General features: G+C 36.1%; 1 protein-coding gene, 1 long non-coding RNA gene, 1 other non-coding gene and 1 pseudogene across 3 annotated transcripts; 2 read left to right on the top strand and 2 right to left on the bottom strand.

Annotated features, from left to right (window-relative positions):
• Nucleotides 1-64550: 64550 nt before the first annotated feature.
• Nucleotides 64551-66312, top strand: LOC108459970 (cyclin-D5-1-like). Its single transcript, XM_017759364.2, has 5 exons — nucleotides 64551-65236; nucleotides 65323-65409; nucleotides 65506-65794; nucleotides 65880-66016; nucleotides 66104-66312. The coding sequence occupies exons 1-5, from the start codon at nucleotides 64988-64990 to the stop codon at nucleotides 66281-66283; spliced, it is 942 nt and encodes a 313-aa protein (XP_017614853.1). The 5' UTR covers nucleotides 64551-64987; the 3' UTR covers nucleotides 66284-66312.
• Nucleotides 66313-69448: 3136 nt separating this feature from the next.
• Nucleotides 69449-129406, bottom strand: LOC128285400 (calcium-transporting ATPase 2, plasma membrane-type-like; annotated as a pseudogene).
• LOC128285911 (small nucleolar RNA R71) lies at nucleotides 73974-74080 on the bottom strand. The gene has a single exon (XR_008276458.1). It is a non-coding gene; the product is annotated as a small nucleolar RNA R71 (small nucleolar RNA).
• On the top strand, nucleotides 105133-106438 carry LOC128285715 (uncharacterized). The gene is made up of 3 exons (XR_008276255.1): nucleotides 105133-105207; nucleotides 105315-105354; nucleotides 106236-106438. It is a non-coding gene; the product is annotated as an uncharacterized LOC128285715 (long non-coding RNA).
• Nucleotides 129407-138051: the final 8645 nt, after the last annotated feature.

The following is a 138051-nucleotide window of genomic DNA, read 5'->3' as shown; positions in this document are numbered from 1 at the left end:
AGAACATTAGCACTAAGATCAAGCCATTTTCGCATGGTTTTATGTACATACACATCCAAAATAACTAACTCCAAGGCTAGCCTATACATGCCATAAGATCGAGTTTAACTTATAAAATACCGAAACCATAGATAGTGTGATGGACTGTGCTGGCGATCCCCAAGCTCGTGACTTGATCCAAAATCTATAAAACAAAAACGAGCATACACACAAAGTAAGCTTTTATAGCTTAGTAAGTCACAAGCAAAATAACAATTCAAGACATTATCAATTCATTTAAATCAAACCATAATATACTATCATAACTACATTTAATTCCACATTTAACATTTCATATATATATATATATATATATATATATATATCTATGCTTTTATAATAAACCTTATCTTAACCGAAAGTACATATATATATATATACTCAAAGTATCGTTCGATTTCAAAGGCATATTAACACCATATGACCGAATGTTCATAGACTAACATACATATACTCATAAATACAATTTTAAAAACTCATACTTATACTTAGCATATAACCGAAAATACTACATGAATCCACCTACGTTTACGTTATTATCATATATAGAATTTGCATTTAATATCAAGTAACAAACTTACCTTATTTTCAATTAGGTAATCAAATAACTCATACCTAATCATTAAACCCATTTCACACATTTGATCATAACTTACCACTGTCCATTGAACTATTCAGAATTGAATGGAATACTCGAACAATCACACATATCGAACAATGCCGTTGTCCTAAAGGTGGTCTTACTTGTAACCACATAATGATGTCACTACCTCATACAGGGTCTTACTCTTACACATATATCGGAATCACATATCGATGCCAACGTATTAAACGTGGTCTTACTCACACTCATATATCAAAGTCACATATCGATGTCAATGTATGAAACGTAGACTTACTCGCACACATATATCAGAGTCACATATCGATGCCAACGTATGAAACGTGGACTTACTCGCACACATATATCGGAATCACATATCAATGCTAATGTATTAAATGCGGACTTACTCGCACACATATATCAGAGTCACATATCGATGCCAACGTACGAAACGTGGACTTACTCGCACACATATATCGGAATCACATATCGATGCCACATATACTTCCAGGAATCAACTTTAAAAATCGACCAAATTACACATAAATTCATTAACAAAATTATCATTCATAACCAAAATCACATTATCATTAATTATTCGATTATATATATACATTTAACCATGATTCACATTTTAATATCACATACATATTTCATTTAGCCGAATATAGACTTGTAATTAATATACATATAATCAACATTTTAACATATATAATTCATGTCATCACTTTATATACTAAACTTATTCATTACTTATCATCAAACATAGATTATTCACTTTCAATATCGATCAATAATTTACTTTTAATCAATATAATTATCTATTAATCACAAATATTGAAATTTAACAACTTCTATTTACTTATAAACTTACCTCGGACAATGTAAAAGCGGAGCGGACACTAGTCGACGACTTTCGTTTTCCCCCGATCCAAATCTGATTTCTTTGGTTCTTGATCTAAACATATTCAAATTAAGCTCATTCAAATATATTTCCATTTAATTTAGTCCAAAAACACATAAATGGAAAAATTACTATTTTACCCCTGACATTTACACTTTTTACAATTTAGTCCCTATTTCACAAAACACAAAATATTTAAAATTTCAAGATACCCATGTTTGGCTGAATACTTTTAGTGTTCATACAAGCCCATATTTTTCATTTATTTCACATTTTAGTCCCTCAAATTATTATTTTTGCAACTTAGTCCTAATTATTCAAAATCATCAAAAAACTCCAATACAAAATATGTTAATCTAAAACATATCTTTCATATTTCATCATCAAATAACAAAAATCACAAGCTCTCAATAATGGCACAACTCAAAATATTCATCAAAATCAAAAATTAAAGCATGGGTCTTGAAGATTACTAAGCAACGATCTCAAAAACGTAGAAATTATCAAAAATCGAGTTAAGCACATACCTTGATCGAGCTTAAGAATGGCTGAACTAGGTTTTCTTTTCTTTTTTTCTTTCTTATTTTGGTTTCGGTCAAAGAACATAATATGAATTTGGCTTATTATTTTACTTTTATGATATTTATTATATTATAATAGTTTATAATATTAATTTATTAAAGTAACCTTATTTAATTTATATCAAAACCTTATAATATAACCCATTGCCGTCCACTTAATAATCTATGGGCTAATTGCAACATCAAGGCTTCCATTTTAAAAGCCAATAGCATTTTGGCCCTTATAGATTAAACTACCCAATTTTTAATTTACGCGATTAAGTCCTTTTATTTAATCGGATACTCAAACGACAGAATTAAATCACGAAAATTTCACAGATATAAATTCACACAAAATAAACATAGAAAATAATTTTTAAATATTTTTCAGACTCAGATTTGTGGTCCTGAAACCATAGTTCCGATTAGGGTCTAAATCGGGCTATTACATATCAGAAATTCTATGTCATGACATATGTATCCTAGCTATTCCTAAGGTTCGTACAAGGCTTTCAGACGTCATAACACGGTTGAATTGAACTCGTACACATAGATTTCAAGCATATTCACATTCAGCTATCATATATATTTTCACATAATTCATTTCAGCATATAAAACTCGTATTTATTTAAAATTAACAACATCTATTTGCTTATAAACTTACCTTGGGCAACAGTAATTGGAACGGGACGACTAATCGACAACTTTGGTTTTCCCCCGATCCAAATTCGATTTCTTTGGTTCTTGATCTAAACATATTCAAATTAAACTTATTCGAACATATTTTCACTCAATTTAGTCCAAAAACACATAAATGGGTAAATTATCATCTTACCCCTGACATTTTACACTTTTTACAATTTAGTCTAAATTGCACAAAACACAAAACATGCAAAATTTGAATACACTATGCTTAGACCGAATGTTCCTTATATTCATACAAGTCCATACATTTCATTTATTTCACATTTTAGTCCCTTAACTTATTATTTTTGCAATTTAGTCTTAATTACTCAAAATCATCAAAAATTATTCATAATTCATAATTCATAATTCATCAACTAACATCACAAAAATCAATTATTCATCAATGGCATAACTCAAAATATTCAACAAAATCAGAAATTCAAGCATGGGCTTTGCACATTACACTGCAACGATCTCAAAAACGTAAAAATTATCAAAAATCAAGCTAGATACTTACCTTAATCAAGCTTCAACAATGGCCAAACCTATGGAAACCTTATTTCTTTTTCTTTTCTTTAATATTCGGTCATGCAAAAAGAATATGAACACATGGTTTTAATTTTATGTTTTATAATATATTAACTTAATAATCATTTTACATTTTTAACCTTTATAATAAAATATAAAACCATTATAAACCATGCCTTTAACCGTCCAACTCATTTAATTATAGCCTAATTGCATTATAAGTGCTTCATATTAATAATACAAATTCAATTAAGCACTTTCATATTTAACTATTAACTTTTCACTTTACGCGATTAAGCCCTTTTTATTAAATCGGCACTCAAATGACAAAATTAAATCACAAAAATTTCACACATATAAATTCACACATAATAAACACTAAAAATTATTTTTAAATTTTTTTTGACTTGAATGCCTAGTCCCGAAACCACCGTTTCAAATAGGTTCTAAATTGGGCTATTACATTTCATTTTAACCTCATTCTTTTTCAAAAAGAAAAAAGAAAAAAGAAAAAGAAAAAAGCAAAAAAAACACTTCCTCCTCTTCATCCTTCTATGTTGGCCATGGCTCCATCAATGGAGAGTCCAACGGCTCTTTGGCTTCTAGTGGCGAAGCCGCCGCATACGGCGGCCAGATTTTTTTTTTTTTTTTTTGCAAAATTAAAGTTTTCTTTGAAAAATTTACTACTTTTCTTAAAAATCAAAGCTTTATTTCAAAATAGTTGAAAAAGATCAAAACTTTACTTTAAAATTTTAAACTTTTCCTATAAAATGACTAAAAAAATTTATTTTTAAAAATCTAAACTCTGTTTCTGTTTTTTTGAAAAAAAATATCACTATTTTTCTTAAAAATCAAAACTTTCTTTTGAAATAGTTGAAAAGATTAAAACTTTGTTTCAAAATTTTAAACTTTTCCTTTAAAATGACTAAAAATAAATTTTATTTTTAAAATCTAAACTCTCTTTTTTTAAAAGAATCAAAACTTTTCTCAGGATCAAGTATTTTTTTTAAAAAAACCTTTATTTTAGAAAAGGGAAGGGAAAAAACGAGATTTTTAGGGCTCCTAAGGGCGGAGGACCAACAGTCCAATGATGAACCCTTCATCGGAGCCCAAAACCCTATCCCTCATGACATGTCTATGGAAAAAATAAAAGAAAAAGAAATAGCATGCTTGTTATTGTTTTTTTTTTTTACTTAAAAAAATATGAAAAGCCTCCTCCTTTTTTTCTTTCATTTCATTTCATTTCATGTATATATACCGTTTTTCAATCTTATTTATTTGTAAAAAAAGATAATAATGATATTTAATAATAATAATAATAATTGTATTAATGATAAATAATAATAATTTGGGCCCTTGACAAGCCTAAAAAGGAAAGAAAAAGAAAAGAAAAACAAAGGTCTCTAATTGACCAAAATCAGGTGGGCTTCGAATGGGCTCAAGAGAGAACAAAAATTTAAAGGGAACAAATAGGCCTCCAATTAGGCTCGGACAAAAATGGGTGTCTACAATGGTCGGCCAAGTACTGTTGACCATAGTGGTCCACAGCAAACGGACACACGCCTTAAAAGCAAGGTATCATTGTTAGGGCAGCTCATAAGGAAGTGACCTAAAAAATATTGAAACTCGGATATAGGGTGAAATGAGATCTAGTTCGCCAGAGCGACATGGGTTCTCATTAGCTAATCCCACTAATGGAGTGTTAGTAAGTCTTATAGGATTGAAGCAAGACAATAGAGTCCGCCAAGGACTAATTGGGATTACTATGATAACCAGTGAAGGCAAACGAAAGGGTTATTAGGGTGGTAGGCGGGACGACTACCTTACAAGTCCAAGGTGGAAAAGGGAATATATACTGGCAACTGACCATCCTTTTACGGAACTAAGGATTTAAAATTATGGGTAGAAGGATGTCTGAAAGAGAGATGAATGAAGGAAAGAATGTACATAAGGAAGGGACAGAGTCCACGGTTATGGCGAGATACTTGAGAACTACCAAAACTTTTTGAATGGTTACATGGTCAACCAGGGAATGATTCGGTTAGCTACCTAACCACCAATAGATAAGTTTAGAAAAAATTAGAGACTGCCATATCGGGTTGAGAGAAATTTTCCCAAGACAATCAATGAGTTAAATATGTTTAGTTTCTTTTTTTTTTTACTATTACCTCGACAAGTTTAGGGTTATTTTGTGTAGTATAGTAAAGAAACTCACCAAGTTCTTTCAAACTTACAAAAATTTGGCTTATGCATGCAAGACTAAAAGAGTGATCAAGGACCTTGAGGAGGGACCAAGCCAGACCGAGATAGTTCAATGAGTAATTATTAGTGTGGTGTCATGCACATAAGAGGGGCTACCTTTAGAGGCTTCACCTAAGGGTCAAACATGTTTTAATTAAATGGTTCCTTTAGAGTTTAATATTGGAGATAGTAAACATTTGTTTTAATTTTAGTGTTTCTGATATAAGAGACATTTATTATTCAATGTAGCAGGTCTTGAATTCGTTAAGTTTAAAATTTTGGTAATGAGTCTAATACAATCCAATTATGGCACACTACACCCAGATTCAATTATCGAGTCGAGTGAGGGTGTTACAAGAACGGCCTAAAGAAGGTTGTTATTGGTAAAAAGCCCGAAGGTATAGAAAATCAAAATGGGAAGAGCTTGATGGAAAAGCTATGTCTACGATTTAGTTGTTTCTCATGAATAATGTATTATAGGAAGTACTTATAGAGAAAACAACGACTGCTTTATGGAAGAAATTAGAAACCCTTTATATGAAAAAATCATTGGCTGGTCGATTGGTATTGAAGCAACACTTGTACACATTTTGTATAGGTTAAAGAACGTTCATTAGGGCTTACATTAGTGAGTTTATTACACTTATGAATGGCCCGAAAATCATCGAGGTTAACATAGATGAAGAAGATTGGGTTATGTTATTGTTGTGCTCTTTCCCCTCTTTGTATAAAACTTTCAAGGAAACCATGATTTATGGCAAAGATAAACTCTCATTTGAGGACTTGAAGGGAAATTCGTTGAGTAAGGAAAAACTCAACAATGAATTAGGCTCAAGCAGCAAATCTGAGTAAAGGAGCCTCGATTTTGGTTGCTAAAGGCAAGCAACAATCTAAATAAAGGTCAAAACCAAGGAATCGTGATAGAAGATGCAACTACTGCAAAAAGTTAGGTCATATAAAGGAAAAATGTTATAGTTTAAAAAATAAAAACAGAAGGCCTATTGAGAGTGACTGGGATGAAAAGTAAAAGGCTGAGGTAGCTAATGCTAGTGTGGCTGAAAAGAAGGATGATTGGTTGTTGGTATCTATGACCAAAATTTCAGAGCTTTCATCTGACTGGATTCTAGATTCAGGGTGTTCCTTTCAGATGTGTCCAAACAAGAACATATATACAGTTCAATTGAAGGTGGAGTTGTGCTTATAATGAATTCTTCACCTTGTAAGATAATCAATATAGGCACTGTTCAAATCAGAATGTACAATGGAATTATTAAATTTTTTTCAGATGTCAGGCATGTGCCTGGTTTAGAGAAAAGTCTAATCTCCTTGGGAAATTCAGACTCGAAGGGTAGTAGAATTAACATTGAGTCAAAGGACATTAAGGTGTTTCGTGGCGCTCTAGTTGTGATGAGAGGTCGAAAGACTGGTAGTCTTTATGTTCTGCAAAGATCAACGATAAAGCAAAAACATGCAAGTTCCTCATTTATCAAAGAGTCAAATTTGACTCAGTTGAGGCATAGGTGACTTGGTCATACAAGCGAAAAATGTATGACCATTTTGGACAAGAAAGGTTCTCTTTGTGTGCAAGAGTTAGAAAAAAAATACAATACATTCATTGAAAGAAAATTTGAGTCAGTTTCAATTTAGCAATGCACAAGATGAAGACTAGAAGTCTTTTGATTTCAAAGTCTCAGTTAGAATCCTACAAAGTTTGAGATATGCCCATGGCGGGCTTTGGCAAAGGAAGCATGATAAATACGAGTCAAGGTGGTCATTTGCAGGGTGTATCTCACATTTATCAGATACATTACTGACACTAAAGATGAGAATCAACAAGAAACTGAAATAGAGTAGAAACTCACATGACATCGGGAAGAGGAGGTCCCAGACGTCGGGATAATGTGACGTCTTTGGCAACCAAGCAAGTGTAACACCCCATACCTATAATCCACATTGGAGCAAAATACAAGGCATTACCTAACTCATGCTCATGCACATAAACGTTCCTCAAGTCACCAAGACTTGGACCCATTTTAGAACTTCTTCAATTTCTACTTTAAACTTCTTATTATGGGCTTACGAGCCCCAAATCGACCATTGAAAACTATTCGAGATCAGCCCGGGGTCCTTAAACCATCCATAGAAAATTTGTCTTTGAAACAGGGCACACGCACGTGTCCTCCACCTGTGTGGAATTAATTCTAAATGCACACCTACAGGGGTTTTCAAACGGCCTGGCACATGCCCGTGTCCCTGGACCGTGTCCTTCACACGGCTATGACACGCCCGTGTCCTAGCCCGTGTGTAAAATCATCGACACTCTATTTCTAACATTAGCATCCCCAAAATGTCACACGGCCAAGGCACACACCCGTGTGCTAGGCTGTGTCCATCACACGGCTGAGACACACGGTCGTGTCTCTGCCCGTGTGTTTATTATCATGCATATTGACTTGAAATTTTTACGTGCAGGGGACACACAGTCAGACCACACGCCCATAGGGCAGACTGTGCGTCACACACGGCCTAGACATATGCCCGTGTGTCTACCCGTGTGGACAATATAAGGCTATTTACCAAGCCTATTTGCTACCCTTACTTACACAATCTACATAATAGAAACCACACCAATACAAGAATAACTTATTTAAACCAATCAGCCACAATAGATTACATATCAATTAAGCAATTACTCATTCATGAGGGTAACTTAATTTTCACATACCAAAAAGAATATTTGCCATCATTCAAGGCTTAATACAAAATGAAGGGTTTCCAACCTAAGCCAACACATTTGGCCAGTTCTCAATGACACAAAAATAGTAAAGTTTAAGCCCTATAAGCCATATTCAAACATATAAATCAAACTATACCAAATGCTTCGATTGATAGTATGATCGGTATCCCTGACTTCCTTTGGTCCTTGAGCTAGATAGGCGGCACTATAAGAGAATGAAAAATGAGAGGGAGTAAGCATAAAGCTTAGTAAGTTGTACATAAATAAATATTCAACATAACTTTACCATTCATCAACAAGTATCATAATACACAAGTGGCATAAGCAAAACTTACTCATTAAGATTCAATACACCTCATATAGCATATATTGACCTCACATTTCATACATACCATATAGGTACTTGTACCACTCACAACACGGTTATACATTCCTTGTTAACTTGAAATCATACTTTCACCGTTGAACCATTTGGAACATTATCGGATATTCATTTTAGCCTCAACCATAGGGTCAGGTGTCGATGCCATGTCCTAGACATCGTCTTACACTGACACATCTCGTAGTCGATGCATGTCCCAGTCATGTCTTACACTACCTTACATCTCAAGGCAGAAGCATGTCCCAGACATGTCTTACACTAGCACTCGTCTTAATGCCGATGCCATGTCCCAGACATGTCTTACACTAGCTCACACAAGTGACCCAAACATCATGGCATAAATTGTAACACCCCTTACCCATACCGAGGCCGGGATAAGTTACGAGGCATTACCGGACAAACATACAAACATTAAACTAAAATACGGGCCATAAAATTTCATTCATATTTCAAAACGTTTATTCACTTACATATAGTCCCTTATTTGAGTCTACGAAGCCCAAAACATACTTTAGAAAGGGTTCGGGACTAAACCGAGAACTTACGAAAATCTTGGAAATTTCATGCTTTAAGGCTACACACGCCCGTGTCCCAAAGTCGTGTTTCTGCCTGTGTGGAATATACCTAGGCTATTTTCCAAGCTTTGGTCAACATTAATCTCTTATACACTTATACAAAATCAAAAGCATATAACATGGTATTCATTTAATGATTAAATATTCTTAATTAAACCACAAACATATGTCTCTCATACTCATTTTACCTTGTTTATTATAGTAGCACTTATACATTTATACCAAGATTATCATCTTACCAAATATCTTCAGCTTAATCATCAAGCATTCATATTTAAAACTAGATCATATCTTTATAAAATACCACAATTCAGATGCGCAAAATAACATGTTTGCCTGAAACATTTCAATTCAACTCCATACCCAACAAGCATTACATTGAGACTAGTCATATATATATACATGTCATGATACGTATCATTCTCTTTCTGTTTTCTTATAAACACATATCATTTATTTCATTATATCAATATTTCATATACCATAGTTTCCATGTATTCCACATATATTTATTTTTCCTCCTCCTCCTCTCCATTCCACATCCATAATGTATATAGCATTCTTGTAAGTGCGATTTCACAATTTACTAATAAATGCTCACATCAAACTGACCACATGAGTCATAGTCACTTAATTATTTATAATTCGAGCTACAGAGCTCCAAATTAAGATCCGTAAATTTTCACTGAAACTAGACTCACATATCTTTCCACCGTAAAATTTTCATAATTTTTGGTTTAGCCAATTAGTATTCATTAAAATTTCCCCTATTTCACTTTCGGCGATTCGACCTCTCTTCACTAAAAATTAATTATATCACAAGATGAAGTCGGATAATGTTCTTGTTGATTTATCTTGAAAATAGACTCACTAGGGATTTTAAAAAATATAAGTTTAAGCCTCTAATTATTTTTATCCAATTTTTTTTGATTTTCCAAAGTCGGAACAGGGGATCACGTAATTATTCTGAACCAGTCTCACAAAAACATAAATATCTCAAAATATAGAACTCATTTTCTTGCTCTGTTCTTTTATATAAAAATAAACGCATTAAGCTTTAATTTGATATCTCATTCACTCTGATTCAATTTCTACTATTTTTGGTGAGTTTTCAAAATCATGTCACTGCTACTATCCAAAACAGTTTTATTGCTAATTCACTCTTTCACACTTTCTTTGTATTAACCTCATTTTAACATACATATCACAAATCATTTTCACCACATTTCATACATCACAAGTATAGGCCCATGATCACAAGGTCACCATAAAATCATCCTCATGTATAACTTACTTGGTTATAACCTTACCACATCCTGGTCACTTAATGAACACATCATTCGCATAACCAAGTTCCTGCACTTATTCATCACAAAACTCACAAAGCAATACATAGAGAGTCTCCCGTTGAACACTTCAGATCAATCCTCGATACTTGGTGGTTTCAGCACTTAGCTCCACCCATCATATAGTTTGGCTCTCTTGTACACATGGTGAACACTCAGTACCACCCATGTGACCTAGCCAATTTATCTCGTAGCACTCTTGTCTACATAGTGTCCTTCACCTGGAACCACGCATAGCTCTCTTGTCTACATGGTGTACACATAGTATCACCCATGCGACCTAGCTACATCATAATGTCTTGTAGCTCTCTTGTACACATGATGTGCTCTCAGCACCATACATGTGACCTAGCTATATACTATCTGTATCATCCAATCTTTCCAAAGGTTCAACCGGGATTTCTCTCTCTTTTCCAATAATTTCACTAATCAAGTAATTATCCACAAACATATTTCCAATATTATTATAAAATATCATAATACAAGTAATATTGATGTATTACTTACATATAAACTTACATCTCATTTAATATCAAGGCAATAACATTAAATTACACATTGCCTTATTAAAAATCATATGAACTTACAATTTCCCATAATATCCATAATCATAGAAATCACATTTATGTGTGATAATTCAATGCACTTCATGTACCATACACATATTTTTAAATCAATTCATAAACTTGGCACCATAAACATTTAATTTAGCATAATTCAATTAATTAACTAAATTTAACTTTCAAATATAAATTACAAACATTATTGTTGTATTATTATCATACCAACTTATATACTTTCAACACCTCGAAATCATAATAAATATATCAATTTTACATTGAAACATGCATAAATTAATGCTTATTATACATATGAACTTACCTCGATACTACAACAACCATTTTACCAACTTTCCCAATTTTCGATTTTTCTCTCATTCTAGGTTCAAATCTCGTTTTTCGGGATCTAAAACATAATATTTTACTTATTTAATTAATGTAATATTCAAAACAGTCCTTAACTCAAACTTTTTCAAAATTACAATTTTGCCCTTAAACTTTTGCATATTTACACTTTTGCCCCTAGGCTCAGGAATTAAAATTCATCCCTTATTCTTATGTTTTATGACATGCTGGTCACTTTTCCCTTCTATGGAAACATCAAATTCTCACTCTAACATATACTTATGACTATTAGGTATTTTTACCGATTAAGCCCTTTTACTCGTTTTCACTCAAAACCGAGTAGCACAAGTTGTCTAACATAATTTAAAACCTCCTATTCTATCATAAAACAGAAAAATAAACACATTTCACCTATGGGTATTTTTCCAAATATGAACCCTTGCTTAAATTATTGCTAGAATAAGCTTAATCAAATTAAGGATTCCAAAACGTAAAGAACTTGAAAACGGGTTAGAACGGACTTACTATTGAGCTTGGAAAGCTTAAAAACCCTAGCCATGGCTTCCCCCATGCTAATTTCGGCCTCCATGAAAAACATGAGTCAATTTTGGCTTTATTTTCCCTTTTTATTTCTTTTAATTACCAAATGACCAAAATGCCCTTCCTTACTAAACTTTCAAAAATTCCACCCATGTCCAATTTTTTTCCATCACTTAGAAATTGGTCAAATTGATATTTAAGACCTCATAATTAATATTTCAAAGCAATTTCATACTAGAAACTTCTAGAATACAGGTTTTTCAACTTATTCAATTTAGTCCCTAACTTCAAATTGAGCACTTTATGCATAGAATTTCTTCACAAAATTTTCACACAATCATGCAATCATATCATAGACCTCAAAATAATCATAAAATAATTATTTCTATCTCAGATTTTGTGGTCCCGAAACCTCTGTTCCAACTAGACCAATTTTGGGCTATTACATGAATATTCGATTTATTTCCTAAGGTTCATTCGGGAATTCTACTATCTCTATTCTCATCACATGATCTCATTTCCACAATCAAGCAATTCATGCTATAATAATTTCAATACAATTCAAACACATACATTATCAATGTAGTTGTATTATTTACATACAACTTACCTCAGATTACAAAATATGGCGACTAGTCGATTTAGTCAATTTGCTTGGCTTTCCCCAGGTCTATGTTCGGATTCGGTATTTCTTGATCTGTAATAACAAAATTCACTTATTTAGTCACTTTATCAATCTAGGCACTCTTCAATTCATAATTTGTCAAAATGACCAATTTGCCCCTAGACATTTGCAAAATGATCATTTTACCCTAAGCTCGAAAATCAATTTTTATTGAATTTTTTCACATCTTAAGCCTAACTAAACCCTTTCTACTCTTATAGCAACTCCAAATTCCCACTATTTCACACTTATCATCTATTTTACAAGTTATGCAAAATAGTCCTTTTAGGTGTTTTTATGCTAACACCTTTCACAAAAAGTTGTTTATAAAACACCCAAGACTCATTTTCTTCCATAAAAACTCAGAAAACATTTCATTTCATGGAAAAACCCTAAAATCTCAATCATTTTTCAAAATAGTGCCCTCATTTGAAAGCTTATGCTTCAAGGGTCTCAAAAATGCAAAAATCATCAACAAAGAGTATGGAAATCACTTACTTGTGAGTCAACTAAGTAGCTGAAATTTCAAGCTCCCAAAAGCCCTATTTTTTCTGGTAAAATTAGTGAAAAAGGAGAGGTGAAAGAGATGATATCATCCTTTGATTATTTTATTTCTACTTTAGTCAAAAAGTCAAAAATCAATTACCTAACATTGGAAATTTTCAATTCATTGTCCCCTATGGTTGGCCACCCTATTTCTAAAGGTCTAATTGCCCTTTAAAGGCCCCCAATATTTATTCTCTAGCTATTTGACAACTTTAGCTATCAATTTAGGGTTTTTGCACTTTATGCAATTTAGTCCTTTCTCACAATTGGACTCGCAAAGGTTAAAATTACTTCATCAAATTTTTCATGTACTATTAAAAACATGCTATAACATATAAATAATTATAAAATAATTTATTCAAATCTAGATTTGTGGTCCCGAGACCACTATTCTGACTGTCGAAACTATTTTTTTGAAAAAGCGTCGACTTGGTTTTGAAAATGAATAAATGGAGTCGCCACCAATCTTTTTTATGAGGTGTGATCGGGTCACATCATAACGGTTTAATTTATTAAAACAACAATTTTGGTCTACAAAATTCAGAAGAATGGGTTCAGGAGTCGGTTACAAACGAGGAAGGATTAGCACCCTCATAATGCCCAAAATTGGTACCTAATTAATTAATTAATGTCTTAATGTCAAAAATTGAAAACTCGAGAAGAATTTAAAAATACTATCCTCCTTTTTTATTAATGTTAATTTTAAAAAAAATGTTTGGATAAATTGAAGCAGATACTAAAGACTTTCTTATCCCAAAGTAATAAAATGTCACATTCAGCACGTTAGGACACGACATTTTAAACCCTCGAGAATAAGCTTGTCTTTTAATTTTGTTTAAAACTCATGTATTAATTTTAAAAGGATATTAGGTCATTTTGGTTCAACGAGAAAAATCGAAGCCCCGTAAGTTAGGGTACGACTTTCTCGAATTTCCAAATACGGAACGTTGCATTTATTTTCAAAATTTCTTTTTCACGAATTTGGGTGAAAGTAAATGTGATATTTAAAAAATATGTGACATACAATAAAAATATTATAATAACAATGGTGTACTTAAAATGATGAATATGACATTAATTATCAAGTCGCAATAATAAATAAATAAGACGATAAAATAGTAAATGCATGAATAAAAGGAAACATAACATGAAAATGTTTACAAATGAATGAAACAATGAAATAGTAATACATACGAAAATAATAATAGGATAATAAAATGCATATTTAAAGGCTTGAAAATAAAGTATATTCTTAAGTGCAAAATGATAATGAATTAATAATAAATAAATAGTTAAACAAGAACAAATAAATAAATAAATAGATTATAACAATATAAGGACTAGAACAAGATTTAAAATGAACTTAGAAGCCTAAATTTAAATACACAAAAATGCTAAATAAAATGTAAACGTAAGGAAAAATAAAAGAAAGGGCCAAATTGAAAGCTAAACTGAATTTAAAGGAAAAACGGAATAAAATAAAAATAGCGGATCCCAATTGCAACACACGGGAAAAGAGGGGTTGACTGGGCAATTATTCCAAGACCACAAAACGCATTGTTTTGATGTGGGACAAAACGAATCAAAGGCCAAAGTCATGGGGCAAAATTAATAATAAAAAGGGTAGAAAAAGAGGAGGGACTAGGAGCGTAAATATCCCAACGAAGCCAAAACATGCGAATCTTGGTCACACTCGGGTCGGGTCTCGGGTCGGGTCTGGTCTCAGGTCGGGTCTCTGGTCATGGCCAAACGCTATCGTTTTTGGTCTCTGGGACCTAACCCCTAAACAGCGCCATTCATTGAGGCTCTTAAAAGATAAATAGTTTTTAAAAAAATCATTTTACCAATGCATAAAGAAAAAAGAAACAGAGGAGGGGGGAGGGAGAGAGGCACTACTCTCTGCGTCTCGGTCTTAGCCAACGTGGGGGTTTCATCGACATCCGGTGCCTCCACCTCCACTATGGCACTCGGCCTGGGGCCCTCAAGCGCACAGTTAAGCCCTCTATTCTTTAGTACTACTTTTTTATTAACAAAAACAAAAATGAAACTAAAGAGAAGAAAGAAAAAAAATGAATAGAAGAACCACCTTAAAAAAAAAAACTTCTGTTTTTTATTCTTATTTTTGTATTTTTTATTTTTGTATATGTGTTCATAGTATATGAAAAAAAATACCTTACAACTCTTTGGTTGCTCTTTTATAACCGAAAAGAAAAGGAGAAATACAATATTGTTTGGTTTTCTTTACTTTGTTATTGTTTGTCCTTTCTTTCTGCAGGTACAGAGGCGTCTGCTGACGCTTGGTGGTGTATGAAGGCTGTGTGCTGGAGGCTGATGAAGACTACTGCGGCGCCAAGCAGAAACCTCAGGGTTTCTGTGGATGTTTTTGGTTTTGGGCCTTTAGGGCTTTAGGGTTTAGGCTAGGAACTGTTGCGTCTCTTTTTTTGGGTTTGGATTGGGCCTTAGGTTTGTAATAGTTTAGGTTATAGACTGTTTTGGACTATTTTAATTTATTTGGGTTTTTTGTTTTGTTATTTTTTTCTATTTATTTGGTTTTGGACCCGGGCAAAAATTGGGCCTTATAGCTACCCCTCTTTGATCATTGCCGTGCAATGAGAATAGAGCAAAGACTTTAAAGAGGACCAATTTTGCCCGGTCTTGCTGAATCTTGGCTTCTTTGGTGCTCCTCTTCTTCAAGTAGCCCCACTGCAACTTCAGGAAGATAAGACTTGTAGCTTCAATTTACTCCAATGTAATTTCAGAGTGATGAGATTTGTAGCTTCGATCTACTCCACTGGAGCTTAAAGGAGATAAGAATTGATAATTTCAACTTGTTCCACTGCAACTTTAAGGAGATAAGGTTTATGTATTTTTATCCTGCTTTACTGCAACTTCAGAGAGATAAGGATTGTGGCTTCGATCTGCTCCAATGTAATTTCTGGGAGAAGAGATTTGTAGCTTCGATCTACTCCGCTGGAACTTCAAGGAGATAAGAATTGGTAATTTCAACTTGCTCCACTACAACTTCAGGGAGATAAGGTTCGTGTATTTTTATCCTACTCTATTGTAACTTCAGAGAGATAAAGATTGTGGCTTCGATCTGTTCCAATGTAATTTCAAGGAGAAGAGATTTGTAGCTTCAATCTACTCTGTTGGAACTTCAAGGAGATAAGAATTGGTATTTCAACCTGCTCCACTGTAACTTCAGGGAGATAAGGTTTGTGTATTTTATCCTACTCTACTGCAAGTTCAGAGAGATAAGGATCGGTAATTTCAACCTGCTCTGCTACAACTTCAGGAAGATAAGGCTGGTGGCTTCAATCTGCTCCACTGCAACTTTAGGGAGATAAGATTCACCATAATTTGTAGCTTTAATCTGTTCCACTATAACGTTAGGGAAATGAGGTCCGCTATCTTCAGTCTGCTCCGCTGCAACTTCAGGGAGATAAGGCTAGTGGCTTCAATCTGCTCAACTGCAACTTCAGGGAGATAAGATTCACCATAATTTTTAGCTTTAATCTGTTCCACTGCAAGTTCAGAGAAATAATATTCGCTGTCATTAGTCTGCTCCGCTGCAACTTCAAGGAGATATGGCTTGTGGCTTCAATCTATTCCACTACAACTTTAGGGAGATAAAATTCGCCATGATGACTTAATCTGACCTATGCAATTTTAGAGGTATAGGATTTGTGGTTTCACGGGTCTGTTACGCCGTTCTTTGGGGAACAGGACCTGAAAAATCTATTTGATGGGTCTATGCTTATGCCAAACGATTAGGATGCTATGATCAGAATGAATCAAATGCTTCTAACTAGATGTGTATGAATGATATTTGCATAAATGCAGAATGTCATAAGAATGATCCCTTTTTAATATTTGGGTTCTCATGGCTCATTGTTCATCAAGGTTCTGTCACTGATGTGTTACCCTACCTTCTTTGCTCAGCTGGTATCTTTGACAGAGAATTAGAAGAAATAATCACCATTTGCTCAGTTGGTTTGCTCCACTGCAACTTTAAGGAGATAAAATTTGTGGTTTCTTCTATCCACCCCACTACAACTCAAGGGTATATGATTTGTATCATCTTCAATCCATCCCACTGCAACTCAAGGGTATAGGATTTGTATCTTCTTCAATCCATCCCACTGCAACTCAGGGGTATAAGATTTGTATCTTCTTCAATCCATCCCACTGCAACTTAGGGTTACAGGATTTGTATCTTCTTTAATCCATTGATCTGGGTAACATGACCAAATGTGTATGCAGGAATGTAGAATGTCATTTTTTCGAGAATGATCCCATTTTAATGCTTGGGTTGCTCGTTATTTGTCGAGGTTGTATCACCGATGCAATATCTTGTCTCCTTGTTCAACTAATATCTTTGACAGAACATCCGAAGAGATAGTCACAATTTAGACTCCTCTTTCTCAAATATTTCCAACCCCTAGGTTTGGTGAGTTCTAAACAACAGTCCTGTTTCAGGTTCTTGTACTATTTAGAAACTTTTCAGAGTAATATGCATAACTTCTTTTGTGAAAGTTTTATTAGTCCATTAATCATTATTTCAATGCAAATTGCTTGAAAAGATCATGACAATGGATAAGAAGGAAAATGATTAGGAGCATAGCTCGAAACGAACAAATTAATCAAAGATAGCAAATGCAATAAGAAGGAAATTAACTCGAAATGAATAAGTCAATGAAATGTAATAAGAAGGAAATTGATTGGGAGCGTAGCTCAAAATGGATACAGTAGTCAAGGATAGCAAATATGGGTAAGATGAAAACTAGGTGCCCAGATATCGCAACCTGAGCTTCTCTGTACGAACTTCTTGAGGACCATTTTGAGCTCGACATGTGTTTAAGAGATCTGGAGTACTTTGTTAATGTCCCAAGATGTAGCATGCCTCCTCCTTTTTAATTCAAGCATAGCAAGACTACCGTATGCCCCATTTTTTATTTGAATTGCCCTTTACGGGTTTTCAATTCAAAACCTCTTTGGTCTCAAAGTGCCCTTTATGGGTTTTCGCCTTGGCCTCTCCTTTTTCTTTTTTTTTTTCTTTTTTATTTCTTCTTCTTCTTCTTCTTCTTCTTCTTCTTCTTTTCTTTTTTGGAAAACTTTTTTACTGAATCTGAATTTATGGGATTAGGCAGGTTCTTGCCATCCATCTCGTTTAAAATGAACACTTTTCCAGAGAAGGCCTTCTTTACTACATAAGGTCCTTCTTAATTCGGCATCCACTTCCTCTGAAATCCTTTTGTATATGAAGGATCTTTTTCAAAACTAAGTCCTTCTCATGGAATTCTCTAGGGCAAGCCTTCTTGCCATAAACTCGCATCATTCCTTTTTGATACATTTGACCATTGATAAACCGTAATTTATACATATTTTTATCCCATGCTTAACACATTTATGGATGGTTTCTCCTTAGAATTGGCGAATTCGATGCTTCTAATCCTTTAATTTCATGTTTTATACTTAGGTGAGCATAAGAGAGTAAATAGAGCGAGAAACGGGCCGAAAACAAAGAAAATAGACCCACGTGGGAAATCAACACGGCTTGGACTTCCTCACACGGACGCGTCACAGGGTAGTGTCAATTTGGTACGATTAAAGCACGACTTACATGGGTAGACTACACACTCGTGCCTGTTCAACAGCCTTGAACACGGGCTAGAGTAATCGCACACGGGTGTGTCACACGAGAATGTCACACGGGCGTGTCCCTACAGAGTCCAAGTATAGTCCTATTCAAAAAAGGCCAATTTTGGGGCTCTTAGGCATTCTAAAGCCTATTTAAACACCTGATGAGGCACTTAAGAGGGGGACGTAGAGTAGGAAGTAAGGAATTACTCAAAGAAAGTAGATTGTTCCATCTCAGAAGCTGGATTCATCATCAAGACTGAAGATCTCCTTTCAAGTTCCTTCAGAAGTTTTGGGTTTTCTTATGTTTTGTTATCTTTATGCTTTTGAGATGTTTTCTTTCATAAGTATGAACTAAGCCCCCTAAATACCTAGGGGGAATGAAACCTAAGATGGATCTTGTTATTATTATCTGAATTGTATGATAAATATTTGACTTGTTCTTAATTATGTGTTCTTAATTCTTGTTTTGATATTCTAGGATATTGATACAAGTTAAGCTCTTATTTAAAGGAGGAATAGACCCTGTCTAAGAGTAAATTTGTAATAATTAAGCGGAGTTGATTGCACGCCTAGAGATAGGGTGATAAGATTTTGCCGAATTAGGGTGAAACCTAATAAGTGAATCCATAGATCGAGTTAATGCAATTCTAGGGTGTTAATTAGAAACAGATTTCAATTATTCAACCTAGGGTTAGACGTTATTTGTGATAGCCCTAAAGTGACCCTAATCGGAAAGCGGTTTCGGGACCGCTAAACTGAGTCACCAAATTATTTGAATATGATAATTATTGTCTAAAATATGTGAATATGAATGTGTGAAAGTTTTAAGCTTTGATTTAGTTAATTGCATGTGAATTTAGTTAATAGGACTTATGTGTGACACTTGTGAAATGTGATAGGTTAATCTATAAGGATCTATTAGTGCATGCAATTAAAAGGGTGGACTTGCATGTCAATTTCCCACTTAATTGGTAGTGGCGGCCATGACAATGAGGGTGGACAAAATGTGATGGGTAAAACATGTCATAAACATGTTATGTTAGTGTTTTATGGGAGGAATGATAAAATAAGGAGCATGGGTAATAAAATAATAGTGGCCAGTAGGAGGAGAAAGAGAAAAAGAAAAAAAAATGAGCTAGGCTACTCCTCCATTGCCGTGACTTGAGGAAGGAAGAAGGAGAGGATTTTCTTGCTTCATGTTCGGTTGGTTGGTGTTTAGGAGGAGCTCAAGAGCTTAGAGGACCAAAGTTGGATAAGGGAAAGGAAAAAGTGATCGAATAGCCGCCGAAATCGTTCGACAACATCCGAGGCAAGTTTTTGAGTAATGGATCTTAGATTATGATTCGATTAGATCATGTTTTAAGTAAATCAAAATCATGCTCTTTGTATGTAACTATTGAGCCGAAAATGATAATGCTTGATAAGTGACTTGTGTTTGAATTCTAGTTATGAAAATGAAATATAGATGTGTCATGATTTATTGATATGTGCATGGATATTCGGATGATAACCGGGCTAAGTCCCGAAGGCATTTGTGCTAGTGACTAATTCCGGGTTAAGCCCGAAGGCATTTGTGCGAGTTACTATATCCGGGCTAAGTCCCGAAGGCATTTGTGTGAGTTACTATAACCGGGCTCAGTCCCGAAGGCATTTGTGCGAGTTACTATAACCGGGCTAAGTCCCGAAGGGATTTGAGCAAGTAGCTATATCCGGCTAAATTTCGAAGGTACTTGGTTTGGGAATGAGCGATCTTGCTGTAATAATTTCAATTAATACGCTCGTAAAATCCCAACGATGAGGTGCGTTTAGTATATGCATTGGAGTAGTTGATTCCTTTTAAATATTATTCGCTCGGACAATTAATGAGCTTAGGCCTTTGGTTAAGTTGATCCCTTATGTGTGAATATAAGGGTTGGAAATGTAATAGGACTGATTTTGAGAATATATGTATATGAAATTATCCGTTTAGTTATATGAATGCTATACTTGATTGTGCCTAATTTCATTGCTCAAAACTTACTAAGCATTAAATGCTTACTCTGTTCTTTGAATCTCTGTTTTATAGATTTTGGTTCGTCACTATCGGACTCGGGATTGTCGAAGTCGAAGTCGTCCACACTATCAAAGCCCTTTTGGTACACTTTTGGTTGAACTCTGAAAATGGCATGTATAGGACTACCCTTTTTATTGTTGGTCATGTACCCTTTGGTTTTGTATAAATTTGGATAGCCATGCGAAAATGGCTTATATATACTTTGAGCATAGCATTATAATGGTTTTGTATGTTGTTCATTGAGAGGTATGGAAATGTTTGGTAACTATTAGCCATTGTAATGGTTAATCATGATCATTTTGGTGCTTTGTATGACAAATTCTAGTTGATTCATGGAAAACCATGAAATAGGTAAAGTTTACCTTTAAAAACAGATGCTGACAGCAGCAGTGGTGTGGATTTGAAAAATCACTAAAAATAGTAGGAATGTAATTAAATAGTTAATAAATTATGTAATCGAACCTTGATGAATCTATTTTCATATGAAAGTAACGAAACGATCATATGAGCCGTATCTTATGAGATGCTTAAGTTTTTGTGAAACAGGGCCAGAGCGATTTCTGGATCCCCTATTCCGATTTTGGAAATTCACTATAAATTAACCAGAGATAATTAGAAGTCATTCCCTATATGTACAGATTCCTTTTTGAGTCTAGTTTCTTTAGAAACAAACGGTATAAGTATTGAAGCCTTTTACAAGAAGATATCTAAGTTGTAATGCATGAAGGTCAGAGTAGTCGAACCCTGAAACAGAGGAGACTTTAACTAATAAACTGTACTAATTGGCTAGACCAAAAATTCTAGAAAAAAATTTGTATATGGATATGTGAGTCTAGTTTCAGGTAAAATTTACGAAACTGGTTTTTGAGTTTTGGAACTCAAGATATGATTTTTAAGGTGACAGTGACGCAGTTAGCCAGCTTGTCTGGAAATTTTTAAAATGGACTGTGAAAATAAATGAATTAAGTCTGTTAGCACCTCGTGTTCGACTCCGGAAACGGTCTCGGGTACGGGGTGTTACAATTTTATTGGTATCAGAGCCACGGTTTAGTCGATTCTAGGACTACCGTAATACGTTTGGGTCTAGCTATACATGCCATTATGTGATTATTTGATAGTGTGGTGATTTCTGACAATTGAAAATGTGTTTATTTATAGTAATGGATCCGATCCTAACCAAGCGGTAGCTGATGATCTTGAGAGTGTAGCGCTGCTCCGCAAGACAAGGGACAGCGTCGGCGGACTCTCAACCTATTGCTAGTAATCCGAATGATGAAGCTAGACAAGCTTTTTATAGCGTGATGAATGATTGGTTCAACCAATACATTCAAACTAATACTGACTATTCCACAACCTCCATTCCCGACTAATACCACCCCAAGACCTACAATACCTCCGACAATGACCAAATAAGGTCAAATAAGCCCCAGTTGATGAATCGAAAACACAGGCTCTGAATTTAAAGCTACGGACAATGATGATGCCGAGCAAGCTGAATTTTGGTTGGACAACACTATTCGAATTTTCGATAAGCTATCTTGCACACCGATGAGTGCCTAAAGTGTACTATCTCCTTGCTACGTGATTACATCTACTATTGGTGGAATCGTTGACTTCACAGTGCCAGAGAGCAAGTAACTTGGGAGTTTTTCCAAATCGAGTTTCGGAAAAAGTATATCGATCGAGATTCATGGATCAAAACGAAGGAATTTCTTGAACTTAAACAAGGTTCCATGTCGGTTACCGATTATGAACGAAAGTTTGTAAGGCTTAGCCGTTACGCTCGAGAATGCATTTCTTCAGAAGCCGTGATGTATAAACGTTTCGAGGATGGACTGAATGATGATATAAAGCTGTATGTTGGCATTTTAGAAATCCGAGAATTTGTGGTACTTGTCGAGCGAGCTTGCAAAGCCGAGGAGCTCAGTATGGAGAAAAGAAAAGCTGATATGGGAGCAAAGGTGTTTTGTAAGAGGTCTTCGGGGAGGCCCTTTCAACAGTCATCGAAGAAATTTAGAGATGATTTAGGCCGATCTAGAGACACTTCGGGTTTTTCTAGACGAGATCGTGATCGACCCCGTGAGTGCACGAGTCACTTGATCGCCAGATGTTGGAAATGATCGTCGAGACGAGCAGTGTCGATATTGTGGTAAATGGCATTCGGGAGTTCTAGATTCCATGACCGCTCTGTTACAAGTCGGATCACCTGACCACTTTATTAAAGATTGCCCGAGATTGTCTCGAGCAGAACGTAAATCGAGTGGGAAACCCGGTGCTACTACTTGCCGAGGTAGACCATCTAGAAATACGGCAATGCTAGTGGCGGTCGGAGAGGATCTAGAGATGCTACAACCAGATCTGAGGCTCGTGCTCTGCTAGAGCTTACGCTATCGCCAGACGCGAGGATGCTTCCTCGCCGGATGTTATCTTGGTACTTTTACTCTCTTTGATACTAATGTGATTGCTTTGATTGACCCTGGTTCTACTCATTCTTATATATGTGAAACCTTAGCATCCAAAGAAGACTCTACCGTTGAGTCTCTGAGTTTGTAATTCGGTGTCAAATCCTTTGGGTTGTTACGTGCTTGTCGACAAAGTGTGCAAGAAATGTCCCTAGTAATCCGAGGTTCTGTTTTCCAGCCGATTTGATGCTTTTACCGTTTGACGAATTTGATGTTATCCTCGGTATGGATTGGTTGACCGTACATGATGCAATTGTAAATTGCAAAAGAAAAACCATCGATTTAAGGTGTGTAAATAACGAGATAATCCGAGTTGAGTCTATTGACTTGAATAGGTTGCCAGCTGTAATATCATCGATGTTGGCTCAGAAATATGTAAGAAAGGGTTGTGAAGCATACCTTGCGTATGTACTTGATGACAAAGAGTTAGAAAAGAAGCCTGAATCTGTGCCAGTGGTTTGTGAATACCCGGATGTTTTTCCCAAAGTATTACCGGGTTTACCACCTGTTCGGGAGGTAGAGTTTGGTATTGAGTTTGTACCTAGGACTACACCGATTTCAATAGCTTCGTATCGTATGGCACCAACCGAGTTAAAAGAGTTGAAAGCTCAGTTGCAAGAGTTGACGGATAGGGGTTTCGCTCGACCAAGTTTCTCACCTTAGGGTACACCAGTATTGTTTGTGAAAAAGAAGGACGGAACCATGAGGTTGTGCATCGACTATCGTCAGCTGAATAAAGTGACAATAAAGAATAAATATCCGTTACCGCGTATTGATGATTTGTTTGATCAACTAAAGGGAGCCTCGGTGTTTTCAAAGATAGATTTGAGATCGGGTTATTATCAGTTGCGAATTCGAGATTCGGATATACCCAAAACAGCTTTCAGAACGAGATACAGTCACTACGAATTCTTAGTGATGCCGTTTGGGCTCACTAATGCCCCCGCGGTATTTATGGATTTGATGAATCGAATCTTCAGACCGTATTTGGATCGGTTTGTAGTTGTGTTTATCGATGATATTTTGGTCTATTCGAGAAATGAAACCGATCATCTTTGAACACACAGGATTAGTGTTGCAAATTTTACGGGATAAGCAGTTATATGCTAAGTTCAGTAAGTGTGAGTTCTGGTTAAGAGAGGTTAGCTTCTTGGGTCATGTGGTATCTGCATCGGGTATTCGAGTTGATCCAAACAAATTTCGGCCATACTTAACTGGAAGCCTCCGAGAAATATTACTGAAGTTTGGAGCTTTTTAGGACTTGCCAGTTACTACAGACGCTTTGTAAAGGGTTTCTCGATGATAGCCACACCAAAGATGAAACTACTTCAGAAAGATGTTAAGTTTGAATGGACAGAAAAGTGTTAGAAAAGTTTCAATCAACTGAAAACTTGTTTGACTGAAGCTCCAGTACTAGTGCAGCCCGAATCAGGCAAAGAGTTTGTCATTTATAGTGATGCATCCCTACTTGGGTTGGGTTGCGTATTGATGCAAGAGGGTCGAGTTGTAGCTTATGCGTCGAGACAACTGAAGCCACATGAGAAAAATTATCCGACCCATGATCTTGAACTAGCTGCCATCGTGTTCGCTTTGAAAATATGGCGACATTACTTATTTGGTGAGAAGTGCCATGTATATTCGGATCACAAAAGTCTCAAATATTTGATGACTCCAAGAGACTTGAATCTGCGACAAAGACGTTGGCTCGAGTTGTTGAAAGATTATGAGCTTGTCATTGACTATCACCCGGGAAAGGCTAATGTGGTTGCGGATGCCTTAAGTCGTAAATCACTGTTTGCTTTACGAGTGATGAATGTACACTTGTCTGTTCTATCCGACAATGTGTTAGTGGCAGAATTAAAGGCCAAACCATTGTTGATTCATCAAATTCGTGAAGCTCAGAAAGTCGATGATGAACTGGTTGCAAAACGGGCTGAATGTGTTTCGAATATGGAATCAGAGTTTCAAATTGATGATGACGATTGTTTGAGGTTCAGAAGTCGTTTGTGTGTTCCAAGAAATTCAGAACTTATTTCGATGATTCTGAACGAAGCTCATTGTAGCCGAATGTCAATTCACCCGGGGAGTACGAAAATGTACAACGATCTGAGACGTCAGTTTTGGTGGCATGGTATGAAACGAGACATTTCTGATTTTGCTTCGAAGTGCTTAGTATGTCAGCAAGTGAAGGCAGAACATCAAGTGCCTACGGGTTTACTTCAGCCGATCATGATACCTGAATGGAAATGGGATCGAGTCACGATGGATTTTGTATCTGGGTTGCCAGTGTCAGCAAGGAAGAAAGATGCGATTTGGGTTGTTGTTGATAGACTGACTAAGTCGGCTCACTTTATCCCTGTACGCACGGATTTTTCATTGGATAAACTAGCTGAATTGTATGTTTCTCAGATTGTGAGATTACACGGGGTACCTATTTCTATTGTGTCGGATAGAGATCCGAGATTCACCTCACGATTTTGGAAGAAATTGCAAGAAGCTTTGGGTACCAAGTTGCATTTTAGCACCACTTTTCACCCCCAAACTGATGGTCAATTCGAGCGGATAATTCAAATACTTGAGGATATGTTGAGATGTTGCATCCTCGAGTTTAGTGGTTCATGGGAGCGGTAGTTACCTTTGATTGAATTCGCTTACAACAATAGTTTTCAATCAAGTATTAAGATTGTAACACCCCGAACCCGAGACCGTTGCCGGTGTCGGTCACGAGGGGTTAACGAGCCAAAACCACTTATAGCACCGACCAATTTGACATTTCCAGACAGGCTGGAGAACTGCGTCACTGTCGTCTTAAAAAGAATATCTCGAGTTTCAAAACTCAGAAACTGATTCCGTAAATTTTCCATGAATTTAGACTCATATATCCATCCATGGATTTATTTCTAGAATTTTTGGTCAGGCCAATTGGTACAGTTTATTAGTTAAAGTCACCCATGTTGCAGGGGTCGACTACACTGACCTTTGCGCGTTACAACTTGAATATCTCTCTGTACAGGGCTTCAATACTGATTTCGTTTGTTTGTAATGAAACTAGAGTCAAAAGGAAATCTGCACATATAAGGCATGACCTCTAATTCCTTCTGGGTAATTTATGGTAAATTTTCAAAGTCGAGACAGGGGATCCAGAAACCGTTCTGGCCCTGTCTCACGAGAACTTTAATATCTCTTAGTATACTATTCATATGATCGTTTCGTTACTTTCATACGAAAGTAGATTCATCAAGGTTAGATTACATAATTTATTCACTATTTAATACCATTCCTACTATTTTTAGTGATTTTACACATCCACGTCACTGCAGCTGGCAGCATCTGTTTTCAAGGTAAACTTTACCTATTTTGTGGTTTCCATGGTCCAACTATAGTCTTGTCATACATAGGTTCACATGTGATCATATTTAGCCATTCCAATGGCTGATCATGTGACCAACACTCCCATTCCAATTCATAATCACATCATGAAACCATATATATATTTACAATAAGCACGACTTCAAATGGTCTAATGCCATACTCCACTTTTACGAGCCATTTTCGCATGGCCGTACACATATACATCACAAAGATACTTGAAAACAACCAAGGGTAGTCCTATACATGCCATATCCAAGGTTCGACTAAAAGAGTATCAAAAAGGGGTTTTGATAGTGTGGATGACTTCACTTCAATGATCCCGAATCCGATCGCTAACGAGCAAAATCTATAAGACAAAGAAACAAAGAAACGGAGTAAGCAATTTATGCTTAGTAAGTTTCGAGCCACAAATTACACACAACCAAAGCATAGCATTCAAGTAGCTAAACAATAATTCATATGCACAATTTCTCAACGACATGCTTACTTCACAATCCCAACTCTTGTATTCATACACAAATAACGGCTTAGTCAAGGCCGATAGCTCATTTATCATTTGAGCGAATACTCATATACACTTACTCATAGTGTGCAAAGCACACCCGAAACGTACCTCGTTGTTGGGAATTTCATAAGCGTAATAACTGAAAATTTTTACAGCAAGTTCAAAGTTCTCAAATCACATACCTTGAGTTTAACCGGATATAGCTACTCGTTCAAACGCCTTGGGACATAGCCCGTTATGGTAACCCGCACAAAGGCCTTCGGGACTTAACCCGGTATCACAACTCGCACAATTGCCTTGGCTTAGCCCGATATCATAACTCGCACAATTGCCTTGGGCTTAGCCCGATATCACAATCGCACAATTGCCTTGAGCTTAGCCCGGATATCACTCGAACATTCATACACATCTTTGTTTCAATTTCATAACAAAATTTTTATGCACAATTCACTTAACAAAAATATCATTTTCGGCTCAATGGCCACATTGTGACATCCCTAAAGTGACCCTAGTCGGAAAGCGGTTTCGGGACCGCTAAACCGAGTCACTAAATTATTTGAGTATGATAGTTCTTGTCTAAATATGTGAAAATGCATGTGTGAATTTTTTTAATTCTTTGATTTAGTTAATTTGAAGGTGAATTGAAAGAAAAAGGACTCATGTGAAAGGATTTAATTATATGTGGCTAATTTTAAGAGGTTAATAAAGGAATGAAGTAAAATAAATGGAGTTGCATGTCAAATAACCCATTTGACAAGGTTAGTGGCCGGCCATGACAAAATTATGGGCAAGGGAACATGTTTCCAACATGTTATGCTAGTGGTGTATGTAGGAAGCCATAAAATAATAGCTAGCATTAAAGAAATGAACAAAAAAATGAGCATGGATGCCCCCCATTGTGCCGTAACTAGAGAGAAAAACAAAAAAAAAAGAAGGAAAATGCTCATTCTATTCTCCATTGCCGTGGCTTGAAGGAGGAAGAAGAAGGGAATTCTTTTGTGCATGATTTGGCTTGGTTGATGCTTAGGAAGAGGTAAGCACTTTGAAACCCTTGGAAATTTAGATGTAAATGAGGTGATTAGTTCAAGTTCTATTCATTCCATGGATTAAATTTGGTTGTTTGGAGGTTTGGTATTTGGCCAAGTAGTTGAAGCTCTTGGTACATATATTTTTCATGAAAGTTGAAATTGGTTTGTTCATAAGGGAGGGTGCGAATGTGGCCAATGAAAGGCCTTGATGAACTATATATGTGGCTTGGGTTTATGATATTCAGTTAAGGGATATTGTGCTAGCAAGGTTGGTTTTATATATACATGTAAGTTACTTTGTATATGATGTTTAGAAAAAAAAATAGTGAAGGGCAAAGTTAATGATGTTGGATAAATTTTAGTAGAGTTGTGCTTAGGCATTCGGTCATTGATGAGCATTGTGGTAACCTAGTTGTAGTTGCAACTCCTAATTTTGAGATGGAATTTGTACACATACGTTAAGTAAATGGTTAGGGCGAATGGGGACTATGTGTTTGAAAGAATAAAATCGATACTATAATTGATAGTATAAGTATTGACCATTCAATCAAGGGTATAGGTGATGTTAGATCAATTTTAGCACATTCGCTATTTAGGTATACCCAATCATGATATTGCCTTTGATTGTATAAAATCAACTAAAATGGGTGGTTAGTGAGGGTGGCTATTTAATATACGAATATGTATATGTGTATGTGTGATTGGATTATTGATAGAATAGTAAATTGCATAAGGCTATTGGCCGAATAGCCAAGAACATAAGGTAGCAAGATAAAAATTTTACCATGTCGTTCGTATGTTATATGATCATTAGAATGTGGATACCAACATATGTACCAAAGCGATTGAATGAGTTAATTTGTTTGTTTAAGCTCAAGATCCTAAAGGAGAGGCGTCCAACAAGGGGAAATCGAAGGTCAACGAGTAGCCGACTTAGAATTATTTGCCCAACACAAGGTAAGTCATTAAGCACATATGTTTGATATTGCTTAAATGATTGTAAAATCTATGCAATTGTGTTTAATGGGATGCTATATATATATAAATGAAATTGTATGTGTATGGAGTGATGACAATTGTTGAATGTAAAAGAAATAGTGAAATGTGTAGAAAGTTTGCTTTCGGCACTAAGTGTCTTGAACAATACGTGTGTACGGTGACGAGATTGGCACTAAGTGTGCGTGCTGGAAATATATGGCACTAAGTGTGCATGCTGGAAATATATGGCACTAAGTGTGCATGCTGGAAATATATGGCACTAAGTGTGCGAGCTCGAAGGGTATGGCACTATGTGTGCGGGCTTAAATCGCATGGCACTAAGTGTGCGAAATCGAGTATTAAGCACTATGTGTGCGTACTCTATATATATATATAAATATCTCCGATCGAACAATTATATGGAGGGTGTGTCTCCATCGAGTTGAGTATGGACAGCGGATCGGGTAAGTACCTTGAGCTCATGACGAATAGGTAATATGTTCATGCTCGGGGTTGAGCTTGGTAAGCTTTAAATCTATGTGATGATTGCAATTGTATGATTGTGGTGAAAATGAGTTGGTGTGTAAAAATGCCTCAAATATCTTATTGTATAGAATATGAAATGTGGATGTATGACTTGGTATGAGATTGAACCGAAAGGTCCAAGGAACTATGATATAGTTCGATATGGATGGAGTACTTAGCCTCGTTCATTATTTCATGTTGTAATAATTTTGTTAATGGATGGTTGTGGAATGCTTATGGCTTACTTGAGTTATAAACTCACTCGGTGTTTTCTTGTCACCCATTTTAGGTCTCTTGGACTCGTCTCTTGTGTACTCAGAACCGTCGTCAAGTCATCACACCGGCGAACAATCTTTTGGTATTGTCTCCTTAGTCGATCTAGGAGAACATTTGGCATGTATAGGCTATTTTGTTTTGTTGAATTTTGGGTTGTAAACTTTAAGCCATGCGAAAATGGCCTATGTGGTCGGTTGAGTGTGATTCTAAAACCTATAGTCACAAGTCTTAGAAACCTTAATTTTGATAAGGTGGCCATAGCTTGTATTATGTATGATGAATTATAGTTGGCCATGGAAGAATTATGAAATAGTCATTGTTTGCTTTAGTAACAGATGCTGCCAGCAGCAGTGAGGTGAGATTGAAAAATCACTAAAAATAGTAGAAGTAGAATTAAATAGTGAATAAATTATGAAATTTAACCTTGATGAATCTACTTTCATATGGAAGAAACGAAACGGTCATGTGAGTCAGATTTTAAGAGATATTCAGCTTTTCGTGAAACAGGGCTAGAACGGTTTCTGGATCCCCTGCTCCGACTTTGAAAATTTACCATAAATTATCCAGAATCAATTAGAAGTCATGCCTTATATGCATAGATTCCCCTTTGAGTCTAGTTTCATTAGAAACAAACGGTATGAGCATTGGAGCTCTGTACAAGATGATATCCAGGTCGTAATGCGCAAAGGTCAGTGTAGTCGAACCTTGAAACAGGGGTGACTTTAACTAATAAACTGTACCAATTGGCCCAACCAAAAATTCTAGAAAAAAATGTGTAGATGGAATTATGAGTCTAGTTTCAGGGAAAATTTACTGAACTGGTTTTCGAGTTCGGGAACTCGAGATATGATTTTTAAGGTAACAGTGATGCAGTTAGCTAGCCTGCCTGGAACAGAAATTCATAATTTCCAAGAGAGAAATAAGGGAAGTAAGCCCGGTAACACCTCGTGGTCAAATCCGGTGACGGTCACGGGTTTGGGGTGTTACATTTTATTGGTATCAGAGCCAGGTTTAGTCGGTTCTAGGACTACCATAGCGCGTGTAAGTTTAGCTATACATGCCAAATTGTTAGTGCTAAAAAAATGTGATGACTTCTGACGGTTGAAATTTTTGTTTTGATTAGCAAATGGAACCCGGGGTAGAGAGACCCTTCGCGGATGACGTTGAAAGTGTAGCGGCTGCTCCCGCGCAAGGGACACCGCCTGTTGAGCCTCATTCATCCACGAATAATCAAAATGGAGGGGCGAAACAAGCCTTCTTCACCATGATGAATGAGTGGGTCGCGCAATATGCCCGAACCAATCCGGCTGTCCAACCATTCCCGAATTTAAATACTCCGCCCAAAGAGCCCGCAATGCCTCCAGTTACTGATCCTGTGAGGCTAAGCAAACCACCTGTAGACCTGATTAGGAAGCGCGGGGCTGAGGAGTTCAAGGCCATAGTTACTGATGATGCCGAAAAGGCCGAGTTCTGGCTTGATAACACCATTAGAGTGTTTGATGAACTGTCATGCACACCCGATGAATGTCTTAAGTGTGCTATATCCTTGTTGTGAGACTCAGCCTACTATTGGTGGAGGACCTTAATTTCCATAGTCCCAAAGGAACAAGTTACTTGGGATTTCTTCCAAACGAATTTCGGAAGAAATATATTAGTCAACGGTTCATCGATCAAAAGCGTAAGGAATTCTTGGAGCTCAAGCAAGGCCGTATGACAAGATCTCGAATCGAACATGAGTTCGTAAGACTTAGTCGGTATGCTCGGGAGTGTGTGGCTGATGAGGTTGCTATGTGCAAAAGATTTGAAGAAGGATTGAATGAAGATTTAAAGCTACTAGTGGGTATTTTGGAGATAAGGGAGTTCGTAACACTTGGTCGAACGAGCACGCAAGGCGGAAGAACTTGGAAAGGAGAAGAAGAAGGCTGAATTTGAAGCAAGAGATTATCATAAAAGATTGGCGAGTAAAGCTCCGTTCTCGGTGTAAAGAAGTTCGTGGAGGACACTAATAAGTCGAGGCGATCAAGGAATTTCCATCGAGCCCGACCATTGACGGACTCCTGAGCTACTTCGGTAGCTAGTGTGGGCAATAATCGTCAAGAGAAACCTGAATGCCCCCAATGTGGAAGACAACACCTAGGTGAATGTTGGGGTAAGTCTGTTAATAGGGCCTGTTATGAATGCGGTTCGAAGGACCACTTCATTAGAGATTGCACGGAGCTAGATGAGAAGAATAAGATGCAAGGTGCAAGACCTAGTGGAACGACGGCTAGAGGTAGGCCCCCGAGAATTTCTGGAGGTAGGGGTGGTAATTAGAGAGGAGCCTCTGATACGGCTGTTCGATCCGAGACCCGTGCTCCTGCTAGAGCATATGCCATCCGGGCACGAGAGGAGGCATCCTCCCCTGACGTTATCACTGGTACTTTTACTCTCTTTGATACTAGTGTGATTGCATTGATTGACCCCGGTTCTACTCATTCATATGTATGTGAAACCTTAGCATCCAGTAAGACTCTACCTGTTGAGTCTATTGAGTTCGTAATTCGAGTGTCAAACCCTTTGGGTCAATACGTACTCGTTGATAAAGTGTGCAAGAGATGCCCCCTAATAATTTGAGAATCCTGTTTTCTGGCCGATCTGATGCTTCTACCATTTGATGAATTCAATGTTATTCTTGGTATGGATTGGTGACCGTACATGATGCAAGGTGGACGCAAAGGAAAACCATTAATTTGAGGAGTGCAAATAACGAGGTAGTCCAAGTCGAGTCTCTTGATTTAAAAGGAGTGCCAGCGATAATATCTTCTATGACCTCGGAGATATGTGAAAAGGGTGTGAAACATACCTTGCGTGTGTGCTTGAAAGTAAAGAGACGGAAAGGAGTAGTTGAGGCTAGTGTTGCAAATCTTACGAGATAAGCGATTATACATAAAGTTCAAGAAATGTGAATTTTGGTTGAGAGAGGTTAGCTTTTGGGGCACGTGGTGTCCGCGACGGTGTCGGGTGGACCCGAACAAAATTTCGACCATAGTCGATTGGAAACCTTCGAGGAATGTTACCGGGTTAGGAGCTTTTGGGGCTTGCGGATACTATCGACGATTTGTGAAAGGTTTTCGATGATAGCTGCACCGATGACGAAACTACTCCAAAAAGATGTTAAGTTCGAGTGGTCGAACGCTGTCAAGAAAGTTTCGATCGACAAAAACCTATTTAACCGAGGCCCCAAGTGCTAGTACGGTGAGTCCGGCAAAGAGTTTTTCATTTATAGTGACGCATCCTTGCTTGGGTTAGGTTGTGTGTTGATGCAAGAAGGTCGAGTTGTGGCTTACGCGTCGAGACAACTAAAGCCGCATGAGAGAAACTATCCGACCCATGACCTTGAACTAGCGACCATAGTGTTCGCCTTGAAGATATGGCGGCATTACTTGTTTGGAGAAAGGTGTCATATTTATTCGCACCACAAGAGTCTAAAATATTTGATGACTTAGAGATTTAAACTGCGACAAAGACGTTGGCTTGAGTTGTTGAAAGACTATGAACTCATCATTGACTATCAACCGGAAAGGCCAACGTGGTGGCCGATGCTTTAAGTCGTAAAGCACTGTTTGCTTTGAGAGTGATGGATGCTCACCTATCCGTTTCACCCGATGATGTGCTAGTAGTCGAATTAGAGGCCAAACCATTATTGATTCATCAAGTACTTGAATCTCAGAAGGTCGACGCCGAATTGGTCGCTAAGCGAGCGAATGTGTTTCGAATGAGGAATCGAATTTGATTGACGACCATGATTGCTTGACGTTTAAGGGTCGATTATGTATTCCAAGGAATTCGGGACTTGTTTCAATGATTTTGAACGAGGCTCACAAGAGTTGAATGTCGATCCACCGGTAGTACTAAAATGTACAATGATCTGAAACGCCAATTTTGGTGGCCCGGTATGAAACGAGACATTTCAGAATTTGTTTCAAAATGTTTAATATGTCAACAAGTGAAAGCGCAACATCAAGTGCCATCGGGATTACTTCAGCCAATCATGATACCCGAATGGAAATGGGATCGAGTAACAGTGGACTTTGTGTCTGGGTTATCGTTGACTCAAAATAAGAAAGACTTCGGTGCAGGTCATTGTTGATAGATCGACCAAGTCTGCTCATTTTATCCTGTCGCATGGATTTTTCGCTGACAAATTGGCGAATTATACGTCTCCCAAATTGTTCGATTGCATGGGGTACCTATTTCTATCGTGTCGGATAGAGACCCAAGATTTACATCTCGATTTTGGAAGAAATTGCAAGAGGCTTTGGGTACCAAAGCGCATTTTAGCATCTTTTCATCCCCAAACCGATGGTCAATCCGAACGGATAATTCAAATACTCGAGGATATGTTGAGATGTTGCATCCTTGAGTTTAGTGGGTCATGGGAGCGGTATTTACCCTTGATTGAATTCGCCTACAACAATAGTTTTCAATCAAGCATTAAGATGGCGCCTTACGAGGCTTTATCTTGTCGTAAATGTCGTACCCCATTATTTTGGACCTGAACTTAGTGAAAGTAAAATCTTGAGGTTGATTTGATTAAGGATGCCGAGCGAAAGTTCGAGTAATCCGTGAAAGTTTGAAAGCTACTTGGATCGCCAAAAGTCGTATGCGGATTTGAGAAGAAAAGACATTGAATATCAGGTGGGAGACAAGGTATTTCTCAAAGTCTCACCCTGGAAGAAGGTGTTTAGATTTGGTCGTAAGGGCAAATTGGGTCCAAGGTTCATCGGGCAGTATGAAGTATCCGAACGAGTCGGACCAGTCGCATACCGATTAATCCTGCCCCCTGAGCTCGAAAAGATTCACAACGTTTTCCATGTCTCGATGCTTCGACGATATAGATCCGACCCGTCGCACGTAATCGCTCCATCTGAGATTGAGATTCAGCCTAATTTGAGCTATGAAGAGGAGCCAATTCGCATTCTGATGCATGAAGTAAAAGAGTTGCGAAATAAGAAAATCCCACTAGTGAAGGTGTTGTGGCATAAACACGGAATTGAAGAAGCCACTTGGGAACCCAAGAACTCTATGAAAGAGCGATACCCAAACCTATTTATCGGTAAGATTTTCGGGACGAAAATTTCTTAAGTGGGGAGAGTTGTGACATCCCTAAAGTGACCCTAGTCGGAAGCGGTTTCGGGACCGCTAAACCGAAATCACTAAATTATTTGAGTATGATAGTTCTTGTCTAAATATGTGAAAATGCATGTGTGATTTTTTTAATTCTTTGATTTAGTTAATTTGAAGGTGAATTGAAAGAAAAGGACTCATGTGAAAGGATTTAATTATATGTGGCTAATTTTAAGAGGTTAATAAAGGAATGAAGTAAAATAAATGGAGTTGCATGTCAAATAACCCATTTGACAAGGTTAGTGGCCGGCCATGACAAAATTATGGGCAAGGGAACATGTTTCCAACATGTTATGCTAGTGGTGTATGTAGGAAGCCATAAAATAATAGCTAGCATTAAAGAAATGAACAAAAAAATGAGCATGGATGCCCCCCCCCATTGTGCCGTAACTAGAGAGAAAAAACAAAAAAAAAGAAGAAGGAAAATGCTCATTCTATTCTCCATTGCCGTGGCTTGAAGGAGGAAGAAGAAGGAATTCTTTTGTGCATGATTTGGCTTGGTTGATGCTTAGGAAGAGGTAAGCACTTTGAAACCCTTGGAAATTTAGATGTAAATGAGGTGATTAGTTCAAGTTCTATTCATTCCATGGATTAAATTTGGTTGTTTGGAGGTTTGGTATTTGGCCAAGTAGTTGAAGCTCTTGGTACATATATTTTTCATGAAAGTTGAAATTGGTTTGTTCATAAGGGAGGGGTGCGAATGTGGCCAATGAAAGGCCTTGATGAACCATATATGTGGCTTGGGTTTATGATATTCGGTTAAGGGATATTGTGCTAGCAAGGTTGGTTTTATATATACATGTAAGTTACTTTGTATATGATGTTTAGAAAAAAAATAGTGAAGGGCAAAGTTAATGATGTTGGATAAATTTTTAGTAGAGTTGTGCTTAGGCATTCGGTCATTGATGAGCATTGTGGTAACCTAGTTGTAGTTGCAACTCCTAATTTTGAGATGGAATTTGTACACATACGTTAAGTAAATGGTTAGGGCGAATGGGGACTATGTGTTTGAAAGAATAAAATCGATACTATAATTGATAGTATAAGTATTCGCCATTCAATCAAGGGTATAGGTGATGTTAGATCAATTTTAGCACATTCGCTATTTAGGTATACCCAATCATGATATTGCCTTTGATTGTATAAAATCAACTAAAATGGGTGGTTAGTGAGGGTGGCTATTTAATATACGAATATGTATATGTGTATGTGTGATTGGATTATTGATAGAATAGTAAATTGCATAAGGCTATTGGTAGAATAGCCAAGAACATAAGGTAGCAAGATAAAAATTTTACCATGTCGTTCGTATGTTATATGATCATTAGAATGTGGATACCAACATATGTACCAAAGCGATTGAATGAGTTAATTTGTTTGTTTAAGCTCAAGATCCTAAAGGAGAGGCGTCCAACAAGGGGAAATCGAAGGTCAACGAGTAGCCGACTTAGAATTATTTGCCCAAACAAGGTAAGTCATTAAGCACATATGTTTGATATTGCTTAAATGATTGTAAAATCTATGCAATTGTGTTTCATGGGATGCTATATATATATAAATGAAATCGTATGTGTATGGAGTGATGACAATTGTTGAATGTAAAAGAAATAGTGAAATGTGTAGAAAGTTTGCTTTCGGCACTAAGTGTCTTGAACAATACGTGTATGCGGTGACGAGATTGGCACTAAGTGTGCGTGCTGGAAATATATGGCACTAAGTGTGCGTGCTGGAAATATATGGCACTAAGTGTGCATGCTGGAAATATATGGCACTAAGTGTGCGAGCTCGAAGGGTATGGCACTATGTGTGCGGGCTTAAATCGCATGGCACTAAGTGTGCGAAATCGAGTATTAAGCACCGTGTGCGTACTCTATATATATATAAATATCTCCGATCGAACAATTATATGGAGGGTGTGTCTCCATCGAGTTGAGTATGGACAATGGATCGGGTAAGTACCTTGAGCTCATGACGAATAGGTAATATGTTCATGCTCGGGGTTGAGCTTGGTAAGCTTTAAATCTATGTGATGATTGCAATTGTATGATTGTGGTGAAAATGTGTAAAAATGCCTCAAATATCTTATTGTATAGAATATGAAATGTGGATGTATGACTTGGTATGAGATTGAACCGAAAGGTCCAAGGAACTATGATATAGTTCGATATGGATGGAGTACTTAGCCTCGTTCATTATTTCATGTTGTAATAATTTTGTTAATGGATGGTTGTGGAATGCTTATGGCTTACTGAGTTATAAACTCACTCGGTGTTTTCTTGTCACCCATTTTAGGTCTCTTGGACTCGTCTCTTGTGAACTCGGAACCGTCGTCAAGTCATCACACCGGCGAACAATCTTTTGGTATTGTCTCCTTAGTCGATCTAGGAGAACATTTGGCATGTATAGGCTATTTTGTTTTGTTGAATTTTGGGTTGTAAACTTTAAGCCATGCGAAAATGGCCTATGTGGTCGGTTGAGTGTGATTCTAAAACCTATAGTCACAAGTCTTAGAAACCTTAATTTTGATAAGGTGGCCATAGCTTGTATTATGTATGATGAATTATAGTTGGCCATGGAAGAATTATGAAATAGTCATTGTTTGCTTTAGTAACAGATGCTGCCAGCAGCAGTGAGGTGAGATTGAAAAATCACTAAAAATAGTAGAAGTAGAATTAAATAGTGAATAAATTATGAAATTGAACCTTGATGAATCTACTTTCATATGGAAGAAACGAAACGGTTATATGAGTCAGATTTTAAGAGATATTCAGGTTTTTGTGAAACAGGGCCAGAACGGTTTCTGGATCCCCTGCTCCGTCTTTGAAAATTTACCATAAATTATTCAGAAACAATTAGAAGTCATGCCTTATATTCATAGATTCCCCTTTGAGTCTAGTTTCATTAGAAACAAACGGTATGAGCATTGGAGCTCTGTACAAGATGATATCCAGGTCGTAATGCGCAAAGGTCAGTGTAGTCGAACCTTGAAACAGGGGTGACTTTAACTAATAAACTGTACCAATTGGCTCAACCAAAAATTCTAGAAAAAAATTTGTAGATGGAATTATGAGTCTAGTTTCAGTAAAAATTTACATAAATTGTTTTCGAGTTCGGAAACTCGAGATATGATTTTTAAGGTAACAGTGACGCAGTTAGCTAGCCTGCCTGGAACAGAAATTCATAATTTCCAAGAGAGAAATAAGGGAAGTAAGCCCGGTAACACCTCGTGGTCAAATCCGGTGACGGTCACGGGTTTGGGGTGTTGCACACATACAAGGGCACAATTTCGATTGCTTATTACTTCATCCAATCGAATCAAAATCTAAGTTTCGATACTCGAAAACTTACCTTGGAGGTTGTCGAGCGCTTCCAACGGCTATTCAATCACCTTCTCCTTTCCTTTATTGGAGCTAGTTCCCCTTTGCTCTTGAGCTTTATGTTAACAAATAAATTGATTTAATCGTTTTGAATATCAAAGTGGAATCCAAGGTACTTAGCCCTTATAAGGCCGCACACACTTACATCCACATACTTGAGCTCAATAATTATAATATAGCATCAAGCACTCATGTGGCCGATTATACTTAGTCATACTTGCACAAATCAACAATAAATTCCAAGATTTTCACATCATATATGTACTAAGCCGAATATACTTGCAATTTCACAAACATTCTTCAACAATTTCTTCTTTAAATAAACATATTTATCATTTACTTCATAACCGAAGCACCATCACAAGAAAATACATACTTTGAGATAGTATATATGTCATACCAATACATCATGTGCAAACATATATACACATATAGATGCAAGGCCGAATTTCAAGGTGTTCACAACCATCCAAAACACAAATTTTAACTATCATGCAAGAAGCATAAACCATGCTCATGAGCATACCATGGCCGAATACCATTTCCATGGCACAACAAGGATTTGAACCATGGGCTAACATGAACATCAAGTTAGCAACTAAAACATGCATGAAACTCATGACACAACCTCATACATACCTTAATCTTGGTACAAGTATGGCCAAATCTCCTTCTAGTTCTCTTCTAAACCAAAAATGAAGCAAAAATCCCTTTCTTCCTCCTTATGATTTTCGGCCAAAAAGATGAGAAAGGATGAACACAACAATTTTTTTTCTTCCTTCTTTCTCAACTCACGGCAAGGGAGGGGGGGAATACCACACTCACACACATTTTTTTTCATTCTTTTATCACCCATACACCTTTGTTTATTATTTCACCCTAATGCACCAACAAAACATGTTTCATGACATGTTTAGCCCATACCCTCTTGTCATGGCCGGCCACTTCATGTTAGGGGGGGAATTTGACATGCAAATCCCTTATTTTTGCATGCATTATCAACTAGTCATCACACATTTCCCCATCATACTTTCAAAGTTTACTACTAGGTCCTTTCTAGTGAAATTCACATTTATAACTCTAAATCAAAACATCAAAAATGTCACACATGAATTAACACATATTATAGGCATCAAAATAAATTATAAATTATTTTTATGCCTCGGTTTTGTGGTCCCGAAACCACACCCCGACTAGGGTCAATTTTGGGCTGTCATAAAGATGGCACCTTACGAGGCTTTGTACGGTCGTAAATGTCGTACACCATTGTTTTGGACCGAGCTCGGTGAAAGTAAAATTTTCGAGTTGATTTGATTAAAGATGCTGAATGAAAGTAAAAGTAATCCGTGAAAGTCTCAAGGCGCCACAGATCATCGAAGTCGACGCAGATTTGAAACGAAAAGACATTAAGTATCAGGTGGGAGACAAAGTGTTTCTTAAAGTTTCACCTTGGAAAAAGATACTCAGATTTGGCCGTAAGGGCAAATTGAGTCCGAGATTCATTGGGCCGTATGAAATCTCCGAACGAGTTGGTCCAGTTGCATATAGGTTGCTTTTACCCCCTGAACTTGAAAGGATCCACAACGTTTTTCATGTTTCGATGCTTCGACGTTACAGATCTGATCCTTCGCACATAATAAGTCCCTCCGAGGTTGAAATTCAAGCCGATATGAGTTATGAAGAAGAACCAATTCGTATCCTAGCTCGTGAAGTGAAAGAGTTGCGAAACAAAAAGGTTCCTTTAGTAAAAGTGTTATGGCTCAAACACGGGATGGAAGAAGCTACTTGGGAACCCGAGAACTCTATGAAAGAACGATACCCAAATCTATTTACTGGTAAGATTTTCGAGGACGAAAATTTCTTAAGTGGGGGAGAGTTGTGACAGCCCTAAAGTGACCCTAGTCGGAAAGCGGTTTCGGGACCGCTAAACCGAGTCACCAAATTATTTGAATATGATAATTATTGTCTAAAATATGTGAATATGAATGTGTGAAAGTTTTAAGCTTCGATTTAGTTAATAGGACTTATGTGTGACACTTGTGAAATGTGATAGGTTAATCTATAAGGATCTATTAGTGCATGCAATTAAAAAGGGTGGACTTGCATGTCAATTTCCCCACTTAATTGGTAGTGGCCCGCCATGACAATGAGGGTGGACAAAATGTGATGGGTAAAACATGTCATAAACATGTTATGTTAGTGTTTTATGGGAGGAATGATAAAATAAGGAGCATGGGTAATAAAATAATAGTGGTTAGTAGGAGGAGAAAGAGAAAAAGAAAAACAAATGAGCTAGGCTACTCCTCCATTGCCGTGACTTGAGGAAGGAAGAAGGAGAGGATTTTCTTGCTTCATGTTCGGTTGGTTGGTGTTTAGGAGGAGCTCAAGAGCTTAGAGGACCAAAGTTGGATAAGGGAAAGGAAAAAGTGATCGAATAGCCGCCGAAATCGTTCGACAACATTCGAGGTAAGTTTTTGAGTAATGGATCTTAGATTATGATTCTATTAGATCATGTTTTAAGTAAATCAAAATCATGCTCTTTGTATGTAACTATTGAGCCGAAAATGATAATGCTTGATAAGTGACTTGTGTTTGAATTCTAGTTATGAAAATGAAATATAGATGTGTCATGATTTATTGATATGTGCATGGATATTCGGATGATAACCGGGCTAAGTCCCGAAGGCATTTGTGTTAGTGACTAATTCCGGGCTAAGCCCGAAGGCATTTGTGTGAGTTACTATATCCAGGCTAAGTCCCGAAGGCATTTGTGCGAGTTACTATAACCGGGCTAAGTCCCAAAGGGATTTGAGCAAGTAGCTATATCCGGCTAAATTCCGAAGGTACTTGGTTTGGGATTGAGCGATCTTGCTGTAATAATTTCAATTAATACGCTCGTAAAATCCCAACGATGAGGTACGTTTCGTATATGCATTGGAGTAGTTGATTCCTTTTAAATATTATTCGCTCAGACAATTAATGAGCTTCCGGCCTTTGGTTAAGTTGATCCCTTATGTGTGAATATAAGGGTTGGAAATGTGAAGTAGGACTGATTTTGAGAATATGTGTATATGAAATTATCCGATTAGTTATATGAATGCTATACTTGATTGTGCCTAATTTCATTGCTCAAAACTTACTAAGCATTAAATGCTTACTCCGTTCTTTGAATCTCTGCTTTATAGATTTTGGTTCGTCACCATCGGACTCGGATTGTCAAAGTCGAAGTCGTCCACACTATCAAAGCCCTTTTGGTACACTTTTGGTTGAACTCGAAAATGGCATGTATAGGACTACCCTTTTGTTGTTGGTCATGTACCCTTTGGTTTTGTATAAATTTGGATAGCCATGCGAAAATGGCTTATATATACTTTGAGCATAGCATTATAATGGTTTTGTATGTTGTTCATTGAGAGGTATGGAAATGTTTGGTAACGATTAGCCATTGGAATGGTTAATCATGATCATTTTGGTGCTTTGTATGACAAATTCTAGTTGATTCATGGAAAACCATGAAATAGGTAAAGTTTACCTTAAAAACAGATGCTGACAGCAGCAGTGGTGTGGATTTGAAAAATCACTAAAAATAGTAGGAATGGAATTAAATAGTGAATAAATTATGTAATCGAACCTTGATGAATCTATTTTTATATGAAAGTAACGAAATGATCATATGATCGGTATTTTATGAGATGCTTAAGTTTTCGTGAAACAGGGCCAGAGAGATTTCTGGATCCCCTATTCCGAATTTGGAAATTCACTATAAATTAACCAGAGATAATTAGAAGTCATTCCCTATATGTACAGATTCCTTTTCGAGTCTAGTTTCTTTAGAAACAAACGGCATAAGTATTGAAGCCTTGTACAAGGAGATATCTAAGTCGTAATGCATGAAGGTCAGAGTAGTCGAACCCTGAAATAGGGAATATTTTAACTAATAAACTGTACTAATTGGCTTGACCAAAAATTCTAGAAAAAAATTTGTAGATGGATATATGAGTCTAGTTTCAGGTAAAATTTACGAAACTGGTTTTTGAGTTTTGTAACTCAAGATATAATTTTTAAGGTGACAATGACGCAGTTAGCCAGCTTGTCTGGAAATTTTTAAAATGGACTGTGAAAATAAATGAATTAAGCCTGTTAGCACCTCGTGTTCGACTCCGGCAACGGTCTCGGGTATGGGGTGTTACATTATTAGTCTCGAGAGAGATAATAATATAACTTAGGGATTTCTACGAATCAAGTCAAATGAATAAATTGTCTGATTCAAAGTCAAATAACAAGTGAAGTCTAGGTGGATTTTTCCTTAAGTATTGTCTTAATCAATCGATTTTTCCCAACAGTATTTTCCCAAATTTTCTTTCTGTGCATTCTTAGTTAGTAATTAGTTTAGATAACCAAACCTCTTAATTTTTAGGCTAGATAATAAAAAAGATGTAAATACTAGTACTCGTTCCTTTGGGTTTGATAATCCGGTCTTGCTGAACTATACTACTGTTCAATAAGTGCACTTGCCTTAATCGTGATAATATGTTAGTCTCAAGAACGATTCATTTATAAATTTTTTAAACCTATTACAAATATCACGCATCAACCATGATGGATACTTTCAAAATCTTTTCTTCAATCAGGTTCACTTGATCATATTGAAACTGGACCTATACTGCTTCATCCAATTCTTGACTCAGTCGAAGCTTGGAGAGAAGGAATCTCGACTTCAATGGGCAAAACCAATGAGAAAGGTATTGCCCCGGCGAAGGTCTTGGTCGACGTTCGATAAGTATAGAGGGTAAATGGTGATTTCTTATGCCAATATTTACAGTCTCGATAATTTTCCCACGATCTTTTTTTGTTTTGTTTTCTTTTTGTTTGCTACATCTACTGAACTATTCATTTTGGGGTGATATGGCGTCTGATCTTGAATAGACTGCAAACTTTTAATATCGTGCTGTTATGCATTGTTAGATATGATCCTTTTTGACATTCCTTGTCGGCACATAATCTCCCTTTTTTTTTGGAATTTGATGACTGTCGACTTTGTAACATTGGCATATGAAGCAAATTTCACCCATTTAGTGAAGTAATCGATGACCACAAAGATAACGGTGTCTGCTAGAAGCTTTTGAAGGAATCGGCCCAATAACATCCATGGCCCACATAGAGAAAGTCTATGAAGAAATGAAGGAGGCACATGAATCTTATCTCCATAAATTTTGCATTTGTGACATAACTAATATGATTCCCTTCCATGGTGGACCAACAGTATCCAAACCTCGTGATTTTTTTGGCCATTGTAAAACCATTAGCATGTGTTCTTCAGACACCTTTATAGACCTCTTCTAAGATTTTCTTAGCCTTAACAGCGTCCACACGCCTTAGTACCCCAAGCGTATCCTGATAGAATAGCGCGAAAACGTCTTTGAATTCTTGGAATAACTCAATGACGTCTCGCTTTGTCTCTGTGGTGATATAGGCTTTGATCTTCACCTCTTTCTCTTCTCCTAGGCTCAGGATGTCCATTGACCCTTTGTAAGCTAGGATCTGTTTCTTGTCTTGTTCTACCATCCTTAACAAATCAGGAGATAGGCTACAATCTCTATCATCTTCAAAGTCCTGAGATCCCTCTAGACACATATCTTGCTCAAAAGCAGATTCTGGGTCAGTAACAGTGTCGCTTATGTCGTTGATATCTAGAGACCTGTCGTAGGTATGAAGGAATATTCCAAAGAATAAATGAATCTAAGAATAATTATTTGTATGGTATGATTATGAATGAAGAATAAAAGAATATTTGAAAGAAAGTCCAAAGAATAAAAGAATCTAAGAATAATTATTTGTATAGAATAAAAGAATATTTGCTCAAAATGATAGCAAAGATGCATTTTATTGACATAAAGATTTTAGACATAAGCCTATTTCACAAAAGGATTCTTATTGTTTCTAGGCTTAAAGTAACAAGCGTGTTTTGAATATTACTCTAAAATGGCTCTAAGAAATACAGGGATCTCTTCCACAGTTCTATCATTCAAAACACCCCCAAGTACGTAAGGGCAGACGCTTGGAAGATTCTATTCCCCAGTTCCCTCGTTGTTAATGTTTAGATTCCCCAACATTCCCACCGGGCCTTTGATATCTTCATAAAATTCAATTTCTTTATTATCCATCATGTCCTGCACCAAGGCCCTGAACTCGATGGATTCTTGGATTTCATGCTCCTCTTTATTATGTAACTCTCGCTACATTGGGCACGGATCGGTCATCAAACTTCACAATCCTTATTTTAATAAATCTTTCAATTAGCTTTTTGAACGCAGTGCAATTTTCGATTGAATGCCCAATGATTCCAGCATGGTATTCGCACGGAGCATTTGCGTCGTACCATTTGGGAAAAGGAGGTTGCATCGGTTCTAGGTAGAAAGGGGACACCACGTGTAAATCGAATAGGTTCTGATATAGCTCCCTATATGTTGTAGGTATAGGTGTGAACTGTATCCTTTCGGTATTCGTCTTTGTATTGGCTTCTTGTCTTGGGCGCTCTAGTGGTTGACAGTTACCTTCTTCGGTTGGTCTATAGTGAGTGACTTGGAATGACCTTTGTTGTATGTGCTCATGTTGTTAACCTCATTTTCCCTTTTCCTTAGGGATGACCTCTTGTACTATCCCCTGCCTCTATTTTGCCGCTCCTTACTGCATTCTCGATCATTTCGCCAGTCATCACTATATCTGAGAAGCTTTTAGTGGTGCTTCTCAACATATGAGTGATGAATAGAGCCTTTAAGGTATTGATGAATAGCATGGTGGTTTCTTTTTCTAAGAGAGGTGGCTGGACTTGTATAGCCACCTCCCTCCACCTTTGGGCATACTGCCTAAAGCTTTCGTTTGTTTTTTCTCCATATTTTGCAAGGTGATACTGTCAGGGGCTATGTCTGTCACTGCTACATGAAAGCCTGTACCAGATCTTTCCATTAATTGATTTGGGCACGGGTTAGCATGTTGTACCATTTGGCTGCAACCCCCGTCAAGCTGTCTTGAAAACAGTGAATTAACAGCTGATCGTTGTTGACATACCCAATCATTCATTTACAAAACATGGTAATATTAGCCTCAGGGCAACTAGTCCCGTTATACTTCTCAAACTCAGGAGTTTTGAACTTAGGGGGAATCACCAGGTCCAGAACCAAGCTCAAATCTTTAGCATCGATCCCATAGTGATAGTCAGCACTTTCCATTACTTTGAACTTCTCCTGTAACCACTTGCATTGGTCTTCTAATTGTTTCGGGAGCTCTACTCTCGCTCTTTCAGCTTCTACCATGTCATCTAGATCAGGGACTACAGGATTAGTTAGGTTAGAGCCTGAGCTTACTTGATAGTTAATTGGCATTGAAGCACCGGCCTGATATTGTTGGGGCCTGATTGTAACGGATGGCCTTCGCGTGTACACCTCGGGTTGTGTCTGAGCATTTGTCGGGGTAAAACCAGGGGGTAGAGAGGATCTTTATTATCATCCCCAGAATTGACCATAGGGCTTTTTCCTTTTTCTTGCCCCCTAGTCAACAACTGGGTCAATTGGTTCATCATGTTCCTTTGGGACTCCAGCACCTGGTCCCTCATATCCTGTTGAATCTTTGTCAACTGTTCTTGCATCTGCTCTTGCATTTCTTGTAACAGCCCAATTTTTGACCCTATTTGGAACAATGGTTTCGAGCCCACAAATTCGAGTTAAAAAATATTTTAATATTATTTTCTGTGTTTATTTTGTGTGAATTTGCATTTGTGAAATTTTCGTGAATTAATTTTGTTGTTTGAGTGCTCGATTAAATAAAAGGGCTAAATAGCGTAAAATGAAAATTTGAAGGTTAAATGTGAAAGTGCCTAATTGTTGTTGTCTTTATAATATGAAGCATTTATAATGCAATTAAACCATAATTATATGTAGTGGACGATGTAACCTTATGATAAAAGGGTTTCATAATTATAATAAAGGTTAAATATGTAAGTTAAATAATATATTAATATATTTTAGAATATAAAATAAAATACAAAAGCCATGCATCATTTTTCTTTAAGTGCAGAAACTTCAAATAAAAAGAAAGAAAAAGAGTTTGAGACATTCGGCCATTTGAAAGCTAAATCAAGGTATGTTTTATTTTCGATTTTTGATAATTTTTATGTTTTTGAGATTGTTGCTTCGAATACTACATGACCCATACTTCAATTTCTTATTTTGATGAATATTTTGAGTTATGTCATTGATGAATAATCGTGTTTTGTGATTTTTGATGATGAATTATCGAAGATATGTTTTGGGTTAGTATGTTTTGTATTGGAAATTTTGATGAATTTAAGTAATTAAGGCTAAATTGCAAAAAAAATAATAAATTGAGGGACTAATATGTGAAATAAATGAATTGTGTGGGCTTGTATGGGCATAATGAAGATTCGGCCAAAGCTTGATATGTGTAAATTTTGTATGTTTTGTGTTTTATGCAAATTGGACTAAATTGTAAAAAGTATGAAATGTCAGGGGTAAAATAGTAATTTGCCCATTTATGTGTTTTTGGACTAAATTCAATGAAATTATATTGAATTTTTTATTTTGAATACATTTAGATCAAGAACCAAAGAAATCGGATTTGGATCGGAGGAATACTAAAATCGTCGATTAATCGTCCCGTTCTAATTACCATTGTCCGAGGTAAGTTTATAAGCAAATAAACATAGTTATTTTTTTTAACATAAAAATAAGTTACATGTACTGAATTGATATATTGGAGAATATATAAATGATAGCCAAATATGTGTACACTTGGGAACTATGTTTACGATTCGATTCGACCAAGATTTGACGTCCGAAAAGCCCCGTACAAACCTTAGGAATAGCTAGGATACATATGTCATGACATAGGATTTTCGATATGTGTTCTCGTGTAAGACCACATCTAGGACTTTGGCATCGATATGTGATTTCTAGTAAGACCATGACTGGGACATCGGCATCATAATTGTGATTCGTGTAAGACCCTGTCTGGGACAGTGGCATCGACATGTGATTACATGTAAGACCACGCCTAGGACGTTGGCATTGTACGATATGTGTTATAATCTGAGTATCCTTTTTAATTCCAAATGGTTCAACGGGTAAGGATAAGTTACGAATGAATGTGGAAACAAGTTAAAGTGAATAGGTATGTGACAATTTATTACCTTTTTGGAAATAAGGTAAATTGATTATTTGATATGTGATACAAGTTATAAATGACGTTAATGGTAGTGATTGTGTATATGAAAATCTATATGTAGATTAATGTATAAGTATTGGATATTAATATTTGATTTTTGAGCTTATGTTTGGCCTAATGTTACATGAGGAATAAATTGAAATATGAAATTTATATTGATATTAAAGGATTTAAGTGCATTCGATTAGTAGGTATTTGAAATGTGAACCTTGAACGTGTTTATAGGGAACTATATATATTCGGCAAAAATAGGGCCTATGTGATATTAAATATGTTAATGAATCAATGTGTGTTTGGAAATGTTATAATTTATGTATAGATAAATGCTCGGTAGTTAAATTTCATAAGGATGGCTTGGTTATGCCTTAATTAATTATCAATGCCATTGAGATAATATTTGAATTAAGAATTGAGTGATGAATGAAGTGAATGAAACCATATGTTTAAGTATATGATTGGTCATATTCGGTTTAATGATATATATATGTATGATATGGAAATGTGAATTTCATACTTATGCCAAAGTTTATGTGCATTTGTCTATATGGTAATTGAATGTGAAATTATGATTAAGGAAATGTGAATTGTATAAATGTATTATGATAATATGTATTCGGTCAAGTGAAATTTTTATTGATATTGAGTATGAAAGATGATTTTGGATAGAGAATGAATGCATGTTTGGACAAAATTTAATTCATGTTTAGTTATATGTGGATATGGTTTGGTTATGTCTTATTAAATTATTATTGTTATTGAGTTGATATTTGCTTATGACTTACTAAGCTAATATAGCTTACTCTGTGTGTGTATTTTTACTTCTATTTATAGATTTTGGAGACTAGTTGCAGGCTCGGGGATTGTCAGCGAAATCTATCACACTATCGACTGCTTTCGGTACTTTTAAAAGTTGAATTAGAAACCTATGGCATGTATAGGCTATACTACTTTTCGAATATGGTTGGATTTGTATATATATATATATGTATAAGCCATGCATAAATGGCTTGTCCATTTTGTTAATCTTGGAATTTATGCTTTGGCTTGATGATTATGTTTGGTTGTGGTTTTGGTTGATTTGGTTTTGGTAAATATAAGTATGTTTATGTTTGATATTTTACTCATGAGTTTATTGATTCAAATATGTCTTGTATTTGGTTTTATTGAGAAATGGGATTTTGTGCATATATGGTTAAAACTTTGGTTTTATAATGATAGGTATAAAATTTGATTCATAGTGTACTTTCATTGAATAGCCGAATATAAAATGACTTAATATGGTCTTGTGATTTGGAAAAAGAAAAAGTATAATTCCTATATGTATTTTAAAGCATATAAATTTAACTTGTTTATATTCGGCAATTGTATTTGGGTTTTGACCATTTGATTAGTAAATTTGGATGCTTTGTTGTGTGTTTTCAAATTATGTTAGTTTATTAATAATTATTGTGCGTAAGAGATATATGTTTAAGACATGATATTTATATTTAATGGATGTGTTAGCTTATTAAAATTTTTTCATTAAGTAAAGAAATGGATAAGAATTATGTTAGTAAATTAATTACGATTTGGTATTTATATATATATATTTACATATAAGTATATGAAGTGATGGGTTGATTTATATCTAATTTTATGTGCTTAGTTGAATATGTATTTGTTGAATTGGTCTTGAATATGAAGTTTGTTACATTGCAAATACATAGTTGTAATGTTCTTAATGTGATATGAAAATTTTGGATGATGTTTGGAATTAGTTCTATGTAAGAATTTATGCTTGTAAAGGGATTTAGTAAGTTAAAAGTGGACATTGAAATATGCATTACTATATTCGGCTGAGGTTTTGTAAAATGACTAAATGAATAGTACTTTAAGTTATAAGGAATTAAGTTTGTTATTTTCTAAATGGTGTCAAATGGAACTTGCCAAAAATGAGATGTGTTTGAATAGCTTTTTTTATTATGTCTTATATATGTGTTAATAGATTGTAGTATTATATTATATTTATGGTATGAACAAATGCAATGTGATAAAATGATATGTTCGGTGCTTATTGCTTATGAATTATAAATCTGATTATGTGTTTAGGAAGTACCACCATATGATTTGCAAAGAGATTAATTTAGTTTTATTTATACTAATAATTATTTGTTTTAAGAGTTTTAATAAAATTATGCATATGATTATTCGGAAGTTATGTTTCGTCTGGTAATACCTTGTAACCCTTTTTCGGCAACAGATACGGGTTAGGGGTGTTATCCTTCTGCATTTGTTCCAACCTTTCCAGTCTTTTATCCATCGCTTTAGTTTTTTTTCGAGTTCCATAACGATGCGTACTTGGTAGGTTTTTTTCAGTTTCCAAATTAACTGAAATAGTTTTTTAACTAATTAGGGCCCTTTGGTGACATTCAATGCATATGATGAAATGCAATGCATATGCATGAAATGAATGCAAAAAGAGACGTTGATTCTGATTCAATTCTGTTAGAATAACTTTTCTAGATAACAAATCTCTTTACATAAAGCAGAAACATATATGGCCTTGCCCTCATGTTCCAGGTGAAGACATTAATCCCTTTCTTCATATCCAAATGTTAAGATCAAATCTTGTGAAACTTCCCAATGAATGCCTCTACTATCTCCTTTTTGCTTGATCGGTTCTGCGACCCATTGCTCACTCATCCTCGTGAGGCTTGTTAGCTTCTTTAAGAAAGTTGACGGGTCCCGAATAATTTTTTTCGGCTTGAATCCTCGAAGCATAGTCGTATATTCCTCCACAGACTATCAGCCTTCTTTCATTGTGTTTACTCGGACCATATTCAGGCAGTCGTATTACATTCCACTTTATCAAGAAATCCATTTTCCATGACAAGCTCTCTATTTAGCAACTAAACGTGAATCAACACCTCTTTTCTATGATGATGCAATCAATGTAATCATAAACAAAACAAAACAAAACACGTTAGTACAGAATAAGCAACAAATAGAGCACCTATTCGGTTAACGACTAGGGTTTAGAGTGGCTCTACCTAGGGTGGGCTCTTAAGGCTCGCTATATGTGGTTTGGTTCTAAAGAAAAGGGTATCTAAACCAGCAGATTCCTCGATCCTCACCCATTATAGGCTCATACGGACCAAGTTCAGTTCAGGGGAATACATTTCCCTATGGCTACACGGAGATGAAAATCTCACGAAGACCTAAATACGGATGTATCCTGAAAGCGATCCACTATCCTATACGGAGGTGAAGACCTCACTAAGGAATAGTTTCTCACTCTCACTTAAAAGGGTAAGATCTATTGATCATGCGATGCAATATGCGAATACATTCCAAGACTCGAACTGATAAAGCAAAGATCACAGAAAATGACGAATGAAATGCAATGAAAGGATCATAATTTTAAAACGGGTTTCTAATTTTCGACAAAAAGACAAAAATAATCAATTTGTGGCTTGACTTTCTTATTTGAGTCCCTAGCGGAGTCGCCAAGCTATCGAAACCATTTTTTTGAAAAAGGGTCGACTTGGTTTTGAAAACGAATAAATGGAGTTGCCATCGATCTTTTTTATGAGGTGTGATCGGGTCACCTCGTAACAGTTTAATTTATTAAACAATAATTTTGGTCTACGAAATTCAGAAGAATGGGTTCGGGAGTCGATTACGTACGAGGAAGGATTAGCACCCTCATAACGCCCAAAATTGGTACCTAATTGATTAATTAATGTCTTAATGTCGAAAATTGAAAACTCGAGAAGAATTTAAAAATACGATCCTCATTTTTTTATTAATGTTAATTTTACAAAAAAAAATTTGGATAAATCGAAGCAGATGCTAAAGACTTTCTTGTCCCGAAGTAATAAAATGTCACATCTAGCACATTAGGACACGACAATTTAAACCCTCGAGAATAAGCTTGTCTTTTAATTTTGTTTAAAACTCATGTATTTAATTTTAAAAGGATATTCGATTATTTTGGTTCAAAGAGAAAAATCAAAGCCCTGTAAGTTAGGGTACGACTTTCTCGAATTTCTAAATACGGAACATTGCATTTAAAATTTCTTTTTGACGAATTTAGGTGAAAGTAAATGTGATATTTAAAATAATATGTGACATACCATAAAAATATTATAATAACAATGGTGTCGTTACAATGATGAATATGACATTAATTATCAAGTCGCGATAATAAATAAATAAGACGACACAATGGTAAATGCATGAATAAAAGGAAACATAACATGAAAATGTTTACAAATGAATGAAACAATGAAATAATACATACGAAAATAATAATAGGATAATAAAATGCATATTTAAAGGATTGCAAATAAAGTATATTCTTAAGTGCAAAATGATAATAAATTAATAATAAATAAATTGTTAAACAAGAACAAATAAATAAATAGATAGATAGATAGATAAATAGATTATAACAATATAAGGACTAAAACAGGATTTAAAATGAACTTAGAAGCCTAAATTTAAATACATAAAACACTAAATAAAATGTAAATGTAAACAAAAATAAAAGAAAGGGCCAAATTGAAAGCTAAACTGAATTTAAAAGGAAAAAACGTAATAAAATAAAAATAGCAGATCCCAATTGCAACTCGTAGGAAAAAGAGGGGTTGATTGGGCAATTATCCCAAGACCACAAAACGCATCGTTTCGATACAGGACAAAACGAATCAAAGGCCAAAGTCATGGGGCAAACTTAAAAATAAAAAGGGTAGAAAAAGAGGAGGGACTAGGAGCGTAAATATCCCAACAAAGCCAAAACACGCGGATCTTGGTCACACTTGGTTCGGGTCTCTGGTCATGGCCAAACGCTGTCGTTTTGGGTCTTTAGGACCTAACCCCTAAACAGCATCATTCATTGAGGCTCTTAAAAGATAAATATTTTTTTAAAAAAATCATTTTACCATTACATAAAGAAAAAAGAAACAGAGAAGGGGGGAGGGAGAGAAACACTACTCTCTGCGTCTCGGTCTTAGCCAACATGGGGGTTTCATCGACATCCGGCGCCTCCACCTCCACTATGGCACTCGGCCTGGGGCCCTCAAGCGCACAGGTAAGCCCTCTTTTCTTTAGGACTAGTTTTTTATTAACAAAAACAAAAATGAAACTTAAGCGAAGAAAGAAAAAAAAAACGAATAGAAGAACCACCTTAAAAAAAACTTCTATTATTTTTATTTTTTTTATTTCTATATATGTGTTCTTAGTATATGAAAAAAAAGACCTTACAATTCATTGGCTGCTCTTTTACAACCGAAAAGAAAAAGAGAAAATACAATATTGTTTGTTTTTCTTTGCTTTGCTGTTGTTTGTCATTTCTTTTTGCAGGTACAGAAGCATCTGCTGGCGCTTGGTGGTGTACGGAGGCTATGTGCTGGAGGCGTACTGAAGATGCTATGACACCAAGCAAAACCCTAGGATTTCTATGGATTTTTTGGTTTTGGACCTTTAGGGCTTTGGGGTTTGGTCTAAGGACTGTTGGGTCTCTTTTTTTGGGTTTGGATTGGGCCTTAAGTTTGTAATAGTTTGGGTTATGGACTGTTGTGGACTGTTTTAATTTATTTGGTTTTTTGTTTTGTTATTTTTTCTGTTTATTTTGTTTTGGACCCAGGCCAAAATTGGTCCTTACACCGACTAGCCCTAAATTAGGGCTGTTACAATTCTCTCCCTTAGGGATTTTCGTCCCCGAAAACCTTACCGGCGAATAAGTTCGGGTACTGATCTCTCATAGTCTCCTCAGGTTCCCATGTGGCTTCCTCGACTCCATGTCTATGCCACAAAACTTTCACTAGAATACTCTTATTTCTTAATTGTTTGACTTCTCGAGCCAATATCTTGACCGGCTCTTTACCATAAGTCATGTTCGGAAGAATCTCAACCTCTGTTGGCACAATCACATGCGAAGGGTCTGATCTATATCAGCGTAGAATGGACGCATGAAATACATCATGAATCTTTTCCAACTCTGGTGGCAAAGCCAATTGATGGGCAACTGGTCCTACTCTCTCGATAACCTCATAAGGTCCTATGAAACAATGACTCATCTTGCTTCTTCTACTGAATCTGAGGATTTTCCTCCACGTGGATACTTTCAAAAATACATTATCGCTGACTTGAAACTCGGTTTCCTTTAGTTTCAAATCCGCATAGGGTTTCTATCTATCTGAGGAAGCCTTCAAGCAGTCACAAATCACTTTAACTTTCTCTTCAGTCTCTTTGATTAAATCAACCCCGTGAATCTGACTCTCTCCGAGCTCAGTCCAATATAAGGGCGTTCGACACTTTTGCCCATACAACGCCTCATAAGGCACCATTTTTAGACTTGTTTGATAACTATTGTTGTAGGCGAATTCAACCAATGGCAAGTACCTTTCCCAATTGCCTTGAAACTCAAGAACACAACATCGCAACATGTCTTCTAAAATTTGAATCACTCTTTCCGACTGGCTGTCGGTTTGCGGGTGAAATGTCGTGCTAAAACTCAACTTTCTTCCCAATGCCTCTTATAACTTTTTTCAAAACCTCAAGGTAAATCTCAGGTCCCTATCTGAAACAATCGACAAGGGCACCTCATGTAGTCTCACAATCTCAATAACGTACAATTCAGCCAATCTCTCAAGGGAGTAGTCGGTACGCACTAGTATAAAATGTGCCGACTTTGTTAGCTTATCCACAACAACGCAGACAACATCTTTTTTGTTCGAGGTTACTAGCAAACCCGTAACAAAATCTATGGTAATCTGATCCCACTTCCACTCTGGAACCATTATAGGCTGAAGTAGACCCGAAGGTACTTGGTGTTTAGCCTTCACTTGCTGACATATAAGACACTTGGAAACGAACTCTGAAATATCTCTTTTCATCCCCGACCATCAATACATTTTCTTCAGGTTGTTGTACATTTTTACACTGCCAGGGTGAACGGACAAAAAACCATTATGTGCCACTCGTAGAATCTTCTGAATAAGGTCATTGCCCGTGGGTACACAAACTCTATTTTTGAATATTAAACATCTATCAACACCAATACGAAACTTGGATTCATATTCCGTCTCACATCGAGTCATCTTAGCTTGCAACTCCTTATCATCTTTTTGAGTTTCATGGATCTCTTGTAGAAATGTTGTTCTAGCTCTCAACTCTGCTAGGACTGAACCATCATCCAATAAAGCCAGCTGGCCATCCATTGCTCTCAACACAAATAACGATTTTCTACTCAAGGTATCATCGACCACGTTCGCCTTGCCCGAGTGATAGTCAATCACCAACTCATAATCCTTTATCAGCTCTAGCCACCTTCGTGGCTACAGATTCAACTCCTTTTGAGTCATCAAATACTTGAGACTTTTGTGATCGGTGAATACTTGAATTTCTTGCCATACAAATGGTGTCTTCAAATCTTTAATGCGAACACTGTAGCTCTTAGTTCCAAGTCATGGGTCGGATAATTTCTCTCGTGTAGCTTTAGCTATCTTGAGGCATAGGCTATAACTTTGCCTTCTTGCATGAGCACACACCCCAAACCATTCAAGGAGGCGTCTCTATATATCACAAACTCCTTGCCCAACTCCGGTTGCACTAACACAGAGGCTTTGGTCAATAAAGCCTTTAATTTCTCGAAACTTTGTTGGCACTTTTCTAACCATTCGAATTTGACATCCTTCTATAATAGCCTTGTCATTGGAGTAGTGATCATATAAACCCCTTGAACAAACCTTCTATAGTATCCAGCCAAACCCAAAAAGCTTCGGACCTCTGTCACATTCTTTGGCAGTTTCTATTCAACAATAGCCGAGATTTTGCTTGGGTCAACTCTAATCCCGTCACCGGACACAATGTGTCCTAGAAATCCAACTTCTTTAAGCCAGAATTCGCTCTTACTGAATTTGGCGTACAATTGTTTGTCCCTCAAGGTCATAATATAGTCCTCAAATGCTTCGCATGCTCACTCTCATCACGCGAGTAAATCAGTATGTCGTCGATAAAGACCACCACGAACTTATCCAAATATGGCCGAAAAATGCGGTTCATCAAATCCATAAACATCGTCAGGGCATTAGTCAAACCAAAGAGCATGATGAGGAACTCATAATGCCCGTATCTTGTCTGAAACGTAGTCTTCGATACATCTTACTCTTTCACCCTTAACTGGTAGTATCCTGACCTCAGGTCAATCTTGGAAAATACAATGGCTCCCTTTAACTGATCAAACAGGTCATCTATCCTTGGCAAAAGATACTTATTCTTCACTGTTACCTTATTCAGCTGTCTATAGTCGATGCATAACCTCATCGACCCACATTTTTTTTCACAAAGAGCACCAAAGCACCTCACGAGGAAAAGCTCGGTCTCGCAAAGCCCTTGTCAGTTAACTCTTGTAGTTGACCTTTCAACTCCTTTAACTCCGTAGAATCCATCCTATATGGAGCAATCGAGATGGGTACCATGCCTGGTATCAACTCAATTCCAAACTTTACTTCCCTCACTGGAGGTAGTCTGGGTAATTCTTCCGGAAACACTTCTATAAACTCACAAACCACTGGTACCAATTGTATCTTCAATTCAAGCACTTGAGTATTCAACACAAAAGCGAGATAAGTATCATATCCTTTCCTCAAATATTTCTCAACAATCAACGACGATATTATCAAGGGCAATTTATTTGATTCACCTGGCCCAACCCAAAGAATATTCCCGTCTTCACATTTCAATTCAATAACTTTTCTCCCACATTCCACTACAACACTATGAGAAGTCAACTAATCCATCCCATGGATTACATCAAATTCATTAAACAGCAATAACATCAAGTTAGCCGGAAAATAATGATCTCTAATTGTCAAAGGACAATTTCTACATACTAGGTCCACTAGTACATGTCTGCCTAAAGGGTTGGACACTTTTACCACAAGCTCAGTGGACTCTACTATCATGTTCATATGAGGTATCAATTCTATACAAATATAAGAGTGGGTAGACTCTGGGTCAATTAAAGCAACAATAGATATTTCATGGATAGAAAAGGTACCCGTGATCATGTCGGGAGATTCTGCCTCTTTACAGGCACGAATACCGTAAGTCCTTGCAGGCACTATTCCCTCAGACCTCACTGTAGCATCTCTTGGCACACCTCTGCTAATAGCCCCGCTTCCAAAGTTATTTTGTGGTCTACCCCTCAATGGAGCACTACTTGCCTTCATTCTTTATTTTTTCTCTCCCTCTTCCATTTTGGGACAGTCTCAGATGAAGTGCTCTAGTGACCCAAATTTGAAGCACCCTCTTTCTTTACCTCGCCACTTACTGAAATGGCGTCTACCACATTGCGAACATTCTAGCCTATTTGGCCGAGCATTACCGACACTCGTGATAGAGGTGGCCTGGGCTCTAGATGTCGTGTTTTGCTGGTTCTTATTCCTATTCGAGAACCCCATTAAAGCATTCGATCAGGTAGAGAATTCCTTAGCTTTCTTAGATGAGGACTGATGCGATTTCCCCATCTGTCTTTTTCTTGAATCCCATGGCTCAATAGCCGTCTTTCTCCTCTCTTTAACCAATTCTACTATCTTGCATGCTCTCTCAATGAGTACCACAAATTCTCTTAGCTCTAAAATGCAAAAAAATACTCGGATATCCTCATTTAGACCATCCTCAAACCTTTTACACATGGCAGCTTTTGAAGACACGCACTCCACGTGAATTTGCTGAGTTTCACAAACTCTCGTTCATACTCCATCACTGTCCTACTGCCTTGCTTTAACTTTAGAAATTCCTTCCTCTTTTGGTCTATAAACCTCTTGCTAATATACTCCTTTCGAAACTCTTCTTGGAAGAATTCCCAAGTTACTCTCTCTCGGTACCACAAACACAAGAGTGTTCCAGCACTGGTAGGCTGAATATCTCAAGAGCGATTCTGCACACTTCATGCACTCCTCAGGCATACACGACAGTTCATCAAATACCTTGATGGTATTTTCTAGCCAAAACTCTGCTTTCTCCGGGTTGTCATCTATGTTAGCCCGGAATTCCTCAGCACCTTGCTTCTGAATCTTGTCTACTGGAGGCTTGTCTCTCTTAATCAAGTCTGCGTCTTGCGGAGCTACTAGGGCATACTTAAGAATCGAAGGAGGTAGTGGAGGTGGAGTGTTCGGATTCGCACGAACGAACTCAATATACCAAGCATCCATTATTCAGAGATAGGCTTTTCTAGTCCATCCGCCTTGGCCCATAGTCACAGGCTCACTCTTAACTGGCGCAGTCCCTTCGGCGGGAGCCGGCGCTTTACTGTCCATGTCATCCGCCGTGGCTCTATCAAAATCCATTTACTATATAAAAATATAATTTATAATTGTCAGAAGTCGTCATACAATCAATATACAATTATGGCATGTATAGCTAGACTTGTACTCTTGCTAGGTTAGTCCTAGAATCGATTAAACCATAGCTCTGATACCACTAAATGTAACACCCCATACCCGTAACCCATGTCGAAGCAGAATACAAGGCATTACCTAACTCGTGCTCATGCACACAAACGTTCCCCAAGTCACCAAGACTTGGTCCCATTTTAGAACTTCTTCAATTTTTACTTTAAACTTCTTATTATGAGCCTACAAGCCCCAAATCGACCATTGAAAACTATTTGGGATCAGTCCGGTGTCCTTAAACCATCTATAGAAAATTTGACTTTGAAACAAGGCACACGCTCGTGTCCTTCACCCTTGTGGAATTAATTCTAAATGCACACCTATAGGGGTTTTCACACGGTTGGCATACGCCCGTGTCCCTGGCCGGTGTCCTTCACACCGCCATGACACGCCTGTGTCCTAGCCTGTGTGCAAAATCATGGACATTTTATTTCTAACATCAGCATCCCTAAAATGTCATACGGCTAAGGCACACACCCGGGTGCTAGGCCGTGTCCATCACACCGCTGAGACACACGGCTGTGTCTCTGCCCATGTGTTTACTATCATGTATACTGACTTGAAATTTTTACGTCCAGGGGACACACAGCCTGACCACACGCCCATAAGGCAGACCGTGCGTCACATGCGGCCTAGACACAGGCCCGTGTGTCTACCCGTGTGGACAATATAAGACTATTTACCAAGCCTATTTGCCACCCTTACTTACACAACCTACATAATAGCAACCACACCAATACAAGAATAACTTATTTAAACCAATCAGCCACAATAGATTACATATCAATTAAGCAATTACTCATTCATGAGGGTAACTTCATTTGCATATATTAAAAAGAATATTTTCCATCATTCAAGGCTTAATACAAAATGAAGGGTTTCCAACACAAGCCAACACATTTGGCCAGTTCTCCATGACACAAAAATAGTAAAGTCTAAGCCCTATACATGCCATATTCAAAAATATAAACCAAACTATACCGAATGCTTCGATTGATATATGATCGATATCTCTGACTTCCTTTGGTCCTTGAGCTAGATAGGCGGCACTATAAGAAAATGAAAAAGGAGAGGGAGCAAGCATAAAGCTTAGGAAGTTGCAAATAAATAAATATTCAATGTAACTTTACCATTCATCAACAAGTATCATAATACACAAGTGGCATAAGCAAAACTTACTCATTAATACTCAATACACCTCATATAGCATATATTGAGCTCATATTTCATACATACCATATAGATACCTGTACCACTCACAACACGGTTATACTTTCTTTGTTAACTTGAAATCATACTTTCACTGTTGAACCATTTGGAACATTATCAAATATTTATTTAGCCTCAACCATGGGGTCAGGTGCCGATGCCATGTCCCAGACATGGTCTTACACTGACACATCTCGTAGCCGATGCATGTCCCAAACATGTCTTACACTACCTTACGTCTCGAGGCCGAAGCATGTCCTAGACATGTCTTACACTAGCACTCGTCTCAATGCTGATGACATGTCCCAGACATGTCTTACACTAGCTCACACAAGTGATCCAAACGTCATGGTATGAATATTCGATTTATTTCCTAAGGTTCATTCAGAAATTCTACTATCTCTATTCTCATCACATTATCTCATTTCCACAATCAAGCAATTCATGCTATAATAATTTCAATACAATTCAAACACATACATTATCAATGTAGTTGTATTATTTACATACAACCTACCTCGGATTACAAAATGTGGCGACTAGTCGATTTAGTCGATTTGCTTGGCTTTTCCCCGGTCTAGGTTTAGATTTGGTATTTCTTGATCTATAATAATAAAATGCACTTATTTAATCACTTTATCAATCTAGGCACTCTTCAATTCATAATTGGGCAAAATGACCAACTTGCCCCTAGATTTTTGCAAAATGACCATTTTACCCCTAAGCTCAAAAATCAGTTTTTATCGAATTTCTTCACATCTTAAGCCTAACCAAACCCTTTATACTCTTATAGAGACTCCAAATTCTCACTATTTCACACACTTATCATCTATTTTACAACTTATGCAAAATAGTCATTTTAGGTGTTTTCATGCTAACACCTTTCACAAAAGTTGTTTATAAGACACCCAAGACTCATTTTCTTCCATAAAAACTCAGCAAACATTACAAATCATTTCATGGAAAAACCTTAAACTCTTAATCATTTTGCAAAATAGTACCCTCATTTGAAAGCTTATGCTTCAAAGGTCTCAAAAATGCAAAAATCATCAACAAAGAGTATGGAAATCACTTACTTGTGAGTCAACTAAGTAGCTGAAATTTCAAGCTCCCAATAGCCCTATTTTTCTAGTAAAATTGGTGAAGAAGGAGAAGTGAAAGAGATGATATCATCCTTTGATTATTTTATTTCTACTTTAGTCAAAAAGTCAAAAATCAATTACCTAACTTTGAAAATTTTCAATTCATTGTCTCCTATGGCTGGCCACCCTATTTATAAGGGTCTAATTGCCTTTAAAGGCCCTCAATATTTATTCTCTAGCTATTTGACACCTTTAGCTATCAATTTAGGACTTTTGCACTTTATGCGATTTAGTCCTTTCTCGCAATTGGATTCGCAAACGTTAAAATTAATTCACCAATTTTTTCATGTGCTATTAAAAACATGCTATAACATTTAAATAATTATAAAATAATTTATTCGACTATGAATTTGTGGTCCCGAGAACACTATTCCGACTAGCCCCAAATTCGGGCTATTGCAGCAAGGCTACGACATCACGACGAGATGATGATTACTACACAAATACAACCACATTTTTTACTCTCAAGAAGACTTCTTCTCCTAGTTAAACTCTAATTCCTTCAGGGTTATTTTAGTCATATTGGACCCATGTCCCTAGCCTATTTAGGGGGCTTTGGAACCCTATTTAGATTACATTAGATTTAGAGAATCGGATTTGCATTATATGTCTCTTATGTGAGATTTGTAAAAGAGTTTTGAAGAGAGTATTTGATAGAGCTTTTGTATTTGGGATATTTGGGTTTCTCTTGGGATTTACACTTTGTATTCGGGTTAAATACTTTCCACCGTTGTACTTTTTGTTTGTTGCTTAATGAAAAGTCAAAGCCTCCTTTGCTTGTGGTTTTTTTATCTATCAGTGAAAGTTTTCCACGTAAAATATTTATGTGTATCCTTCTCCACTTTTACTATCTCGTTGTTTATAAGGGTCGATCCTCAACATATACATACACACATTCATGCATATGATAACAAACAAAAAAAGTATGATATTTTTATAGATAATCTTTTAAAGTTATAAAAAAAAAATTCCTTGAAATTACAAGTACCATGGAGGCCCTTATACTAAGAGTCGTGATTCATTTTACCCCCCTTTACTCAAAAAAGGATAAATTAGCCTTTGTACATTAGAAAAAAAAAAAAAGGGTGCAAATTGGTCATTCTGTCAAAAATTCACTGTTAAACAATAACTTATAACGTAATATCCAAGGTGGAATTACTTTTTAATTTGAACAAAAAAAGTAAAAGTACAATGAAGGTCCTTGTATTAGGAGTCAAGTTGCATTTTGCCCCCTTTACTAAAAAATGGGTAAATTAGTCCAGTATGTTGGATTAAAGAGTAAATTGATCATTCTATTCAAAATTCCTTCCATTTTTAGGTAAAATTACAAAGGAGGCTCTTGTACTAGGAGTCAAATTGGAATTTGGCTCTTTTACTCAAAATGGGCAAATTAGTCCCTGTGCATTAGATTACAGAGCACACTGGTCCTTTCTGTTTAAAATTTCATCCATTTCTATTGTTAAAAATAGGTGTAGCTAACAGAATAACCAAAAAATTACATGTGATGTGTCACATGTACAATGTACCTCATGTTGACATACAATGACCAATTTTTAACAATAAAAATGGATGAAATGTTTAACATAAGGATCAATTTGCTTTTTGATCTAATGTATAGGGACTAATTTGTTCTTCTTTAAAATAGCGGGGGCAAAATGCAATCTAGTTCCTAGTATAAGGGCCTCCATGGTACTTTTACTTCCATTTCTACTATTAAGTGTTGAAATGGTTAACAAAGCAACCAAATATTAACACATGACATGCCACATGTGCCTTATGTTGATGTGGTATTATTTAAAAAAATAAAAAATAAAACCAAAAAAAAAATAAAAAATTTCTGTAATTATTGAAAAAACCACATCTAGGACGAACTTGAACAACATGGGCAACAATGTATATATGTTGATCTTGGACAAGGTTTTCAAATAATTAAAATTTTAAAAAATTATAAATTCTTTAAAATTATTAAGAATTATAAATAATTATAAATAATCATTACAAATTTAAAAATTATTAAAGCCATACATACACACATAACATATTTAAAGAATTCAAATACACATATACACATATATCTTTTTAATCAAGTTGATATTTTTAGTTAAACAAGTTGATGAGTACTATTTTATTAATTTCTTATAAGCAAAATGTGTATACATGTGCATACATAAATATATACAATAGTAACCTTTCATAATAACTTTCTATTATTAATTTTTAAAATTTAGTAATTATTTATAATTTCTTATGTTTTTAATCATTTTAAATAAATTTCTATAATTTTGTATGATTTTTATAATTATTTAAAATATCACTCCAAAATGAACCTAGAGTAATTGTTGTCAAAGGTCATTTGAATCTAAACATCCATTCGTCCATATCCATTTTGACCGTTGTTTTTAATCATTTTATAATTTTTAATTATTTAAAAATCATATTCAAGATGAACTCGGACAACCATTTGATCAAGTTCATCCGGATATGGTTTTTAAATAATTATTAGAAATTTTATTTATTTATTTATGGATTTTAATTTTAGAATTATTTATTTATTTATTTATTTATGGATTTTAATTTTTAAATATTTTTTATATGAAAAGCATGAGGTACACGTGGAACACCATGTATTAATGTATGATTGATCCGTTAGCCATGTTATCACTTAACAGTAGAAATGAATGAATTTTTTAACAAAAGAACCAATTTACTCTTTAATCTAACATACACGGACTAATTTGCTTATTTTTTGAGTAGATGAGGTAAAATGTAATCTATCTCCTACTATAAGGGCCTCCATGGTACTTTACATAATCCTACTCATCCTCTAATTCCACATCACTTACATTAAAAAAAATTTTAAAAAGCCAAATAATTACTTAGTAATACAACTGAATGGAATTTTTAATAGAATGATCTATTTGTACTTTTCTTCCTAATGTACAGGGGCTAATGTGTCGTCTTCTTCTTCTTCTTCATTTTTTTTTTGTAGAAGAATAAAATGCAATCAGACTTTTAGTATAGGGGCATCCATTGCACTTTTACCGAAATTATACGTTAAATTAATATTATTATACTTAATTGTTCTATTCATCTCTAGTGCATGGAATAAAAATAATACACTTTGATAAACCATTGGAAATTTTATTTTATTTTGAATATTTTCATTTCATTGAAAATGAAATTTTTAGCATTTATTATTTCAAATGTGTTGAATAATCAATTTTAATCTTTTACATAATATAAAATTTTCAGTAAAAATAAGGTTGAATAAGATAAGTAAGTTGTACTTATCGCTTAAGCTAGAAAAGTATTAAATCAGTTTTATTTTATTAAAATTAAAATGAAATATCTCTTTAAAATGAGATATTCAAAATACTATATTTATCTTTTATCTAAAACAATTTAAAATAATATAAATATTATATTAATAAAATTAATAATTAATAATTAATAATATTTTAAAATCAATATTTATATTTATCAAACATCACAATTATATTTAATAGTTATATTTACTAATTTACCAAATAATATTCTAATATAAATTCATCATTTATAAAATTTAAGAGTAAAATTTCAATACTTAAAATTTTAATTATGGCATCATTTAAACCTAGTAGGAGTTTCATTATTCCACTAACAATGGCCGTGTATAGGATACTTTAGTAATAATTATACAATACCTTTGACCCGTATGCTACCAACATAAGCAGAATCTCCCAAAAGATGCAGAGAATTGAGGGAGAGAAGCGCGTAAGAGTGGGGTGCATGATTAGTTTCCTACGGTGCACGATTAGTTTCCTACGGTGCACACTCACCGTAACTGCCAAATAACGCCTATTTCTCTCTTATATCTCGTCCGCTGATTTTGGCGGCACCAAAACCGCGACTCTCATCATCACCTTCCCTTTTCCCGCTTTTTCACTCCTCACAACTCAAATCTCTTTTTAGGTCATTTTGGTTTAGTTGGATTCTTTAGATTTTTTAAATTATTTATTATACTCAATTTGATTTTTAATATTTTATATTATTTTTAGTTTTAAATTTCTATAATTATTCGACAAAATGAACGTCTTTTGAATATTATTTTAAATATAAAATACTTATTTTTACGCCATAAAAATTAAAATGATTTATAAAGTAAATAAAAAATTAAATTGGGGACTCCCATTCTCTAGGATTTTCCTTAATCTCCTCAGACGTGTATTCAACACTCTACATATATACTACTAGTTGTAGCCTTGTAGGAAATAAACGACCAAACCCATGTTTTGTTTTTCTTCTTTTGGTTGAGATTTGAAGTCCACAGACAAATGGGGGAGTTTGAGAGTTACTTTTCTTGCTCTAATCTCTTGTGTCAAGAAACTGAAGAAGAAGTTTCTTTTTCTGAAACAGAAGCTGAAGACGATGAAAATCTTTACTTGAATGATAAGGATGATGATGATGAATATATTGAGAAGTTGATTCAAAGAGAAACTTCTTGTATCTCTGATTATCCCATTACCATTCGAAACAAATGGCCGCAATGTGCTCGCTTGAATGCTATTGAATGGATGTTTAATGTTTGTATTTTTTCTGATTTTTCTTTATTTATTATTTTCCTTTTTAGTAGGGATGGTTCGATGAAACATTTTTTTCTTTGATCTAGACAAGAACACTCTTTGGGTTTCAAATCCATACAGCATATCTGTCTGTAATGTACTTGGATCGATTTCTCTCAAAGAAATCCATTGATGTAAGCCCCTTTTTTTTTTTTTCTTTTATTGTTCAAGCAATGGTCAAATGAAAGGTTTCTCGTTTGTGTTTGTAACAATGTATTTTTGGATGTTAGGATGGGAAGTTGTGGGTTATTCGATTGTTGTCGGTGGCGTGTTTATCATTAGCAGCAAAAATGGAAGAGCGCAGAGTACCTGTTTTATCAGAATATCCTATACAAGATCACTTTGAAAACAAAGTGATTCAAAGAATGGAGTTATTGGTAGTCAGTACTTTGGAATGGAAGATGAGTACAATCACGCCCTTTGCTTATTTATCTTACTTCATCCATAAATTTTATGGTGAATCTAAACCTAAAGGATTAGTCTCAAAAGCTCTGCATCTTATTGTGCTTATGATAAAAGGTAATTCTAAAAATCCAGCTTTGAATGTAGTTATGAACTTAGCTTTGTATGCTTATGTTTACGAATAGATCTTTTTGATGTGCAGAAATCAATTTGGTAGATCATCGATCATCGGTTATTGCTGCAGCTGCGGTGTTAGCCGCTTCTTCTGATAAAAGATTAACAAGAAAAGCAATGGAGCTCAAGATGAATTTCATTTCATTCTGGGGATCTCTAGAAATTGTGAGCGATTCTGTGTTACATTTCCCTCTTATTTATATGACTTCAACACTATACTAATGACAATCATGCAATTGAATTTGATAACAGGAAAATGTATTTTGCTGCTATAATATGATGCATGAAATAGAGATGAGGATCTGTAAGACACCAAAATCTGTAGTTTCCTCAAATTATTCTTCAGTATATCATGCACCTGAGAACTCTTGTGCTGTCAGTAATGGGGTTGGCACTAAGAGAAAGCTTACATTCAACGACTCTGATCAATGAAAATCTGTTGGCCATCTTTTTGCAGATAAGATTTGGGTTTATTGATTGGATTATTTTGATTTTAAAAAAATACAAAAATAAAATAAAATCGATTCTTGGAATTAGATTTTACTTATAGGTTTCATCAGCGTTTTTTCATTACGATTTTTGTTGATGATGATTGAGGGTTCCATTTTCCAATAAGATGAATGGTGATTGGATTTGTCTGGAATGTTGTGGTTTCCTTTTTGATGAGTGGGAAGTTTTTTTGTCACTGTTAGGTAGAAGCAGCACTAGGATTAGAGGGCCATTAAAAAACCCCAAAAGTATTTCTTTTAAGGAATCAAAGGGGATCTTCTACCCTGATAATGAAGTAAACAGATTATTAAGATAGATGATGCAAGAAGGCGAGTAAGATTTGTGAGTAAACACTTTATGCCACAGTCCACACCAACCACATTGTAAAATTGTTCATGTGAAACCTGTTGTTTGCTCCTTTTGGGTGATGGTGTAGGACCCAAAGTTGGAATAACTTTGTTTTGAGGTGGACTGGGGGAAAAACCCCGGGGGGGTTGAAAGGGGTGAATGCAGTTGGGAAATTGGGTGTCAGAGGCTCAGCCCTTCCACATGCTTTCATGGGGTTCTTAGGAGATCCAGTCTGGCATCGTACGGCATTGAATTTTAGTCTCCAGTGATTAGTCCTGTGAATATACATATGGTTTCTCTCCCGACACATATTTATTCAGTGGTTCAATGTTCCATCAAAGTCGCACAATGTGGTTTTCATTGTTCTTTCAAATGACTCTGTAGACAGTAAAGACTGCAACGTTTGAAGAACTCTGTCAAATCATACATACAGATTTTCAATTTCATCTTCTGCATTTTTAGCCTTCCTAGAACTCCGATATGATTATTAGACATGAATATCTCAAAATTTTTAAGTGTACTAAGCGTCAAATGAGTCAAATTATATTATGTTTATTTTACTTTTAAAATAAATTAATTAATTTTATATATTAGATTAAAGTATTAATAAGAAATCAAAATGTAATTTAAATTTTAATATAAAAAATTTTATTCTACTTTTACTATCTAAAGTCTTTGAAAAGATTGTCTAGATAAGCGCCAAACACGGGCATTTTTGTTAGGGTAAGCAAATGTACCTACAAAATGTCTTTGATAATAATTTTAAATTTGTCCAAGTTGTTTTTATGGTAATTTAAGGACTGACATAACCATATCTTTATTTTTCAGCTGACACTCTTATCAGCAATCCATACCGAAAACCAGGCTTATGTTTAGTTAAGATGAGATGGGGTTATCTTGATTGCAAACATGTGCTAATAGAGGAAATAATAACACGTGAGATAAACGGACTATTTTTAAGCCTACACATTTTGGCAATATATATTTGCAATGGAAAAATGAGAGTCTAAAAGATGATAAAAAGTAGTAAGACATTTGGATTGAGATATTCCTACCCTCAAATAAGTGGAATTATCCAAGTTCAAACAGTGTTTTGCATACTTAGATGTATAAATTAGGGTATGAATTGATGATATTAATGTAGGCTTATTCATATGGTTTAAGGGAAGCAATCTAAGTTGATTAATTAATACTAAAAATTTTATGATATGTGTATGCGTGTAGGAATCACAAATATAAAACATAAATGTATGTTTAAAAATAGCATAAAAATAATTAATAAAGCGTATGGTTTCAAACTAAATAATAATAACACATAAGATATGTACAATACTAAATTTAATAAAATAAAATTAAATAGTTTATGAGTTGATGTCACAAGTTAACTCAACACCAACTCAATCAAATACATTATGATGAAAATTATAATGTGTGCTTACATAAATTTAAGATTTTATTAATGCAATTGGTTCAGTTCAAATCCGTCATATGCATATTTTATTGGGTTTTTAAACAATAAGATTAAAATATCTTCAAATAATATAATTTATTTTAATTATAAAAGATATTTCAGTAATTTCTCTGATCAAGTTGGTGACACAATTGAGGATAACACTAACTCATTTAGGAACTTAAATAATAATATAAATAATTGAGTTAATGATTTTATAGTCAAGTTTTAGTCTTCTTTGCATCTTTTTTTCTTAAAATTAAAATTATTTCATATTGACTAAAGATTATTGAGAATTCTTTCTTTAAAAGATAAAATTATTAATATTTTACTTTATAAACAAAACAATACCCATAACTAGATTTGTCGATCCCAACCCGATTCTAAAATAAATTTTTATGTGTAAGCTTGCATTTAACCATTTTGACTCTGATTCTTTTAATTATTTATATAAAAGTTATCTAAATTAGACTAGATTAGTAGAATCAATAAACTATAGGGCACCAATTTAAAAAAAGTTTTAAATTGAACGAATCACAATTAATACAAACCAATTGAATTAGACTAAAACTAATAATTTAACTATTTTAATATATATTTTTATTTTTATAATTTTTTAATAATTTATTTAACATCAAACAAGATATGAATGCTTGTGAAATGCATACCTCTTGGTGGACTTGATTCTATGTTCATATTTTGGACATTCTACATCTCATTCTCAGCAACAAAGGAACCATCCATGTTGGAATCTTCATCAATATGACTCAAATCTTTAGGATGTAACTCATTAACAGAACTAAAATTTTCATTCATTCTATTCAATTCACTTCATCTTAAATTATTTTATTTGGATATTAAAAAGCATGAGAAAAGCAATTTCGACATTAAAAAGCATGTAAGGTGGATTACTCCCATTTTCTTCAATTTTTTTTTGGATTCCCTAAACTTTATCCATTTTCATTTTAAATTTCTAAATTATTTTTGTTTTTATAATTTTCAGGCTAAAAATTATGAAACATCAGTTTTATATAAATGAATAAATTTCCACTTTAAATGTACTAATTTTTCCCCTTTTGGTACATATTATATGGCACATCTTTTTTATTGAATTACTTCAATTTTGAGTAGAAACTAACGAAGATAATAGTGAAGGATGCATCGAAATTTTTGACCTTTGAAATTAAGAGAAATAGACTACCATTCTATCTATAAACTACACAATTATTGATTAGTATATATGTGTGTGTGTGATATTAGAACTTCCAGATACCAAGTAATAAAAATCTTGACGATTTTTTTATTTCCCTCTATGGTGGTTTCATACTGGGATCCATCGGCATGCCTAAGAATCCGATGAATATACATACCAACCACTGTTAGCATGTAAGCGGCGTTGTGCTCGTAAATGTACCTAAAAATTCGACGATAATGATATAGAAGACCGCAGTGCAACTAAGAACAGCCACGAAAACTGAGTTATCTAATATGCCCCTAAAAGCATCTATTTCTTCCATGTCCCGTCAACTGATCTCATTGAAGACCTGTTGAAAATGACCAAGCATTCGGAGTTTTTCTTCATGCCTTAGTGGTGATAAACCATGTTAATAAAGCTAAACAATACATGATACTTTTGTCCTATGTTACTTAGACTCGGTATGTTAACTTTTCCTGTTTTATCAAATTTCCAATTCGCATTATATGAATCCTTGGAGGATCTATCTTTATACCCTTGTTTGAATCTGTCAAACATTAGAATTGGATATAGGTACTTTAAAAAATGAAGAGTCCGAATGACAGTTTTTTAGCTCACAATTATTTTCTAGCATGCCAAAAGTTAGCATTCCACCAATGGCATATATAACAACTTGCACTAAGGAGTATCAAGGAATTCTTGCTAAAAGGTACTTGACATAAGACAAATGAATTGAAAATAACTATGTTCAGTATCATATCAGAATCAGGGCAGTCAAGATTAAAACATTACTTTTCCTCTTTCCTGGAGATACCATATTACAATAAATTGATATAGAGATTGCCCCTAGATATTGTTCCGCATGACATTACCGATAAAATTTCCTTTCCTTCCAACTGGTGCTTGCTTCATTAGTTCAACAGTGTTACGATAAATATTATTTGTTAAGCCTGTTGTAAGTCAGTTACTAGCAGTTAATGGGTTAGTGTTGTTATTATTGTTGGCAACAAAGTATTCTTTGTTGTATAAATACCCTTACTCAAGTCTTCAAGTATGAAAAAGTTGAATGGAAATGAAACTTTAAGCATTATGTTTCTGTCTTTGTTACTTTGTTTAACATGGTATCAAACGTCTCTCTCCTTACGGATTTTTGAGGACCTGTGGAGCATTCATGGTTCATCCCACTACACCAACAATGGTTTCTAATTCAATCCTTGACAGCCTTTTCTTCTCCACCAAGAAGGTTAATATTCTTTTTAATGACTTCAATTATTTGTTATGGCATCAACAGGTACTTCTTGCAATCAAAACTTACAAGCTGCAACATTTTCTTTATCTTCAAACTATTGTTCCTCCATCGATGATCCCTAATGAAAATGGTGTGCTTCAAGAAGATCTTGTTTTTGTGCTATACGAGCAATAGGACAGTGTGCTTGCATCTTGGCTTCTTTCTTCTGCTAGCCAAAGTATGTTACCTCAACCTATTGGCGTGGATTCCAGTGTACAGATATGGGATACACTTGCTACTATATATGGTAGTAAGACCACCATGTTTAGGTTAACGTTCTATAGACATTTTTCCATTCTCAACACAAGGGAGATTTGTCAATGAAGGATCTCTTGATGAATATTAAAGGCTACTGTGATAGTCTTACAAGTTGTGGTGAGGTTATTAGTGAGTATGAGCATGTTATTGCCATTCTCAATGGTCTCTCTCCTGAGTATGAATCAATTATAACTATCATAACAACAAGTCAACTACCTTCTAGTGTTCAAAATATTACTACTATGCTTCTTGATGCTGAAGCACGAATGCAATCTACTGTAGCTGAGATTCCTAGTTCAACAAACATGGTTACTCATGAACAGACTACTTTAGTGGTAGAAAGTGATTCAACTTCTACTTATCGTCCTACTTCGAGTTCTTTACGTGGCCGGGGACGTGGTCGCATGTCTGACTCTCGTATTCAGTGCCAGCTTTGTGGAAAAACAAGGCATCTTGTTGATCGTTGCTATCATAGGTTTGATGCCACTCACAAGAGTACTAGTTATTGGCCTTCACAAGCAAATGTGTGTATGTTTGGTAATGGATCATCAATGTCATCATGGGTGTAACACCCCTAACTCGTATCCGTCGTTGAACTAGGGTAAAGGCATTACCGGACAAAATCGAAACATTTAACTTTCATTTCATAAACATCAAAGCATCAGAGATCAACATCAATATAGAGTCCCTTATATAGGTCTTCAAAACCTAAAACATACATCAAAAAAGAGTTGGGACTAAACCGAAGACATACAAAATTTTCCCAAAACTTAAACATTTTTCAAACAAGTACAGGTCACACACCCATTTGAACAGGGCACACTTTAGACACGCTTGTGTGTCTAGACTGTGTCAAAACAGGACATACATATTGACTTGCTCACACGGCTACAAGACACGCCTATGTGCTTTGGTCGTGGTCGAATCTGACTTGGGCAACACAACTAGCCACACACCCGTGTGCCTTGGCCATGCTCGAGCCTGACTTACAATTGTAGGGTACCCCAGGGGACACACGGCCGTGCAACATAGCTGCTTATCGCACACTGATAAACCATAATATATACATATTTTTACCCCATGCTTGGCATATTTATGGATGACATTTCCTTGGATTCATTGAATTCGATGCTCCTAATCCTTTAAATTCATGTTTTATACTTAGGTGAGCATAGGAAGGCGAAAAGAGCAAGAAACGGGCCAAAAACAAACAAAATGAGCCTAATTCAGTGTTTCACATGGCTCAGACACTTCCACATGGGTAAACCACACACTCGTATGAGGCACACGGGCAGGCCACACGCTTGTGTGTCATGGCCGTGTTGACATTAAACCAAGTCAGAATTGCACACGGCCTGAGCACCTGCACACGGGCGTGGCACACGGCCGTGTCCCTGTCGAGCCAAAGTCTAATTCTTTTCAGAAAATGGGAATTTTAGGCTATTTTGGGCATTCCAAAGTCTATATAAACACCCTAGAAGAGGATCAAAGGGGAGACACAGGGTAGAAGGCAGAAAATACTCAAGGATAGCCATCGGAATCAGCTCAGAAGTAGGATCTACTTTGAGACTGAAGATCTCCATTCAATTTCTCTAGAAGTTCTTTGGGTTTCTTTATGTTTTGTTGTTTTCCTAATTTTGAGATGTTTTCCATTATTATGAACTAAACTCCCTAAATACCTAAGGAAGATGAAACCTAAGACGAATCTTATTACTATTTGAATTATATGATAAATATTTATTCTTATTCTTAATTGTGAGTTTTAACCTTTGCTTTAATATTCCAGGATATTAATTCAGGTTTTTAATGTGCTTATTCAGTGGAGCAAAAGTCTCTATTTAAGAGTAGATCATTCATAATTAAGTGGAGTTGCATGTAATTCTAGAGATAGGACGACATAAATCTGTCGGATTAGAGTCAAATCTAATAAGGGAATCCATAGACCGAGTTAATGCGACAATAGGGGTTTTAATTAGAAAGAGATTTCGATTAATCAACCTAGATTCAGTTGTTTTTAGTTTCGAGAGACATAATAACATAAACTAGGGATTTTTACAGATTAAGTCAAGTGAATAAATCGTCTAATTCAGAAGTAATAAGTGAAGTCTAGATGGATTCTTCTTTGGGTATTGTCTTCTCTATCGGTTTTCTAAAAGGTATTTTCCAACTTTAATCTCTGTCGTAATCTTAGTTAATTAGTTTTAGTTTAAAAACATCCTTTAATTCTTAGGCTAGATAATAAAAAGATAGTAATTACTAGTACTTTTAGTCCTCGTGGATACGATTTTCCCAGTCTCACCATAACTATACTACTGTTCGATAGGTGCGCTTGCCTTAGTCAAATTTTTAGTTAGTTTCACGACCATTAAGTTTTTGGCGCCGTTGCCGGGGACCAAGATATTAGAAACGCTTAATTTTTATTACTTTAGCCATTTTTTTATTACAATTTAATTTTGTTTTTTGTTTTAATTACTAAATTTTCTTTTAGTTACTTCTAGTAGGTTTTTATAGTTTATGACTAGAAGAAACCCGTCAGGACCTTTACTTTTTGATAGTGAGATCGAGAGCACAACTCGCAGAAACTGAAGAGAAATAAGGCGAAATCTACAATACATAGAGGAAGAGCGAGAGAGCGATCTTCACACTAATACCGAGGAGATGGCTAAAAATTAGAATAATTCGCTACCTCATGTGGTTGCTGCAAATCTAGTAGATCAGAATCCTGCTCCTCGTACTATGTATGATTATGCTAAACCTACTTTAATAGGAATTGAATCGTGTAGTTAGACCTGCTGTTGCTGCAAATAATTTTGAACTGAAACCTAACACTATTTAAATAATACAACAATTTGTTCAGTTTGATGGTTTGCAGGACGAGGATCCAAACACTCAAATAGCAAATTTTCTGGAATTCTGCGACACATTTAAGATTAATAGTGTTTCTAACGATACCATTCACCTTTGGTTATTTCCCTTTTCATTAAGGAATAAGGCTAAACAGTGGTTGAACTTGTTACCACGAGGATCAATCACTACTTGAGAACAAATGATAGAAAAATTTTTACTTAAATATTTTTCGCCGGCTAAAATGGCTAAATTGAGGAATGATATCTCTTCTTTTATGCAGATGGATCTAGAAACACTTTATGATGCATGGGAGAGATACAAAGATCTATTAAGAAGGTGCCCTCACCATGGGTTACCTCTTTGGCTACAAGTTCAAATTTTCCACAATGGGTTGAACCCCTCAACTAGGCAAATGATCGATGCAGCTGCTGGCGGTACCTTAAATAACAAAACACCTGAGGAGGCTTATGAGTTCATTGAAGAGATGTCACTGAATAACTATTAGTGGCAAGTCATGAGAACGAAGCCAACAAAAGCAACTGGTGTTTTCAGCCTCGACGTGGTCACTATGCTATCTAACCAGGTAGAACTTTTAAATAAAAAGATTGATGGTTTGTATGGTTCTACTCAGGTACATCCAATGATGTGGTGTGATTCAAATGGAGGAGGAATGCACAACACAGATTATCCATCCTTCAATTCTAGCACCGAGGAGGAACAACTCCATTATATGTAATATCCCTAATTAGGGCCTAAACGGAATAGTGGTTTTGTGACCACAAATCCGAGATAGAAATAAATATTTTATAATTATTTTGATGTTTATGATATGATTGCATGATTTTGTGAAAATTTCGTGATGAGATCCTATGCCTAAAGTGCTTAAATTGAAATTAGGGACTAAATCGAATAATTTTCAAAACTTGCATTCTAGGAGTTTTTAGTATGAAATTGCTTTGAAATATTAATGAGGAGGTCTTAAATAGCAATTTGACCAATTTCTAAGTCTATGGACAAAAATTGCACATGGATGGAATTTTTTTGAAAGTTTAGTAGGAAGGGCATTTTGGTCATTTAGTTATTAAAATGAATTAAAAACAAAATTAAAACCCAATTTTTGTCCATCTTCTTCATTTGGTCAAAATTTCAAGGGTTCTCCATAGCTAGGGTTTGTTTCAAGCTTCCAAGCTCCATAGTAAGTGATTCCAAGCCCCGTTTTTAATGTTCTTTACGTTTTTGGAATCCCGGTAGCTTGATTAAGCTTATGCTAGCAATAATTCAACCTAGGGTTCATATTTGGAAAAATACCCATAGGTGAAATTTGTGTATTTTGGTGTTTTATGATAGAATATTAGGTTTTAAATTATGTTAGACAACTTGTACTACTCGGTTTTAAGTGAAAACGAGTAAAAGGGCTTAATTGGTAAAAATACCTAATAGTCATAAGTGCATGTTAGAGTGTGAATTTGATGTTTCTATAGAAGGGAAAAATGATCAGAATGTCATAAAACATAAGAATAAGGGATGAAGTTTAATTACCGAGCCTAGGGGCAAAAGTGTAATTATGCAAAAGTTTAGGGGCAAAAATGTAATTTTTCTAAAGTTCGTATTAAAGACTGTTTTGATGAATGTATGTATTAAATAAGATTAATTTGACATTATAGATCAAGAGAAACGAGATTCAAGTCGCGATCGAGGGAAAAACAAAGTTTACGAAGAATAGGCTCGATTGCTAATATTTTGTATCGAGGTAAGTTCATGTGTAAATGTAGTAACATAATTGTAATTTTGAGCTATTTAATGTTGTTTATATGATATGATGCTTGTTATTATCATGAAATGTTGTGTTTTGTGGTTATTGTTGAATAATATGTAATTATGTGAATTACTTGATGAGTATGAACTATCACCGAGTATCGGTTCTGATATTCCATGGAAGACGGCAAAGATGTGAGATCGAGGAAAAAGCCCGTTTGAACCTTAGGAATAGATTAGAATACAAGTGACATGTCACTAGGATACTTGAGTTTCGAACTCGTTGAGTTGAGTTTGAGTTCATGAGTTGTAACTAGGCATCCGAACTCGTTGAGTTGAGTCCGAGTTCACTTATGGGCGGGTTACATGGTAGCTTGGCTACATAAGTTCCGCAGGCTATTGAGTTTGTCTAGCTGCGGGTATGGCACTTACATTCATGAATCCGCGTATTTGAACTATATTCCGATGTGTTCAACGGGTGAATCTTAAGTGAATGAGAAGAATGCCTAAAACGAAGGTGACATATTGGTAAGTGTGGTGAATGAGAAAATTTGACAGGTATGTGTTTAAATCCTCGGGTTGAGAACTTGGTATGATGAAATCGTAGAAAGATATTAAATGGAAACGAAACACGAATGTCTTGATGTTGTTTATGCAAATGATGTTTTATGTGGAATTGCATGATTATATTACTTGCTATTTGCATGTGAACTTACTAAGCATTTATGCTTACCCCCTCCTTTTCATTCATTGTAGTTGTTGACAAGCCGGCTTGAGAATCGGGATAAGTCGAAGACTCGTTCACACTATCCGAAGACCTAAATTGGTAAAATGGCTTGTGTATTTTGAATGTGGCATGTATGGCAAAATACTCACTTTGTGTAAATGATTTTATGACATGGTTATGGTTTGGTAAGAAAAGGGTTTGTGAATGATTAGCCATTGGAATGATCAATCTAAATCATATTTGATGCCATGTATGTTTAAAATGCTATTTAGTCCATGGAAATCTATAATAAAGTGAAATTTGTTGCAAAACAAAATATTTCTGTAGCAATGATGTGAATTTTAAAAATCACTAAAAATAGTAGAAATTGAATTAAATGATGAATAAGTTATTAAATTGAAGCTTGATAAATCTATTTTCATATGGATGGAACAAAACAGGTATATGAGCTATATTTTGTGAGATATTTAAGTTTTTGTGGAACAGGGTCAAAGTGATCTCTGTATCCCCTGTTCTGAATTTAAAAATTCATTATAAATTGTAAAAAAACAATTAGGGAGTTTTATATTACATTTATGAAATCTTTATTGGGTCTAGTTTTATAAGAAACAAACGGAATAGTCATTGAAACTCTGTACAGGGAGATATCTGATTCGTAATACATAGGGGTCAGAGTAGTCGAACCCTGAAAGAGGGGAGACTTTAACTAATAAACTGTACTAAGACAAAAAATTCTAGAAAAAAATTAGTAAATACATATATGAGTCTAATTTCAGGGAAAATTTACGGATCTTAATTTTGAGTTTCAGAAATCGAGATATGAATTTTTAAGTAACTATAACGCAGATTTCTAGCTTGTCTGGAAGTTTTAAAAATAAATTGTTTGAGCTGTATAAGTAATAAATTAAGTCCGTTAACACCTCGTATTCGACTCCGGCGACGGTCTCAGGTACGGGGCATTACATTATATGGGTAATAATTCTATACCTCAAAATAACCCGTATAGTAACACTAATAATGCCGGTTGGAGGAACCATTCCAATTTCTCGTAGGATGGTCAATGAAATCAAAGACCACAACATCATCCAGGTTTTCAACAACCACCTTACCAACAAGAAAAGAAATAAACCTTGAAGAGATGCTCACAAAATTCATCTCGGTGTTAGAAACTCGTTTTCAGAATACCGAAACAGTGCTTAAGAATCAACAAGCATCAATTCAAGGGCTCGAAACTCAAATAAGATAAGTCGCTAAGTTGATTTCTAAACGACCACAAGGTAGCATGCCCAGTAACGTAGAAACTAACCTAAGGGAGCAACTCCATGCCATCACTGTACGCGACGAAGAAGGGTTAGTTGAATATAAATTTGAAACGAGGCACGAAGCTATGGTAAGTAATGGTAAGGATGAGATGAATCATGGTACACAGAAGCCGGTAAGCAAAGAATATAAACCTCGTGTACCATATCCTAATGCAAAAAGGAAAGACCACACAAACAAATAATTCAGTAAATTCCTTAAACTACTTAAAAAATTACATATTAACTTACCGTTCACTGAAGCTCTTTTGCAAATACCAAACACAGTTAAATTTTTAAAAGAACTTTTGACAAATAAACGGAAGTTAGATGAGTCATCGCATGTGGAGTTAAATACAGTCTGCTCAGCTATTCTACAAAACAAGTTGCCCAACAAACTGAAAGATCCAGGGAGTTTTACAATTCCTTGTTTAATTGGTAGTTTGAATGTTAACAATGCTTTAGCTGATTTAGGGGCAAGTATTAATGTTATGCCTTATAAAATGTTTAAACAACTAGGACTAGATAAACTCAAACAAACTAGGATGAGCATTCAATTGGCTGATAAAACCATTAGAATTCCTAGGGGTATAATTGAAGACGTGCTTGTCAAAATTGATAAATTTATATTCCTAGTTGACTTTGTTATTTTAGACATGGATGAGGATAGTGACGTACCTTTAATTTTGGGAAGGCACTTTTTAGCAACTGCTAGAACTATCATAGATGTTGGCACAGGTGAATTGATACTTCGTGTAGGAGATGACACGGTTAAACTTCAAGCTCGTGATTCTGCTAATATATCTAGTAATCGAGACGATTGCTTAAGTTTTGTTAACTCGAGTAATGTTAACGCGTAAACTTTTTTGTAGGAATCCTCTAGGAAGAATGTGATAAAGCCTCATTCTAATCTATGCAACAAAAATAGAGCGACTCACAAAGAACGAAGGCTTCAGATCGATGAACTAGATGAATGGCGAACACATGTCAAGGAGAAACCAAAAGCACACGATGAATCAGAGCGGCACCACGATAAGCGTAGGGATGAAACAAAGCAATTTAAGGTCGGGGACAAAGTATAGTTAGATGAAAAGGACCCTCGAATTGCTACTTTAGAGCATAATACAAAGAGAGCGATTCCCTTTACGGTATTGAATACCTTCCCACATGGAACAGTCGAGGTAACACATACTAAATTTGGAACTTTCAAGGTAAATAATACTCGACTCAGACCTTATTTTGATAAAATTGATAGAAGAGGTGAGGAGTTGCAAATCCTCAAGCCACTGTGACCACACGAAATTGAGGTAAGTCGAGCTTAGACTTTAAATAAGCGCTTCTCGGGAGGCAACCTGAGCACTAACACCACTAACTAGTTTATTTTATCTATTTTTCGTGTTTTTATACAGGAACAGTGACCCACACGGCTTGGACACATGGGTGTGTCCTTGGCCGTGTGGAAACAGGGCTAAAAAATTCCCAAGTATCGAGCCACAAGGCCTGCGATAGAGCCACACGGGTGTGCGACACGGCCGTATGGATCACACAGCTTGGACACACGGGGGTGTCTCAGGTTGTGTGAAATTTGGAGCTAAATTTTCAAATTTTAAATAAGTCAGGGAGCTACACGGGCAAGGCACACGGCCGTGTGTTCGGACACACGGCCGTGTGGGAAACCACTCTGGCGTGGGAGATGCGAACAACATTGCACTTGGCCGTGCGATACGGCCGTGTGACAAATGGGCATTAAATATTCGCGATTAACACAGGTTAAACTTGAGCCACACGGGCGTGTGACACGACCATGTGGCCCAACACGGGTCCTTAACACGACTGTGCCCTTATTTTAACCCCCCAAAAAACCTTATTTTTATTCTTTTCTTCTTCTTCCCCAACTCTCCAACCCTAGCCGCCGCAACACCCTTTCACCTCACAGTCTGGCCACCGACGTTCTCCCCTTTCGCGCACAGCCCTCACCAAGACCCCCTCTGTAACACCCCGTACCCGAGACCGTTGCCGGAGTCGGACACAAGGGGTTAACGGGCTTAATCCACTTACTTGCACAGTTCATTTTAAAAATTTCCAGACAGCCGGCTAACTGTGTCACTGTCACCTTAAAAATCATATCTTGAGTTCCACAACTCGAAAATCAGTTTCGTGATTTTTCTCTGAAACTAGACTCATATATGCATCTAAAAATTTTTTTCTAGAATTTTTGGTTGGGTCAATTAGTACAGTTTATTAGTTAAAGTCCCCCATGTTACAGGGATCGACTACACTGACCTTTGCGCATTACGACTTGGATATCTCCCTGTACAGGGATTCAATACTGATGCCATTTGTTTTTATAGAAACTATACTCGAAAATAAATCTGTACATATATGGCATGGCTTCTAATTATCTCTGGTCAATTTATAATGAATTTCCAAAGTCGGAACAGGGACTCCAGAAACCGTTCTGGCCCTGTCTCACGAAAACTTAAATATCTCTTAACATACTATTCATATGATCGTTTCATTATTTTCCTATGAAAATAGACTCGTCAAGGTTCGTTTACATAATTTATTCACTATTTAATTCCATTCCTACTATTTTTAGTGATTTTTCACATCCACGTCACTGCAGCTGTCAGCATCTGTCTTTAAGGTAGGCTTTACCTATTTCATAGTTTCCATGATTCAACTAGCCCTTTAACATAAATAGCACAAAATATGATCATGATTAACCATCCCAATGGCTAATTGTTTCCAAAAATTTCCATACCTCTTAATGAACAACATACAATGATTATAATACCATGCCCAAAGTATACTTAAGCCATTTTCGCATGGCTATCCAAATTTACACAAAACCGAAAGGTACATGACCTACAACAAAAGGGTAGTCCTATACATGCCATTTCAAAGTTCAACCAAAAATATACCAAAAGGAGCTTTGATAGTGTGGGCGACTTCGACTTCAAAAATCCCGAGTCCGATAGTGAAGAACCAAAATCTATAAAACAGAGAATCAAAAAAGCGGAGTAAGCATTTAATGCTTAGTAAGTTTGAGTCATGAATTTAGACACAACCAAAGTATAGTATTTATGTAGCTAAACAGATAATTTCATATGCACAAATTCTCAATATCATACTTACTTCACATTACCAACCCTTATATTCATACACAAAGATCAACTTAGCCAAAGGCCGGTAGCTCATTTATCAACTGAGCGAATACTTATTTGTAAGGGCTCAACTAATTCAAAGCACATACGAAACATACCTCATTGTTTTGGGATTTCACAAGCGTATTAACTGAAATTTTTACAGCAAGTTCATTCATTCCCGAATCACGTACCTTCGGAGTTTAACCGGATATAGCTACTCGTTCAAATGCCTTCGGGACATGGCCCGGTTATAGTAACTCGCACAAATGCCTTCGGGACTTAACTCGGATTTAGTAACTCGCACAAATGCCTTCGGGCTTAGCCCGGAATTAGTAACTTGCACGAATGCCTTCGGATCTTAGTCCGGATATAGTCACTTAGCACAAAGCCTTCGGGACTTAGCCCGAACATCATTCGAATAACCAAGCACAATTATCAATAAATTATGACACATTCGTATTTCATTTTCATTAGCAAAACTCAAACACAAGACACTTATCACACTTGCAATTTCGGCTCAATAGCCACACACAAAGAGCATGATTTTGATTTGCTTAAAACATGATCTAATCAAATCATAATCCAAATTCCATTACTCGAAAACTTACCTCGGATGTTGTCGAACGGCTTCAACGGCTATTCGATCACTTTTTCCTTTCCCTTATCCAACTGTGGTCCCTAAGCTCTTGAGCTAATTCAAACAAATTTAACTTATTAAAGTCTCATTTCGCTAGCTTATGGCGAATATGACAAGGAGTTTGATAGGTCATATGGCCACCTTTTAGCTCAAATACACAATGATCATACACATTTTAATCACATCAAGCAATTTAATACAATTCATTCGAACATCAAAAGAGAAGCTCAAGGTACTTAGCCCATATATACATTAGACATTAGAGTCACATATGTATGAAATCACGAATCGAATTCAACATACTAGCTAATATTTCCCCTTAGCCGAATTTTCTAAGTCAAGCTAAAGCCATCAATAGGCTACCAATGGCCGAACATACCCATCAACTCATGTACTCATTCATGTGGCCGAACATACACATCTATGCTAAGGCCGATTGCAACACTTAATACATTCTACAAGTATGGTCACTTGTATTGACTAAACACCATTTGTTTCTAGTTCAAAACTTGGCTAATACACATATATACACTATTAAAGCATCCTCTGCCTTTACACTAATTCAACACATGCATTACCCATAATATACAAAATTATATTCGGCCTTAGCACACAACTTGCTAGCCGATTCTTCTCCATTTAGCAACTAATGCACATACGAGCTCATTTGTTAGACTCTACTTCATCTAAAAACAACCTTATTTCTCTTCTATTTCCTACCATGGCCGAATGCATCACAACACCTTACCATTTCGATTTTGGTCATGGTTGAACAAGGAATTTAATGTCTCACTCAAGGATGCTAAAAAGGAGATTCAAGAGTTATCAATCCACCATCACATGTATCATTACAAGCTTCACTTTTAGCATGCAAATAACATCAACACAAATCCACCTTAGCCGAATATCATCTCCATGACATAGTAAAGATTTGAACCATGGGCTAGTTAGAACTCAAGCTAACAAAAAAAAAAAACATGCATGAATCTCATGGCACAACATCAAACTTACCTTCACCTAGCTACAAGCATGGCTGAATCTCTTCAACATTTCCTCCCTTCTTTCTTTTGAATTTTCGGTCAAGAAAAACCAAAGAACACAACTTGTTTTTCTCTCTTCCTTAGAACATTCGGCCAAGAGCTATGAAGAAAGATGGACACTTTTTTTTTCTTGTTTTCTTTCTTACACTCACGGCAATGGGGAGAGGGAGAGACAATCTCTCCATTCTTTTTTTCTTTTTTTCCATTTCTTTATTACTAACTTTAGTTTATTGTTTCCTCCCATGATGCACTAACACAACATGTCTATGACATGTTTTGCCCATCATCCTTTGTCCACCCTAATGTCATGGCCGCCACTACTAGATGGGGGAATTTGACATGCAAGTCCTCCTTTTGATTACATGCACTATTTGATCCTTGTAGATTAGCCTATCATATTTCAAAAGTGTCACACAAGTCCTATGTACTACATTCACATGTAATTAACTAAATCGAAGCTTAAAAATTTTCGCACATTCATATTCACATATTTTAGACCATAAATATCACATTCAAATAATTTGGTAACTCGGTTTAGCGGTCCCGAAACCGCTTTCCGACTAGGGTCACTATAGGGCTGTCACACCCTCTCCCTAGCCCCCAACAGCATACACACCGCACGAAACCTCCAAGCTTGACCCAACCCCTCTTCCCCCATTCCACGCGCGCACACCCCCCTCCTCCCACCCTCGCCCTCTTCTGCACCGCACGGCCTAAATCCCTACACCCGTGCCCTCTCCGTTCACGATCGTCGGCCCGAACCCCACTAGTTCCGGCTGCACCCCTCCGACTACCACAACCCACCGTTGGTTACCCTTTTTGCCCCTCTAATTCTTTTACATCATTTTAATTGAATTATTATTATTATTATTATTATTCTTAGTTCGTTATTAATGTTTTATTTTATTTTGCGTTATTTCTGTTCGTTTTATTATTGATATATTATTATTCTAATTAAGTTCCTGATTTGTTGATTTTTATTTAGTTACATTAGTTATTTTTACGCTTAAGATTTGTTTTGGACAGTCACAATATTTTACATATATTTTAGGATCATTGTCTTATTAATTTCATTTGTATCTTGCTTGCTTATATATAATAATCATTTAGTTAGTTTTATTTTACATTAACATTTTTTCATTTTCTATTTTCATTAAATTGTGGGGTTGAACTTGGATGAATATTTATTTGCTTACCTATTATGTTCATGCGTCAAATTGAATTTATTCATCTATTCTTGCAGGTACACTATGACAAACACACGAGGTAAGAAGACTGTCGTCCCCGCTTCGAAAAAGCAGAAGGGTCCCAGTGCAACCTCCTCGAGCGCCTCGACCGAAGCTCATCATCCTATGCTTCGATTCTCGTCACTGCTAGGTTTGGGCCGATGTATTGACTGGGCCGCATTAGAGCATGTCGGACTAGCTGATGAGGTCTGTGCTTTCATTACCACTGTCCCGTGGGATCGGTTCTTTACGACTATCGAGCCCACCTATTCAGAGCTTACCTTGGAGTTTTGCACTACTTTTTATCTACAGCATGTGATGAATACCCATAAGGCCGGTACTATCACTTTCTGACTTAGTGGCTTAGTGCGACATATAAGCGTCCCTGAGTTTGGCGCAGCTTTGGGCATATACACTGATGAGTTTATAGGTGTTGATAACTTTCTTCGCCTCTACCGTCACATCCATCACTCACCTTCGTGCTGTTGGACCAATCTCACACCTAGTCAGATCCGTTATGAAGCGAGTCGCTCAAAGGTGACATCTCTTTCTCAGGCTTTACGATACATCCATGCCTTATTAGCTCACACATTGACTGGCAGAAGAGAGAGCACAGGAGTTGTAAGCAGTACTGACGCATACTATCTTTGGAGCATAGCATCTGATCACATCTTTGATTTGGCATACTTTATTGCCCCTGCTTTTCGCCACCAGATGGACTGCCATAGGAAGGGTCCCATCTGCCTTGGTTCTTATGTGACTTGTATCACTCGGCACTTCGGCCCCTTCGACACTTTAGAGATGTCATCGACACTCACACTAGTAGGCCAGATGTATCATCAATGAATTTCTAGTATGATCCACATGAGAATGATAGAGCGACGCCATGGATTCGACCCCCTCAATACAGACTCGTTCACTCTGATGACCAGGATGAGCCAGAGGACATTATCGATGATGTCCCTCCCCCTCAGGAGGACCCACACCCATCGCTACCATCAAGTCACCAACCTTCTCCTCCTACTTTGATAGATATATTCAAGCAACTCACTCGCTTTGAGCAGCAGTGCTTTGAACGGTTCGACAGCATCGATGCCACTCTTCGCCAAATTTGTCACCACCTCCACATCTCCCCTTCAGCGCCGTCGACCCACAAGGCATCCGATGATGAGGACCTTTGAGTCATTTTATTTTATTATTATTACTATTTTTATTTTTAATTTTATTTTTCTATTTAGTTTTGAAGACTTATGTTTTATATTTTTTGAACTATATTTATCTTTATAGTTATTATCGAGTACTCCCTTATCCCTCTTCCATAGTTGTGCTTATTTTCTTATTAGTAACTCAGAATCATGCTTTTCATTGCCCTTATCTACAATTCTAGCTTTCGCTATTCCAAGGATTTCACCCAAACATTTAGGGCAGTTTTGCTTCTCTCCCTCTCTTCTGATATTATGCTTATATTGTTATTATCTATCTTCATACATTGAGAACAATGTACATCTTAAGTGTGGGGAGATTATTATATGATTATCAGAAAATCCCTGAATTTTTATCTCGTTCTCAAATAATTTTCTCATATTATTATTAGAGTGAATTCTGATTGATTGTTGAACCTTAAATTTTCATGTTTGACTAATAAGTGCTTAATTGTTGAACCTTAAACACTTTGAGTAATTTGAGTGAATCTTTAGTGAGGATGTCAACCCTTGTCGATTTGGAATTAAAGATAATTACTTAGATAAAGGAGGATACCTATGATTTTATGATTAAAATGGTCAACTTGAATTGTTTGAAACTTTAATGTTCTTTTAGTTAAGCTCTCAATGTATGATAACTTAGAGATTACTTCAAAACATTATTAATGAGAATTATAAGTTGAGAAGGATTTATTTTAATTGTGAGTTGAGAATTTTGATTGAGGACAAGCAAATGCTTAAGTGTGGGGATATTTAATATACCATAATTTATACATATTTTTACCCTATACTTGGCATATTTATGGATGATTTTTCCTTGGTTTCATTGAATTTGATGCTCCTAATCCTTTAAATTCATGTTTTATACTTAGGCGAGCATAGGAAGGCGAAAAGAGCAAGAAACGGGCCAAAAACAGGCAAAATGGGCCTAATTTAGTGTTTCACACGGATCAGACACTTTCACACAGGTAAACTACACGCCCGTGTGAGGCACACGGGCAGGCCAATGCCCGTGTGTCATAGCCGTGTCGACATTAAACCAAGTCAGAATTGCACATGGCCTGAGCACCTGCACACGGGCATGGCACATGGCCGTGTCCCTTTCGAGCCAAAGTCTGATTCTATTCAGAAAAGGGTAATTTTAGGCTATTTTGGGCATTCCAAAGTCTACATAAACTCCCTAGAAGAGGATCAAAGGGGAGATGCATAGTAGAAGGCAGAAAATACTCAAGGATAGCCATCGGAATCAACTCAGAAGCAGGATCTATTTCAAGACTGAAGATCTCCATTCAATTTCCTTAGAAGTTCTTTGGGTTTCTTTATGTTTTGTTGTTTTCCCAATTTTGAGATGTAACACCCCGAATTTGGGCCTAGAAGTATTGGGCCTTGAGTGGGGGTCCGTAAGGAGGTTGTATATAGGTATTTAATTGTGCAATGAAATGAAACAATTAAATGTTTGCTATTAGTGGTTAATGGCTTTGAGAAGTGTTGGAGAAGTCCTGGGTTTAAACCTGGACTCTAGCAAAAAAATTTTTTGGTTTAAGGTGAATCAAACCACAGGTGTAGTAGGTAGGCCTTAAGAATATTGTTGGAGATATTGTGACACAAAAGCCTTGTGGTCTAGTGGCAAAGTAGCGCCACATAAGAGGGAGGAAGGTTGCGTTATAGAGGTGGCAAGGAGGTCCGTGGTTCAAACTCATGGCAAGCGAAGAGCATTTATTTTGCTAACAAGGGGTGGCAAGAGTCGGTGTTGAATTTAAACTCGATAATGGAGGGATCCCACATCGGAAGCTAACATAAGAGTGGATGTGGTGGGCTTTAAATAGAGGGAACCATGAGGAGAGTAAAGGCACCTTTCTTGGCTGATCCCTTTCGCTGTATGGCGTGCTCGTTTGGGTTGGGCGTCGGCTAAGAGTGCTCGGAGCGTGGATTAACTCCAGTCTCCTATCAGGTGTGTATTTCTTACTACTCTAGCTGTAGGATGGCTACTTCGAGCCGCGATGGGCCGAAAGGGGTCATGTGGGCCCAATGGGCCTACGGGCCCAATTGGATAAGTTGTTTGATTGTGTAGTAAATATTGGACTAGGCTAGGTGAATCGCATATCTGTGGCTAGGTTTGGGCTAAAAGGGCCACACGAGCGTGTGGGCCCATTTGGGCCGAGAATAGGCTTTAGGCCCATTCGTATTGTTATCCATGTTTAGAATACTTTAGTTTACCAATTACTGAAATGCCCTCGACTTGTAAAATTACCAAAGTACTCCCGATTTACAGAATTACCGTTTTACCCTCAGTTTACAGAATTATTGTTTTACCCTTGATTTACAAAATTACTGTTTTACCCTCGATTTATAGAATTACCGTTTTACCCTCGATTTGTAAAATTACCGTTTTACCCTCGATTTACAGAATTACCGTTTTACCCTCAGTTTACAGAATTACTATTTTACCCTCGATTTATAGAATTACCGTTTTACCCCTAATTTACATAATTACCATTTTACTCCCGATTTACATAATTATCGTTTTACCTCGATTTACGAATTCTGCTTTTACCCTCGATTTATAGAATTACCATTTTACCTCGATTTATAGAATTACTGTTTTACCCTTGATTTACGTAATTCTTGTTTTACCTCGATTTACAAAATTACTAAAATACCCTTGGTTTGTGAAATTACCGCAATACCCTCAATTTGTAAAACTACCAAAATACCCTCGTATGGTAAAATGACGAATATGCCCTTATGTTCCGTATGACTGATGTGCTTAGGATTTACATATATTGATATTGGATTAGTTAAGTTTGAGTGATGGTGGTTATCGTAGGCGATTGATTTTGGAAATGTTTCAACTTCAACCCATAACAGGTGTGTACTAACCCTCTAAATAGCTTAGATTAATATTTAGATCTATTTTCTACGCACGTTTAAGTTGGATTCACAACGGATATGGGGTAGGAAGGTATTTGGAACGTTCTTCAATGAGTAGATCTCTTGGTAAGTATTCGAACCTTCTTTCCATTTGTATCTTGTGGTTTAAGAAAAGCTGAAAACCCCTCTGTCGACTAAGGCTAAAAGGGTTTTTGGTGTTATTTGGTTTGTTAGTGCTAGTAAGGATTAAAGGCTACCGATCGAGGAGTGTGTGAAAAGCGTGAATCATTGGAGCAATCGAATTCGGAGCTAGCTATCGATTTTGGCAAAAAGGTAAGGTTTTGAAGGCTTTTTAGGGATATGGTTCGATCATGGATAAGTAAGTTTTGGGGGTTTAGTGATTATGGTTTGTAAATAAGAACTTTGCTAATAAATTGTAGGACATCGAAAGGGATCTCGAAGCGATCGTCGCAAATCGGTGTGTCCAACACCCTTTCTTAGTTCAATTGGCAAAAGTTTAAATGCCAAATTCCGGCATTTCATGGTCATGTGAGTATGCGAATGCTCTCAAGTCATAGGGTAATTGTTAGATCTGGCACCGCAAGGTGGTAAGCACGTTCAGTGACGTTTTAGCGTATTTCGAAAAAGGGGGCTCGATGGGCCAAAATCGGGCCCAATGGGCTTACGGACCAACATGGGTAAGAGATGGGCAAATTAGCTCATTAGGTAGATGGTGGAGTCAAATTGCATAAAACCAATAAAATTATGAATTAGCTTGTGTAGTAGCATAGATCACGTAATTACCCCTAAAGAGCAAAATTACCGATATACCCCTAGGGTTTTAAATTGGTGAATCGCTTGATTGATTACTACCGTATTTTGCATGATATGCATTTATTAATATCTGTTGCATGGGATTGGGGTATTAATGGAGGAAGTATCAAAGTGGTTCATCCACGTCTTGGAGGCTTTGCCTCAATCGATCGAATTTGAGTGCTGTTCTTTGCAATTGTGGTGTGTAAATTTGGGTGGGTTGAGATATTCTCCACATGGTGTGTAGGGTTGGTGCAGGCGGTGTAGCGGTTGGTGGGTTGAGTAGTCTCCCGGATGGGCTTGCATTCATTATTACTGTTGTTACTCATGCTCTTGAATCGGGCCTATGGGCCACACTGTTATGTAAAAAGGGCTAAGGCCTTGCTCAGATTCGAAAAGGGCTTGACCTCAGATATCTTGATATCTGAATAGGGCTTAGGCCCAATGGGCTCGAGCTGAATTGGGCTTTGGATGGGTTTCAGATACACGAAGTTTTCCCAAACTCACCCCTTCCTCTTCCATCCTTGCGGTGAGCCCTAGAATTGGTGGACTTGGAGTCAAGCGGGATTCAGAGTGGCCATGAAGATTGATTGACGATTTTAAATAAGTTTAGCCTTCAATTTGGATTATTTTATTTTATTATGCTTAAGGTTGTAATAAGGCCGCTCTTTTTAATTACTTTTATTTTGGGGATTATTAAACTGGCTAGCACTAGGGTTCATTTTATAAAAACTACTTGTTTTTAAAAGATCACGATGACGCCGCAAAGTTTCCAAAAGTAAATGTTTTCCCAAGAAAAATAAATATCTTTAAGCAAACGTTTTGCAACCTTGATCATTTTCTTAAGATGGTCATAATCAAACGGTTTTCTCAAAATTATACGAGATGTTAGAGTGTGGCAATGGCGGTGTGCATGTCTAGGATTGGATCCAAGAGAGCTGGTACTTAGCGGTCAAGACGGACTCACCTCCTCTTTTTCTGGTTTCCTACCGGTGCATGACTTCCATTCACTTTAACCTTCTTTTAAAAGTCTCTTTACAACACCAACTCAGCTTTTCCAAACTAAGTGTTTTGAACGCACCAATGTGGCGATCGATCCGGTCATAACATCCGGTAGGGTTTGGGGTGTTACATTTAGTGGTATCGAGCTAAGTTGCAACAACTCGGTACGTGGATCGGGTCCAAAATTTTTCAAAATTTAGGCCTAAGAAGGGTATTTTGGAAATGGTTTTGAAAAGTTCATTTTAAAGATGTGTTGCGGAGTATATATGTTAAAATGGTCCAAGTTTTTCTTTTAAATCAAGAGTTTCAAAATAAAGGGTGTTTTCAAATCAAAGTTTTTATTTTCGGTAAACAAAAACATGGTTTTAATTTTACATGGATGATAAGGAAGTGGCACATCTGAATCCCTGGCACCAAGTCTGTAAGTGATCTTTTTACGCTTTAAATATTTATATAGAACTGTCTTGTAAATAATATGTAGATAGTCTTGAGCCTTAGAGATAGAGCTATTGATGATGTAGTATTAGGACTACAAGATCGAACCGTAGCTAAATTATGATTGCGCCAAATAACTCAAACTTTATCTTTTCATAAGACATTACGTAATAAATAGTGGAAACAAGAAACTAATGTCATAAAATTCGTGTCGATAAATCGTTATGAGTACAAGGGCTACTCGAGGAAGAGGCCGTGGTCGAGGCCGAGGTAGCACTCAAGCTGGATGTCGTCATCTCAACACATGCCACCGGGGGGCACGACCACCACCGGTTAATGAAAATGGGCCGTATGATCGGTCATGAGGGCATGACGCTTTGTCTCAAGCGATGTTAAAGATTTTGGAAAGGGTTCTTGGAGCTAGCACCGGGATAGTGATAGTAGGATCGAGTCTTGTGCGGTAGCGTAGTGGGGTAGATGTTAGATGACTACCCTGTTAAATGGAAATTTCGAGGACGAAATTTCTTTAAGGGGAGTAGAATTGTAAAACCCCGAATTTGGGCCTAGAAGTATTGGGCCTTGAGTGGGGGTCCGTAAGGAGGTTGTATATAGGTATTTAATTGTGCAATGAAATGAAACAATTAAATGTTTGCTATTAGTGGTTAATGGCTTTGAGAAGTGTTGGAGAAGTCCTGGGTTTAAACCTGGACTCTAGCAAAAAAATTTTTTGGTTTAAGGTGAATCAAACCCTGGGTGTAGTAGGTAGGCCATAGGAATATTGTTGGAGATATTGTGACACAAAAAGCCTTGTGGTCTAGTGGCAAAGTAGCGCCACATAAGAGGGAGGAAGGTTGCGTTATAGAGGTGGCAAGGAGGTCCAGGGTTCGAAACTCATGGCAAGCGAAGAGCATTTATTTTGCTAACAAGGGTGGCAAGAGCTGGTGTTGAATTTAAACTCGATAATGGAGGATCCCACATCGGAAGCTAACATAAGAGTGGATGTGAAGTCGGCTTTAAATAGAGGAACCATGAGGAGAGTAAAGGCACCTTTCTTGGTGATCCCTTTCATTTGTATGGCGTGCTCGTTTGGGTTGGGCGTCGGCTAAGAGTGCTCGGGCGTGGATTAACTCCAGGTCTCTATCGGTGTGTATTTCTTACTACTCTAGTCAGTAGGATGGCTACTTGGCCGCGATGGTAGAAAGGGGTCATGTGGGCCCAATGGGCCTCTGAGCCCAATTGGATAAGTTGTTTGATTGTGTAGTAAATATTGGACTAGGCTAGGTGAATCACATATTTGTGGCTAGGTTTGGGCTAAAAGGGCCACACGAGCGTGGGCCCATTTGGGCCGAGAATAGGCTTTAGGCCCATTCGTATTGTTATCCATGTTTAGAATACTTTAGTTTACCAATTCTTGAAATGCCCCGACTTGTAAAATTACCAAAGTACTCCGATTCTGTAATTACTGTTTTACCCTCGGTTCGTAATTATTGTTTTACCCTTGATTTACAAAATTACTGTTTTACCTCGATTTATAGAATTACCGTTTTACCCTCGATTTGTAAAATTACCGTTTTACCCTCGATTTACTGAAATTACTGTTTTACCCTCGGTTTACTAATTACTATTTTACCTCGATTTATAGAATTACCGTTTTACCCTAATTTACATAATTACCATTTTACTCCCGATTTACATAATTATCGTTTTACCCTCGATTTACGTAATTACTGCTTTTACCCTCGATTTATAGAATTACCATTTTACCTCGATTTATAAAATTCTTGTTTTACCCTTGATTTACGAAATTCTTGTTTTACCCTCGATTTACAAAATTACTAAAATACCCTTGGTTTGTGAAATTACCGCAATACCCTCAATTTGTAAAACTACCAAAATACCTGTATGGTAAAATGACGAATATGCCCTTATGTTCCGTATGGTGATGTGCTTAGGATTTACATATATTGATATTGGATTAGTTAAGTTTGAGTGATGGTGGTGGTTATCGTGGCGATTGATTTTGGAAATGTTTCAACTTCAACCCATAACAGTGTGTACTAACCTCTAAATAGCTTAGATTAATATTTAGATCTATTTTCTACGACGTTTAAGTTGGATTCTAGCGGATATGGGGTAGGAAGGTATTTGGAACATTCTTCAATGAGTAGATCTCTTGGTAAGTATTGAACCTTCTTTCCATTTGTATCTTGTGGTTTAAGAAAAGCTGAAAACCCCTCTGTCGACTAAGGCTAAAAGGGTTTTTGGTGTTATTTGGTTTGTTGGTGCTAGTAAGGATTAAAGGCTACCGATCGAGGAGTGTGTGAAAAGCGTGAATCATTGGAGCAATCGAATTCGGAGCTAGCTATCGATTTTGGCAAAAAGGTAAGGTTTTGAAGGCTTTTTAGGGATATGGTTCGATCATGGATAAGTAAGTTTTGGGGTTTAGTGATTATGGTTTGTAAATAAGAACTGTGCTAATAAATTTTAGGACATCGAAAGGGATCCCGAAGCGCCGTCGCAAATCGGTGTGTCTGAACACCCTTTCTTAGTTCAATTCGAAGAAAGCGAAATGCCAAATCCGGCATTTCATGGTCATGTGAGTATGCGAATGCTCTCAAGTCATAGGGTAATTGTTAGATCTGCACCGCAAGGTGGTAAGCACGTTCAGCGTGACGTTTTAGCGTATTTCGGAAAAAGGGGCTCGATGGGCCAAAATTGGGCCCAATGGGCTTACTGGACCAACATGGGTAAGAGATGGGCAAATTAGCTCATTAGGTAGATGGTGGAGTCAAATTGCATAAAACCAATAAAATTACTGAATTAGCTTGTGTAGTAGCATAGATCACGTAATTACCCCTAAAAGCAAAATTACCGATATACCCCTAGGGTTTTAAATTGGTCGAACCTTGATTGATTACTCTTGTATTTTGCATGATATGCATTTATTACTATCTGCTGCATGGGATTGGGGTATTAATGGAGGAAGTATCGAAAGTGGTTCATCCACGTCTTGGAGGCTTTGCCTCAATCGATGAAATTTGAGTGCGTTCTTTAAGCTGTGGTGTGTAAATTGGGGTGGGTTGAGATATTCCCCACATGGTGTGTAGGGTTGGTGCAGGCGGTGTAGCGGTTGGTGGGTTGAGTAGTCTCCCAGATGGGCTTGCATTCATTATTCTTGTTGTTACTCATGCTCTTGAATCGGGCCTATGGGCCACACTGTTATGTAAAAAGGGCTAAGGCCTTGCTCTCAGATTCGAAAAGGGCTTGACCATCAGACATCTTGTTATCTGAATAGGGCTTAGGCCCAATGGGCTCGAGCTGAATTGGGCTTTGGATGGGTTTCAGATATACCGAAGTTTTCCCAAACTCACCCCTTCCTCTTCCATCCTTGCAGGTGAGCCCTAGAATTGGTGGACTTGGAGTCAAGGGATTCAGAGTGGCCATGAAGATTGATTGACGATTTTAAATAAGTTTAGCCTTCAATTTGGATTATTTTATTTTTATTATGCTTAAGGTTGTAATAAGGCCGCTCTTTTAATTACTTTTATTTTGGGGATTATTAAACTGGCTAGCACTAGGGTTCATTTTATAAAAACTACTTGTTTTAAAAAGATCACGATGATGCCGCAAAGTTTCCGCAAAGTAAATGTTTTCCCAAGAAAAATAAATATCTTTAAGCAAACGTTTTGCAACCTTGATCATTTTCTTAAGATGGTCATAATCAAACGGTTTTTCTCAAAATTATACGAGATGTTAGAGTGTGGCAATGGCGGTGTGCATGTCTAGGATTGGATCCAAGAGAGTGGGTACTTAAGCAATCAAGCGGACTCACCTCCTCTTTTCTGGTTTCCTACCGGTGCATGACTTCCATTCACTTTAACCTTCTTTAAAAGTCTCTTTACAACACCAACTCAGCTTTTCCAAACTAAGTGTTTTGAACGCACCAATGTGGCGATCGATCCGGTCATAACATCCGGGCGGGTTTGGGGTGTTACATTTAGTGGTATCGAGCTAAGTTGCAACAACTTCGGTACGTGGATCGGGTCCAAAAATTTTTCGAAAATTTAGGCCTAAGAAGGGTATTTTTGGAAATGGTTTTTGAAAAGTTCATTTTAAAGATGTGTTGCGGAGTATATATGTTAAAATGGTCCAAGTTTTTCTGTTTTAAATCAAGAGTTTCAAAATAAAGGGTGTTTTCAAATCAAAGTTTTTATTTTCGGTAAACAAAAACATGGTTTTTAATTTTTACATGGACTGATAAGGAAGTGGCACACTGAATCCCCGGCACCAAGTCTGTAAGTGATCTTTTTCTCGCTTTAAATATTTATATAGAACTGCATCAAATAATAATCGTAGATAATCTTGAGCCTTAGAGATAGAGCTATTGATGATGTAGTATTAGGACTACAAGACTGGAACCGTAGCTAAATTATGATTGCGCCAAATAACTCTAAAACTTTATCTTTTCATAAGACATTCTGTAATAAATAGTGGAAACAGTAAACTAATGTCATAAAATTCGTAATCAGATAAATCGTTATGAGTACAAGGGCTACTCGAGGAAGAGGCCGTGGTCGAGGCCGAGGTAGCACTCAAGTCGGATGTCGTCATCGAACACATGCCACCAAGCGGGCACCACCACCACCGTTAATGAAAATGGGCCGTATGATCGGTCGCAGGGGCATGACGCTTTGTCTCAAGCGATGTTAAAGATTTTGGAAAGGGTTCTTGGAGCTAGCACCGGATAGTGATAGTAGGATCGAGTCTTGTGCCAAGGTAGCGTAGTGGGGTAGATGTTAGATGACTACCTGTTAAATGGAAATTTCGAGGACGAAATTTCTTTAAGGGAGTAGAATTGTAAAACCCTAATTTGGGCCTAGAAGTATTGGGCCTTGAGTGGGGGTCCGTAAGGAGGTTGTATATAGGTATTTAATTGTGCAATGAAATGAAACAATTAAATGTTTGCTATTAGTGGTTAATGGCTTTGAGAAGTGTTGGAGAAGTCCTGGGTTTAAACCTGGACTCTAGCAAAAAAATTTTTTGGTTTAAGGTGAATCAAACCACAGGTGTAGTAGGTAGGCCATAGGAATATTGTTGGAGATATTGTGACACAAAAGCCTTGTGGTCTAGTGGCAAAGTAGCGCCACATAAGAGGGAGGAAGGTTGCGTTATAGAGGTGGCAAGGAGGTCCAGGGTTCGAAACTCATGGCAAGCGAAGAGCATTTATTTTGCTAACAAGGGGTGGCAAGAGTGGTGTTGAATTTAAACTCGATAATGGAGGATCCCACATCGGGAAGCTAACATAAGAGTGGATGTGAAGTCGGCTTTAAATAGAGGAACCATGAGGAGAGTAAAGGCACCTTTCTTGGTCGATCCTTTCATTGTATGGCGTGCTCGTTTGGGTTGGGCGTCGGCTAAGAGTGCTCGGGCGTGGATTAACTCCAGCCTCCTATCGTGTGTATTTCTTACTACTCTAGGCAGTAGGATGGCTACTTGGCCGCGATGGTAGAAAGGGGTCATAGGGCCCAATGGGCCTCTGACGCCCAATTGGATAAGTTGTTTGATTGTGTAGTAAATATTGGACTAGGCTAGGTGAATCACATATTTGTGGCTAGGTTTGGGCTAAAAGGGCCACACGAGTGTGGGCCCATTTAAGCCGAGAATAGGCTTTAGGCCCATTCGTATTGTTATCCATGTTTAGAATACTTTAGTTTACCAATTCTTGAAATGCCCCGACTTGTAAAATTACCAAAGTACTCCCGATTTACGTAATTACTGTTTTACCCTCGGTTCTGTAATTATTGTTTTACCCTTGATTTACAAAATTACTGTTTTACCCTCGATTTATAGAATTACCGCTTTACCTCGATTTGTAAAATTACCGTTTTACCCTCGATTCTGTAATTACCGCTTTTACCCTCGGTTCTGAATTACTATTTTACCCTCGATTTATAGAATTACCGTTTTACCCTAATTTACATAATTACCATTTTACTCCCGATTTACATAATTATCGTTTTACCCTCGATTTACGTAATTACCGCTTTACCCTCGATTTATAGAATTACCATTTTACCTCGATTTATAAAATTCTTGTTTTACCCTTGATTTACGTAATTCAATTCTTTTTTACCTCGATTTACAAAATTACTAAAATACCCTTGGTTTGTGAAATTACCGCAATACCCTCAATTTGTAAAACTACCAAAATACCCCTGTATGGTAAAATGACGAATATGCCCTTATGTTCCGTATGACTGATGTGCTTAGGATTTACATATATTGATATTGGATTAGTTAAGTTTGAGTGACAGGTGGTGGTTATCGTAGGCGATTGATTTTGGAAATGTTTCAACTTCAACCCATAACAGGTGTGTACTAACCCTCTAAATAGCTTAGATTAATATTTAGATCTATTTTCTACGCACGTTTAAGTTGGATTCACAACGGATATGGGGTAGGAAGGTATTTGGAACATTCTTCAATGAGTAGATCTCTTGGTAAGTATTCGAACCTTCTTTCCATTTGTATCTTGTGGTTTAAGAAAAGCTGAAAACCCCTCTGTCGACTAAGGCTAAAAGGGTTTTTGGTGTTATTTGGTTTGTTGGTGCTAGTAAGGATTAAAGGCTACCGATCGAGGAGTGTGTGAAAAGCGTGAATCATTGGAGCAATCGAATTCGGAGCTAGCTATCGATTTTGGCAAAAAGGTAAGGTTTTGAAGGCTTTTTAGGGATATGGTTCGATCATGGATAAGTAAGTTTTGGGGGTTTAGTGATTATGGTTTGTAAATAAGAACTGTGCTAATAAATTTTAGGACATCGAAAGGGATCCCGAAGCGATCGTCGCAAATCGGTGTGTCTAGAACACCCTTTCTTAGTTCAATTAAGAAAAGCGAAATGCTTAAATTCCGGCATTTCATGGTCATGTGAGTATGCGAATGCTCTCAAGTCATAGGGTAATTGTTAGATCCGCACCGCAAGGTGGTAAGCACGTTCAGCGTGACGTTTTAGCGTATTTCGGAAAAAGGGGGCTCGATGGGCCAAAATTGGGCCCAATGGGCTTACGGACCAACATGGGTAAGAGATGGGCAAATTAGCCTGTTAGGTAGATGGTGGAGTCAAATTGCATAAAACCAATAAAATTACTGAATTAGCTTGTGTAGTAGCATAGATCACGTAATTACCCTAAAAAGCAAAATTACCGATATACCCTAGGGTTTTAAATTGGTGAATCGCTTGATTGATTACTACTGTATTTTGCATGATATGCATTTATTACTATCTGTTGCATGGGATTGGGGTATTAATGGAGGAAGTATCAAAGTGGTTCATCCACGTCTTGGAGGCTTTGCCTCAATCGACTGAAATTTGAGCAGCGCTTTTTGCAACGTGTGTGTGTAGGGTTGGGTGGGTTGAGATATTCCCACATGGTGTGTAGGGTTGGTGCAGGCGGTGTAGCGGTTGGTGGGTTGAGTAGTCTCCCGGATGGGCTTGCATTCATTATTCTTGTTGTTACTCATGCTATCGAACTGGGCCTATGGGCCACATCTGTTATGTAAAAGGGGCTAAGGCCTTGCTCTTGTGATTCGAAAAGGGCTTGACCTCTTGTATCTTGTTATCTGAATAGGGCTTAGGCCCAATGGGCTCGAGTGAATTGGGCTTTGGATGGGTTTCTGATACACCGAGTTTTCCCAAACTCACCCCTTCCTCTTCCATCCTTGCAGTGAGCCCTAGAATTGGTGGACTTGGAGTCAAGGGGGATTCAGAGTGGCCATGAAGATTGATTGACGATTTTAAATAAGTTTAGCCTTCAATTTGGATTATTTTATTTTATTATGCTTAAGGTTGTAATAAGGCCGCTCTTTTTAATTACTTTTATTTTGGGGATTATTAAACTGGCTAGCACTAGGGTTCATTTTATAAAAACTACTTGTTTTTAAAAGATCACGATGACGCCGCAAAGTTTCATAAGTAAATGTTTTCCCAAGAAAAATAAATATCTTTAAGCAAACGTTTTGCAACCTTGATCATTTTCTTAAGATGGTCATAATCAAGCGGTTTTTCTCAAAATTATACGAGATGTTAGAGTGTGGCAATGGCGGTGTGCATGTCTAGGATTGGATCCAAGAGAGCTTGGTACTTAAGCGGTCAAGCGGACTCACCTCCTCTTTTCCCCGGTTTCCTACCGGTGCACGCTTCCATTCACTTTAACCTTCTTTTAAAAGTATCTTTACAACACCAACCCAACTTTTGAAACTAAGTGTTTTGAACGCACCAATGTGGCGCGTCGATCCGGTCATAACATCCAGGCGGGTTTGGGGTGTTACATTTAGTGGTATCGAGCTAAGTTGCAACAACTCGGTTGTGGATCGGGTCCAAAAATTTTTCAAAATTTAGGCCTAAGAAGGGTATTTTGGAAATGGTTTTTGAAAAGTTCATTTTAAAGATGTTTTATGAGTATATATGTTAAAATGGTCCAAGTTTTTCTGCTTTTAAATCAAGAGTTTCAAAATAAAGGGTGTTTTCAAATCAAAGTTTTATTTTCAGAAACAAAAACATGGTTTTAATTTTTACATGGATGATAAGGAAGTGGCACACTGAATCCCGGCACCAAGTCGTAAGTGATCTTTTTACGCTTTAAATATTTATATAGAACTGCATCAGTAAATAATCTGTAGATAGTCTTGAGCCTTAGAGATAGAGCTATTGATGATGTAGTATTAGGACTACAAGATCGAACCGTAGCTAAATTATGATTGCGCCAAATAACTCAAACTTTATCTTTTCATAAGACATTCGTAATAAATAGTGGAAACAAGAAACTAATGTCATAAAATTCGTGTCGATAAATTGTTATGAGTACAAGGGCTACTCGAGGAAGAGGCCGTGGTCGAGGCCGAGGTAGCACTCAAGCTGGATGTGCGTCATCTGAACACATGCCAGCTGGCGGGGCACGACCACCACCGGTTAATGAAAATGGGCCGTATGATCGGGTCGCAGGGGATGACGCTTTGTCTCAAGCGATGTTAAAGATTTTGGAAAGGGTTGCTAGAGCTAGCACCGGGATAGTGATAGTAGGATCGAGTCTTGCAATGATAGCGTAGTGGGGTAGATGTTAGATGACTACCCTGTTAAATGGAAATTTCGAGGACGAAATTTCTTTAAGGGGAGTAGAATTGTAACACCCCGAATTTGGGCCTAGAAGTATTGGGCCTTGAGTGGGGGTCCGTAAGGAGGTTGTATATAGGTATTTAATTGTGCAATGAAATGAAACAATTAAATGTTTGCTATTAGTGGTTAATGGCTTTGAGAAGTGTTGGAGAAGTCCTGGGTTTAAACCTGGACTCTAGCAAAAAAATTTTTTGGTTTAAGGTGAATCAAACCCTGGGTGTAGTAGGTAGGCCTTAAGAATATTGTTGGAGATATTGTGACACAAAAAGCCTTGTGGTCTAGTGGCAAAGTAGCGCCACATAAGAGGGAGGAAGGTTGCGTTATAGAGGTGGCAAGGAGGTCCAGGGTTCGAAACTCATGGCAAGCGAAGAGCATTTATTTTGCTAACAAGGGGTGGCAAGTGCTGGTGTTGAATTTAAACTCGATAATGGAGGGATCCCACATCGGAAGCTAACATAAGAGTGGATCTGGTCGGCTTTAAATAGAGGAACCATGAGGAGAGTAAAGGCACCTTTCTTGGTGATCCCTTTCATTGTATGGCGTGCTCGTTTGGGTTGGGCGTCGGCTAAGAGTGCTCGGGCGTGGATTAACTCCAGTCTCCTATCAGGTGTGTATTTCTTACTACTCTACCTGTAGGATGGCTACTTCGGGCCGCGATGGGCCGAAAGGGGTCATGTGGGCCCAATGGGCCTACGGGCCCAATTGGATAAGTTGTTTGATTGTGTAGTAAATATTGGACTAGGCTAGGTGAATCGCATATCTGTGGCTAGGTTTGGGTAAAAGGGCCACACGAGCGCAGGGCCCATTTGGGCCGAGAATAGGCTTTAGGCCCATTCGTATTGTTATCCATGCTTAGAATACTTTAGTTTACCAATTCTTGAAATGCCTCGACTTGTAAAATTACCAAAGTACTCCGATTCTGAATTACTGTTTTACCCTCGGTTCTGTAATTATTGTTTTACCCTTGATTTACAAAATTACTGTTTTACCCTCGATTTATAGAATTACCGTTTTACCCTCGATTTGTAAAATTACCGTTTTACCCTCGATTTACAGAATTACCGTTTTACCCTCAGTTTACAGAATTACTATTTTACCCTCGATTTATAGAATTACCGTTTTACCCTAATTTACATAATTACCATTTTACCCCGATTTACATAATTATCGTTTTACCTCGATTTACGTAATTACTGCTTTTACCCTCGATTTATAGAATTACCATTTTACCCTCGATTTATAGAATTCTTGTTTTACCCTTGATTTACGAATTCTTGTTTTACCCTCGATTTACAAAATTACTAAAATACCATTGGTTTGTGAAATTACCGCAATACCCTCAATTTGTAAAACTACCAAAATACCTGTATGGTAAAATGACGAATATGCCCTTATGTTCCGTATGGTGATGTGCTTAGGATTTACATATATTGATATTGGATTAGTTAAGTTTGAGTGATGGTGGTGGTTATCGTAGGGATTGATTTTGGAAATGTTTCAACTTCAACCCATAACAGTGTGTACTAACCTCTAAATAGCTTAGATTAATATTTAGATCTATTTTCACGACGTTTAAGTTGGATTCTAGCGGATATGGGGTAGGAAGGTATTTGGAACATTCTTCAATGAGTAGATCTCTTGGTAAGTATTGAACCTTCTTTCCATTTGTATCTTGTGGTTTAAGAAAAGTGAAAACCCTCTCGTCGACTAAGGCTAAAAGGGTTTTTGGTGTTATTTGGTTTGTTGGTGCTAGTAAGGATTAAAGGCTACCGATCGAGGAGTGTGTGAAAAGCGTGAATCATTGGAGCAATCAATTGAGCTAGCTATCGATTTTGGCAAAAGGTAAGGTTTTGAAGGCTTTTAGGGATATGGTTCGATCATGGATAAGTAAGTTTTGGGGTTTAGTGATTATGGTTTGTAAATAAGAACTGTGCTAATAAATTTTAGGACATCGAAAGGATCCTGAAGCGATCGTCGCAAATCGGTGTGTCTGAACACCCTTTCTTAGTTCAATTAAAAAAGTCGAAATGCCAAATTCGGCATTTCATGGTCATGTGAGTATGCGAATGCTCTCAAGTCATAGGGTAATTGTTAGATCTGGCACCGCAAGGTGGTAAGCACGTTCGCGTGACGTTTTAGCGTATTTCGGAAAAAGGGGGCTCGATGGGCCAAAATTGGGCCCAATGGGCTTACGGACCAACATGGGTAAGAGATGGGCAAATTAGCCTGTTAGGTAGATGGTGGAGTCAAATTGCATAAAACCAATAAAAATTACTGAATTAGCTTGTGTAGTAGCATAGATCACGTAATTACCCCTAAAGAGCAAAATTACCGATATACCCCTAGGGTTTTAAATTGGCTGAACTGCTTGATTGATTACTACTGTATTTTGCATGATATGCATTTATTAATATCTCATTGCATGGGATTGGGGTATTAATGGAGGAAGTCTGAAAGTGGTTCATCCACGTCTTGGAGGCTTTGCCTCAATCGATGAAATTTGAGCGCCGTTCTTTGCAAGCTGTGGTGTGTGTAAATTTGGGTGGGTTGAGATATTCCCCACATGGTGTGTAGGGTTGGTGCAGGCGGTGTAGTGGTTGGTGGGTTGAGTAGTCTCCCGGATGGGCTTGCATTCATTATTACTTGTTGTTACTCATGCTCTTGAACGGGCCTTTGGGCCACACTGTTATGTAAAAAGGCGAAGGCCTTGCTATCAGATTCGAAAAGGGCTTGACCTCTCAGATCTTCGTTATCTGAATAGGGCTTAGGCCCAATGGGCTCGAGCTGAATTGGGCTTTGGATGGGTTTCAGATACACCGAGTTTTCCCAAACTCACCCCTTCCTCTTCCATCCTTGCAGTGAGCCCTAGAATTGGTGGACTTGGAGTCAAGGGATTCAGAGTGGCCATGAAGATTGATTGACGATTTTAAATAAGTTTAGCCTTCAATTTGGATTATTTTATTTTATTATGCTTAAGGTTGTAATAAGGCCGCTTTTTTAATTACTTTTATTTTGGGGATTATTAAACCGGCTAGCACTAGGGTTCATTTATAAAAACTACTTGTTTTAAAAGATCACGATGACGCGCAAAGTTTCCATAAAGTAAATGTTTTCCCAAGAAAAATAAATATCTTTAAGCAAACGTTTTCCAACCTTGATCATTTTCTTAAGATGGTCATAATCAAACGGTTTTTCTCAAAATTATACGAGATGTTAGAGTGTGGCAATGGCGGTGTGCATGTCTAGGATTGGATCCAAGAGAGCTTGGTACTTAGCGGTCAAGCGGACTCACCTCCTCTTTTCTGGTTTCCTACCGGTGCATGCTTCCATTCACTTTAACCTTCTTTTAAAAGTATCTTTTACAACACCAACTCAGCTTTTCCAAACTAAGTGTTTTGAACGCACCAATGTGGCGCATCAGATCCGGTCATAACATCTAGGCCGGGTTGGGGTGTTACATTTAGTGGTATCAGAGCTAAGTTGCAACAACTCGGCTGTGGATCGGGTCCAAAAATTTTTTGAAAATTTAGGCCTAAGAAGGGTATTTTTGGAAATGGTTTTTGAAAAGTTCATTTTAAAGATGTTTTGCGGAGTATATATGTTAAAATGGTCCAAGTTTTTCTATTTTAAATCAAGAGTTTCAAAATAAAGGGTGTTTTCAAATCAAAGTTTTTATTTTCAGAAACAAAAACATGGTTTTAATTTTACATGGATGATAAGGAAGTGGCACACTGAATCCCCTACACCAAGTCTGTAAGTGATCTTTTTCTCGCTTTAAATATTTATATAGAACTGCATCAGTAAATAATCATGTAGATAGTATCTTGAGCCTTAGAGATAGAGCTATTGATGATGTAGTATTAGGACTACAAGATCGAACCGTAGCTAAATTATGATTGCGCCAAATAACTCAAAACTTTATCTTTTCATAAGACATTCTCAAATAAATAGTGGAAACAAGAAACTAATGTCATAAAATTCGTAATCGATAAATTGTTATGAGTACAAGGGCTACTCGAGGAAGAGGCCGTGGTCGAGGCCGAGGTAGCACTCAAGCTGGATGTCGCCATCTCAACACATGCCGGTGGCGGGCACCACCACCACCGGTTAATGAAAATGGGCCGTATGATCGGTCATGGGGATGACGCTTTGTCTCAAGCGATGTTAAAGATTTTGGAAAGGGTTCTTGGAGCTAGCACCGGATAGTGATAGTAGGATCGAGTCTTGCAGATAGCGTAGTGGGGTAGATGTTAGATGACTACTGTTAAATGGAAATTTCGAGGACGAAATTTCTTTAAGGGAGTAGAATTGTAACACCCTAATTTGGGCCTAGAAGTATTGGGCCTTGAGTGGGGGTCCGTAAGGAGGTTGTATATAGGTATTTAATTGTGCAATGAAATGAAACAATTAAATGTTTGCTATTAGTGGTTAATGGCTTTGAGAAGTGTTGGAGAAGTCCCGGTTTAAACACGGACTCTAGCAAAAAATTTTTGGTTTAAGGTGAATCAAACCACAGGTGTAGTAGGTAGGCCTTAAGAATATTGTTGGAGATATTGTGACACAAAAGCCTTGTGGTCTAGTGGCAAAGTAGCGCCACATAAGAGGGAGGAAGGTTGCGTTATAGAGGTGGCAAGGAGGTCCGTGGTTCAAACTCATGGCAAGCGAAGAGCATTTATTTTGCTAACAAGGGGTGGCAAGTCTTGGTGTTGAATTTAAACTCGATAATGGAGGGATCCCACATCGGAAGCTAACATAAGAGTGGATGTGAAGTCGGCTTTAAATAGAGGAACCATGAGGAGAGTAAAGGCACCTTTCTTGGTGATCCCTTTCATTGTATGGCGTGCTCGTTTGGGTTGGGCGTCGGCTAAGAGTGCTCGGGCGTGGATTAACTCCAGTCTCCTATCGGTGTGTATTTCTTACTACTCTAGTCAGTAGGATGGCTACTTGATCCGCGATGGTAGAAAGGGGTCATGTGGGCCCAATGGGCCTCTGAGCCCAATTGGATAAGTTGTTTGATTGTGTAGTAAATATTGGACTAGGCTAGGTGAATCGCATATCTGTGGCTAGGTTTGGGCTAAAAGGGCCACACGAGCGTGGGCCCATTTGGGCCGAGAATAGGCTTTAGGCCCATTTGTATTGTTATCCATGTTTAGAATACTTTGGTTTACCAATTCTTGAAATGCCCTCGACTTGTAAAATTACCAAAGTACTCCGATTTACGAATTACCGTTTTACCCTCAGTTTACAGAATTATTGTTTTACCCTTGATTTACAGAATTACTGTTTTACCCTCGATTTATAGAATTACCGTTTTACCCTCGATTTGTAAAATTACCGTTTTACCCTCGATTTACAGAATTACCGCTTTTACCCTCGGTTCTGTAATTACTATTTTACCCTCGATTTATAGAATTACCGCTTTTACCCTAATTTACATAATTACCATTTTACCCCGATTTACATAATTATCGTTTTACCCTCGATTTACGTAATTATCGTTTTACCCTCGATTTATAGAATTACCATTTTACCTCGATTTATAAATTCTTGTTTTACCCTTGATTTACGTAATTACTATTTTACCTCGATTTACAAAATTACTAAAATACCCTTGGTTTGTGAAATTACCGCAATACCCTCAATTTGTAAAACTACCAAAATACCCTCGTATGGTAAAATGACGAATATGCCCTTATGTTCCGTATGGTGATGTGCTTAGGATTTACATATATTGATATTGGATTAGTTAAGTTTGAGTGACAGGTGGTGGTTATCGTAGGCGATTGATTTTGGAAATGTTTCAACTTCAACCCATAACAGGTGTGTACTAACCCTCTAAATAGCTTAGATTAATATTTAGATCTATTTTCTACGCACGTTTAAGTTGGATTCACAACGGATATGGGGTAGGAAGGTATTTGGAACGTTCTTCAATGAGTAGATCTCTTGGTAAGTATTCGAACCTTCTTTCCATTTGTATCTTGTGGTTTAAGAAAAGCTGAAAACCCCTCTGTCGACTAAGGCTAAAAGGGTTTTTGGTGTTATTTGGTTTGTTGGTGCTAGTAAGGATTAAAGGCTACCGATCGAGGAGTGTGTGAAAAGCGTGAATCATTGGAGCAATCGAATTCGGAGCTAGCTATCGATTTTGGCAAAAAGGTAAGGTTTTGAAGGCTTTTTAGGGATATAGTTCGATCATGGATAAGTAAGTTTTGGGGGTTTAGTGATTATGGTTTGTAAATAAGAACTGTGCTAATAAATTGTAGGACATCGAAAGGGATCTCAGAAGCAGTCGTCGCAAATCAGGTGTGTACCGAACACCCTTTCTTAGTTCAATTCGGCAAAAGCCGAAATGCCGAAATTCCGGCATTTCATGGTCATGTGAGTATGCGAATGCTCTCAAGTCATAGGGTAATTGTTAGATCTGGCACCGCAAGGTGGTAAGCACGTTCGCGTGACGTTTTAGCGTATTTCGGAAAAAGGGGGCTCGATGGGCCAAAACTGGGCCCAATGGGCTTACGGACCAACATGGGTAAGAGATGGGCAAATTAGCCTGTTAGGTAGATGGTGGAGTCAAATTGCATAAAACCAATAAAAATTACTGAATTAGCTTGTGTAGTAGCATAGATCACGTAATTACCCCTAAAGAGCAAAATTACCGATATACCCCTAGGGTTTTAAATTGGCTGAACCGCTTGATTGATTACTACTTGTATTTTGCATGATATGCATTTATTAATATCTGTTGCATGGGATTGGGGTATTAATGGAGGAAGTCTTGAAAGTGGTTCATCCACGTCTTGGAGGCTTTGCCTCAATGACTGAATTTGAGCGCTGTTTAACTGTGGTGTGTAGGGCTGGGTGGGTTGAGATATTCCCCACATGGTGTGTAGGGTTGGTACGGGGCAGTGTAGCGGTTGGTGGGTTGAGTAGTCTCCCCAGATGGGCTTGCATTCATTATTACTGTTGTTACTCATGCTACTGAACTGGGCCTATGGGCCACACTGTTATGTAAAAAGGGGCTAAGGCCTTGCTACTGTATTCTGAAAAGGGCTTGGCCTACTCAGATATACTGTTATCTGAATAGGGCTTAGGCCCAATGGGCTCGAGCTGAATTGGGCTTTGGATGGGTTTCTGTATACACTGAGTTTTCCCAAACTCACCCCCTTCCTCTTCCATCCTTGCAGGTGAGCCCTAGAATTGGTGGACTTGGAGCTGGGCGGGATTCAGAGTGGCCATGAAGATTGATTGACGATTTTAAATAAGTTTAGCCTTCAATTTGGATTATTTTATTTTTATTATGCTTAAGGTTGTAATAAGGCCGCTCTTTTTAATTACTTTTATTTTGGGGATTATTAAACTGGCTAGCACTAGGGTTCATTTTATAAAACTACTTGTTTTTAAAAGATCACGATGACGCATAAAGTTTCCATAAAGTAAATGTTTTCCCAAGAAAAATAAATATCTTTAAGCAAGCGTTTTCCAACCTTGATCATTTTCTTAAGATGGTCATAATCAAACGGTTTTTCTCAAAATTATACGAGATGTTAGAGTGTGGCAATGGCGGTGTGTATGTCTAGGATTGGATCCAAGAGAGCTTGGTACTTAGCAATCCGACGGACTCACCTCCTCTTTTCCCGGTTTCCTACCGGTGCATGCTTCCATTCACTTTAACCTTCTTTTAAAAGTATCTTTTACAACACCAACTCAGCTTTTCCAAACTAAGTGTTTTGAACGCACCAATGTGGCGCATCAGATCCGGTCATAACATCCAGGCCGGGTTTGGGGTGTTACATGAGATGTTTTCCATTATTATGAACTAAACTCCCTAAATACCTAAAAGAGATGAAACCTAAGATGAATCTTGTTTCTATTTGAATTATATGATAAATACTTGTTCTTATTTTTAATTGTGAGTTTTAACCCTTGCTTTAGTATTCCAGGATATTAATTCAGGCTTTTAATGTGCTTATTCAGTGGAGCAAAAGTCCCTATTTAAGAGTAGATCATTCATAATTAAGCGGAGTTGAATGCAATTCTAGAGATAGGACGACATAAATTCGCCGGATTAAAGTCAAATTTAAAAAGGGAATCAATAGATCGAGTTAATGTGACAATAGTGGTTTTAATTAGAAAGATATTTCGATTAATCAACCTAGAGTCAGTTGTTTTTAGTCTCGAGAGACATAATAACATAAACTAGGGATTTCTACGGATTAAGTCAAGTGAATAAATCGTCTAATTCAAAAGTAATAAGTGAAGTCTAGGTGGATTCTTCCTTGGGTATTGTGTTCTCCATCGATTTTCTAAAAAATATTTTCCAACTTTAATCTCTGTCGTAGTCTTAGTTAATTAGTTTTAGTTTAAAAACATCCTTTAATTCTTAGGCTAGATAATAAAAAGATAGTAATTACTAGTACTTTTAGTCCTCGTGGATACGATATTCCCGGTCTCACCATAACTATACTATTGTTCGATAGGTGCGCTTGACTTAGTTGAATTTTTAGTTAGTTTCACGACCATCACACATGGCTGAGATACACGCCCGTGTCCTTGTCTGTGTGGACAAAAATAGGCCATTTAAATAGCCAACTTGCCACCCCAATTGGGTCAAGCCTACAAGCATCAAACCAAGCATATTTGCACAACAATTTCAACCAATTTCTATACCAAACCATACAACATTCATGACACAACATTATCAATCATTTTCATGCTTACAAAATTAACTCAATTGTGCCAAAACCTAAGATCAAATCATATCAAAACCTATAGCTTCATAATCTCTAAACTCATGACCAAATCTCATACCAAAAATTGCCAAACTTACCATTTTTCTAAGACATACTTGAACACATCAAATAGAACATTTTGCATCACATTTCATATACCAAAAATCAAAATATAAACACAACCATATCAAGCCATATCACTTGGCTAAATATAACATTACAAAACCTATCTGAAATACTTCTAGCCTATACATGCCATACTTTACTAAATACATTTTCAAAAGGTACAAAAATGAGATTCGATAGTGTGGTGATGATCCTCGACGATCCCCGAGCTCACAGTAGCTTAGATATCTATAAAACAATGCAAACACACACAAAGTAAGCTTTCAAAAGCTTAGTAAGCTCGTACTAAAAATCATCAACAATGAATAAAAGATAAAACATCAATACATAAGCATTTATACATTCTCAATTCATCTGTCCATTTTATACCAACACCATCCTCATGTTTATACCAATTCAATGAACTTTATATACATAATACCATCTACCACATAGGTATTAAACGTACCTGTACCTTCTCGTATTCATTCATTTTCATTCTCACCTCTCGTTAAGATATTTTAAACTTTTCGAAGATTTTTCATGCTATAACCATCTGTACACTTAGTGCCTTAAAGGTTAGCCGAAGCTATAATAATTTCTCACGCTTAGTTCCATCTCAATTAACTGAAGCTATCTCGGTATTGCACACTTAGTGCCTCATATAGCCGAAGCTAGTTTAAATCGCACACTTAGTGCCAAATACCATTGATTTATCATCATATTCATCCAAACTAAATGTATATACAATCTATGTATAAAAAAAGCATCAAAACATACTTATAACATCATATTTTACGTACAAACTTACCTCGTACTCGGAGTTGTTGACTCAGATTGTTTACTCAATAACCTTTGACTTCCTTCAGTTTAAATCCGAATTCCTCTTTTCTTGAGCTATATGTGTTCAAAATTAACCCTTTTATTCACTAAATCATTCAAATCAATCCATATACACACAATTAAGACATATTGCAAACTAGCCATCACATTTTCACATTTCGACACTTTAATCCCTGATTCACAAGATCACAAAATACAGAAAGTTTGCTTGTACACAAGCTCAGTTGAATTTTCATAGCTCTCATGCAAGTTCACACATTTCATTTATTAACAACAACTTTACAAAAATCATAATTTCATCAATGGCACATTTCAAAATCATCATCAAAATTAAAAATTGAGGCATGGGTTTGATAGTATACAAAGCAACGATTAAAAAAACATAGAAATTATCAAAAACCAAAGTAAAAACATACCTAAATCAAAGTTTGCAAATGCTGAACCCTAGCAAAGCATTTCTCTTTTCTTTTCCTTGATATTTTCAGCTATCAATGATAATGGATGAACAAATTTTAAGCTTTGTTTTATTAATCACACATTAATATACATTTTACTAAAATGGCCTTATTAATATCATTTAAAATCCATTAAGTAATGCCCATTTACGTCCATTCAAACCTACAATGGTCAAATTACATCATAAGGACCCCTCATTTATAAAGCCAAATAAAATAGACATTTTTAACATCTAGCACACAGCTTTTACATTTTATGTGATTAGGTCCTTTTTTATTAAATCGGCACACAAACATTCAAATTTTCATACGAGACTTTCACACATGCTAATTCACACACCATAGACATAGAAAATAATATTTAAACATTTCTCTGACTCAGATTTGTGTCTTAAAACCACTATTCTGACTAGGGTCTAAACCGGACTGTTACAATGGGTGCCTTTATTTGGTTTACTAATGTCTTCTCCTATAATAGCTCCATATGGAAATTGGGTTTTCTCACCTTCTCCAACTCTTAAAAATGCATGGTTCAACCTGTTTTGTACAACACTACTGCCTGGAAGTGCTTTGATAGCACTAGAAAGAACATAAGTTTTCCTCATTGCTTATTGGTTAAATTGTTCCAATGTAGTTATCCTTAGCATATATTTTAGCATTTTCAATTTAGTAAATTTCATTTATAATTTAGTGAATCCCAGCCTATTTTATCCTTAATTTTGCTATCTTTTTGCATTAATCTCGTCGTATGAGTTAATTCCAGGTTGCATCCAAAATTGTCGCCACACCTGATAGCTGTCTAGATAAGAACTAAAAATGCGTGAGTTGTCCAGTTTGGAATAACCAACCTGTAAGTATAAGGATAGAATAATTCTGAGGAAATGACACTTGTACTATTGGAGAAGGACATAAAAGATTGATGTGAGAAGAAAAATAAGGGGAGAGAGCTTTTTCTTGACCATCATCTTCTTCATCCTACCTTGAAGCTTGCGGCTATGGCAGCTTAAGCCTCTCACAGGTGAGCCAACATGAAAGTTGATGCAGATTAGTTTCTGATGGGGAGACCTAGGTGCGAGAAAAGAGGGAATAGAGAGATTCAGTCGAGTTGTCTAGGAATAGTATTCTATACTCGATTCTTTCTTCTTTCTTTCTAAATGCTGGTGATTACTCTCTGTTTTCTATTTGTATGGAAGTACACATGAATTCTTTGTTAAATGTTATATTATTCACTCTTGCTTTTATTGTTTAATCTTGGGGTTTGAATGTTTCTTAACACGAAAGTGTTATTGCATCACTGACACTGGACAGTGCAGTGAAAGTTCAAGCCAACAAGCATTACAATAGAAGTTGAGTGAGGATTAGAGGAATTTAGTCCACTTTTTCTTAATAGTGCCATATTGCCATCATCGGAAGGTGGGGCTAATGTGCATGTTTAAGTCTCAGATTAAATAGAGGAGTGACGCTTGGTAAGATATACATTGAAATTTATTACCTCAATAATCACCTATCCTTTTATACCTTGTGAGCACTTAGTATTCTACTAAAGATTCATGCTGGGGATCTCAGTTTATCATTATAATATTTTATTTTATTGTTTTCAAGTTGTTGCTCCGACAACTATCTTCACAATTTATCTCGTTTCTATCTAGTTATTACACTGACATTAACAGACAAAAGACAACCATCCCTGTGGGATCGATATCCGACAAACTCATATCTGCCTACTATACTTACATCGACAGTATATGATTGCACATTATTGCTATGACGTTAAATAGCTGGTCATGCTTCAACAACTACCCCTATCTTGAGTCTTAATCTTCAAACTTTTATTGATACTCCTGGAACTATTGGAGATAATGCTTGGTATCCAGACTCTATTGCCACACATCATCTCACTCACTCTGCTTCAACAAAGGAAAATCACTCCATACAATGGCCCAGGTAAAGTGTATTTGGGTAATGGATCTTCCTTACTTGTTCTTCATACTAGTCAGACATCTTTACTTACTCGTTCTCATCTATTGTAAATGAGGTCTCTCTTGCTTGTGCCTGGTATTACTAAAAATCTAATGTCTGTGTCTAAATTTGCAAAGGATAACCAAGTGGTGTTTGAGTTTTTTCCTACTACATGTCAAGTGTGTGATTTGTAGACTCGAGATATTTCTTCAAGGATCGGTTCATGATGGTCTCAACAAATTGCATCTAAAGACTACTATCAAATTTACTATACCTACTACTTTAACACATTGTCTTGCTATTGTCAAATCCATTCCTTTAGCTGTATGGCATGCTAGACTAGGGCATCCATGTTTAGCTACACTTAAGAAAGCTTTGACTCATTTTAATGTACTTGTGTGTGATAATAAAATTTTGGTTGATTGTGTTGCTTGTCATCTAGGCAAAAAACATAAATTGCCTTTTTCTACTTCTACATCTGAATATTCTGCTCCTCTTTAGATAGTGACTGTAGATGTTTGGGGGACAGCTCCAGTATGTTCAAATGGTTTCTCTTATTATGTTGCGTTTACAGATTCTTATACCAAATACACATAGCTTTATTTTTTAAAGAAGAAGTCAGATGTTGCTAAAGTATTTCCTCAATTTCACCAACAAGCTGAAATAATACTTGGGGTAAAATTAAAAGTGCTTCAAATAGATGGAGGGGTGAGTTTCAAGCTTTGACATGTTATCCATCACAAAGAGGTATCTCTCATAGGCTCACATGTCCTTACACATTTGAGAAAAATGGTATTGTTGAGCGGAAATACAAATAAGTTGTGGAATCTGGTCTCTCCATGTTTGCTCATGTGTGCATGCCTTTGACTTATTGGTGTGAAGCTTTCAATAGTGCAATTTATCTGATAAGCAGGTTACCCTCTCTATCCCTAGGAAATATCTTTCCTTATGGAAAATTATTTTGTGTTAAATCTAATTATTTGCCACTTAAAGTACTTGGTTGCTTATGTTTCCTTAACCTTAGACCTTATAATACTAACGAACTTCAATTTCAATCAACTCCATGTATATTCTTAGGCTATTATGCATACATCCAAGTTGTCCAGTAGTCCTTCAACTGTAAAATCTAGTTCAAAATTATTTATATTTCTATCCACCTTAGTTGCAAATCATGGGTCACCTCACGAGTCCACAAATTTATCTCTATCATCTAATACACCAATAAATTCAGCTTCTGTATCAGCTTCTCCTAGTGTTTCAACATCTTCACCTTCAAATAATATGGTAGTCATTTCTCATCCACCAACTCAATGTCCAACTCTAAGTCAGTCATCTCAGGCCACTAATTATCATCTTATGGTTACTCGTAGCAAAGTAAGAACCATTAAACCAAAAACATATGTCACCAGGGTAACTAGTTCATTTGATATTGTGCCTACTAATAGTTCCTCTACTACTATGCCTACTGATATTCATGAATCAATGAGTTAATCTTACTGGCAAGAAGCGGTGAAAAGTGAGTTACAAGCTCTTCTAAAAAATAATACTTGAAGCCTTTGCCCTCTCCCACCTTCCAAGAGATCAATTGGTTGTAAGTGGTTGTTCAGAGTGAGGAAAAGCCTAATGGATTTGTGGACAAGTATAATAGAAAGAGTAGTAGCTAAGGGGTTCTCTCAACATGCTTGTTCTGATTTTTGTCATACTTTTAGCCCTATTGTTCGAGCTGTAACAATACGGACTATTATGGCAATTGTTGCTATTAATGGATGGATGTTAAGGCAAGTTGATATGAATAATGCTTTCCTTAATGGCACCTTGACTGAAAAAATTTATATGGATTAGCCACTAGGTTTTGAGATGCACGGAGCTAATTAAGAACACTAAATAAGGTATTGCATGATTTAAAATAGGCCCCTCGAGCTTGGTTTCACACATTGAGGCAATATTTGGTGGAGCAACTTGGTTTTCAAGCTTCTAAAGTTGATCCATCATTGTTTTTTTTAACAACTGATGGCTCAACAATTTTTCTAATGGCATATGTAGATGATATAGTTGTGATAGGTGGCTTATCTGAAGAAATCAACCAGGTCATAAAGCAGATTCACAACAAGTTCTCTCTCAAAGACATAGGTGAGCTTCAATTTTTTTTCTGGGTATAGAGGTTCACCACACCTCCTATGGTGATTTGTTTCTTTCTTAGAAGAAGTATGTTTCAAATTTGCTTCATAGTACAGGCATGACTGCAGCTACTATTGCTCCTACTCCTATGGTAGGCACTCCCAAGTTGACTATTGTAGATGGTAGTCTGCTTGTTGATATTCATGAATACCCAAGTGTTATTAGCAAACTACAATATGTGTGTATTACATGACCAGAGATTGCATTCTATGTCAACAAGCTTAGTCAGTACATGAATGCACCTTGTGACACTCACTGGAAGGTTGTAAAGAGAGTGTTAATGTATTTGAATGACACTATGAATTATGGTTTGTATTTCACAAAATGACAGTTTCACCTAGTTGGCTACTCTGATGCTGATTGGGCCTCCACTGTTGAAGATAGAAGATCAACTACATGCTATTGAGTTCATATTGGTTCCAATTGAATTGCATGGTGCTCCAAGAAGCAAGTTGTTGTGTCCAGATCCTCATCAGAAGTGGAGTATCGAAGTCTAATAAATTGTGTGTCTGAGTTATTATGGATAAAGCAACTTCTAACTGAGATTGGTGTGATTGTCAAACAACCACTAGTTGTATGGTGTGATAACACATCAACAGTGGCAATAGCTACAAACTCTACTCATCATGCTAAGGTGAAGCATGTGGAAATTGATTATCATTTTGTGTATGAAATAGTTCTTGATGGCATATGTGCTTACAAAACCAGTTACACCAAAACTGTTTTCTACTTTTAGAGAAGCATTGCAAGTGCTGTCGAGTGAATATGAGTTCAAAAAAACTTAGAAAACTAAGGGAATGTTAAGATAAATATTATTTGTTAAGTCTGTTGTAAGTCAGTTACTAGCAGTTAATGGGTTAATGTTGTTATTATTGTTGGAAGTAAAAGTATTATTTGTTGTATAAATACCCTTACTTAAGTATCTTTAGGTACAAAAAAGTTGAATGGAAATGAAACTTCAAGCATTTTGTTTTTGTCTTTGTTAATTTGTTTAACAATTAATTGGAGGCTCAGTTTCAAGTGTAAGCGCTCCCAAAGTATCCGTAATCATATTTACCCACAATAGCTGAACAACTATAAAAGAAGTGCTTTCTGCAACATGATTTGGTGTGAAAAAGTAAATAAAATAATTTCTATTTGTAAAGAAAGTTAAAAAAAATAAGTTCAAAATAACAGTAGAGAAAGATATCCCTTTCATACCTGTCACACATGTTGAGGAGAAATTAATAATCAAGGCAACAATGTTGACTGCCAGTTGAAATTGTACATATTTTTTTAATATTTATGTATATTAAGTTGCCCCATTTGGCCACTATCACAATTTTTGAGAAATTTTCATCCAGGATTATGACATCAACACTCTTCTTGGTGACCTAAAATTGAGAATAACATTATGACATCAATACTTCAATAGATCATAATATAGAAGTCTTTTTGGATTTGAAATCTTCTTCAATTTGATAGGTCTAAGATGAATGCGTTGTATGAAATATTAAAGCATTTTTTACCTCAGTTCCAACAATGCCTGTTGCTAGTCTGATATCTACTTTGTGCTGGCTAGAGCATCATTTGTGCCATCATCCGTCACAAAAACAACTTTATCAAATGTACTTCATGTTGGACATATAATCTACTGTAAAACAAATATGTTAGCACTGACTGGAAAAAAATATTAAATATAAAATCAGAAATTATTTTGTCGTGGTAAATCCACTGCCTTAGAAAGAAATTCACCCTGATCGGTGTAATCATGTAGTGGACGTCGTCCCTCAAGGTTAACACAGTCTTTCGATATTCATCGTACACTTAAATATGGAAGATAGAACTCGATTGGTATTGCTCTTCTCGGGAAATTACTGTAGGAACAATTCCCAAGAAAGTTTGGAGGGGTCATAGTTAGTCCCTCTTAGAACCCAAAATCTTAGACAAAATTTTCTCTAAAGTGATTAGGGAACAAAAACGACTAGTTTATAAAGAAAATACACATAAAGTGGAAGAGAGGAATGTTTTCACAAAGAGTTTTTCTTTTTGTTTATTCAGTGTATAAAAATGAGGAAACTAGTCCTCTATTTATACTAGTAACAGAAGGGTGATACGATAAAAAAACATGTGCAATTTTGTAAAAAACTCATAACCGCATCTCTATAAAATCTTTAACAACCCCTACTAAATCCTTCACACTTACGTAGGTGATTTAATTAGGTATATCACTATAGACCACTCATATCAGGACTATGAAATCATTAAGAGCTTTCATTAAGCTCATCCTCTCAAATTTAATTTCGATGAATTCATCAAGTCCATCTCAATAGGACCACTGGAAATCTGAAATATGAACTTATTAATAGTAATAAACTCAACCTTCAACTTGGTGAATTCATCAAGTCCATCTCAATAGGACCACATAAAATTTGGGCTATGAATTCATTAAGAGTAAAACCTCATCCTTATGCATGTACATCATTTGCCATAGGGATAGGTAAAATGTACACTATGAGTCTTTCTATGATTTCATTTGACCACATTAAATATAGAGACTAAGTTGGGTATCCACCATGAATTCCTCAACTATTGGGCTTAAGACCCATCCCCTCGACGGATCAAGAACCATTTTTCTACTTAACCCTTTGATTAGTAGATCAACTAGGTTCCTTTTAGACCTCACGTACTCCGAGGCGAGTACTCCATTTTTTATTAAATGTCTCACAGATTCGTGTCTTATCCAAATATGTCTCTTCTTACCATTATAAGCTTGACTCTTAGCAACACAAATTACGGCTTGCGAGTTACATAATAAAGATATGAGAGGTACTAATTTTTCCCATAAAGGAATCTTTACAAGTAGATTCCTAAGCCACTAGGCCTCTTGCCCAGCTAAGTCAAGGGCTATAAACTATGACTCCATTCTGGAATGAGCAATACAAATCAGTTTAGCGGACTTCCACGAAATGGTTACTCCACCCAAAGTAAAGATATACCCATTTGTAGAGCTTACCTCATCATTATCAGTTACCCAATTAGCATCACAATAGCCTTCAAGGACTGTAGGGTAACCGAAAAATTCTAATTCTTAAGATAAAGTGCCTTTAAGGTATCTAAGCAAATGCTTTAGAGCATTCCAGTGCTCATTGCTTGGATTATAGGTATACCTACTTAGTCTACTAACCGCATAAGCAATGTTCGATTGAGTGTAATTCATCAAGAACATAAGGCTTCCAATAGTCTTTGCATACTCTAATTGAGAAATATTGTTTCCTCTATTTTTTAGCAGTCGTATGCTAGAATCATAAGGATTTCTCATAGGGATTACATCAAAACCATTAAACATTTTTAACACCTTCTTTATATAGTGAGATTGATTTAGTGAAAAACCTTTTTTTGATTTTGTAACTTTATCGCCTAAGATTATATCTACCTTTCCCAAATCAGTCATTTCAAATATGGTAGATAAGAAATTCTTGGTTTTATGAATGGCTTATATATTAGAAGTGAAAATTAACATGTCATCTACATATAAACTTATGATGACACAATCAGATCCAAACATATTGGAATACACATATACATCTGTACCATTAACTATAAAACTGAAACTAAGAATAGTCTTATGAAATTTCTCATACCATTGTTTTGGAGCTTGTTTGAGACCAAACAGAGATTTTGAAGTCTGCAAAATTTATCTTCCATATCAAGCGTCACAAATCCTAAAGGTTGCTCCATATAAATCTCCTTATCCAAATCACCATTCAAGAAAGTTGTCTTTACATCCATCTGATGTACTAGTAGATTATGAATGGAACCTAAAGCAAACAAAACATGAATGGTAGAGATTTTTGTCACAGGAGAGTATGTATCAAAATAATCTACTCTAAATTTCTGAGTAAAACCTTTAACCACTAGTCTTGCTTTATACTTTTATATCAACTCATAGGTCTAAGTTTCTTTTGAAAGACCCATTTATTACTAATAAGTTTAAAACTTTTAGGCAAATCTACTAATTCTGTTAATAGCATCTCTCCAAAAACTAGCATATATTGAATTTATGGCTTTATAGTAAGTTTTTGGATCCTTGCTTATGAAAAGGCATGAGCAATAGAATCATTTATTAAGTCTAAATCATTAACTTCAGTTATGAAAAAAGTAAGAAAATCAAGTCTGAAACTAGTGGCATTCCTTTGTCTTTTACTTCTTCTAGGTTCCACATCACCATTAAGAATATCTCTATTATGTGTACTAGAAAAAGAAACAAGAAACATGCTCATCTAATTGTCTCTCAGGATTTGCAACAAATTTATTTAGAGGAAAAATATTTTCAAAGAAAATAGCATATCTAGATTTGTAACACTCCTTACCTGTACCCGAGACCGGGACAAGGTACAGGGCATTACAGTGCACGAACATGACATTTTCGAAAAGTTTCGGGCTATAAAATTTCATTCCAAATTAAAACCAATCAATCATATTCATAATATCCCTATTATGGACCTATGAGGCCCAAAACATACATTGAGAATGGTCTGAGACTAAACCGAGAACTTAAGAAAGTTTTTGGAAAATTTCCTAGGTTAAGCCTCAAATGCCCGTGTGGAAGCAATGCACACGCCTGTGTGTTTTGGGGCACGCCCGTATCCCTTACCCATGTGGAATTAATTGAATTTATTTCTCATTTTGAACCTACAGGAGTTTTCACACACGCCTGTGTCCATGACCCGTGTACTTCATACGGCCTAGACACGCCTGCGTTGCCGCCCATGCCCAAAAACTCGAGCATTCTGTTTATGAAATCATTATGCATTTAGGGACACACGGCCAAGACACACACCTGTGTGCTAGGCCGTGTCCTCTACACTGCTGAGACACACGACCGTGTCTCTATCCGTGTGTTTACTACTATAGCACCCCGAATTTAGGCCTAGAAGTATTGGGCCCTGTGTATGGGTCCGTAAGGAGTTTGTATATAAGCATTTAATTGTAAAAGGAAATGACAAAATTAAATGTCTTCTTTGGTGGTAATGAGAAGTGTTGGAGAAATCTTGGGTTCAAACCTGAGCTTTAGCAAAAATTTTGGTTTTAAGTGAATAAAACTCTGGGTGCTTGGATGAAGGCCTTTTAAATTATTGTGGTAAATAATGACACAAGGAAGCATGTGGTCTAGTAGTTGTGGCATCATTAAGGTTGCAAGGGAGCCTGGGTTCAAGTCTTGCCTCTTGCAATTTATTTTGGTTTTTCTTTTAAAGGAACCTGGACTCTGGCCTATAGACCTTATAATTAATTGAGGCTAAAAGGGTGACACAAAGAGCCTTGTGGTGTAGTGGCAAGGTGGCATGTTATGTAACTATGAGGTCTAAGGTTCAAGTCTTGGGATGGGAAGTGGAGTATTTATTTTGCTATTTGAGCTGTGTAGGAGGTGGAGTTGGACTGGAACTCTGTGGTTGAAGTGGTCATAAAAAAAATAAGGAATTTTCCTAATGGTTGAAAGTAATCCCACATCGGGAAGCTAACATGGAAACTGGTGAGAAGCTGGCTTTAAATAGAGCGAAGAAGATGAGTTGGGGAGGGAAAAAGTGATTAAGACTCCATGCAGGATGTGCCAAGGTTAGTGATCGTGGACTTCGGCGCGTTCTTATAAACAAGTGTGTATTTCGCACTACTCTAGCTGTATAACGGAAAATGCCGATCACATGGCGATGGTAGCCACACAAGCGTGTGAGCGCACGTGTAGGTGCTTTGACGTGATGGTTGAGGCCATCATGAGTGCTCTCGTGGGCTTAGGTTTCTTTGGGCCATGTTGGCCCGATGGGCCCATTAGACCAGATGGATAATTGTATGATTGTGTAGTAAATATTGGATTGGACTACGTGAATCTCATATCTGTAGGCTAGTATTATTGAAATACCCCTGTAGGGTAGAATTACTAAAATACCCTTGGTTTACAAAATTACTGAATACCCTTGGTTTACAAAATTACCAAAATACCATCGATTAGCAAAATTACCAAAATAACCTTGGTTTGTAAAATCACCAAAATACCCCAGATTTGTGAAATTACCGAAATACTCTCGACCAGTAAAATTACCGAAATACCTTCGACTTGTAAAATTACCAAAATACTTTCAATTTGTTAAATTACCAAAATACCCTTAATTTGGAAAATTATCGAAATACCTTTGATTTGGAAAATTACAGAAATACCCCTGATTTACAAAATTACAGAAATACCCTTGACTTTCAAAAATTACAAAAATACCATTGGTTTGCAAAATTACCGAAATACCCTTGGTTTGTAGATTTACCAAAACACCCTTGTAGGGTGAAATGACTAAAATACCCCTAATAGGTAAAAAGACTGTTCTGCCCCTCTAGGGTATATGACTCACTGATAATACAATTTGATTGATTTAACTATGTTTTGACTGAGAATGTATGACTGTGATTGGGCTATTGTGACTGTGATTTGTATGGTTTTGTATGGCGTGTATATATTTGCTGCATTCATATAATATTATGTTGCACATGGGTAGGGATTATGAAACAGAGGAAGAAATTGAGGATCGCATGGTTGCTTGACGATTGTGGATCCACCGATTGAGGATCGCATGGTTGCTTGACAATCGTGGATCCACCGATTAAGGATCACATGGTTGCTTAACGACCGTGGATCCACCGATTAAGGATCGCATGGTTCTTGACGACCGTGGATCCACCAGTGGCTTTTAAGCCCAATATATGATTATTGATGACTCTGTGTCGATCATATTTACCCAAGGCTGTGTGCTGACTATATTACCATCACTGATGGCTATGTGCCTAATATGATACAGCTACCATGGCTTAAAGCCAATTATTCTGATCATGGCTTTGCGCCAACCTACATATGGCTCTGTGCCAACTTGATTATGGCTGTGTGCCAAACATATTTGCCTAAGGCTATGTACCAATATATGATTATTGACGACTCTGCGTCGATCACATTTACCTAGGGCTGTGTGCCGATTATGTTACTCTAGTTGAGGGCTATGTTCCTAACATAATGCAGTTATCGATGGCTTTGTGCCATTGTGCCATTCTACTTACGGCTTTCAGCCGTTCTGTTATCTGGCAGTGTTGCTGCGATGTTTACGGCTATATGTTGTCCTGTTTAAGGCTATGTGTTGTCCTGCCTACAGCGTTGAGCCGTCTTGTTGACTTAGTGCCGCAATCGGTGCTAAGCTTGGTGTGTTAGCTGGGTGGGTCAATTTTATCCCCACATGGTGTGCTAGTTGGTACGGGTGGTGTGTTGGTTGGACTGGTCTGGTAATCTGTCTGCATATCTGCATATGATACTAATTCTGTAATGGGCTCTGGCCCAGACTGATTCTAATTTTTTTCTCTTTACTAACTATTTTAGTTTAGGAGGGGATTACACATTGAGTTTTCATAAACTCACCCCGTTTATTAACTGTGCAGGTAATCCCCAGCATTAGGAGGATCGGTGTTGTGAGGGACTCGAAGGTGGCCATACAACTGCTATTGTTTCTGACTTTCTTTTAAGTTGTGCCATTCTGCCATTTTGCTTATGGCTTCCAGCCATCCTGTTATCTGGCAGCGTTGCTGCGATGTTCACGGCTATGTGTTGTCTTGTCTACGGCGTTGAGCCGTCCTGTTGACTTAGTGCCGCAATCGGTGCTAAGCTTGGTGTGTTGGCTGGGTGGGTTGATTTTATCCGTACATGGTGTGTTGGTTGGTACGGGTGGTGTGTTGGTTGGACTGGGCTGGTAATCTGTCTACATATCTGCATATGATACTGGTTCTGTAATGGGTGCCGGCCCAGACTGATTTTGAATTCTGTCTGTTTACTAACTGTTTTAGTTTAGGAGGTGATTACACACTGAGTTTTCATAAATTCACCCCGTTTATTAACTGTGCAGGTAATCCCCAGCATTAGGAGGATCGGTGCTGCAAGGGACTTGGAGGTGGCCTCACAACTGCTATTGTTTTCGACTTTCTTTTAATTTATCTATTTACAAGTACTTATATTTGATCTGGGTTGTAACAAGGCCTCTTTTAATTTCTGGTTCTAAATTAGGAATTTTATATATTGTTTTATAACTGCTGGAGTAGAACACGGTTTTCTTTTCCAAAACAATAACTTTTTTTTTCAAAATATCACGTTTTCGCAAAACTTTAAACTAAGCTTTCTCAACAAATAAAGTTTTAAAGGTAATAATGTTTTACAAGAGAATGACTTTTAATAAACTAACGGAAACTGAGGTTTTCACAAAGTTTTAAAATGGCCAGAGGTTTTAAATAGCAAGAAAAGTTTTCAATGAGAACATGATTTTCGAAAAACACTTCAATGTGACACGCTAGATTTTGTCCATAGCGTCTACACCGGGTTTGGGGTGTTACAACTACCATGCATTCTGACCTAAAAATTTTAGGTGCAGGGGACACACGGCCATACCACACGCCCGTGGGGCTGACCGTGTGTCACATACATCCTAGACACATGCCCGTGTGTCTATCCGTGTGGACCTTTTTGGAGGCTACAAATCTAATCCAGTGGTCACCCTCAATAACCACTCATATTCGTGAACTTCAATGATGTTTAACATGGCCTAAATATGCCCAAGTACTACCATAAATGGCCTAGACTTGGCTCATTATTATAACGCATTGCTAATTATGACCTAACCATCCCAAGTGATTTGGCCACATTTCATATATCTATTTATAATATACTACATTTAATCATCACAAGAACATTTAACCACAAACAAGCACAATTAGTAGGTCATAACCTACATCAAAATGAGCCATGTCTTATGGCCATATACAAAAAGTATAAGTTTAATATTTAAGCCTTTACATAGGCCAACCAATGACATATATCACAAAATAACCAAAACCTATACATGCCATTGAAACAAAATAAAGTATCTATATACCAAAGCAAAACAAGTTGATAGTGTTGACAATACTCCAATCGCCTTCCAATCTTCACGAGTCCACGAGCTCTGTAAAACAAGGAAAGGAGAGGGGGTATGTAACACCTCTAACCCGTATCCGTCGCCGAAATAGGGTTACAAGGCATTACTAAACGAAAGCACAGTTCCAAACATTATCATATTAAATCAAGTCATAATCACATAGATTTAACTACCGTATTACATATGCGAGTCATACATTTATTGCAATTCATGATTTAAATCACATTAATGCTTATGAATTAATCCAAAATTTAATCATAATTTATTATCATTCACCACATAGATTAAATGAAACATAATCCAAAGTATATATATATCCAAAACAATTCAATATATATACGAAACATTTAGCATGTCAATAATTTAATTATGGAATATCATATCTATAATTTTTATTCTTAAGCCAGTCATGTTTATACATAAGTTATTCATCAATTGAACTAATTTTCATTACTAACCTATTTTTTCATTTATGCGCTTTAATGTGTTAATCTATTTGTAATTCATGTATTAACATATTAATACAACTTAACAACAAACACTTGGTTATAAATATCTCATTTCAATTCTATGTCTACTTGACCAACTCAATACATTTATACATATTTAATAGTTCATAAATATCTAAAAAGTTTACAATGCCATGCACATGTACATAACAACCATATTATAATCACATATATGTACATGAATAGATATGTAAACTCACATCAAACAAGCCATGTTCAATTATTTAAATATATTTATCCAATGTCATTTCGCCAATCACCCTATAGCAACTATTTCATCTATTAACATATAATTCACTAAAAACTTCGATCAATTCAATATAAATATATATAACTTCCTTAAGTGTCGAATCACATATATCTCATAAATATTATTCACGTTGTACATCATATGACCGAAAGCTATTTCCTTAATCTCATTCAAACACAACCATGTATAAAACATAACTATTAGTATCATACTTTATTCTTAGCTGTCTAAAACTTATCCGAACTAACTAACATGCTATACGTAAAATATAAATATATATCATGATCGTTTGCAAGCCATTTCTAATACTTACATCATTAAACACATGTACTATGCATAACATAATATATATAACATTATAACCGGAACAGTTTAGATCATAACCAAAACAAAACCATACCAATTATCAATTTCAATAAATACATATAATGCTTTTATTCCTTATAGCTGAATTTACTACCTAACACCACATGCACATCTAAGTTTCCTTTAGTAATTTACCAAAAATTAATCTTACTTAACATTCTAGTCAAGAACACATAAGACCAAACTTAATCATGTTAAGCAAACCATTTTCAAAGCATTTAGTACCTGTCACGAATATTATACCTTCAGAGCACATAACTATAGAACTAAAATAGACTCCATGACCGGATACTAAAATTAAAGACTAGCCATTTTCGCATGGCTTATATACATAACCAACATTTAACATTTCAAAGATAAATTCCAGCCTATACAAGCCATAATTTAAGTTTAGCTAATAAGGTACCAAAATAGTAGATAGTGTGATGAACTTGGCTGACAATCCTCGAGCTTGTAGCTTGACTTCAAAATCTATAAAACAGAATAACATAATATACAGAGTAAGCTACCACAGCTTAGTAAGCCATAAGCAAATAAACAATTTAAATTTATAACCAATTCATTTAAAACTAAATCGAACCACTTAAACATTATTATGCTAAATCTCAAATTACAAATTCATTAACGATATTTCTTTGTACACAATCCTCACATGAGCCGAATGCTCATTTAACCAAATTAGAATATTTTACCTTTTATTTACAAGCGAACATATCATTAGATAGCCAAATATACATATTCTCATGATCACAAGTTCAGGTTTCATAATACCTTATCATGTACATAGATTGCCTAAATAGCCGAATGCTCAAGGTTACTTATACACGCATAACAAATATTATCTCAAAGACATTCATAGTATGCATATCAATAACAAACACGCTTTTATAATTATACACATTCTATATTTACCTCATAAGTCAAATGTAGCAAACATAAAGTACTTACTTACCTTTACACATGTAACATAATCTATTCTATACTTGCTCTTTTAGCTTATACCACATGTACGCTCACATCTTATCATATCTCGATGAACCATTTGGAATTAGATAGGACACTAGGATAATCACACATATCGTACAATGCCAACGTCCCAGACGTGGTCTTAGATGTAGCCACATATCGATGCCACTGTCCCAAATAGGGTCTTACTCGTAAACGCATATCGAAATCACATATCGGTGTCATGGTTTTACTCGCACACATATATCGGAATCCTATGTCATGACATATGTATCCTAGCTATTCCTAAGGTTCATACGGGGCTTTTAGATGTCGTAACTCGATCGGAATGCATACTCGTACATGATTACCAAGCTCATACATATTCGAAAATTTCATTTATAATGTCATACATTTCAATTCCGCATCTATACTTTACATTTAATTAAAATTAAGTACGTCTATTTTCTTATAAACTTACCTCGGACAACGAAAAACCGGTGCGGATCGACTAGTCGACAACTTTCGTTTTCCCCCGACCCAAATCTGATTTCCTTGGTTCTTGATCTAAACATATTTAAATTAAGCTCATTCAAACATATTTTCATTCAATTTAGTCCAAAAACACATAAATGGGAAATTTACCATTTTACCCCTGACATTTACAATTTTTACAATTTAGTCCCTATTACACAAAACACAAAATACACAAAATTTCCAAATACCCATGTTGGTTGAATCTTACCCATTACCATACAAGTCCATATATTTTATTTATTTCACATTTTAGTCCCTCAAATTATTATTTTTTCAATTTAGTCCTAATTACTCAAAATCATCAAAAATTCCAATACAAAACATGTTAATCTAAAACATATCTTTCATTTTTCACCATCAAACAACAAAAATCATAAGCTATCAACAATGGCACAACTCAAAATATTCATCAAAATAAAAAATTCAAGCATGGGTTTTGTAGTACTCGAAGCAACGATCTCAAAAGCGTAGAAATTATAAAAAATCGAACAAAAATCTAACCTTAATTGAGCTTTACAAAGTGCCGAACCCTAGCCTTTGTTTTCTTCTTTTTCTTTGTCTTAGTTTCAATGTATGAACAAAAATAATGATATGAAGATGATTTATTTTATGTTTATTTTATTATATTTTATAATATTATTTTCATTTACAATTTTAACCTTAGTTAAAACATTATATTATCACATTTTAATGTCCTTAGCCGTCCACTTATATTGCTAATGGTCTATTTTCAACTTAAAGACTTCCATTTAATAAGCCAATAACAATTTGGCCCTTTATGCTTTTAATTATCAAATTTTTAATTTACGCGATTAAGTCCTTTTATTTAATCTGATACCTAAACAACAAAATTAAATCACGAAAATTTCACAGACATAAATTCACACAAAATAAACACAGAAAATAATTTTTAAATATTTTTCTGACTCGAATTCGTGGTCCCGTAACCATCGTTCCGATTAGAGTCTAAATCGAGCTGTTATAGGGTAAGCATTAACATGCTTAGTAAGTCCGGATAATGGGAAAGTAAACTTATTGGTATTTAGCATGAAATCATATAAGACATTCAGGCCAAACATTCATAGTAAAATTTCCTATCACATGTACTCAACCATCAAGTTAGTCTCATGCCAGTATAATGTAACATCCTTCATAGATGAGCTCATCAATTCAAACATGTCTATTCCCATTTAACATTTTAATCCCGTCAAATTTCTTGGAATCTCGATGGATATCTCGTTTACCATCAAATCATGCAAGTGATCCTTTAAATACGCACTCCCGTGACCTCACTTTTATGGCGGGATTACTAGTCCAAGCTAAATCACCACAACGTAACTCACAGAGTAATGTCGGGATTACCAGTCCAGGCTAAATCCCTTACAATGACATATACTCCTACGAGTTCAGGTCTAAATTACCAGTCCAGGCTAAATTCAGATCCTATTCGGATTACCCATCCGGGCTAGATCCTTTATACCATTATTTCGTTTTCGAGTAATCCATCAGATATCCCTTTTTATTCAACCGGGACATTTCATCATCACATTAATATTTCATGAGTTTTCATACAATAAATATTTCTATTATAATTCATACACGTACCTACATCTGTAATGTATTTTAAAGATAGTTTACATTCGAGTTACACGAACTTACCTGGTAATTGCTTAGGTTTCGTATTTCAATTATTCTGAAACCTTTCATTTTCCACAATCGATCTCTGAAATTGGTTCCTCGGGGCTATATCAGTAAAAATAAATTATTAATACCTCATGTTATTTATTTCGGCCCTAAAATTCATCTCGAGCAAAATGACCATTTTGCCCCTAACATTTCACAAGTTTACAACTTAGTCCCTAGGCCCGTAAAATGAAATACATGCAATTGCTTGGTTACCCAAGCCTATCCGGATGTATTATAAACTCATACTATCCCACATTTTCCTCTATTTTACATTTCAACCACATATTTTGTACCTTTTGCAAAAAGGACCTTTTAGGGGATTTTCATGAAAATCACTTAGGAAAAGATGTTTAACACACATCTAACTTTCATATCCCCCCATAAATCATCAAAGAAAAAACATGTCACACATGGGTCATTTTGCATACATGAACCCGAGCTTAAAATATTGGTAGAAATGGAGAGAACATGTTACAAGGATGTCAAAAATACAAAGAACATTAAAAACGGGGCTAGGAGTCACTATTGAGCTTGGAAAGTGAAGAAACCCTAACTATGGTGTCCCTTGGAATTTCGGAAACAAGAGGGAGAAGAATTGCTGATTTTTTTGCCTTCGTTTTCCTTTTTTATTGATTTTATTGCCAAATGACCAAAATGCCCTTCTTTACTAAACTTCCAAAATTTTTCATCCATGCCCATTTTTGTCCAAAATCTTAGAAATTGGGAAAATTACTCTTTGATACCTTCTAATTAATAATCTAAAGCAATTTCATGCAAATTTCTTCTAGAATCCAAGTTTTGAAATTTATTCAATTTGGTCCCTAATTTTCAATTGGACACCTTACACTAAGAATTTCTTCATGAAACTTTAACACATGCTTACTTTCATATTCTAGGCTTCATAATAATCATAAAATAAATATTTTGATATCAGATTTGTGGTCCCAAAACCACTGTTCCGATAGGCCCAATTTTGGGATGTTACAAGATTCACATATGGAAAAATCATGTATAGACATAAATCTATATGCACAATTGTTCAGAACATAACCAACAAAACAACATCAATAGTTTTAGACCTAATAGTGTTCTATTTAAAAATAGGTATGCCTACTTTTGCCAGCACCCCCACACTTTCAAGTATTTTAGATTAGGAGCATAACCTTTCCACAATTCATGTGGGGTACAATCTATTTTTTTATAAGGCACTCTATTAAGAATGTGATTCGTAGAAAGTACGACCTTCCCCCACATCTGATTAGGTAAGCCAAAACTAAGTAGTAAAGCATTCAAAGACTAGTTTAATGCCTTCCTTATTCAATAGACCACCAGTAATCAAATTTCTACGAAGGGCGGGTACATTCAGAACATTATTCAATGCCAAAGTTTTACCAGAAGTGAGTTTGAGTAAAATTTTTCCTTTACCGAGTCCTTCTGAAGTGCTTGAATTTCCCATGTAGACTTTTCCTTCACTTACCTTTTCAAATTCTGTGAACACTTCTGTGTTAGCGTAGAAATGTTTAAAGGCACTTGTGCCTACAATCCACTTGGTGTTATTTTCGACCAGGTTTACTTCAGAAACCATAGCAGCTATAACATCATCTAGATTTTCGACGTGGTTTGTTGATTGAGGTAGACATGTTTAAGCAGTAATTCATTTCTAAATTGTTCGAAATATAATCTACTAAAACAAATCTTTTAACACTGATTGGAAAAAAAATAAATGATTAAATATGAAATCAGATATTACTGTGCCGTGGTAAATCCACTACCTCAGAAACAAATTCACCTTGATCAAATGGACATCGCCCCTCAAGATTAACACCATCCTTCGGTATTTGTACACTCACATATAGAAGATTGAACTCGATTAATACTGCTCTTATCGGGAAATCACAGGAGGAACAATTCCCAAGAAAGTTTGGAGGGGTCACAATTGGTTCTGCTAAAAACCCAAACTCCTAGATAGAATTTTATCTAAAGTGATTATGGAACAAAAACGACTAGTTTATAAATAAAAAAAAAGTACAAAGAAAGTGGAGAAGAGGAACGCTTTTAGAGAGAGTTGTTCTTTTCTCTGTTCAGTGTGTGAGGAAACTAGTCCTCTATTTATATTAGTAACAGAAGGGAAATAAGGTAAAAAGGCATAGAAAATTTTGTAAAAAACCCATAACTACATTTCCACAGAATCTTCAACTACCCCCACTAAATCCTAAACAATTTTACATTACCAACACTTCGTAATTTCTTTACTAGTGTATACTTGTCCATAGGAAAATATTGAGCCATCACCTGCAAAATGAAAGAGAATCGAGGTTTTATTAGATAATTTGTCCTTGTCACGAGTACCTAAAACAAATAATAGTTTTCAAGCAAAGGAAAAAATGTTGAGAGTACTTAAATCTTAGGAATTAAAGCAAGTACTTCCGCTCGAGTCTTCTCTTTTAAATCTAGACCTTCAATGGCTATGCCATCATCTATAAGGATTCCACATTTCCTGGCTATAGCCTTTGTAGAGTTTGTATTATCTATTGTAACTATTATTATAGTAACACCAATAGAACGACAAGTAATGACAGATTCTTTGACACTAGGGCTAACAGGATCTTTAATACCCATAATTCCAATACAAGTATATCCAAAAAGTGGAATATCATTTTTAGAAGAGAAATCATTTTCCAAATCTATATAGACAAGTGAAATGTAGCCTTCCTTCAAGAAGTTCTAGCACTACTCCCATTCGTTTCTTAGTAAAGATGAATGGCTCAACCTTTACAAGTTTTTGTGCCTGACATTCCATTTTGGAATCTCCACCCAGAGATTGTTAGAAGCCAAACTAACTACTCAAAGTAAAAAAAGCTTGAAGCTAATTGTAACAGCCCATTTTCAGAGAAACCGGAACAGTGGTTTCGGGACCACAAATCCAATTCCAGAAATAAAATTTATTTTAATATTATTTTATGATCTATAATATGATAATAATGTTGTGTGAAATTTTCGTAAAGAAATTTTATCGATTATGTGCTTAATTGCGAAAAAGACCAAATCGCATAAAATACAAAAGTTGAATTCTAGTAGCTATAAGGATCAAATAGCTATGGAATTCAAAACTTGATGTCCTTATATGGTAATTAGACCATTAATGAAAATTTAGTAGATATTTTTGGATGATTCATCAATAGAAAATTAGAAATAGGCTAAGGACTAAATAAGAAAGTGATAAAATTAAAATATGTTAAATAATTAAATAAAAATAAAAATAATTTTATACAATCTTCTTCCCCAAATATTCCATGGAAATCCTAGGAAAGAGAAAGCAAGTTTTCTTGGCCAAATTAGATCCGAACAGACCAAATTTGGAGTTAGAACGAGGAAAAGAGAAAAATGTCGGAATAGGAGATTTTACGTATATGAACATTTGTCGAGGTAAGTTCATGTAACTAAATTGTGTATATTTATATGCTTGAATTTAATGTTGTGTTTGTGAATTGTATAAAAATCATATATATATGACATTGAAAATATATCTGACAAAGCCCGATCAATGATAATGTTCGATAAATGATAAATGATAAAAATGTTACTTTTATGCTTGAAATGAATGTGTGATGTGTTTCTTTTAATTTTATGAATGTTATAGATGTATGAAATAATTACATGTTTGTTAATGCCTAAAAAATTTTAAACCCCGTTTGAATAAATGAAAATCGATGGATAAGTGTTATTTCCCTTATTGAATAAGGTCCTATATTTGTTGCTGACGGAATTTAGCTTAGACGAGTAATCCTATTGACCTCATTACAGAAAGGATTTAGCTTGGACTGGTAATCCTGATCTAAGTCCTTTCAAGCATATGTTATCGACTGGATTTAGCCCGGACAGGTAATCCAGATTAAGCTCTTTAGAGCATATGTCATAAAAAGGATTTAGCCTGAACTGGTAATCCTGTTGTATACATGTGTGGCTTGAGAGTGTACTCTCTAAGATAGTACCTTATAGGTACCATTGGACATGAATTGACGAATCCTGATTCGTACACCTCGAGTGTACCTGTGTATCCATCGATATTCTGAATAAATTCAACGGGTACCAATCCAGATATGAGAAGATATGAATAAGAAACGAGTTATTACAGATATTTGCCTGAAATACATGAAATGATAATACATGATAATTGATATATGAAAACATGGGATGATGATATTTGTACATGGAATTTATTTGATGAGTATGTTCATCCTTGATTATAAATTTGTACACCTTGAGTGAACTACTCGTGTGACACTGATATTTCGAATTATATAAGTAAAGTTCTGACATGGAATAATCTGAACTCGAGGTGAATTGTTATGAAAATATACTTATAAAATAAAGATACGATTTATACGTGTTATATGGATACGTGATAAGGAAAGTACATATATTCGGATTCGCATGTGGCATAACAAGGACTTGCGGAGGATTAGCCGGGGTTAGGGTTGTTGAACAGCCGGATTAGTTGTAATGTAATGACTGAACCAATCATTCATCATTTGATAGAAGGCTTGTCTAGCCTCTCCATCATGGCTACTCATAGCCGGTCTAGAATCGGATAGCACTGTCCCTTGTATGGGAGTAGGCGCATTACTTTCGACATTGTCAGCTACGACTTATTCAGGATCCATTTGTTATATAAAAACACATTTTCACTGTCAAGATTCATCACACTATCGTAGTTCATAAATATGGAATGTATAGCTAGACTCACATATGTTACGTTAGTCCTAGAATCGACTAAACCGTAGCTCCGATACCAACCAAATGTAACACATTTAACCCATATCCATCGCCGGACTACGGTTAAAGGCGTTACCAGACAAATTGAAACATTTTACAAGCAATTCATATACATCATTCACAATCATAATCAAACATTACAGTAAAGTCCCTTATATAGGTCATCGAGACCTTAAACATGCAATAGAAAGGGGCTGGGACTAAACTGAGTTCATCCAAAATTTTTTGATAACATAAACATTTTTCAAAGTTGTACAGGTCATACGCTCGTGTGAACAAGCCGTGTGCCTCACACGGCTTTAGACACGCTCGTGTGTATAGGTTGTGTCAAAACAGGCCATACATACTGACTTATCCACACGGCCACAAGACACGCCCGTGTACCAGGCCATGTGAAAATTAGGGAGGCTACTGACTTGGATCACACGACCAGTCACACACCCGTGTGTCTAGCACGTGGTAGAAACTGACTTGGACACACGGCCTAGCACGTGCCTGTGTGCGCGACTGTGTGGTCTGCTCAGGTTCAATTTCAAAATGGTCCTCGAGCAACACGACTAAGACACACACCTGTATCCTTGCCCATGTGGGCAAAAATAGGCCATTTACAAGGCCAATTTGCCACCCATTAAGGGTCCTCCTTACAAGCAACAAATTCACAACATTTTATACCAAATTCTCAACCATTTTACAACCAAATCATACATCATTCATGCCATTACAATATCAAAAAATTCCATTCTCAATTCACCATCTGAATCATACCAAAGCTAAACCAAAATCATACCAAAGCATATGTGTCAATACTTCAATTTATATCATTCAATCTCATGACCGAAACTTACCACTTTCTCAAAAGAAGCACAATTCAAAAACTTACCAATTTGACCAATTTCTTTGGCCATTCATGAACACGTCAAACATACCACTATTGCATTACATATCATAGACCAAAATCAAACCATAAGCTCAACCATAATTAAGCCATATCATATGGCTAAATATAAACTTCACAAAACATATTCAACTACCTCTAGCCTATACATGCCATACTTCAATATATACATTTTCAAAAGGTACCAAAATATAATTTGATAGTGTGGTGACGATCCTCGACGATCCCCGAGCTACTGATGATAGCTACGATATCTATAAAACAATGTAAACACACACAAAGTAAGCTTTCAAAAGCTTAGTAAGCCATATACAAATAAACTAACAATGTAAAATATAAGCATCATAATATACATATAATCTTTAACCACATGCTATCACAAAACACATAACTCAAATACATTTCACATGTTCTCCATTCATTTGCACATAATGCATATTTTCTTATACTTTTGTCATAAATAATCACTTGATCATAAAGATACCTATACTTACCTTTCAACATCAAATATGATATACAACTTCAAACGTACATGAATTGGATACACATTTCATATTATCATTCATTTCTCGGAATGCCCGTTGAACCATTCAGAATCATAAGGATTCGTGGATAACTCAGAAAGCTCGTACAATTCCAACGTCCCAGACGTGGTCTTACATGTAATCAAATATCGATGCCACTGTCCCAGACAGGGTGTTACACAAAATCAAGTACGATGCCAACGTCCCAGATGTCGTCTTACACATAAATCATAAGTCGATTCCAACGTCCTAGACGTGGTCTTACACGGTAACACATATCGGATCCTATGTCATGACATATGTATCCTAACTATTCCTAAGGTTTTATGGGGCTTTTCAGACGTCGGAGCTTAGTTGATACATTTCTTAGATGTCTCATATTTCTCAACTCATATAGTCATTCATCATAGTTCAGTTGCATATAATCGATAGTAATTCAATTCAAAACACATTTATTTATGTATAGACTTACCTCGTACAGATTCGGATAGACGGAATTGGCAACTCGACGACTTTTGACTTTCCTCGATCTAATTCCGTTTTCTTTAATTCTTGATCTATATAAATTCAAATTTAACTTATTCAAACTCACATTCTTTCAAATCAATCCAAAAAAATATATTTAGGGCATTTTACAAATTAACCCTCACATTTCACATTTTGACACTTTAGTCATTAATTCACGAAATCACAAAATACACAAAATTTCCTTTTACACAAGCTTAGCCGAATATACATAGTATTCATACAAACCTACATATTTCATTTATTTCACATTTTAGTCCCTCAATTTACAAATCAAATAATTTAGCCCATTTTACTCAAATTCATCAAAAATTCAAAGACAAAACTTAGTAATCTAACACATATCTTTCATTTACTATCATCAAACTTCATAAAGCTCACATTATCAACAATGGCATAACTCAAAATCATCAAAAAAATCAGAAATTAGGGCAGGGGCTTGATAGATTACTAAGCAACGATTGCAAAAATGTAGAAATTATCAAAAATCGAACAAAATCAATACCTATCACCAAGCAAAGTGCCGAAACCCTAACTTTTGTTTTCTCTCTTATTTTATTTGATATATTACGCCATATGATGAAAGAATGAAACAAATATCATGTTTTGTTTAATTAAAAAACATTAATACTTAGTTTACCATTTTGCCCTTACATTAAAACATTAATAAAATTAATATCAAGGCCATTAATGTTCACTCATATGTTCAATGGTCAAATAACAACATAAGAACCTCTCAATTATAAAGACATATCAAATAAGCACTTTAACAATTAGAAAGCCACTTTTACATTTTACGCGATTAGGTCCTTTTTCAAAATTAAACACACAAACAATCAAATTTTCATACGAAACTTTCAAGAACATAAATTCACATATTATAAGCATAGAAAATAATATTAAAATATTTTTTAACTAGGATTTGTGGTCCCGAAACCACTATTCTGACTAGAGTGTAAACCAGACTGTTACAACTTCGGAAGCTCATTGGATTGGAAGCTTGGCCGAGATCACTCACGCTATCCATCAGCTTATTTCGGTGCATATGGTAAAACAATTGTGGTTATAATGGAATGTATAGGTTAATTGGTCATATTGGAATGTAAATGTAAATGGTTATTGTAATCTAGCCATTGGAATGGCTAGTGATTATTATGTATTGATATATATATACATTAAGATTATTTCATGGTGATAACATAAGTGTTTATTATTGATTGATCGAGAAAGGTTAAACAAGTATGCTTAATAAGGTAGGATTAAAAGCATGAAATCATGTGACGATATACCTTGTTAAATGGTAGAATTAGCTTGATTAAATTGCTTGGATCGGTTATTTTATGATGCAAGTTTTGGTGTAGGTTTGTGGCAAGGTTTTGGGTGAAAAATGAAGCTAGAAATGACTTTATTTTGTCCACATGGGTAGACACACGGGCGTGTGTCTTGACCGTGTGTGACACACGGCTTAGCACATGGGCGTGTGGTCTAGTTGTGTGTCCCCTGCACCTTAAATTTGAGAAATAGAAAGCTTAGAACCGAGCACATGGGTAGAGACACAGGGATGTCCCTTAGCCGTGTGTGTTACACGGCCTAGCACACGGGCGAATGGTCGACCATGTGGCACAGGTCAGAGAGTTTCATGGGGTTGAACACGACCTGCAGCATGGGTGTGTTCTAGGGTCACACGGGCGTGTGAACCCTGTAACTTGAAAATTTTTAAAATGTCACGAAAATTTTATAGAGTTCCTGATTAAGTCCCGATTCGATTCTAAAGCTCATATTGGGCCTCGAGGATCCATTTAATGGAAATTATGAATAATTTTAGTAAATGTATAGAATATGACATGAATTATTTCTAGATGTTCTGAAAACTCTAGTAACGCTCTGTAACCCTGTTCTAGCGACGGATACGGGTTAGAGGTGTTACACTAGTAGTGGATTTATAAATTGGTTTAAAACGTGACATTAAATGGGTTTAAAAAGGTGTCAAAATAGTAATATGGAAGCTTGTTTAAAGTTGCCTTAATGATAAACAAAGAATTGGCAGTGAAGCTTATTGGATAAGCATGAATTTGCTAGAAGCTCCTTAAGCTTATTACACTAGTTTTAAGTCAATTTAAAAAAACTATAAACAAGCTTAGTGTAATATATATGGTGAAGAAAATTAAAAGTTTGTGTGATAGAAAACTGGTACCAACTAGTATAGAGAGAAAAATTGTCTTTGTATTGTGTAATAAAATTATTTTTTATTATTAATTCTACATCTGATTCTAAAAAGTGGTATCAATGCTAGATTTGTGTAATCGTCATAATGAAAAACATGATTCAATCGCAAATCCTAAAATTATAAAAAAACAAATTTTTATGAAAATTGGAGCATTAAAAGAAAGTCTTTGCTTGACTTTCAATATTGTTGAGATATTGTCGAAGAAGGATACGTCAAACCCAGAAATGCAATTGCCAAAGTGACTTTGACAAACAAAGAGAAAAGATCATTGAAAGAAGTTCGAAAAAAAGGATAAGAGTGCATTTTTCTTTATTTTTCAAGGAGTTGATGAATCAACCTTTTAAAAATTTCAGATATGAAAACATCAAATAAGGCATAGGAAATTTTGCAAAAATACCTTCAATGAGCCAAAAAGGATAAAAAGGTATGTTTACAAATGCTCAGAACCAAATTTGAGACGTTGAAAATAAAGGTTTTAGAAAGCATTGATGATTATGTCACCCGAGTGAAAGTGGTGGTAAATGGATATCATTTACCCATATCTTGAGCTATAAATTCCAATATTGTGAATGACACTACATACTATAGAAGTCGTATACCCAACACACTAGCTTTCGGTTTTTTATCTATTTGAATTCAAACTTTAGTTACATCAAAGTATACGAGTGACACATACGTAGTCCATCTACTCAAGACTAAGGCATGTCACACTATGAACATCACAAGTGAATAAATCCATAAACGGATTTAGATCTATTCTTCTTGGGTCCAGTGACATTTATGTCCCTATCTTATGTTAGTCATTTGCTCAAATGCCTAAGACAAGGCATCTCCCCAATCGAACTTAATAGATGAAATATTAGTTTTTTAATTGGTTTGTTCATTTTCTATTAGACTAAGGACATATTTAGGTTTGTCTACTAATATAAATTGTTTTTCTATATTACGATCATATAACAACCTATTTTCAGTGGTATCAGAAATGGTAGTTTTGAAACCCCATTCTCCAATGATCGAGTCATTAATATTATTATTTAATACTAACGAGTCTATATTAGGGTTAAATTGAGTTTTGGTATGGTAATTTTAGTGATTGAATGGTTAATTAGGGTACAGGGACTTAATCGTAAAAATCGTAAAAGTCTATCACTATTGTTTTTTAATTGTTATAAAGGTTAATTAGATTTACATCAGGTTCAAAATGGAAATTTAACCACTTCAATAGTTGGTAGACAGTTGGATGTATTTTATTAAGTAATACTTGTATTAAAATTATGTTTAAAATAATAAACAAATATGTAAAAGTAAAACAAGGTTTTCTTATTTTCATTTCTATCTTACTCTCCACCATCCCTAACCAAAGAAAGCCTAAAAACCATTCTTTTCAACTTCAAGCTATTCGACTATAATTAGGTAAGTGTTTCTAAATCAATTTCTTGTAATTTTTATGTTTTTGAGATATTAAAAGTTCGATCTAGTTAGCCCAAGGACTATTTTATGAAACTGTTAAGGTTTTAAAAAGTTACCATTGAAGGATTCTTGAAGTTTTTAGTCTTAATTTCTTGCATGTTAAGGTTAAATAGTAGTAGGACTAAATTTTAAAATGAAATTTTGATAGTTTTGCTATTAAAGACTAAAGTGTAAAATTTATAAATTGTGGGGTGAAAATTATATGTTACATGCTGCTAATAAGTTAGCTAAGGATGAATTTGAGATAATTTTTGAAATCAAAGCTCAAATTTGAAATTTATGATATTTTCGATTTGAAGGACTAAACTAAAATAAATGCAAAATTTGAGAAATTATGATATAGATGAAATTGAACTGCTATATAACTTCAATATGTTGTTAAATTATATTTGGAATAGACGATTGAGTTAAAATATGGTTTAGATCAAGATTTTCAACAACCAGAAGAGTTACGCAGAAAAAGGAAAACTGTTGAATAGTCATTGACATCTAAATCGTTGCTATTTTTCCAAGTATGTTCATACAATATAATCAAGTTTAAATTGTTGTTGTATTATGTTTAAATGTGTATTTATGGTTTAATGAAAGTTTAATTGGTTATGAGTTATTACACAAGTTGAATATTTAAACTTAATTGAAATGGAATGTTACTGAATGAAAACGTTGATATTATTCTTGATTAACTTAGTGAAAGTCTCGTACACGAGGTTACGGGTTGATTCCCAATGATTCTGAGCTCCAGTATTTGTCGCAGACTCGAGGATACATGTGACACAGGTTTAGCTTGGACGAGTAACCTAATGTCATTTTATAGGTTTAGCTTGGATGGGTAACCTTACATGTATGTTAAGCCTTGGCTAAGCTATTTAACATGTGGTTAAAAGTTTAGCCCAGTAATCTAACATTGATGTATATGATTAGCTAGGACTAGCATCTATTATTATTTTACCTGTGTACTGAGTTCTTTTATAAGTTTTCATCGAGTAAAAAAAAAGATGAAGAGTGTGGAACTATAAAGTTGATGTTGGCATATGCTAGCTCGAAAGAATCAA

This window comes from Gossypium arboreum, chromosome 12, assembly GCF_025698485.1.
Source record: "Gossypium arboreum isolate Shixiya-1 chromosome 12, ASM2569848v2, whole genome shotgun sequence".
Taxonomy (NCBI): Eukaryota; Viridiplantae; Streptophyta; class Magnoliopsida; order Malvales; family Malvaceae; genus Gossypium; species Gossypium arboreum.
The sequence above is the reverse complement of the archived record's forward strand: the minus strand, read 5'-3'. Positions and strand labels throughout refer to the sequence as shown.

What these genes read in the sequence shown, in the direction of transcription:
- LOC108459970 (XM_017759364.2), top strand. Translation starts at nt 64,988, where the DNA reads ATGGGGGAGTTTGAGAGTTACTTTTCTTGCTCTAATCTCTTGTGTCAA. An exon ending in TCTCAAAGAAATCCATTGAT is followed by an intron (nt 65,410 to 65,505) that starts GTAAGCCCCTTT and finishes TTTGGATGTTAG; the next exon opens with GATGGGAAGTTGTGGGTTAT. An exon ending in TATTGTGCTTATGATAAAAG is followed by an intron (nt 65,795 to 65,879) that starts GTAATTCTAAAA and finishes TTTGATGTGCAG; the next exon opens with AAATCAATTTGGTAGATCAT.